This window comes from Daphnia pulex, chromosome 10, assembly GCF_021134715.1.
Source record: "Daphnia pulex isolate KAP4 chromosome 10, ASM2113471v1".
NCBI lineage: Eukaryota > Metazoa > Arthropoda > Branchiopoda > Diplostraca > Daphniidae > Daphnia > Daphnia pulex.
Genome location: NC_060026.1, coordinates 5,711,502 through 5,849,775, shown reverse-complemented (window position 1 = coordinate 5,849,775; position 138,274 = coordinate 5,711,502). Strand labels below are relative to the sequence as shown.

Genomic DNA, 138,274 nt, shown 5'->3' with positions numbered 1-138,274 from the left:
AGTTATTAAGTTATGTTACCAGTTTTAAAGCGATACTCAGTGAATTGTCGTAGCAATATGAGCTTGTTATCTGAGGCTGAGCGGGCGTGTTGGTTTCTCACACGCTGGTACATGTCTGCTGCAGTGGTGGATGTGCACAGCGTGTCACGTAATTCATCAGTGATGGTCGCATAGATGTAATTGCGAACAGTACAGTCCTTACGGCACCAATTAGATATGGCTTTGGCGTTTTTGACAGTGTAGTCTGTGATTATCTAGAGTGGGAGAGAAAAACCACACGGTGGTTATTCTCAGTAGATGTGTGCTTTTAATTGTGAGTACAAGTGGGCTCTTTTTTAAGCAATTGGGCCTCAAGATCGGCAAAAAAAACTTGGTCTTGATTGGGCCACAAGGTGGGCTTGGTTTGGAACAAAAAGTGAATTCTAATAGGGCCCCAACTCAATAAACGAAAAAAATATTTAGAAATTTAATAGACTTGAGTCTTGTTATGGGGCTGAAAGCAATAAAACTATTTTCTGATAGAGGATATGGGATGTGATTGCACTTAATGTTTTAACGTTTGGAAACTGAAAGAAAGCTTTTACGAGTAAAACCATCTTTACTTATTATGATAATGTTTACCTCACTTGGTTTGACTTCTGTGCCGTTAATTATTGGCAGCAGCTCATGTTGTTCCAGAATGAGCATCAATCCTTGTTGCCAACGAGTAAAGTTTGTGCCATCAAACTTGGTGAGGTGTCCCACATCTTTGAGAGGACTTGTAGCCATATTGTATTTCACTAATATGAACGTCAACTGGGCCCATAACCTGTTGAGAATAAATAATTAGAAACAATATGGTGCAGGTGTGTTACTTTATTTAACACACAATGGCACAACTTTCATTTGCATAGGCTTTACCATGAGACTAAACAGTGTGAGGGGAAACAGGCACTTAGCAGTGCAAACAGAGGGGATTCAGGTACTCTTCAATATCAGCAATGTGAATTAGAAATTAGAAATTAGAGTAAGGATAGAATACTGGAATAGAACCTGATAACAGCTCTTGTGAGAGCTGGGAAAGAGAAGAAGAAAAATGTCAGAAGACATGTGAACAAGAAGACAAGGGGAGGATGATACTAAACAGCATCTTCCGTTTTCCTGGGTTTCAGCAACAGCAGATTTCCATTGGGTTGCCTAGTTTCAACATTTTGAAATTCTGAAATAAATGCAGCGTATTGTAAATGATGTTTTTTTTTATCCTCTAAACTTTTTTTCCTGAATTTCTGATTCATTTTGCGAGTTTTTTGGGAAAAACAAAAAAATGGGAATCGGAAAAAAAAATTTTACGTTTAGTTTTCAATTTTTTATACTTCTATAAATATTTTCATAAAACCCAAATAGCTATTTGATAGGGTTTTCTTTCTAGTTTAAGATGGTGTTTCGTTAAAATGGTTTTTCGTTTTGCCCCTGGCTCTGTTCCGTTTAACCCTAAACTTTTTTTCCTTCATTTTTTCCTTTTTACATTTAATTAAATAACTATTACATAGTTTGACGAAAAAATATGAAAAAATAACCTAATGTAGAGAAATGCATGGGAATCACTCCTATACTTTTATTTTAACTTAATTCTTCTATTTAAAAAATTAGCAGCGTAAAGAAAAAAAGTTGTCCCACATAGCCCCGGTCTCCCCTACTACTTCCTCCCGTACGAAAAGTCCAGCTAAAAAACTTTTGCTACCCCTTTAGGATGCTGTAGCTGTTTAAAATCTAGCCTAGAAACTTAAAATACGGAGCTCCGTTTTTATGATCTAGCTGTAGCTAAGAAAAAGAAGCTTAACACAGCTACTGTAGGGGATTGGCTTCTACTAGCTATTATTTATAAACATATTTATGAGCATCCATAGAATTGCAATTTCCTAGCTATATTCTTAGGTACTACCAGTAACTACTATAACTTAGCTAATTCTGTTACTCGATCTGTCTTATTTTAAACAAGATGACTTGTACACAAGTGAGAGGATAAAAAAACAATAAAAACAATAAAACATAAAAAAAAACTTCTTTATCAACTAAAAAATTGTAACTATGATTTGTTGTTGTAAGGCAAATGTTCTTGGACACTGGTTTTTGAGGCAACATTAATATCTTTGCTCGATAAAACTTTTGGAGCCTCAGACTGGGATTTGCCTCAGCCTTGGCTTGCCTTATTTGTCACAGCTGGCTTAGCTCGTGGCTTTTTCTTGTTGATTGAGTTTGTATATTCTCAATGACTTACTTATCATCTGCAACAAGTCAAATTGAGTAAAACCTTTACATTAATGTTATATAAAGTACAGGTACATTACCACTGAAGTTAAGAATGATTGATTTCAGTTGCACAAAACTATTCCCCTGATGTGATTAAACACGTCAGAAGATTTGATGGGAAAAATTTCACTACGTGGAGACACAATATGGAAATGGTGTTCACACTTAAGAATCTCAGACCCATCGTTGAGGTACAGTGGGTACCTAAAGTATCCGTACGGCTGAGAGGAGCAGTACGGAAAACGCGTTTTTCAAAACGCTCCCATAAATTGAATTCTCGTTGGAATGCAATAAAATTTTTTTGTAAGGTTAAGATTAGGGTGGGGTTTCATCTGATTTTTTTTGGGAATTTTTCAACAACGCGATATGTGGTTTTTATCGCGTTGCGAAAGTATCCGTACGGCCGAGAGGCCTAGTAGGGAAATGGGCTTACTTTGGAGGCCTCTTATTCGGTAAATAAGTAACATTAAAGGGTGGGAAAGTTCTTAAAAAAAAGAGCTGCATTAGCTCTATATGTGGTCATATAATCACATTTTTTAAGTTTCATTTATAGTAATGAAATCAAAAATGAAAACACGAATTATAAGTTTTCCGTTTTCTTCTCCTCGATTCCCCATCACCAGTGTTGCCATATAAAAAAATGTTTACCCTTTCTCTTTCTCCCTCTTCCGTCCAAGGGAAGAAAGAGATTTTGGGATATGGCAACACTGGTGATGGGGAATCGAGGAGAAGAAAACGGAAAACTTATAATTCGTGTTTTCATTTTTGATTTCATTACTATAAATGAAACTTAAAAAATGTGATCTTATGACCACATATAGAGCTAATGCAGCTCTTTTTTTTAAGAACTTTCCCACCCTATAATGTTACTTATTTACCGAATAAGAGGCCTCCAAAGTAAGCCCATTCCCCTACTGGGCCTCTCGGCCGTACGGATACTTACGCAACGCGATAAAAACCACCTATCGCGTTGTTGAAAAATTCCCAAAAAAAATCACATGATACCCCGTCTTAATATTAACCTTCGAAAAAAAATTTATTGAATTCCACCGAGAATTCTATTTTTGGGAGCGTTTTGAAAAACGCGTTTTCCCTACTGATCCTCTCAGCCGTACGGATACTTTAGGTACCCACTGTATGTAACCTAATTCAACACATTAGAAGAGAATATTCTAAATTCTAAACCGCTACTCACTGTTGGAAACTTTCAGGGCTTAATCATTGAACCTGTTCAACAGTTCGAGGAGGTAGACAATAACCAGCTGGTAATCAATGCTGAAGAAATCGAAGAGTGGAGAATGAGAGACTGCTATGAGAGATTCCTAATCTTCAACAGCTGTGATGAAACAAGAAAGTTGGCTCTTCTCAACAGCAGAAACAGTCGTGAGATGAGGACAAGACTCGAGAAGCAATATATTCAACGTGCTGCCGATAACAAGCACCTCCTCCGCAGAGATTTTCTAAACTTACGACCCACTGCTGGTGAAGATATCATGGTTCACATTACTGCTCTGGAGTCAATGGCAACAGAACTTAATGACCTAGCAACATTACTGAGTACGATTTGATCACAACCATCATGTGTAGCCTTCTGTTGTTTGTATTTGTTCCAAACATTATATTCCTTGTTGTTGAACCCCATGTGATTGCCGAAACCCAGACCAACCCTACCCCTGTCTTCTTTTCAGACAGAATTGTTGTCTGCTAGGACTTGATTCTGTGTAACTGACAAGTGTGGTTCTGAATATCTTCTTCTCAATTTTGTAAGGTATTAACTCTGTTACTCGTTCTATTACTTGAGATTTCATCTAAAGGTAATACAGTTGTTCTGGTTAAGCAATGCTCCATTTCATGTTGTATTTTTACTTTGCTAATTACATTCAACACCTTCCTGCATGATTCGGGTTTCTTGCATCTTCGTGGGATAACATAGCTAGAATTGTCTCTGAACAAAGACGGATTGAACTACGTCGTATTGAAGAACAAGCCTCCCTACCTTCAACAACGGAACGAGACAATAGTGCGCTTCAGGCCACTGGGATCCAAAGAACACCATTCATGCGTAATATACGTGGGGGACGTGGACGTTCAAGTGGACCACGCGAAGTAGTAAATCGAGACACAGCTAAGTGTACCTACTGTGGCAAATCGCGCCACTACGAATTTGAATGTAGACATAGGATTGCGCAACAAGGAGAGAATTAACCGACACCACCCATACGTCCTAACAACGACGACAATGGAGGTTCGAAACCCAACTTTTCTCTCTTTTCTGTATGCTGCCTTCCTGATGGAGATCTGAATGGAATTGTACTAGACTCTGGAGCGACTCGCCACATGTGTGGAGAACTTTCGTATTTCTCCAATCTATGTGATATTCCGCCGAACAGCTGGCCTATCAACGGAATTGTTGGAAAAATACTACGCGCTATCGGAGTCGGAACTATCAAGATGACCTCATTTGTTAATGAAACCTCCATAGACGGAGAATTGAAGAAAGTTCTCTACGTACCTGATACGTACCTGAGAAATGATTCACTCCGACCTCTGCGGCTCAATGGAAGTGGCAACAACAAATGGGTCCCTCTACTTTGCCCTATTCATCGATGACTACTCAGGATGGCGATTCATCTCATTTCTCAAGACCAAATCTGAAGCCGCGGATTGTTTCAAGGAACTTATCCATGTCATCCGTGGAGAAACAGGCAACCTGGTACGCATCCTCCGGACGGACAACGGTGAAGAATGGTCCAGCCACGAGTTCGTCACCTGGCTGACCCACAAAGGCATCCGCTATGGGAAGAGTGTCCCACTTACACCTGAACGAGATGGTGTGTCTGAAAGAGGCATCATCAGAACAGTGACTGAAGGCCTGCGAAGTTGCCTTTACGACACTCGTACCTCATCGGAACCATGAACACCGAAGTGGTTAATGGAGTGGTAAATCTATTAAAAGAGAGTGGACTTCCGAAGTATCTCTGGGCTGAGGCAGCGTCCTTCACTCTCTATACACTCAACCGCGTTTTAAGCAAAGTCTCGTCCGTAACCCCTTTCGAAGCCTGGCATAAAAAGAAGCCCAACTTATCGCTCTTGTGTGTTTCTGGTTCAATCGCTTTCATCCATATTCCAAAATCTGAAAGACGAAAGCTGGACCCAAACAGCGTTCTTTGCATTTTCGTTGGTTACAGTCACACACAAAAGGCCTAAATATTTTGGAACCCGACAAATAGAACAATTAAGATCAGCCGGGACGTCACGTTTGACGAACATAATCGTCTTGTACCAGGGGAACCCCCCGCCTGCAACAACCAGAGAGCTCACTCACCGAACCTCGTCCACGTCCAGGAGGAGCCATTGGTGGTCACCAACAAGGACACCACCACCACTGGTCAAGAACGATCTATCAGCCACCTAGATATTGACCCTCAGGCTCATCTGAATGAAGAGTTGAAGCCCAACCAGTACACCGAGCCCAATACTCATGATGAAATTGACGTAGAACAGCACCTTCAGCCACGTCGCTCCCTCAGAGGTCGAGTCCCCATCCGAGAGTGGAAGGCATGCCTGGTTATGGACCGACCCGAAACCGACAACTCTTATATTCCACTCAACTACCGAGATGCAATGAGCTGTCCGGCTGCCGAGAACTGGAAGGCAGCGGCTCAGGAGGAATATCAGTCGTTGATCGAAAATGGAACCTGGTCCATTGTCTCCTGTCCGAAAGACCGAACGCCTATCAAATCGCGCTGGACGTTTGACATCAAGCCTGGGTTGAATGGTGAACCACAACGCTTCAAAGCCCGATTCGTAGCTAAAGGCTACAGCCAACGCCTCGGGATTGACTTCAATAAGACATATGACTCTTTCGTCTCCCATGACACCTTAAGGATCCTCTTGTCAGTTATTGCCGCTGATGACCTTGAAGAACTCATGATCGATGTTAAGACTGCTTTTCTCTGCGGCCCCCTTGAGGAGGAGATTTTCATGAACCAATCTGAAGGATTTATCATCCCAGGCCAAGAAAGAAAAAGGTGTGCCGTCTCCATATACGGACTCAAACAAGCATCCCGTGTCTGGGGAGATTCTTTACCGATATTATTGAGCATCATGGCTTTCAAAGGAGCGAAGCGGACCCATGCCTCTTCTCCCAAGTACGCGAAACAGCAAGAACTTTTCTAACCACCTGGGTAGATGACGTCATTGTTGCCAGTAATCAGCAGCAGGCCATTGACGGATTCTTGATCGTTCTTGGTGAGAAATTCCAGTTTCGATCCCACCCCCTTCAACGATATGTGGGCATCGCAATAGCTCGCGATCGAAAACAGAGAAAACTACATACCTCCCAACCAGAATATATCTCCCAAGTCAATCCCGGCAGACCCAAATGTCCACCTAGTCAAACCAACTGAGAAAAAGGAAGAAGAAAATGCTTTCCCATACCGAGAAGCTTTTGGAGCTCTACTTTATCTAGCGCTAGTATCACGACCTGATATATCCTTCGTGGTGGGTCAGGTGGCTCGTTTTGTTGAAAGTTAAAACCTCTCCCATGTCAAAGCTGTTCGCCAAATCATCTCTTACATTCACGGAACCCCTAACCATGGAATATGCATCGCTGGATCAAACAGAAACTCTCTGGTTGGGTTTTCAGATGCTGACTATGCGGGCTGTCAAACAACTCGACGCTCAACAACTGGAAGCGTTTTCATGTACAACTGAGGAATAATTGCATGGTGCAGCCGCCGTCAAACCTGGGTGGCCCTGTCCACCACTGAAGCAGAGTACGTGGCCGCTAGTGAGACAGCGAAAAAAGCGATCTGGATTTGCCGCATTTTACCAATTTTCCAACAGAGGCCAGAAATGGCAATTGTCATCAAGTGCGACAATAAAAGTGCAATTCAACTTGTATACCACCCTGACCAGCGCCATAACACGAAGCACATTGCTATCCACTATAACGTCATTCGCCTACAACAGTAAAATGGAGAGATCAAACTGAAGTTCACCAAATCGGTGAATCAACTTGCTGACATTATGACAAAGGCGTTACCAAGCCCCCGTTTTCATTCTATCCGTGAAGAACTAAGCGTCGTATCGGGATTCACCTAGGACCACAAAAGGGATTCATCATGTCCACCTGAAGAGGAGTGTTGGATTTATCCCATGCGCACCATCTAGACATGATGTGGCACCACTGTATGTTCTGTCGTCTGCTATCTTAAAACCACGCTTCTTGTCAGTTTTTCGGTGGACTAGCTATCAGCAATATACACTCGTTCTTTTCTTTGCACTTCGTTAAGCAATAATTCAATCATCACCACTTACCACAAGTACATAATTATTAATTGCGTGAATAAGGTAACTATTAGCTAAGATGAGTGTGCCTATTAGAATGATGTGGTGCACCCTCACTTACAATTATCATCAAATCCTACAAAATGAATACAATTCTGACATCGCTTCGGATTAAACTACAGACCAGTGCTCCTTACACTCCGGGGAAAAATGGAATAGCTGAGAGAGATCATCGCTTCACTGTCGAATCAGCACGCAGTCAAATTCATGATAGAGGTGTTCCGTTGAATTTGTGGGCGGAAGCAGTAAATTATTCTGTATACGTTTTGAACAGAACTCTTTCAAAGTCACAGAACAAAACCCCTTTTGAACTTTGGCACCGTGTGATCCCGGATATCTCAAATCTTTGGATGTTTGGATCAGTAGCCTATATGTTCATACCTGATGCACTTCGTCAAAAACTCGACCCGAAAGCCAAGAAAGGAGTCTACGTTGGAGAGAGTGAGGAGTCAAAGGGGAGTAGCATATTTGTTGTTGCAACCGGACGCACCCACATCACGAGACATGTCAAAGTATACGAAAGTCTCCCTTACGGGCCTGTGATTCCGGAACAATCTCCATCTACGTCTCCGTTTGAATCGACATTTAAACCTTTGATCAACCTGGATTCTCAAGAGAATGGGGTGCTTCCTTTAACAGTACCGACACGTATCGAAGACCCACTACAAGAACTCCAGGTGTCAGTCAAACTTCGCAAGTCTCTTCGTGGACTCGTACCCAAGAAATTATTTCCCATGGATACGTTTGGGTCATGCGCTGCTGCTGAACCGTCAACCATGCCCATGTCATGTTGCATCTCCATCGCACTAAAGGGATCCTCTTAATACTACGAGCCACAGACTTACAAAGAAGCCATGAATGGGGCTGAAAGTGCTTTATGGAAACTTGCTACTGATCGTGAAATAGCAGCCCATCTCAAGAATCAAACTTGGACTTTAACAACTCTTCCGAACGGACGGACTTGTATTGCCAGTGGGTGGAACTTCAAGTTCAAAACAGACAAACTTGGGCTACCATGTCGACGAAAGGCAGGTTTCTTTGCCGCGTAAGGGTACCGCCAAGTACAAGGTATCAACTATTAAGAGTTTTTTGCTCCCGTAGTCCGCTACGACTCTCTACGAATCATCATTGCTATTACGGCCACGCGGAATCTTGAACTCATCCAGCTGGATGTCACTACCACTTTTCTCAACGGAGTGATTGACGAGCTTGTTTATATTGCACAACCGGAAGGATATGTCATTCCTGGCCGAGAACATGAAGTGTGCCGCCTTAACAAAGGGATCTACGGTATCTGCCAAGCATCTCGCATATGGAACCAAACCCTACACGATGCACTAATTCAATGTGTTCAAAGTACTGCGGACCCTTGTGTATACTACCGTATTACCCGCACGTATTTTCTCATCATTGCAGTATGGGTAGATGACGGGCTTGTCGCCAGAAATTCAATGGATATCATCGACGACATCATCAGTTATCTCAACCGGAAATTTGAGATTACAGCCGTCCCTGCAGACCTTTTCTTCGGGATCGTTATAACTCGGGATCGTCCCAACCAACGGATCTATTTGTCTATTCCACAGTTCATCGAGAAAACTTTGGTAAAATTTCGACTTTATGATGCACACTCGCTGTCCCTACCGGTTCTGAAAGGGTCACCTCGTCTATCATCATACTCTGCCCCTTCTATTCCAACTAAACTGACAACCATGGCTACCATCCCTTTCCGCGAAGTCGTGGGGTTTATCATGTATGCTGCTCTCACTGTACGGATTGACATTGCTTTCTTAGCTGGCCAGCTAGCTCAACATTGCCAGAACCCTAGTATGGATCGTTGGAAATCCGCCTAACGTGTTCTGAAGTGCCTAGCTTCAACGCGCAATCATGGTCTGTGCTTCGGCGAAAATGATATCAACGACAACATCCTAATCGGATGCCGAGTACGCTGGTGATCCGGATAATCGCCGTTCCACTTCCGGATACGTGTTCATCCTCAACGGAGGCGCGGTCACTTGGTCAAGCCGTAGACAGCCTATTGTTGCATTATCAACCATGCAATCTGAATATATTGCAGCTAGCGACTCAACCCGTGAAACAGTATGAATACGTCGTCTACAATCTTGGATCAACTCAGATGAGCCCCACCTCTTTACGTTGTGACAACGAAAGTGCCATTGGGTTAGCCTACAACCCACTGGCACATAATAAAGGATCGAAACATATCGATGTAAGTTACCTTTACATCCGTGAGCAAGTAATCAATAAAACTATTGAACTTGGCTATGTTAACACATTCAAACAAACCGCTGATATCCTGACTAAAGCTGTTGATGGAGAAAATTTCTCTTCTTGTCTGAATGGTTTTGGTCTTGGAAAGGTTCCAGATACTATTGGGTAGTCTTCTTATTTGTTTGGATAATCACTATGTTGTTTTTTGCACTATCATTTATCCCTTTACTCTTTTGGGATAGTACTGACTACAATTTCATTCAGAAACACTATTAATTTCCATTTTTCATTTTAAAATATGTTGTTGTTTTTCTGTCCCCACGTGTTGTATCTCTTATGTTGGTTTTTAATGAGATTAAATTAAATTAATGAGTGTTGTGATTCATTATAAATACAAATCAGATACACACAACCGATTGGTTACAGAAACCAAGGGGGTTGCAGAACCAACTGTGTGTGACGCAGCAAGACGAATGAAGAACGTCACCGACGTAATAAGTTCTGCTGTATTCTAACCTAGTGCGACTGAAGTCTATCTGCCTTCTTCTTGTCCTATTGTTCTAACAAGTAACAATACAAGATTTAAAGGTCCAGATCCTAATTACCAATTGTGTGCGTTATATCATTTATTCTACTTGGTTTTTAAGTATTAATAAGATTAAGTATTCTATTGATACGTTGTTGAACCAAGTGATTGATTGAGTGACTGACTGGAATATAATATGCTAACAAGGTGTATTCCCGAATAATAATAAAGACTTGGCAAATTTGTTAGCGTCAAACGTTCCTGATATCCATGCTCCGGCTATGAGTTTGTGTCGAATCTCGGCCGGAAAGATGGAGCTCCATTGCATTGATTCCAGCCACCCATGCGTCGGTGTCTAGGTTTACGCATCATGCTTGAACGGATGATTTGTATTTTTTATCACCTCTGCATGTTTTGGCGAAATGTCCAGTCTTTACACATTTCCAACAATCCTTGCCGTTTTCCGTGCATTCGGATCGCACGTGGCGGGCACTGCCGCAGAACCAACAACCTTGGGCGGAAGTGTCGAATTTGACCGACTTGTTGGTCTTGTTCGAGCCTGTGTCTTGTGATGGCTTGCTTGTGTGTTGCTGGGGTCTCGATTTCTTGACATATTTTGTTTGGCTGGATTCTGCTTGTCTTTCTTGTAAGATTATTTGGACAGCGCTTGAATGGCTGTGGCGTCACCTTGCTTTAAATTACTTACTTGCTTCGAAGCGGCCTCGGCAGTGTGGATAATTGAGATGGCTTGGTCCAGCTCCAGTTTCTCACCTAGCTCGAGTAGTTTCCGGCGTACTTCATCATCGATGGTGCTGCACTTCTTCTTTTGGATCTAAGCGCTGCGTTCGACACCATCGATCATACGATCTTGATGCAGAGACTTTCATCTCACTGTGGCGTATCGAGAGTTGCCCTGGATTAGTTTTCCTCCTATCTTGACGGCCGTTCTCAGTCTGTTGTTGTGAATAATCTGCCATCTGATATAGCGTCACTCTAACTTCGGGGGTCCCACAGGGCTCTGTACTTGGCCCGCTTCTTTACCTCGCTTACGCGAATCCACTTTCGTCGGTGCTAGAAGGTACCAATCTTAACAACGGTGGCCTAAATGTTCTGAAGATGGGTCAGTTCTCTGATGACACTCAGCTCCGGATTGGCTTTCGACTCCTTCCCGCTCCATCCCAACAGCTATCGGCCCTAAGCATGATGGCAAGTTGTGCAGCGCGCTCAGAAACTTGGTTTACTGCAAATCAGGTGAAGCTTAACGTGTGTAAGAGCGAACTTCTCTACACATCGACTCCGAACCGATCCAAGCTGATTGAAAAACTACCTCTTCAGGTTGGAGATGACTTGTTTCAACCTTCTCTAGTGGTGAAAATCTTGGAGTGATCTTCGACAGCAATTTGACCATGATCGCGCATATCAACAGCGTGTGCAAGTCAGCATTTTTTCACATTCGCACATAGGGAAAAATCAGGAAATACCTGTCACCACATGCGGCGAAAACCTTGGTTCAAGCCATTGTTCTATCCCGACTGTACTACGCCAACTCGCTGTTCGCTGGTCTTCCAAAGGAACAGATCCTGAGACTGCAGAGAGTCCAAAACGCTGCTGCCAGATTGATTGTCGGAGCGAGGAGGTTTGATCCTGTTTCCAACCATCTCAAAACCCTGCGTTGGCTGCCAGTCAACGAGCGCATCAGCTTTAAGAGTCTGGTATTGGCCTTTAAGTGTCTGCATGGATATGCCCCTCCATATTTCTCATCCCTGATTAAGCGTTACAACCCACCACGAACCCTCAGATCGTCGTTTTCTAGTGATCTAGCTGTCCCACCAGGAAAACCTGGGCTCTATGGCTCGCACACATTCTCAAGAATGGGTCCGAGGCTGTGGAACGACCTGCTGGATAACATCAAGAAAATGACGGAGCTGAAGAACTCTGTTGAAATCCTATTTGTTCAGTAAATGTTATAAATTGTACATCTTTTCTTGAGTGACTCTACCTAAAGCGTCATTTGATCATGTAGTTGTAAAGTGCGCTATAGAAATTGAATAAAATAAAATAAAATAAATCATCGTATACTCCAAAGACAATCTGGCCTAAAATGCGCGTTTGCTTGCATTTGGTGCAGCAATCGGCATGAAATTTACATTTTCGGGCCAAGTCACGCAACTTGCATTGCCAGTTATCAGTTGTTTCATTTTCTCGTTGTTTCTTCATGACGAACTGCTGTCGCCAGACGTGACGGGTTTTCTCTGCGTTGCAAAGCTCTCGCAGGTGTTTAATTATGCTTGTATGGTCTTCTAGGTCTTCTTTGGAGAGGCCCATGCAAATCACTGTCTGAAGGGTGTCTTTTGATAAGCACAATATCAACATGCTTGTCTTATATTCTAGGTGGTCGTCTTCGTCTAGTGCGGTGTCGATTGTAGATAGCGTTAGAATAATGTTCAATTGTGCATACCATAATTCGAATTAAACTCGTCCAAATCAAACATCGGCGGTGAACCGTATGGTTTGAACAATTTACCTGATGCTTTTGGCGGCATTGCAGCGAGGTTTTGCGATTTCACGCTTTGTGCTAGTATTTGAGCGAGGATTGGTTTGAATATGGATTTTAGAGGTTCTGCGTCACTTTTTCTGACATGAAAAAGTGGTGAGAGGGCAGTAATGAATTTTCAGCGGCCGTGAATGTGACTCTGTACAACTAAATTAGGGCACTTGAAATTCAATTTTACGAATTATCATCTCCTAATTTTCCAATTTGCCGAGGGTCTCTTAAAGCAAAACCAGTTAGATTTTCATTGCCTACGGGAATTTCGGTATACCTTCCTATTTTTTAAAAAAGTGAGAAAGAAGACCAAACAGTAGCAGAACCAGATTTACTTGCACAAGCAACAGGTGCCACACCACCGATTCCTAGAGTTACGGAAGAAGTTAAGTGGAACATATCAGAATCAGCTGCAGATACTAGTATTTTTGATAGAGTAGACAATTTAATAGAATTACCGGTAGACAAAGTGATTAAACTTATTAGAAACGAACACATAGCAGGGACACCAGAACAACGCGATAGAGCAGACAATTTCGACGAATTGTGAAAAGCAGGCACTTCTGCACGACATTTTCAAGAGGCAACCGTTCTAGACGATTAAGTCGAGCACCGAAGGGACAACGCCCAGCTACAGAGTGGAACATCGACGAAGATATCTTAAATACTTTAAACCTTGATTTATTATACAAAGACGAAATGGCTTTAACGCAGGCAGCAATCGACACATTGCAGATAGCAGGCCAAAATAATACAGACGCATTAGTAACAGGCATGCGTACCCTTGCAGAACAGCGGAAACTAGAGAATATCCCAATTTTTCAGGTGAAAGTAATTTTCCTTTAGCGAGAAGAATGGTTTAAAATAGCAGAACGAACAGCCAGATTAGCGGGATGGAACGAAGCCCAGAAGATAGCATTTTATCTAGAAAAGCACAGAAAACCTAACCAAGTCAGCAGCTAATTTTAATTATTCATTGACAGCACAACAAAGAGACGAGTATGCTGCTTGGAAAGCGCTACTCATAGCAGGGCTGCATGATAACACAACTAAAGTTATTAAATCGGGAGAACTAAAAGATTTAAAACAAGAGCCAGGCAAAAGAGTCAGAGATTTTCAAGCACGCATAGATGACATGTATCGGATAGCTTATGGAGCAGGGCCAGCCACTAGCAACGACGCTAACGTAGTACTAGTCCGAGACGACATGAAAAAAGAAATTCTTTTGGCAGGCCTAGGCAAGGAAATAGCTACAATAGTTTGGAATAGAGTAGAAACCGATGCAACATACGCTAACACAGTAGACACAGCGACAGAATGCGAAAAAGTGACTGAAGTAAAAAAGATAGCACAGAGTAAAGATATAACTTCTGCAGTTTCAGTCATTTCCCACGAAAATGAGAAAAACGCGGCAAAGATAAAATAATTGGAAGGTCTGATTCACAAACTGTCGACGAAACCGGTCTCTATCACCCCCGACGGCATCGACACCAGTTGATTTGGGAGACCCAACAGTAATCACAGCCTACAACACATACAACAACGCGCAAACAAATTTTCCTAAAACAGTTCGTTTCCCGGAGAATAACAGAAGCCGCAGCGTAAGTCCATTCACGTATAATAGACTAGAAGCAGGAGCAAGGGCTCAGACCCCAACTAGATATAATAATAGTCAGGATACTCGTATAACTTGTTATAACTGCGGAAAGAAAGAGCATATTAGTAGAGAATGTTGGTCCGGTCGGGGACAACAACAGCTAGGCCGACGCAGCGACGATCAAAGATTCTCGCAAGACGAAAGGCGAAATTCAGAGCGATCGGGACAAAACTGGGGACAGAATGGAGGGCCACAAAACAACTATCGAGCTCGCAGCAACGAACGATACGAACAGAACAACAATACATTTGGCAGACCATTCAAACAAGAAAGGGGACAGAACAACAATCGTTACAGTCAAGATTATCGCAATGCGCCACCGAACGAACATAGACAGTAAACGCTACGCACAAGTCGAATAATGTAAATACGCAGTATAAACTTTTTCATGTACCAGTAAAGATAGATAATATTTTCACATATGCTTTGATAGACACAGGTACTTCCGTTAGTGCAGTTTCAGAATATTTCTTTAACAGATTGAGAAAAGATGTGAAACAAAATAAAATAAACAGTAATGATAATCTTTGTAGTATATGCGGTGACAGTATGGATATTTTAGGAGTATACAAATTAAATATAACTTAGATGATAACGCTGAAGTAGTAGAGCATAAATGTTTCGTTGTACCACAATTGACAGAAACTTGTATATTAGGCATCGAATTTATAACTGAGAATGCGCTTGTCCTTGACAGAGAAACCTGTCGGGTGACGTATAAAATAAAAGGGAAAACTGTTTCGCTTATAGCAGATACCGGGGAATCAATTTACGCCTATTCACCCCTTATCCAATTTTTAAATGCTACAGTAGCAAACACTATTAACAAGCAACCTCCCACTCAACCGCACCGAAAACCCCCTTTTTTACGGAGGTCATTTTTGGATTGTAATCCGGAAAAGAACTCTAAAAATCCAAACAAGGTCTATTCTGCTCAGAATCGCAAGGCGATTCCAACGGAATAAGGTCCGGATTTTTATCTTGTTGCGTTCCCGAGATAATCGGGATTGAAAATCGTGAAATATCACGAAAACCCAAAGTCTCCCCCTCCGATTACATCGCTTTTAGCGGTATATTCGGCTTCTAAAAAAACTAATTGACACAAAATGTAGCCCTTTCATCCCTCTTTCAGAATCCAAAAGGATTTTTAATAATTCTTTGAGATGTCCGAGATATCACGATTTTCGTGATACCCCCATTTCGACACATTTTTCAGGCATATATTAATCAGATTTCATGATTTCAAGTCCATTCAGGGGCACCTAGGCGTAAAAAAGACTACAGCGAGAATTCAGAGACGTTTTAAATGGCCGTTTATGGTAAAAGAAATTAGAGATTACATACGTAAATGTGAGTTATGCGCGAAACGAAAAGTCGGTGGAGACAAAAAGTCTCATTTGAATCCGATCCCACCCAAGATCATGTATGGCAATGTATGGCTATGAACATTGTGGGCCCATTGACCCCATCAGGACCCGAAAATCATACGTAAATTTTAGTAATGGGTGAATATTTAACTAGATATATAACAGTTGCATCAATGCCAGATAGTACAGCAGAATCGATAGCTAAAGCTTTTTATAAAAATACTAGTAAACCGGATGCCCGTCCAGGGCCGGTCCTTGGTTGGCCTAGTGTAAATTAGGCCATTTATGCAAATTTCCTTGCCCGTTATTTTTCCCTTGCCCGTGAATGTCTTGCCCGCAATTGAAATCCTTTGTTGAAGCTTATTCCCTTTCCCGTTATTTGTCATGAGCAGAGTATAATACTAGCGTCACGTGTAGTATAAAAAATCTAAATAAGAGAAAGAATCTAAATAAAAAATAAATGGAAATTGAACAATAGCATGAATTGGTTGACAATCCAACTCACATTTCCATATACGTTCATAGTGTAGTGGTTAGCGTACTCGATCGGGGAATGTTTGCCGCGCACTCATCTCCGTCGTGGATTCGAAGCCATGGTTCAAACCCAGCACTTGGCAAGAAATTTAATAGAGGACATTGAAATTGCCAATGGAAAAATTTTACCCCATCTTTCTCCCACATTGCCAGAGGAGTGTGTGTGTGCTTCAACCCTCAGTCCCCCTGGACGATTGCAGCCCCGGCCGCCCCTGGTGATGTCGACCTTTTAGTCTTTTTGTCGTTTTTTTCGAGCGAGGTCAGACGTAGCCTCGGGTGTTTTTAACCCTTTTTCAGGTAGAAACGGTCGACCAATGGCAGTGTGCGCTCATCCGGACTTTCAAACACCCAGAAAGATACACAAACAAAGCTCCTCCCCCTTTTGGGCCTTTTCGTTTTATTAGTAAGGGACTAGTAACTTTATGCCCGTCCAGGGCCGGTCTTTCGTTGGGCTAGTGTAAAAGGCCCGTTGTGCAAATTTCCTTGCCCGTTATTTTTCCCTTGCCCGTGGATCTATTTTTTCCGCAATTGAAATCCTTTTTTTTAAGCTTATTCTCTTGCCCGTTATTTTTCCTAAATTTAGTATAATAGTGGCGTCACGTATAGCATAAATAATCTAAGTAAGAGAAAAAAACTAAATCAAAACTAAATGGAAATTGAACAATATCATGAATTGGTTGAAAATCCAAGTTACTTTTTCATATCCGTTCATAGTGTAGTGGTTAGCGTACTCGATCGGGGAATGTTTGCCGCGCACTCATCCCCGACGTGTATTCGAAGCCATGGTTCAAACCCAGCACTCGTCAAGACATTTATTAGAGGACATAGAAATTGCCTATGGAAAAATTCTACCCCACCCTTCTCCCACATTGCCCGAGCTGTGTGTGTGTGTCTGCGTCCACCCTCAGCCCCCATGTACGATTGGATCCCCGGCCGCCCCGGGTGATGTCGACCTTTTTGGTCGATTTTTGTCGAGTCGAGCGAGGTCAGACGTAGCCTCGGGTGTTTTTGACCCTTTGTTCAGGTAGAAAACGGTCGACCAATCACAGCGTGCGCGCAACGACACATAAAACCAAACAGACAGATACACACACAAACTCCTCCCCCTTTTGGGCCTTTCCGTTTTATAGACAAGAGACTAGTAAACCGGATGCCCGTCCAGGGCCGGTCTTTAGTTGGGCTAGTGTAAATTAGGCCATTTATGCAAATTCCCTTGCCCGTTATTTTTCCCTTGCCCGTGTATCTCTTTCCCGCAATTGAAATTCTTTTTTTGAAGCTTATTCCCTTGCCCGTTATTTTCATAAATTGATTATAATAGTGGCGTCACGTAAAGTATAAATAATCTAAGTAAGAGAAAGAGTCTAAATAAAAAATAAATAAAAATGAAACAATAGCATGAATTGGTTGACAATCCAACTCACTTTTTCATATCCGTTCATAGTGTAGGAGTTAGCGTACTCGATCGGGGAATATTTGCCGCGCACTGATCCCCGTCGTGTATTCGAAGCCATGGTTCAAACCCAGCACTCGTCAAAAAATTTAATAGAGGACATTGAAATTGCCAATGGAAAAATTCTACCTCACCCTTCTCCCACACTACCCGAGGTGTGTGTGTTTGTGTGCGTCAACCCTCAGCCCCCCCCCCCTGTACGATCGCAACCCCGGGTGATATCGACCTTTTAGTCTTTTTGTCGTTTTTTCGAGCGAGGTCAGACGTAGCCTCGGGTGTTTTTGACCCTTTTTTCAGGTAGAAAACGGTCGACCAATGGCAGCGTGCGCGCAACGACACTTAGAAACACACAGACAGATACACACACAAACTCCGCCCCCTTTTCCCCTTTTCGTTTTATAAAGAAGGGACTAGTAACTTTATGCCCGTCCAGGGCCGGTCTATAGTTGGGCTAGTGTAAATTAGCCCGTTATGCAAATTCCCTTGCCCGTGGATCCCTTGCCCGTGGATCCCTTGCCCGCGAGCGATCGCCTTTGTTTGAGCTTTTAGGCGGTCTTTTGGTCAAGCCGCCGAGCGAGGTCAGTCGTAGCCCCGGGCGATGGCGACCCTTTCGCAGGTAGTCGCCCGTCAGCCAATCACAGCGTGCGCTCACACGGACTGACAAACACACAGACAGATACACAAACAAACTCCGCCCCCTTTCCCCCCCTTCCGTTTCATAGACAAGGGACTAGTAACTTTATGCCCGTCCAGGGCCGGTCTTTAGTTGGGCTAGTGTAAATTAGCCCGTTATGCAAATTCCCTTTCCCGTGCTGATTCCCTTGCCCGTGGATCCCTTGCCCGCGAGCGATCGCCTTTGTTTGAGCTTTTAGGCGGTCTTTTGGTCAAGCCGCCGAGCGAGGTCAGTCGTAGCCCCGGGCGATGTCGACCCTTTCGCAGGTAGTCGCCCGTGGACCAATCACAGCGCGCGCTCACACCTACAGACAAACACCCAGACAGATTCACAAACAAACTCCTCCCCCTTTTCCCCCATTCCGTTTTATAGACAAGGGATTATAACGCGTCATAGCGTGCCAGAAACGGTATTGACCGATCAAGGCCAAAATTTCTTGTCAAAATTAATGAATTGTTTGTATAAGCACGTCGTCCTACCGCCCGCAGTGCGTCGGTATGGTCGAACGTGGTCGAACGCTGGCCAATATAATTTCTTGTTATGTTAAAGACAACCCCCATATATGGACGAACTTTTTAGATGTAGCAGCTTTTGATTATAATACCACAGTACATTCAAGCTCGGGTTATAGTCCTTTTTATCTAATGTATGGAAGAGAAGCGCGAGAACCGGACGATTTAATGCTGCCCGCACGCAACCGGAATTTAACAGATATTAATATGCTTTTCTCACAGCAATGGTATGGTGCGATTAAAATAGCAAAAGATAGATTAATTGAAGCGAAAGAGAAATAGAAATTTTATTACGATAGAACGGCGAAAAGAGTAAATTTTGAAAAAGGCAACAGAATTTTATTTAAGCAGTTGGCCATCAAACCCGGAAAATTTAACATGCGCTGGGATAAGCCATACACCGTGGTGGAAAATACAAGCAATGTCAGCTAAAAAATAGTATCAGATGACGGCAAGAAGCTGATGGAAGTACATGTCGGTCGCATGAAAAAATTCCAAGGCCGCGCCAGCCCGCAGGCTACTAACGATGTAGCAACTGCAATTAATTTTTTTTTTCGAACTCCAACTATCGATAGCCAACCAGGCCCAGCTGTTTTACATCGACTCCATTCTTTTCTCAACAATCAATGACAAAAATTCATCGCCAGAAGAATAGATCTCCCTTGCTTTTTTCAAAATCGGCCGCTAGATGGCGTGGCGAAATTACGTCTGTCAATGGCGAAAATCTATGACGTGCCGTTTGGCTCACTACCCCTGGTTGACTTTGAAATACCGTGGCGCCACCTAGTGAGCGTATGTGTAACTACCGGATAGGGGATGCTCCTACACCAGCCACCGTGTAGTGTAGTTGATGGCGTAGTGTAGTGTGGTGTAGTATAGTATGGTAAAATCCCGATTACACTTGCAAAACAACAAATAGATGGGTTTAGTGCAAAATTTTTTGCTAAGTCGATTGCTAAAAACCGCAATCGCCTAGCTTTTGTAGTTTGGCAGATATTAAACAAAAACTGAGAGGGGGTAGCCGAAATTTGGACTTTTTTTTTCGTTTTTTGTGCAACAGTTTTCTCGTCAACTACTGCACCTAAAAATAATCCAATTGGTTTAAAATGATGGGATAGCCCGTCTCTTCAAACCATTTTAATGTTTTTTAAATATTTGGCTTAGATGCCGAGATATTAATGATTGAAATTTTGAAAAAAAATTCCAACAATTTCTTCGTTTTTTGGCCATGCCGGCCTTCATCCCGTAAGCCACCTAGCGCTCGCGAAAGCAAAATTTCCCCCTCTTCGCCTTTAGGGTCTGTTAGGGTGACCACCCCCTCTCGATAGGTGTAGGCTGACGTTATGAGGGAGACCAAAAAACGAAGAAATTTTTGAATATTTAGATCGGAAGTTTGTAAAAGTAAAATGGGGAGAGGTTTTCTATCAGTTTAAAACCCTGGCCTTCGGTTTGTCGTCCGCACCCTGGATTTTTACTAAAGTTTTAAAGCCAGTCAAAACTTTCCTAAGGAAACAAGGGGTCCGTCTCATAATTTACCTTGACGACATTCTTTCGCTTAACAATTGCGAAGAAGGGGCGAGGAAAGATTTTTTATTAGCTAAAGAAATATTAGAAAACTGCGGTTTTCTAATAAACATTGAAAAAACTATCGAAAAGCCAACGCAGATCATTGAATATCTGGGTTTGATTGTAAATTCCCTCCACCTTTCCCTCTCTCTTCGTCAGGAAAAGTTGGTCGAAATTTTGTATTTATGTAACGACCTAATGAAGCGTGAAACAGCTTCGCTTCGGGAGATTTCGAAAATTTGAGGGAATTTAGCTTGGGCAGTCAAATGCATTCCTTTCGCACAGGCCCATTACAGGGCACTGCAACGTTTTCATATAAATGAAAACTCTAGATTCAATGGATCACTTAGCGCTATCGTGAAGCTAGACAGAGAGTCGCGGGACAACCTAAAATGGTGGGTTGACAACATTGAGTCCTTAAACGGCCGAGCCATGACAGCTGTAGAACCCGATATTATTATATACTCGGACGCGTCAAAAAAAGGATGGGGGGAGTACAAAACGGTGTTACGACAAGAGGCCCTTGGTCGGAAGATGACAGGGATCGACACATTAATGAGCTCGAATTACTGGCGGTGTTTTCATTGAAAGCTTTTACGGGGAATTTATGCAGAATTTCCGTCCGTCTTATGATGGATAATTTCACGGCAGTGCAATATGTAAACAACTCGTGGTGGAACCAAGTCAGCCAGTCTGAACGCTATCATGTTAGAAATCGTATCTTGGTGTGAAAGTAGACAGATTGCGATCCAGGCGGTACACGTACCAGGTATTTTGAATGTGGTTGCAGATCACCAGTCCAGGCTGAATCTGGAAACCGGCGATTGGAAACTACGGCCGGACTATTTCCAGCAAATAGCGTCTCTGTGGAACCCGCAAATAGATTTATTTGCAGCAGCTTGGAACCGTCAGCTGGACAAGTTCATCAGTTGGCAGCCACAGCTGGACGCGATGGCAGTGGATGCATTCACGATGGATTGGGGAAAATTGAGAGGCTATGCGTTCCCGCACTTCAAACTAATTCACAGATGCTTGTTAAAGATCTGGAGGGATCAAGCGGATGCGCTTCTGCTGACGCCGGTCTGGCCAGCACAACCTTGGTGGCCAACAATAATGAAGTTGGCATACCAACCGCCTCGTATCCTGAAACCGGTGGCGAATCTACTGTCGGATCCGGAAGGGAACCCTCATCCACTGCTGGCTCGAGGGTCACTGCTAATGGTCGCATGGGCCTTATCAGGCAAAGACTCGAAAACAAAGCCCTTTCGGACAAAGTGGTCCACCTACTCCTGGCAGGAAATCGTGAGGCCACATCAACTGCCTACCAGAGCTGCTGGAACGGTTGGGTCAGTTGGAACGGGATCAAGATCCCGTGTCGATCGATCAATGTGTATCGTTCGATGCTCTCGGGAACGCTGGAGCAGATGGAAGGATAAGATGTCGGCAAGCATCCATTAGTCATCAAGTTAATGCAGGGCATATTTAATTCCACTCCACGGAAGCCAAAATATACCGGATTTTGGGATGTCGGGGTTGTTTTGCGCCATTTACAATCACTTGGACCGGATGTAGACTTGAGCCTCACCTCCTTGTCGCATAAACTTGTCATCTTGTTAGCTCTTACATCCTTATTTAGAGTTTCCGAAATTGCAGCAATTGATTCGGAGTCAATTGTTTTCTCGGGTCCAGTCGTGAAGTTCGCCTTATTGAAGCTGAGGAAGAATCAACACAAGTCGAACGATATCCAATCCTTCTCTTTGTGTAAGCTGGAATCCCTTTCCAACCTTTGCCCAGTCCTGTGCCTTGAAAGGTACGTAAATTTGACTCGATCGTTCAGAGAAAGCCGACCCCCTTCCAGCCTGATTTTGGGCATTAAATCTCCACACGCTCCAATCGGAGCTTCGTCTGTTGCCCGTTGGATTAAATTGGTGTTAGCCGACGCAGGGGTCGACACATCGGTATATAGCGCTCATTCTACCCGCGGAGCTTCGGCCTCCAAAGCAAAATCTTCTGGGCTGCCTATCGAAACAATCCTTCGTACAAAAATACACTTTCCGTTGCCCAGCTACCCAGCTGGGCAACGGAAAGTGTATTTTCCTCACACTATAATAAAAGAATCGTCTCAGAAAATTTCCAGAATGCAATTCTGGGAGTAGAGTGAATACCAGACTTCTAAATCACCCAGTTAAGGTGGAGCTAATTGAGTACAATTAGGAAATTGCTCGAGATCGCGTAGCGATCGATGAGCAGTTGTAATTGTATGAAATTAGAGAGACCTTAATTAAGTTAAGGCATCCACCCACCATCCCAACAGTTGTTAAATGTTCTTTTTTTTTTTTATTCACAGGGGTCGCGACAATGGCTATTGACCGTCACTCAGTCATCAAGATGCAGAGGATTCCGTTACCCACAGAAGAATTATGTATAGGAAGCCTCAAAGGTCTGAGGTGGCAAGGAGCGTTATCGCCCGAAGAAGACAATCCGTTTTTCTTTTGTTTTTGTGTTGCGTCAAATGGCTGTAATACATCGTGTCCACACCCAGTTAAGGTCTCTCTAATTTCATACAATTCCAACTACTCATCGATCGCTACGCGATCTCGAGCAATTTCCTAAATGTTCAATCTAGTTGTGTTGCGTGAATACAGTCGTGATCTGACGATCTTAATTCAGACACAACAACCACCATCCAGGGAAGAAATAGAAATCAAGCTTCGACGCGCAACCAACACGTCCCCGGGAGCTGATAGGTCGAATATCGCCACCTCAAGGTCCTCGACCCTCAATGCCGCCTACTTGAAATCATCTACCAAACCTCTTGAACGGTCTCCACGTTCAAGAAAGGGGACCCTAGTGACTTTTCAAATTTCAGGCCCATCTCCCATCTATCTACCCTCTACAAGATTTACTCTGGCATCCTCAGCCAGAGAATCACTGCCATCACCATAGTTAGGCTGGCTATCCCCTGGACAAAAAGGATTTCATTCAGGCGTTAATGGCATTCAAGAAAACCCTCAACTTTTGCAGAACGCCGTGAGGAAACAACTTCGAAACACTAGTCTATGACTATGGCATGGCTAGGCTTGTGCAGTGTATTTGGTTCTGTGCCTCACACCGTGCTCTTTGATTTGCTTCACTCCCTTTCACTGCCGATCAACCTAAAGCGCATACTCTCCGACATCGCCACTGGAAACATCATGGACTTTGTTGTCGGAAACTAGCTCGTCTCCATTGCTACAACTGCTGGAGTTTGACAAGGTGATGCTTTGAGCACCACAGTCTTCAACCTGGCAGCCAACCTCTTCTTCGAGCAGCACTGTCGGAGAGCAACCCTGGAATCGACCTCTTCGGACATATTGTTAAAGTAACATCTTACACTGATGATATGCAAGGAATTGGCTATCAGCGCCATAGTTTTGAAGAAATAGTTCCCCTTATTGGGTTATTGTCCTCTCGCTGACCTCAATACAAGTCATTTCCCCTTCTTTTTATGACCCACGCTAAACCTTGACTCTACTGTCGATGACCGCGTTTGACCCTGTTTTGACTTGTATAAAATCCCACCTAATGCAGTTCTTCTTCATTCAACGCCAGGCTGTTCAGTTGGTCTGGTGCTGGCTCACCCCCCTCTCTGGTCTAGTGACGAGCCGATTATTCCGTCTGGTACTGGCTCGCTCGTTCTCCGTTTTAAACTTGTCTTATTTGTGTCGCTGTAGACTTTGACGCTGACTACACGGTGAAGGGCCGTGTGTATGCCTTCAATCTCTCTTGATGTATCTTTGATTTGTTTAAATTATGCGCGTTACGGAAATAAAACATCATCGAACAAATACCCGCGTTGAGTGGAACAAAACCAAACCTCGCAATATAGCGGTGATGTGACATCACTGATGTCAAACACACCCCATTCACTGCAAAAGACACTTCACCACTTATTTCGCGTAGTTTCCATCTTGGGACTAAGTTCAACGCCGGAAAGTATGCTAGTCTCAACTTCAACAATGGAAAGCCATTTCAGGTGGACCTACCTGTATTTGTTGATGGGAGTCCTATTAGATGCCCGGGACCTGATGACGACCAGGAGATCTATCTCGCTACACTAATTGACCAATTGGCGCAAAACTTCGGTTCCGTCCTCCAAATCAACTCGTCAGTAATCTTGACAAGATCGCCAACTCACTGCTAGCACCACTTCAAATCGGGGAATACCTTAACGGGTCAACGGATGCCGACTTAGCTTCGGACCAGCTGGAAGCAACCTGTGGACACTCACTCGAGACGCTGATAACGTCTATTTACTTGTAAGATACAGTATGCCAACTTGTTTGACAATTCACTTACGGCCGGTTGCAGACGTGTATGGTTTACTTTTATGTATTTGAAAAAAAAGATGGTAAATACTAAATAGTCCACAAATTTCAAATGATCTTTATTTCATCTATTAGATTTATGGATGGAAATTTTAAATGAATTAGCGTTAGTATATAAATCCAAAATAGTCAGATATTTACAAACAAAATATATAGAAACATAAGAAGGAAACGAGAATTTGACTTTTTAGAAACCAACTAATAACAAATAATTAAGGTTGCAAAATAAGGAATAAGCAACCCTGCAGAACAAAAAGAAAAGTATTATTATTTAAATATTGTCATACGTTATTTCTGATGGAGCAGCTTGTTTCTGCATTCCACGATAAATTGCATAATGAAATTTTCCGTATAGATCTCATTCCAACTAAAAGTAGGCGAAAAGTCAAAAGTGGTGCGCAGCTTTCGCGCCAATGCGCACCACTGTGGCCTACAGCCCAACTAAACTTTTATTTGAGCTTGACTACCTATATACTACTCATGCTTCCCACCAAGCAGATGCATCTTCATGTGTGTGGGTATATAAGTCAAGCCAAATGGGAAGCATAGTTTGGCGAGAGGCCGCAGTAGGGCACCACGTGCATACCATAATATACGCTACAACTATGGTTGACAGGTACTTTTAGTTGGAATAAGATCTATACTTTTTTATTTCCGTAATTAATCCAGTGTAGTATTGCGCTACTTCAAGAAGGTTTATTCCGTCCAGTTAAGTGTCGATGAAAACCCGAGTACCTTCTCCCACGGAAATTCCTCGGGTTTGGTACCTACAAACAAAAGACCGTGTGTGCAATGTTATGTGTAGTTCTTTTTTTTTTTCAAAACAGTGAATGATTCCATCAAATTTTTGCTGTTCTCATTTTTTTGTGATTTTTAAGTTATCATAATTTTTTACTGATAGTTTATGTATAAATTACCACTTGATCGCTGAATACGTCCGTTGCGGTTATTTGTCCCGTTCCCGCTGTTACACATCATACCGTAAACGCGGATTCCTGGTACACGAGCATAAGCTGGCTGGTCATGGCTCATGGGTCCATCTGCAAGATTGGTGTGAACGGTTTAGACCATGATCGTAAAGTTGGAGGAACATATATTTATGGAAAAGGAAAAAAATCTATTCTGCTTTATAGGATGTTACAGCAAAAACATAAAAACATGAGAATTGTAGGAAAAAAAAGAATAAACAATTATAGGTGATAAAATGTCGATCGAACCATTAACCATCTAAATTTGGTAGGAAATGTTCTTACCTAGTTCGCCTTGTTCGCAGCGACAGATGACAAGATACTGAGACTTTCCCGTGCGAACATTCTGGAGGGCGAGCAATGCCCAATCTTGTGGTGAGCGACATTCACGAATTAACTTGGTCTCTTCACAGGTTTTTACCAAGGTTGGTGATTTGAATCCGCGCCCCGCTTTTCCGGTTCCCTTCTATAGAAGTTAATTGAATCGATATTTTATTAAGTTCTATCGTGTTTCTTCAGTATAATTTTTACTTTAATATTTTTCTTCATTCCAACTTCGATTGTATGAAAATCGTTTCGGGCAATACTAGCAGAGCAAGGGCCCTGAAAGCGATCTGCACAGGCACAGAGTGGTTGCGTAAAGTTAAATCGTGTGTAGACGGCATTGCATACCTACAAATTGATATAAGTTATTGTGTAGTCAAAGCTGAACTAACTGTGTTGTAAAAATTTTGGCAAACATAATGATCCGAATTTTCCTTTTATGATCGAATTGTCTTGTTTAATATTAATTTCGTTAAACAAAAATAAAACTTGATAATATAAAAACTTTATCTTACCAAAAAGTGACATACTCTTAGACAGAAAATTTACACTGCACAAAAACATTCAAAATGCTTTCCTAAATCAAGTTTTCCGTGCTCAGTAGATTAACACTCACATGGGAAACTTTTGTTTCTCTCTAGATGCTTGGCTTTTGCTGAGGCTTTTGATTGTAGAAGTACTGTATCTTGCCTTGAGGGAAAATAAACTTTTCCCTCATACTGACGGAAAATTTAAATTTCACATCGGCTTGAACACTTTAGTGCAACATCTGGTGTACGCTCGATTTGACGTACTGTACGTACGTAAAAATATTTCGATTGTAACTAAATTTTTCTTCCTTTTTTTATTTACGTACTAACAGTTTGGTTAAAAAAGATGAAGAGGAAATGACAGAAAAAAGGTTTACCTGCTGTGTAGCGCACTCGGGTAGCAAGTAGAGATGTTGATTGTGCGGATAATAGTGGTATTTAGTCGGTTTAGCAACCGGTTTTTTTCGGTCACGAATACCCTCCTCTACAGCCAAATTCCCTTCTTTGCTCGTCATGACCTCCACGTCAGTCAACTCCTCCTTCAAAGGAAAATTTGTCAGTATAAGGTGTGTGTGTGTGATAGCAAAAACCAAAAAGGTTTCAAATAGGCTACACTTAAAACAGATTTAACATCATATTAAATACAAAGGAACATTCGTTCTTATCCTTGCCATGAAATCGTTCTTCCTAAAATAGGGATACAACAACACAATGATATTTTTATTTTTGGTGACAAGTGACGAATGGTTGGTTGCAACACCATTTAAAAAGAAGTACGATAAGACAGCTCATTTATTTTGCCTTTTTAAATTTATCAGTTTCAATGAACTAAGCTAAAAACTAGAACCATATTTCTCAATTTTTTAATTCCTTTAAATATTTGAATTCAAGGTAAGGGGCAACTCGGAACGGTCGTTGACACCTTTGTAAGTGTGAAGCGTTATCTCATCTCGTTTATCTCTAATAGAGAGGGAGACGCGAAGTGGAACAAGCAATTCAACGCTTGCGATCATAAAACAGCTTATGCACGATTGCATTTTAAATTTATTTGACCGTGTTATAATTTCTTCGACGACATAAAATCGTTGTGCGTTCTCAGGCTCATTCATCCAAACACACTTGGATCTCAGCTCACAACCGCTTCTTATGGAATACAATGAAATACAATAATAGCGTAAAGCAGGGAAAATCTGGAGGTCAAACTTCACAAAGAAAGTTAATCAAGATAAGCATTGCGCATAAACTTTTATGCTCAAAATTTGGTTGAGTAAAACGTCTTTACATCGGAACGACATTCTCTTTCCCCCTCCTCATTTTTTCTAATTGTGCGATTCTGGGTGTTCGTTTATCTCCAGACGGGAGTCCGGTTTACAGTACGATGATGTCAATGACTGCGAAATCAAGATTCGGTCGTGTTAATCAAGTGCAACGGCACTGAAATGCATCGTGAGATTCCAGTAAACAGATCACATTATTCCAGTTGGAAGATCATTTTCAATTAAGGTTATTCAACTCTTATACTACCCAACATTACCTTACGATCAAGTTGGCTGCTTTTTTTTACTCCTTTGCTGTTGACAGATGACCGCTTCTTATTGTCCATCCTTTTATTTTTCCGAGGGATTTTCAATTCTTTTGTTCCCTTCTAAAATCCAGACGTCACACACCAAATCCTTTCCAACAAAATCCCCGTAACGCCAACGAGTTTCAAAGAAAAATAACGGGACAAAAGTGGTGTTTGGTGTCGCACGCGGTTTGGCTTTCAACCCTTCAGCGTGAGCAGCTTCCGTAAACATTTTTGTACCGTTTCGATTCAGCGTACCATTACGAATTTACGATTGACAGGCAATTCTTCCCTTCTGGAATGGAAAGCTTGTGCTTTAGTTATTTCTGTTTATGTTTGTTATTTTTCTATTTTTTAATACTTTTTTGTGTTCAACAGTCAATCTTTAGACATTTGTAAAATCGTAAGAACGATATCGGACAGGTTGATGATTTCGTATTCAAACTACTGCAGGAATTTAAGCTTTATAATAAGCTAATAAGCTAGTTTGATGTGCGTGGCGACCTGGGGGTTTATCAAGATTAAAGTTCAAGCTCATATAGACGAAACGGAAGTCAAATATTTTTTCAGAAGCACTCCGAATAGAATCAGTGTAACAAAGAAACAAAGAAATGTTCCTCCAACAAAAACGAATGAAGCAAATGGACATGGGTTGGAACGGTAGATAGTTGTTGGTGGGATCGTCACTCTGCCGTTGCTTCATTTGCCTAGATTGCTTTTATTCAATGCAACGTAGTTTGCTACCGTATTTATTCATTTCGTTTCTACGTTTTAGTTCTTCGCCAATTCGGTTTGCTCCCTTGATATACCTAATCTGTTGAATTCGATTTCTTTGGATTTCGAGTTTGGTGTCCAAACTGTTGTAGAATTAATCAACTACGCCCTCATTGAATTTCCTCGCCAGTCTTTTTTTTTTTTTTTTTTTTTCATTTGTTTGTTTTGAATCCACTCATAAAATCCGAAGACCCTAAATCGTTTGATTTGGAAAATTGCGGATAGCCATTTCTTACAAGGGCAACAATACTGTAAAAGAATCAATGCCCATTTTCTTATTACGGGAATATACACCGCAGTAGCAGAATATTTCATTGGATTCCGCCGAGGCGGTCACCTGCGGCAATCGATCGATTGATGGCTGAATCAATTATGAGTGGCTAGCCCCCTCCCTCCACATTCAGTCATCGGTCATCCATAGCCTACTTTACATTTCAAATTTCTGTGTGGAAAGGATGGGTTTATGCATTTTAACTGTTGTCCCAAAACGGCCATATTTTGATGACTGAAAAACGTTATTTAGTTTAATTCGGATTTTCGTTGGAACAAAATTTATCTTTCAAAGCGACCCATAAGTTTAAAGCAAAACGTCGTGGCGCTATTTATTTTAAAAAGCTCTGGATAAATTTTTACCTCGTCTTCTTCTTCAAAACTTTCCGTAAGTTGACGAACTAAATCTGAAGTTCCATCAGCATCTTCTGGCGAAACGCCCAACTGTTGCAACTCAGCCTTTTGATTTATCTGCTCAGCCGGTTTAGGGCCTAACACTGGCATGAGGGTGTTGACCGCTGTTTGCTGCGAATGGGTGGCCGTTTCTTGCTGCTCTTGATCGTAAATTACACTTTTCAAAGGAAGATCATCTTGGGGTGAAATAGGTGTAAAAATAGGTAATTCAGTTTTTTGACGCTGCAATCCTTGGCGTATTCCTTTGTCCAGTGCTTTGAGACGCTCCACGATGGAAACGCGCTGGCTCGCTGCATGACTCACTGTCGCCAACAGAACTATTGCAGTCAGCATCAAGGAATAGCAGTTTCCCAGCGACCTTTTCTGTTTTGTTCACAAGAGAAAAACGGATCGGTGTAAACATGAAACCACGTAGAACTATACTTAGTTGAAATGCTTATGAGAAGTAGAACTGTTTCCGCTAATAATGCGTAATATTCACCCAAAAAAATATTTGATCTTCAAAATAAATGTTAAAATCTATGTGTAACAATTGAATTTTTCTCATCATTTAGATTTTTCCCCCAACGTCCTACTTTTTCTTCAACTTACATTGCTCAGAAATGTTCGTAAATCGTAACTGTAGCGACAGAATGGCAGAATCACTTAGTGTTCTTAGCGTTCTACGTTGATCAATTGGTTTCAAAAAATATCACCAAACTTTCAGTTTACATTTTCAGTCTACATAGAGCATTTAGACTTTGCAACGTACGTAGCCTACATTATGTTGTACTACATACAGTATATAGGTATAACCTGATTCTTAGGTACAACCAAGATTCTTACTGCCGTTTACTGGAAAAATATTTAACTTAACCAAAATTCTGACTTGCTTCGTAAATTAGAAATCTGATTGTTAATCTCTCGGTTAAAAAAAATTGTGTTACTTGATAGATAGACATGTTCCCGTCGAGCTGCTTTTTTATGATTCAAAATGCTGAAATAGCAGAGAAACTTTGAAGAAACTTTGACACTTGTAAAATAAAAAGGACTTTTGTGGAACCGGAGCTGTTTACTGCTGGATATACAACACTCAACTGCCAGTATTGCTGGAATGCCTAGAAGATTTTCTTAACTTCCTTAAGGAAGACAAATAGCGCCGCTAGTCAGCCTTCGGGAGGTTTCTACTATTATGACACGCCTCGCTAGTGAATAGGAAAAAAAATAGGAATAGCAACGGAACTATTCGATCGTGCTCAAAACAGGTTCACTATGCACTTTCTTTGCTATTCTGATTCCCTTCGCGAAGCAACTTTATATTAATTGTCGGGAAATTGTCGGAAATTGTGCTGTCTCCGAGAAAAAGGCCAAAACGAAATACTGTAGGCTATCTGTTAGTAAAAAAAAACTTTACGGTTTAGAAAATTTTGTGGGAAATTTGCTTTCTATGCTCTCGCATTCGACCTAATTCGAAACATCTTTTGCAGTCGTCTTCGTTACTTGTTACTAATGGTAGGCTAAGCACTACTTTGCCAAATTGACTGCCTGTTTTTTGCCATTGATTTAACTGTCGCCAAAACAATTTATAGTGAAGACAAATCATGTAAGGACAAAAAAACAGATTAAAACTGGTTTCAGAAAATCTAAAAAATCGCTGCGACCAATTTGTCTTGCAATTAGTTGTATTTTTATTAAAGACTCGTTAGTCTCAGTGTTTTACGTATTTGACAGAAAAAATCGCCACTTAAACAGTTACGGATTTAAACAAATCTAGTTAACAATCAATGCACAACTCAAGGAGAACCAAATCCCAGACCATTTTTTGTACTATACTAACTACATCCGAAAAAGAAACTTAAAGAACGACGAAATTTCCTTCCATTTAGGAGATTTACAAGGTTTTGGTTCGTGATTGGACATTGACACTCCTTGCGGATAGCAAGCAGAACCTAATACGTCCCCGGCCTTATTCTTTATATAACTTTAAATGCCGCAGGGTCCTTATTGAAACATGCTTCGGCATAGAATCCGTGGGTAGACCTTAAAAATTTGGTGGCTGGGTATGGGAAGCCGTTCGTGCCACTTTTTTTTGTAAATGCGACGGTAATCTTAATGCTAAATGTAATGGTAAACAGCTATGTAATGCTAAATGTAATGCTAATCCTAATGGTAAACAGCTTATCCCGAGCAGAATCTTTCTGTCCAAGAACCATTGCGTTTGGAAAAATAGTAAAAAAATGAATATTTTAACTGTTGGGAAACCGTTCATTTTCGCGTTTTTCTTGATGTGAAAAAGACGAATAAAATTTGGAAAGTTTAATGGCAAATGTGTGTAATAAATACTTTAAGATATTAACATACACTCGTTCAAAAGAGGGCTACTTAGCTACTTATAAGTTGAGAAACGCTTCATACGAAGTAACCGTAGTTACCTTCGCAACCGCCGACTGTTGTTAGATTAACAGGTTGTTCAACGTTATTCGACGATAAAATTATGTCTGTGACTAGGGGTGTACCTTTGACTTTAAGAACAGAAACGCTGTGCGCTAACCTCTTCACCGATACATATGACTGTATTACTAACTCTACTTTGGTCGTTGCATTAACTACAGAAATGCAGATGCACCTTATGCCTCTCGTCTTTGTAAAACATGTACAGCATATAGATTTCAAAAATGCAAACTAAGAATGCTTTCTTGCGTATTTTCCCAGACAAAACTACTTTACTGTTTTTCTTCGACCGTTTCTCAGCGCAATGTGTCCCTCTCCAGTCTTATATTGGCGCAGAAATGGTTGAAAAACAAACAAGCTTCAAGCGCATCCATCGAAGTTCCTGAAGGGATGGTTAAAGACGCCTTAAAAAAAAGCCAGTGCCACCATTAACTAATGGTAGCGTTGGAAACTCGAGATTTTAATTTAAAACTTTCATCACCGTCTCCCGTCGTTAGCTTTTAACTGTCGGTCAACAGTATCAGAATAATGTTTTACTGTCATCTGTCTGACAAGAAAAGACTTCAAATATACTAGGATAACTAGGAAATTATGTTGGATCGTGTGAGATTTATGCGGGTTTTTTGTTGTTTTTTGCAAGATTTTGCGGGATTTTGAAGATAATCGTGCAAGATAAAGTGCAGGATTTAAAAAAAAAAAAAAAACGGACGGATTTTCGGGACTTTTTAGGCAACCCTGCACGACTTTGCTATTTCAGAAGTGGCAGCACTGGCTATCTGTCAAATCAGGATCTGGACCAAAGTGTTGACTCGAATACATACACAGAGTGTTGGCAAGCTATTTTATCATGGAGTTAGTGACACATTGTAAACATTCCAATGTGCTGCCTAGAAAAGGTGAAGATTGGTATGCTTTCTTAATTTATATATTGTCATTAATGTAATACATATTTTTCACAGAGCACGCAACATCCCAATCTAATTGCTTTATGCTGGTATTCCTCCATTACCTAATCATTGTGTGTCAAATGTATGCTCATTTGTCTGTTTATTACGGCATTTTATTTATTTCATTTGTGCTTTGTTTAGATTCTGACTGAAAACATGCTAGCCATGCTGATGCCAGCAAGGAATACTCCTCGATTGTCCCCCATCCTCTTTCTTGGATCTTAATTTCTGGGAATGTTTGTTCATATTAGTTTACTCGCTGGCTGCCACATTTTGCTTCCCATGTGAGATCTATTGAATTTCACGTGTGTTGATGGTGTGGAATCCTGGTATTGCTAACTATTAGCTCCAGTCTAAATTTGGTCTTGTTGCCGATTTTTTTTGGCACAATACTTTCCCTCCAGAAGCCGGTCTTTAGTGAACTATCGGAGGTTCTTGATCCAAAATATTCATTGGTGCATAACTTAGTAGTACTGCAACTTTTACAGATAGATTCTCATTATGATTTCCTTTTTTTGTTCTTTTCAGATTCACTGGCCTATTAGCACGAAATGTGGTAAAACCCTTTTGAGAAGAGCCTTGTTGTGCCAAACTTTAAAGTTCTGTTGATCGTTCGACATACCAAGAACTTTCCCAGGTAAAGTTGAAAATTTAAGATGTCGAGAAAGTTTTGGATTTACTCTAACTCTCTGTGCATGCTAAAAGGAATTCAAAGGAAGTTCTAGTGGCAGCTTATGTTCACTGGCAAATGCTGCGTGACACATTATGACACACAAAACAAGCCTAGACGCCCATTTATTCCACATCAAACATCTCTTTATCCTTCGTGACCAGGTTGTAACCGTGTCATATTTCATTATATTAAAGCGCTGGTCATGATTCATCATTATATTGTTCATTTACAGATAACTCCTTTTCAAGTCGACTTAAAAGTAGCGGTCGACGAAATAGCGGGCAGCAGAGTGCCGATTTGACTGTTGGGGACGTTATATTGGAGCACTTCCACCACTATGAAAAATTTGTGACATCTAATGTGAAGCTGCCCCTTCAACACTACAACCAAATTGAAGATCTCGATTCGGCTTTAGCCAACAACGATCTATCGATTGCAATGGTAAGATTGGCTGTATTTTATAAAAGCACCTATATGTTTACTCTAACCTTACCATGCAATTTGTTTAAAATATAGTGTGCCTTTTTTTCAAAAATCTTGAAAACCATGTCATCTCGCGATCAAATATCGAAGATGTTGATGAGCAAACTCTTCACCAATTCATTGTGATCAAAGATTCAATGGAAAAAAAGAGGAAACGACAGGCGTCCAGGATTCGGTCATCTGACCAATCTGATTGCAGTTATGGGAGGTTAGTTTTTCCCTCAAGTCCTCACATAACTTGTTATTGATAATATATTTTTTATTAGTTATTATTAACATCATACGGGAAATCAACAATAAGGCACCTAAAGTGGACTTCAAAGAGCTAATAGGAACCATCCAAAGCGCTCGTCGCATCTTCGTCGTTCGAGTTAAAAAACAAAGAATTGAATCAAATCGAAGTCCCAGACGAGGTAGAAGGGCACAGAGCCGATCGTAAAACCCAACTCGCTGTAGACAGCAGAATGGCAGAACTGTACAACGCCATCCTGAATTTTGAACTAAATTAGCGGTTTATGTACAAGTACGTTGTACCTACACCACAAAAATTATTGATTTATCGCTCGCTATATGCTCAATAACATTTTTTTGTCTACAGGTCATCTGTGTTAAGCAGTTATTGATTCCTCAAGTACATCCCGTGTTTAATTGCTCATTTCATTGCTCATTTAAGAATTTTATGACGTTTCAGTTTAAGCAATAGGACAATACATTTGAGAATCCCGGAGTAAAACATCTCTTTGTCTTTTCTGTTATCATTATACTCTTTAAACATCGCCATAAGCGTCATAAATATGCATGTAGCCGGTATTCCCTTACAGATTAATTGCTGATTTTGATGGGATCTTCGAACGCATTTTTAATGAACATTTATATAGTTACTTTATTGTAAAATAGTGTAAACAAGTGCAGAATGCACGTGTCTCTTTTACATTTTCAAAATTGATTTCAAACAGTAAATCCATTCGAAAAATGCATTTTTTCTACAAAATTCATAGGAAAAATTCTGCTCGGGATATTATTGCGCAGTTTGCAGAGGGTTTTCAATTTTAAATTAATGATGACATTCCAAATAATGAATTAATAATGTTTATAAATACAATTACGTTATCCATTTTAAATTTATTTATAATTTGTATTAACGCGGAAAATAATTTTTGCATTAACTAAGTTCAATCCCGCAATTAGATGGCTCATTTTAGTCATTTAATCTTGTTTTTGTAATACGAGTTTACGTACGAGTACGAGTACGAGATGTTTTCAACCGAGCCAGTAATAGCTCGATATTTTCGCCATCTAGGAAGGGAAATTCGAATGAATTACGAATGAAGAAGAATGAAGTTATAATAACAATCTGTGAATGTATGATTATTTTTTTAAAGGCTCTTTTGTGCGACGATGCACGGCGGTAGGTTTAAGTCCTACGAAAGCAAGAACGTGCTATACTTGATCTTGGGGGTATTCTGACATGAAAAATCTCTGAACGCGGACAGATGAAACTATGATTCTGTGAACGTAAAGGAGTCCTCCAATTCAATTTCCTTCCTTCCAATTTCAATGTCTTCCAATCCATCGTCCAATCCAAACATGGAGTTAAAAATTAGTTGTCTGAAATAGCTGGACATACGCGAATGTCCCAGTTTCTAAAAAATATTAGGGCTTACTTTCCATCGTTATCTACCTCATATTCATAGAATACTTAATGATTTGTCAACTGAGACTATAAACGCAGCGTTTGCAGCCATTGCCCACTTTTAAAAGGATCTCCATAGATAACCGCGACGTCTGGGAAATGAGCACACCATCCGAACAAGTAGTTGCAACGGAAAATGAATGAACTCCTTCAATTAATGATTTTACTGAACAGTACCGATCACCGGACAAGTGATTACGAAAATCCGAAAACTTGCGAACACAGCTACGCTAGTTTTCCAGTAGTAAAAAAAAATAAAGAAGCTATGCCATGGTCGTCGTGATGACTTAGCTTTTAAACTGGCAAATTCGGCGCAATTGAAAAAATAAAATAACCCCCGTCGTAGCGGACAAGGTTGATAGCATCAATTTAATGTGTGTTGTGATTGGTTTAACGGATTTAATATTATAGAACCTGTTAGGAACCGTAGGAACGCATCATGTTACGAAACTACAAGATTAAATTTGTCTTTCCAGCAATCTAGCAAGCCCAATGAATAATTTTACTGTGATTTTAAAACTATGACCTGCACGGCGTTTCTTAAAATAAATTTCTGAACCGCCTTGGAAACAACAGCCAAGTAGTTTTATTTTGATTTAATCATTTAATTAATTTAGTAAATAGTTGACATTATTTTAATTTCTAGTAGTATGTAAGGACATCCTGTCTAATTGGTTGTTTCAGCAAAAGAATAAATGTTAACCTCTTGGTGAAATAGGCTGACGCTAGGTTACAGCTGTAAACTAGCGCTAAGATTGTTAAACCTAAATTTATCAATCCAACTTCTAATCCGAAAAAAAAAAAAAACTAGTCGGATGCACAGAACACATTATCCTAAAGCTTAAATAATTTCAAGCGAGCCATGAAGGGGACACCTTTTGACAGTGAGAAACACAAATACAATAATACCACATGATGCAAGGTGTATTAAAATCCACCCACACTTCATTGGAGGACATTTAAACTTTGCCTTTAGAAGATTTAACAGCAGCCTGCTGAGCCTTCAGTACTTTGGCTACTATTTTCTGCTCTTCAATCAAGAACGCCCTCACAATCCTGAAATTAAGGAAAACATGTTAGAAACACCAATTTAAAAATGTACTGAGCACAACATACTTCTCTCTGACACAGCTGTGACAAAGACATCCACCATAGGCACGGTAGACTTTCTTTTGTCTCAGTGACATTCTTTTTCGCTCATGAGCTCTTGCTGGTCGGATACCTCTGAGTGTAGTCTTGCACATACCACATTTGGGAATCTTCCTTTGCTTCTTTTTGTATTGATATACAAGGCGACCACCTGGGGTTCTCACACTGAAAACATAAAAATATTATCACAAGTTCATAACAATAAGTTGTAGGTATTGTTGACACTTCACATAAAAGTGTTGAACATTTAGAAAATTATCATTAAAAATCGCTTTCACTCAACTGATCAATTCTATCTCTAATCTAGACATCTAATTAATGTATGACAATCTTACATGCGTCGCTGGTTGCTAGCGGTGTTGTAGGAGAGGCGCCTCCGATAAGTTAAACGTTGAGCCATTTTACCTAAAATCAACAAAAAGGTTGGACCATTTAGTTCAAAACGAACACTAGTTCACATTACAATATTTAATCTGAAAAATAGTTTCAAGGAGATATGGATGTACATTGATATTTAAAAATACCTTTCGAATCCAAGCCCGAAGTGAAAAGGAGCTCTAAGAGAAAGACTTTACTTGACGAAGAGAACAACGTTCGCTGTTGCCAAGTAGCAAATAAAAGTTTTAGTCAACTGAAAAATGGAAAATGGTCGCGGAAAATAATATTAATCTTTTCTTGTCTCCTTTCGAAATAAGTTAAATATAAATTGCAATAAATTTCGTGATTTACTCAACAAATTTTCTAAAAGTAATTCACCACTGGCAACAAATCTTTTTTCTTATGTTATTACTCAATTCTTTGAAGTACTTGGCAGCCATTTTAAATTGGCAAATGTTTACGGATTATGTTTACAATTACAACTTTACATGTAGCGTCTCGCCGTACCCCTGGTGTTGTCTTGTGACAGGTAAATATACCCTATATGTTAACGAAAATGGACTCCTTGTTAAAAAGTTATGAACAGCAATTCAGGTATGTTTATTTTAAAATTTCTTCACTCACAGTTTTCAATAATAATTATGATTTTAAAGTGTCATCACTGCAAGCATTACTGCAAGAACAGCAACACTGAATGGAATAACTAAAGGTTCAATCATATTGAAATTTTCCATTTATTATGTTTCCGTTTAGTCAATTTTATTTCTAACATTTCAGCGGAGGATAAGAAATGTTCCATTCAACAGATTGTAAGAGAACTTGAAGAAACTAAGGATATTGTAAGAATATTAATTCTGCATTAATATTTGATAAATGTAACACGACTTTTAAATATTCTAATTTTACTTCAGTTGGAACAGATGGAATTGGAGATTCGAGAACTGGATACAGCTTCAAAAAACAAATATTGTACTCGTATTGAAAGCTACAAAGTTGAACTTTCCAGACTAGAAAAAGAATTCAAGAGTAAAAGAATTTCAAATGGTGGAGAGAGAGAAGAATTAATTGGAGACACTGATGCAGAAGATGTATATGATCAAAATCAACTATTGATTAGTAATGGTGAAAAGCTAGAACGAGGAAGAAATCGTTTAGAAGCAGGCTATCAAATTGCTATTGAAACAGAGCAGATTGGAAACAACATACTTACTGATCTCAATCAACAAAGGGAAACCATTCAAAAAACCAGGAACAGAGTAAGTTTAAGAAAACATCGCTCTAATATTTGATTTCAAATTTTAACATGCTAACTTTTTTTTGTTATAAGCTACGAGAAACCGATGAACAGTTAAGTCGTAGTGGGCGCTTGCTGAATCGCATGTTTGGCAGAATTATTCAGAATCGTCTTGCGTTTGTTGGCTTAATTATTCTTGCTGTAATTTTGATTATAATTACATTGTATATTAAATTTCGGAAAAGTTCTTAGCCATTCCACAATTTGTATGTATATGTAAATGTATGTACTTTGTTTCAATATAGTATTTTTGCGCACGTCATGCAACTGATGCTTTTATTTGTCATCCTACGATTACGATCACTTCAAGGTTATTTAAATCTGCAACAGATGGTCCTACTGAAATTACATAATATTCAATTGAGAATTGGAAAATTTTCTGAGTAAGCCATTTTCGACCATGAATTCTAAAAGCAATAAAAATTTCAATCACTCAAAACATCACTAAGGGAATAATTAAGTTCAGTTTCGTATGCTTATTCACAAGCATTATTTCTTATGTAAGCATCAATAGATAACTTATTCCAGCTTTTGCGACAATAAACCGAAAATACTAACTGACGGCACAAGGATTTTTATTTAGAATTAATTAAGTTCCATCGACATCTCGATTCATTTCGATCGCAAGGAGTAGATGGGTGGGGAAGTTGGGGTGTGAGGGGATTTGAAAAAAGAGCTGGGCCAAACAAATGACGTAGTCATCACATGGCGTATTTACGAGTCCATTCACGTGCAAGTTCATTGTATCGCTCTCGATCAGTCTTGTATATCCTGGCAATCTCGGGAACCAAAGGATCATCCGGGTTTGGGTCGCATAGCAGAGAACAAATTGACAGCAGCACTGAAATTACAATATGATACAATTAAAAAATATTCCATCTATCTATCTAAGAATATATTTTAAAAAATATTTTAATATATAGCAATATTAAGTTAAGCTAAACAAATCCACACCTTTAGAAATGGTGAGTGCAGGTGACCACTGGGATCTCAATATATCCAAACAAATGCTACCATTGCTGTTTATATTTGGATGATAGATTCGTGTGGTGAATGCCACCTAAAGTAAAAACATTATGCAAGTCATCAACTGTCACTTGATAAGTAAAAAATATATAAATTTACCTTGGGTGGCTTGAATGGATAATCTGTTGGAAAGTGAATGGTTAGAAAGAAAACTCCACCTTGGTAGGGACTGTCAGGCTATTAAAACAAAACTCATTAGTCATTTGGGTTTGGTTTATAAGGGGAATAAATAACTTACGGGTCCCATGATTGTGGCCTGCCAATGGAATACTATTGAAAAATGAATATTAATTGTCAATTAGCAAAACTATTAAGTAACAAACTATGAATTTACACAGACATTAAAGCTTGTGCTATAAAACAGCTGAGCTTCAATAAATAAGTTCCTAATCTTAAGTTAAAGGAAACAAAAATCTTACAATCATCTCCTACAGGACCTGCCGAGCACTGTGCAGGGGGATCACGACCAAGATCTTGAAGTTCCTGAAAGAAAAGTAAAATGCAACTCAGAATAAGAGTAGAATCACAAATGAATATTGAAATAGATTTAGTGTCCCCAATGACTAATCCTTTTGTACAGCTACACATTATAAACCCATTTATAATTTAAAAAAAAACTAAATGTTAAATGTCAGTATTTAACACGTTTACCTAACCTAAATGCGATAAAAAAAATTAATATGTTAAGAGATACGTTTTAGCGTCGCATTAAATAGAACGTCTAGATAAAATTGTGACAGCAGTCTAGTAGTTAACAAGTTTACATCTAGGAATGGAGAAAAATCTAGACCCCGACTTTCGCCGAGCCAAAGCCACTTAACATGGCGACTCCTTTATCGGGTTTTACTTCCTTGTAACTCATTTTCGAGCGACTTTAAACGATTGAACTCGACTGAAATGCACAGTAAATTCGAACAGTTTCAAAATTGGCAAACATACCTTATTGATTCTTTTCAATGCCATCTTTATGATATATGCACGCTATACAAGTTTTGCCGAAAGACTAGCCCTTGTCACCAACGAGAAAACCTTTTCCAATATGGAGGTTAGGGAAAGGAACAGCGTTGCCAAAACAGCCCAAGTGGTCTCGCTGCCTGCCGAAACGAAACAACGTTGCTGCTATGCGCAATAGAAATTATATATTCTTCCAACACCATCTTGCGTTGATGTGCGAGACATCTTTTTGAATTTAATTTAATTATATAACACGATGAGTTATCAACGTTTGCGATTTTATTATACAACGATGAACTGTTGGATCGCAGGAAAATATTTACAAATTTGATTTGATATTGTTGGTGAAAGCGGTGAACGCTTGCATCAGTCAAAGGAAATCCGAATATCATTCAAGCCCTTGAAAACCAATTGAAGGTAGGGCTGTGGCCCGGGCCATGAAAGCCCGGGCCAAAGTTCGGGCTAAAGGAAAAAAAAACCCAACCCGACTCAACCCATCGAGGCATTTTTTTAACGGGGCGGGTGATGGGTCGAACCGCCGGGTCCGCGGGTCAACCCGAGATGTGGCGCCATCTATTGGTCAAATAAAGAATCTCACAGCTAGAAAGTGCCAGAAAGATCTGGAGGGATAGGATAGCTTAAATCCATTCATTGCAGATGCAGAGTTGCAGATATTCGATGTTCAGTCATCACGTTTTAAGTAGACGCTGACACGCGCTAGAGCTTCAAAAGGCAGAACACATGAAGTGGTGAAGGCTGTATGTCTAAACGTAAATCTACTTCTAATAATGGCGAGCAGTTATCGCGTAAACCTCAAAGTTTGTCAAAATCGAGCAATTCTACTGGGAAAAAGAGAAGTTTACCAATTAACATTAGCATTGAAAGTGATGATGAGAATGAGATGGATGATGCAGATGCACTTCCTGCAACAAGCACAGAAATAACCAATCAGTCAAGTTCAGCTCCATTGAAAGGTATCAATTAGTCTATCTTTTAATTTGCTGTTTAATGGCTAGAGATCTCCTCAGCATTCCAGCGACAAGCGCAGCTAGCGAGAGGGCCTTTACTGTTGGCAAGGATATTTATGGCATTTCGAGAATGAGCTTGAAGCCTGAGACCGTTGAAGCCCTAATCTGTCTACGTTCATGGTACAAAGCAGGATTAGTTGGGGTAAAAGAAGTCTACGATTTCTTGGAAGAAAACTTTGATACCTTACTTTTCCACTTTTGGAAAACGAAGAAGAAGATTTTTAAAAACAATTTTTTGTATTTGTTCGATAACTACAGTTAATTCGGATTTTTACTTCCAACACTTACTTCCAAGTTTCTTTTCGTTTCATTGATGTATGTTTGTTTACATCAATTCTCATGTATTAATTTTTTTTTGGTTCATTTAAAACAGAATAAAAATTCAATTTTTATACGTTAGGAAATTTTGCCATTTATTGATAAACAGACTGAAAAGATGATGAAAAAGTATGATTGACCCGTGAAAAACCCGGGCCGTGACCCATCCTGTTAATATTTTTTGACCCATGGGTTGGCCCGGGCCGAACCCATTTACTCTGTTGGCCCAACCCGCTCCAACCCGTGTTTGAAGAAAAACCCATCTAGGCAACCCATTAAAAAAAAACCCGCCCAATAAGCTCCGGGCCACAGTCCTAATTGAAGGTGTGTTATTGATTATTAATGTGACATTTCATTCGAGTAGCTGAAATTTTAATATGAAATAAATTAGCACTTATTGAGCCACCCAATAATTTTAGTTATCAAATCGAACTAAAGAACTCGAAGTAAAAAAAAAGCCTGGTTAGTTGTAATGTTGGTCGTAACGTATGCAGCAACGGAGCAACCTCATCCTACATTTCTGTAATATTCTTTTGGCGAATTTCAAGCATTTGAGTTTCGGCTTGACCTAGGCGAGTATATACGTATAAACTTTATATGCTTAAACTTTATTCAAAATTTTAAATGATTTATTCTTCATTTAAATGTATTTAAACCTGCTCATGAAGTGTGCGCTGCTGCTTTATAAAGTTGAGACTGACATACCGACGTTAAAGTGATTCAATTTCGAGGATTAAACGCTCGAAACAAACAACTGTTTCTCTTATTTCAAAAATATTGCCTTAGTTGAAGACATTTCAGAAATTCCCTTGTTTGTTGTTTTAAACAACTGCGTTTAACTTGGTTGGCACGACGTAAATATCAGAATGGTACCCAATCATTGAACTACGAAAGTTTCTTGGTCGACTCTATATTTGGCTCCTTGATTACTGAAAAGAAATATTTTCGATCCAATGTAATAGATCCAATTCTAGATCTGTGTAAATAAAATTAAAAAACGACACTGTACATTTGGTACATGCATGATATGTGAACTGTGTAATCAACAGTCTGTTCAAAGATGTGGTTCACTCGAAGAGAGAAGATAAGAATACACATTTCAACATTTCATTATTATGTACATGTAAATGCAAGCTGCGCCAGCAAACAATATTACAACAATCGCCGTTAAGAAAACTAAATAGATCGGCTCAAATTGAAACAAACACTTCTAACTGTACATGGTAAATAATAATTCATACAGTCTAGGGGGAGAAAATATGAATAGATAAGTTTAAAGTGAAGGAAATCGTGAATGAAAAAAAAAACATCAGTACCTTTTGCATCTATGTTACATATGCGGTATTACATTATGACAATTTTAATACTCAATAGAAAATGTCCATACAGGCAGGCATATACAGTTTATATATCTAACGAGTCGGAAGATTTCCAACATGTAGACTTCGAACTAAATTTCTTAGTAGGAGAAGAAGAAAAAATTTCGAAAACACGTCCGTCCGCCGCGGGAAACACCCTTTTGACGCACTGTTGACTATATAATTTACAGACATGGTGCACTGGACATCGAGATGGGAAACTGTTGTACAATGCAAAACATGTTCTTGTGCGGTCTAAGCAATCTGCTGTGAAGCGAGCACTAGGTGGCAGCTGTTTTCCTTCATCTTTTAGCTCAACATCCACTCGATTGAGTTTTGCTTGCAACATTCCAATCATTGAGACTTCAACCAGACGCTGCTCAGGATCCAACAAGTCGATTCAAAGGGATTTACCATAGGATTTTGCTGAATACTTGCGAACCCGTCAAAAAAAAAAAAAAAAAAATGTTGCATAGTGTTAACAGTATACCCTTTTTCCTTGCGGATCACTAAATAACGGTAGTATGGAATGTATTTGTACGCACAGAAAAATACCACTTTAGCTGAAGATGGGCCCCACTGATGATATTCAACTAGATGCTCCCTCCCCCCCCCCCAAGTTATTTCGAAAGTTTACAATTTAGATATTATGTGGCATCAATGTTCCAAACGTTCGAGATACAATCTATTTAACACGTGAATTAATGGGGAAAGCAGCAGGCTGAGCTTTTGTTTTTGTTTAATCTTTACATAGATGCAACCACATTGGTTTTGCAGTCCCATTCTCTGTTGGGTAGAGACAACACTGTCTGCTCTCTTTGGGAGGCTTTACATTCTGCCTTGACATTGGACCCAGGGGCACTCGTCTAAAAAATGGAAAGAAATTGACAATTATTGACAAAATTCCATGGTTTCACAGGTTGATGGAGCGTACCAGTATATTGATCGGTGCATTAGTATTGCTGACTGGATCGCAAGCTAAACCAGTTAAGCGAAGAGCATGCGCATAGTCGATGCTGATCAGATTGGGATGTTTAACTTTCTTGTAGCCCGAAGACAAGGTAAACTGATGAGGGCGCTGCTGATGTAGGAGACAGTCGTTCTTTGTAGACGCAACACCAAAACGGCATCCCCCAAAGCTGTTGCAGGAACTGCAACTCCGGCTCCTTATTTGAATTCTGTCCACCGTCACTTGCTCAAAACTGTTTGGAAACACATAAATCATTAGAGTCCAGCGTCCAAAGTAAGCCAAAGAAAAATGACATGGATGCATACCTTGCGAGCCGTTGTTCCTTTCTTTGTTGGCGGACGTAGGTATAAAATATGATGGAAATGATAACAACCAGGACGACGGCAACGGTGGCTCCACCCGCAATACTCGCTCGCTCCAGCATGATCTTCTCTCTCAACGCTATGGAAATACCAACAAGAGATTCAAATAATGTTCAAAAAGTAGCAAACGTTTGAAATGTGTAGACTTACGCAGGTAAGATCCGTCCAAGTCTTTATACTCACAGCGCTGACCCATAAAACCTTCGGTGCACCTGTAGACGAAGAAAAATTTGGGTAAGTCTATGTTTTTCCTAGTTATTCAGGCGTGTGTGATAAAATAATGCAAACAATAGGGATTGGGTTGTTTTTATTTGACAAGAAAAAAGAGAAAGGAAAAAGGAAATGCCACACGAGGAATAAGAGGAAAAAGGAATGCAATCCCTTTGTCGCTTCCTCCTCTGGTAACAACTTCGTTAACACGGACTACGTGCGCTGAATCAATCAGGCAGCCAACCTCTGGAATGCCACATCTCAAACAACCTCATTTCCATTATTACTAACAATAGGTGGGGAGTCGAGTCGAGCCCCTCACATTTTCATCGAAATTACCAAATTCCACACAATTTGGAATTTGGGACCCATTTGAAAGCATTTTGACAATGAGGAACGCAAAACTTGGACAATGTCCGTAATTGTAGGAAGACTTACTCGCAATTGTAGAGAATGGACTCTCCGATTTTGATTGTGAAACACGTGGCGCCATTGAGACAGTAATATGTGGCATAGGCTGGCGGGCATGCGTACGTCTGGAACGTGATGTTGGGTCGGACGGCGGGAGTCGGGCTGGGCAGGGGAGGCGGAGGTCGTGGCTTGGGTGTGGATCGACTCGAACAACCCTCTAAAAATGGAAAAACAACAACAAAACAAAAAAAAATCATTGGTTAACATCAAGTTTGTGAGGATACTAATTCAAGTTGACTCTAACACAGTAGCAGCTAACGCTAACCCAATTTTAAAATAAATAATAATTATCACTAATTTAGGTATACACCACCCCAAAAGTATGATTTAGACAAAGACATTCTCGCGTCTTGTGTAGCGGAACCCCACGGCCTGTGCAGCAGCTCACCCATAAGTGAGGCAGGTGTTTGGTTAAAATGATGTCCCCACTGAAAAGAAAATTCTCGCTTCCAGCCGACAAATTTCCCCTCTGTTTTTACAATCAAGTCACAACGCAGACACTCACTGCACATTGGTGCCCGTGTGCAAGCGCCACAGGCCACTCGAATTGTTGGCCATGTTCAATGGAAGAACAATGTAAAAAGACGCCAGCTCATATTTATGGCTATGACTGAAACTCGGTAGACCAACAAAACATTGAATAATTGTGTCGGACGTGTTTCGCACTATTCGGCAATGCAATCGGATGCCAAATAGTCGGGCAACTGCGCTCAAAATGTTCCATCGATAAATGGGAAAAAAAAATAAGCAATGCATCAACTGATTATGGGCACGGTAAACATGTGGTTTCGAAAGGGGATCACATCATCACATCCGGAACAAGCCCAACCGGAACTATTTTATCATTTGCCGTTATATTGTCAAGTTTCCAAGTTCCGGTGATGCAGTAGGTCCATAGCTGCGGAACGAACATGGTCGGAACAGAATGATGACCGCTAACCAACTTCTCCATTTTGTCTCCATTCACTTCTCGGTCTCATTCTCATATAGAGGGAGAAAAATGGTCTCGGCACTAAAAAAAAGAGAGAAGTTTCCAAAGTTGTTGGCAACTCCGGCAGGGATGAAATTCGAGTCGCCTCATAAGCCAGAGGGGAGGGCATCGCTCTTCTCCCAACGTAAGACGCGATAGGAAAGTGAACGTTTTGAACCACCCCCTTCTATTTTAGATTAAAGGGGAGCGCAAAAATATCCTATACTGTATTATTATTAAGAGTAAGAGAAAGACGGGTCACCGAGGTCAGACGTACACTCGTTGCCCGTCAGATGGCAAGAGTGTGGCGTGGTCCTTCCACCAATGTTGTCTTGCGTGGGCCTTAGCACTGCTTATCATTAAGGTAAGGAGAGAAACAAAAATTCGGCCCTGGCTGGACGGAATTTCAAATAATCATCGGCCGTTTTAACGACGTTATCTTTAATGGCACACCAAAATCGAACAACATTATGAAGGCAGGGCCGGATTTTTGAGAGACAAGCGATGGAAATCACCTTGGAGCGAGTGGAAGGTAGAAGAGTGTTTCCCTAAAGCCTGTCATAGGACACCGCACGTTTTTCGGAAAAGGGGAGGGGGGAAAAATGTGAGGAAACAGAAGGAGGAAGCAGAGGGGGGTGGGGGGGGGGAAGGGAAAGGAGCGCAGCGCATGTCACATCTGGTTCCTGCCTGCCCATGTGTGACCATATGGGGCAGACATAAGTAAGCCTTCTGACGGTGGTGATGATTCCGGAGAGGGTGCAAGCACATGCCGAGGGCGCGCCACCTGCCGACGCTTGTATCCGGTGACCTGTCATCGATTTCATATGCCCTTAAGCAGGGTAAACATCATCTGCCACAGATTGGACTAAACGCAGCAAACTTTGTTCTATCTGCATAGCTTTAAACCCACTGTGGTAGCGGAGAAAAAAAATTCGGAGCTGGCCGGAATAGGTGAAGCGCGCGAGTAAAATGGTGGATAATGATGAAATTAAATAGCTGCACAATCAAAAAATGCGCGGTGCATCTGCCTGGAAAGCGAATGACTTGAGCAAGCTGCGTCCAGTTATGTATACATCATTTGCGGTGCGTGGCGAGCGCACGAGGGGAGAGCAGCTGCACATTCATGACTCTGCGGTCTGAGACCTCGGGGCTCTTTTTTTTTCTTTTTTTTCTCTTTCGAGCAGCTGTTGTTCTGGTCAGCGATCCTTTCTGACACGCATCTAGGCCAGACACCGTCTCTCAATTTTTAATTATCCACCGAGTTCTTTTCTTCTTCTTTTTTTTCACAATATTGTCTTTGTCGCACACAAACTTTGTTGGCTATCACGATTCGTTTCAAAAGGCTCATCGATGACAAAAGTTCCCTTTTTTTAAAATTCATAATTCCACATAATAATAGATCAACCCAAACTGTCAAATAAATAACTCAGCCCACCAATGTCAACCTTTTTCTGTTTCTGTTTTTCTGTTTTTTGTTTCCCTTTTACATTTTAAGCAGCGACTGATTTAGCCTATTTTAGCCTGATCCCGTGGCTGGAAGCCATTGAACACACCCCAAACCAATTTTGACTACGTGGAAAGGAAATTGGTTGGGTGGAAGAAGCGCCGTCTGTTGGTAGCGGATGCCGAGACGGCCGGGCGTCTGCGTACCACGTGCGACGACTCGGGTGACAAATAGCCAAAGAGACACTCGAATGTCCAGTGACAAAAAGAAACAACTGTTGTCAAGAAACGGGCAACAACACACATGCAAGGCATTTCAAGTCAATGTCGGTTTTTACCTGCGGTTTGTAGGGAAAAGGCCAAGAAGATGACGAGCATGGTTAAGTAGATAGTCCGCCAACTGGGTCGACCTGACGATGAGGATGGCGACATGTTGTTTAACGAAACCTGGCCCAGGCACTCTGAAGAACACCTTCCAGCGTGAGATGAAAGACTAGATGGAGATGAGCAGCACTTCTTTCTCGGAGACGATGGGTGCATCGATTCAAACGTGGTGGATGCAACCGATTCTTGAGTCCGATCGAAACCCAAATTCTTGTGCGCTGCAAATGAAAAGAAAGTGCCATTAGTTTTAAAATGAGGATAAACATCAATTAAAACAGTTGTTGATCGGCGGAAGGCAGTTGGGCTGAAGACAAAAACCGAATATTTATCCTCTGTTTCTCTACTGTGCCTTAGTGTTTCTATTATTGGAGAAGCTCATGTCTTTGAAAGGCAGCGTTTATTTTTGAACGCCGCTAAGTACTAGGCTTATAAGCTATTCTCGTGTCTTAGGGTACCCATACAAGTTCAAGGCGGTAGACCTAGGACCAAGGAGTTCTCCTGTACCACGGAGAGAGATCTCTGAATTTTACGACGTTTAAAATTACCCAATCAATGTCCCGTTTTTTCCCCTTTTAATGCCTTTGCTGAAACTATTGATCTCAAAATAGACGAAATTGTATTAGCTTGATAGGGAAAGAAATTAGCCTTGTAAATTCGGCTGAGCATCTATTTACATTTTGTTGTGACACGATAACAGTGAATAACACACACAGCGGTGCCAGACTGAAGAATTTAACGATGTCTTGGTATAATGAGAGGAAGGCTTCCAACATGGAAAAATGGAACGCCATTCTTTCCATGTCGTTGATTTGGATCGTGTACAACGACTCGGTTGGTCCAACAGGTGGTCAAACTAGTGGCCAGCGCACAAAGTCGTACCTGCCCACTGCACCTTTAGATTTCGTTTCTCCAGGCGAGAGTCATTCAGGCCCACACTCTGCCAGCCAGCCCTTCGTTCGTTCGTTCGTTCCACTCAATGTGTTTCCATTTTTAAACTCCCCTCAGTCTAGGGCCTAGGCTCTTCTTTGTGCCCGGCTTGTCACCACGCAAAAATCCTCAAATAGCAACAACGTCTCAAACAGTCGGTCCGTCATTCACTGGCAACTGGTGAGGATCGATACTTGCCATTGGTTGTTTCGACTACGCAACCCTTTCCCGTCTACAAGCAGAGGTGGTGGTGGTGGTGGTGGTGGGGAGGAAAGAAAATATTTGGAAGAGAGCGAGAGAGGGAGAGAGAATAAAAAGAGGGAAAGGAAGAGAATAAAGGAAAAGAGAAAGAAAGAGAAGAAATAAAACGAGAAAAAGAGAGAAAGAGGGAAACTTGGTTCTGCATCCGTGACGTTGCCAGCGACGCTTGGTTGATTACCACCAAAACTCGCCTCCGGTAGATTTTCTTTTTATCAGGTGGGCAACACGAGTGGAAAAGGTAGCCATGTGCGTCCAGCTAATCTCTCAACTTGGCCTTACCAATCCACCTGCCACTGCTCGCCTTTCTACCGTCAACGAAAATCCTGCGGCCAAATACTAAACACATTGGATAGCCATTCGTGAAAATAATTGACTCGTTTGCACTCGTCTGCATGCCACATCGTGGCATTCATCAAATGGCCCCTTTGCCATCATGAAATGTTGTTTGCCAGACATTCTTGAGTCGCCCGACCCATCAAACGCCGTACTTGAATCGAAAAGTGCAATCATCCGAACACTTAGGTTCATTGGTGCTAGTCAATCATGTGCATGTTAAACAGGAGTCTGATGCATGCACACAATTTCCAATGCCTCTCAAATAAATCTGTCGGTGTTCTTTGAGCGCTTCGACGAAACATGATTAGGGTGGAGGCAGGGCAATGCATACCTGCACATTTGGTCCTCGAATGTTCGTTGTTGTCGGCTTTACTTTCGGCAGAGCCTGTCCACGAGTTGAGATCCAGCAATCCAGTGGCCAGATAAAACATTTCTTCGGGAGAGAGTGACATGGCCGCAGACGACGAAGCTCAACCAATTATTATTTTCGACGAGAGGAGAAACGGTGGGGGGAACAAAGCGGCGATGAAGCTCTTGTTTTGTTTTTTATCCGGCGTTGGTCACCGAGAGCAACACTATTTCTTCTGCTTTCCTCCTTGAAAACGGTCCAGTCGTTGTAAAAAGAAGAAACAGATTCCAGTGGTGCGGCCGTTCACAACGGTCCATGCGCTTTTAAGCAGATTGGTGGGTAGAGCGTTCCAGGAACTGCATGATGATTACCACAAGGATGGAGAAGGCCAACTGAATACCAAAGGTCACACACCATTGGCAATCACTTTGTGTGGTGCACTGCAGAAAAAAAAAGAACAAAATAAATGAGTTTAAAACGGGGCAATCAATCATTCAGCCTCAAATGTGTGTGTCTCTCGTTTGTTGTGCTGGGCAGAGTGGTGGAATGCTGCCAGAAGTGGGGAGGGGGGGGGACGGTGTTTTACTCAATCCCGTTTCCGGTGGAGACGTACAAGGATAACTAGCTGATGACACTGCGAACATTCGGACCTTATCTCGGATAGATTACAAAGCACTCGCCTGCCACGGGAGAAAAATGTCCAAAATTGAAGAAAAAGACACTGACAAAGGTTGCCATTTTGCCAGAGAGAGAGAGAATCTTCTCCGCCCCAAGCTCTTAACCAAATACATTGGCCGATTTTTCCAAGAAGTCTTATCGGACACGTCCACTAATAACATTTGTCGGTCGAAAGTTGTATCGGTGACAAATCGGAAAGGAGGGGAAACGTCAGTGAACGTAACTGGCGAGTCATTGTTTGACGCAGCAGACTGAATAACGCTTTCAACGGATTTGGAACAAATGATGTGTACAAAATACAATTCGGGTCCGGCAGGAGCGCAAGTAAACGAGATACAGGAAGAAGCCTTAGCATCATCATAATAATAACAAAAACCCAGCCTGGACGTGCTGGGGTGAGTATTTGAACGGATTACCTATCTGGTCTATTGGGGAAAAAACGTAGGGCAGACAAAGCGAGCAAAATGAAAAGGAACCCCCATTTTCCAGATAAATTTGGATAGTCTCTCACCCTTGACGGACGAAATAACACTAGGAATGCTTCACGACGCCACACACACACACACAGACAACCCATTCTTCCAACGAGGATCTTTTTTTCTTTTATAGATGACCATCCGAGAGGTTCAAAAAAGCCAATATCGAAACAGTACGGTTACTTAACATTTATAGCTGCTGCTTCAATATTTTTTCTTCTTCTCTTTAGAGCTCCCCTTGCTTGCTTTTTTTTATATTTTTTTATTTTTTTTCCCCATTTTGTTGTTCTCTCTTGTTTGTGTGTGTGTGTGTGTGTAGATCTGTAATGTCTACCTGCTCCACGAGGCGTCGTTTTCAAGGTTTCACGGTTCGGAATGTTTTACAGGTAGCTAGCTCTCTTGTAAGAAGAAGAAGAAAAAGGAGAGAAGAAGAAGAGTCTGGCTGAATTTTGCCTCAAAGCGCTCAACTACCTTCTTCCACAAGTGAATAGACTGTGGCGGCTCGGCTAGATGGATGTCCCCTTTTCTTCTGCCCTTCTTACTCGACCCATCCGTCGTCTTCTTATCATTGTCATGGCATTCCACCCAAGACTTTTGCCCCTCTTTCCCTCTCTTTAACAACATTGACATTCAACACACAGACCAAACTATTCTCAGGCATAACGGCGTCCATTTGCTTTCACGATTAAAAAAAACAAAAAAAAAACAACTAAACTTTCTACTAGAATTATTCTTCAGACATCTGTTATCAAATCGCTTGTGGTGGTCTTTGTTCGATTTTTAACGGGTAACAAAATGGAGATTCGGATTTTTGTTTGAATCAAAGTGAAGAAGAATGTTTAATCCATCCATGCAATGAGCAAATGAATTTCCCCCGAAAGAAAAACTAGTTGGATACGTGGCAACAGAAAAAGGCTGTTGAGTGGTGGCGGCCCTAGTCAGCCAACCTTAGTACCGGTGGTGGGATCCGTAATTTGCGTGGAACACACAACGAAATAGACCAGTACACATAAGAGTGGTAGGGAAACCTATTGGCTGCCTCATGTCAATACCACGCTTTTTTCCCCCAAACTTTCACCAGTTGAAACATAACGTAAATGTCGAACAAGAAAGAAAAAACTCACCGAATGACTTGTTCTTTTTTTTTTTTTTCCTGGGCTGGAAATAATTGGCAGAATGCACAGAATTCCGTCAACAATATTCACACACTGCAGTTGTTTTTCTTTCTTTCTTTCTTTTTCGAAGGAACACAGGTACACCCGAGTTCACAGTTTGAAATGAGTGTTGGTTGAGAGCTGGCGGCTTGTTGGATGTGAAACTCGAGTCCAAACGAGATAAATAAAAGCACAGAATAAGGACGTGTGAAGGGCTGCGAAAATGGTTAAAAACTGTGAAACTGAAGGGGGGAAAAACGAGGCGAAACGGGGAGAGTCACGATCAAGATGGTGGGCGATGTAGACACGACGTCCTCTTTTCACGACGACCGTAGACCATCTGAATTCATGGATGGAATAGTGACTGGTCTACGTCTACGTAGTCTAGTCGGGCAGTACAGGCAGGAGGGTGGCGTGGCGCGTTCTCTGGTGGCCATTTCCCCACCAGCCAATGGGAGGACGGCATTGGCAGGCCCCTCGGGCGCACGACTAGAACCCAGCGAGTGAACTTGGGTTTCGACTTATTCGAGGCACGGTCTCTTTTTTCTTTCTTTTTTCTCTTTTTCCCTTTTTTTCTTTCTGTCCACCAGACACACGCAGGAGGAAGGAGGGGAGGCCACACACATCCAGCAGCGAGTGTTCCGCTGTGTGTATGCTGTTACAAAACAGCAGCGTCGGAAGGAAAGATAGGCAATAGCCAAAGAGGGGAGAAGAAGAACCACCGGTCCTCCTCCATAATGTTGTTGCTGCTGCTGGCTGCTGCTGCTGCTGCTGCTGCTGGCTGCCTAGACTTTTGGGTAAAAAGCAACGCCAGCTGCAAGCTCCGAAGCGCTTCGTTAGCCAAGTGGAGGAAAAGCAAACCACAGCTCGCTACCAACGAAAGATATATAATATTTTTTTAGAAAAAGAAAGAAAGAAAAAAGAGAAAGAAAGAAAGAAAGGCGCTAGCCACTAACATACCGACGTTTCCGGGGTTTTAGGCGCGTCGCACAGCGCCCCCAACGAAAATTGAAATTTACGCAAACTCACCAGGTGCGCCACTAGTGCGCTTCGCATAATATTTTTATGATTTTTTATGTGCAAAAAAATGAACAAGGTTAACGTGAAAAATTTGTTGTGCTCGAAATTTTCCATCATTTGTTATTATGTCCAATGGAAGATATTCAGACAAATTTTCCATCCCCATCAAGTGACAAATGAAGCGACATAAATCCGCTCTTGCTATTCGGCGAATTTTTAAAAAATTTAAAATAACAAAATAACATTTGTCAGCCTTTTTCGGTTGTTGAATTGATCGTTTGTTTTACTTTTCATTTCATTTAGAAGGCAATCTAACCTTGTTTTTTTCCCGCACAACTAATCTACTCTTTCGGAAAATAGTTTAAACTTCCTTTTAGGGTATTGAATGCACTATTAAAGCAGTCATTTATTATAACAGAAAGTTCCCCTTAGCTAAAGGTTTCAGATTAAAATTTATCTGTTATGAGAAATCTAAAAAGATAAAGCTTTTGACATTTTTTGCGTTGAAATAATACACTTTCTAATAATACATCGTCATGAAAAAAATTCAGTACGTAGTTTCTAGTTTATTTTATTTACAGTTTGCGTAGGATTCTTTTTAATAATGTAATCTTAGGTCACTAGCGAATTCTTAAGTTCGTCAAAGAAAACGCAAAGTACACCGCTGTATACACATCAGCTACTACCGGTACTACGACGACTACCGATTTTTTATTTAATGCGATTTTTTATTGAAGTAGACTTCAACGAAATTCTCTTTAGACGGTCACCACAAAACCAGCAACGCGACCGAAGACCAAAGTTGTAGGTACATGTAGTTTTGTCAATGAAAAATCAATAATTTACAGCTACGATACCGAATATATAATTCGAAGAAGGAGAATATTAAAGTTGGTGCGATGAAATTCCAACTTGAAACTTATGGTGTGGCGAAGATATTGAATTATTGACACTTGGACGCAGTATCGTCTTTTTTTATTACTATTGTTATACACGTCCTTTTCTTCGCAGCCGTGCTTTTTTGCCGAAGCGGAGAAACTTTTTTAAGGAACGAAAATCAAAATGAAACGTCAATGGATTGTAACTAATTCGCACCCAATCCCAAGAATTTTTTTTTTATATTTCTTTGTCGCAGCGATTGAAAAAAGCTATTCAACAGAACATACAACTGGACCTCGAAATAACTAACCAATAAGTTTCCAACTAGTTCTTGTGTGGGCCCCATATGTTTTCTCATGTCCACAATTGGCATTGAACATATCTCGAACCCGAAAGCCGACTGAACCTCGTCACCTGTTCTAATAATCAAGAGGTCGACAGCAATTTATGGTTGGCATAGTTGTAAGTAGCTGTGAGAATAGACTGAACGTGTATATCAATGAGCATAACGGTGGAATGAATATAAATAGATTGAAGCAAAGACATCCCGTGGAGCCAGCCAATGAAAAGGAGAAACATTCCTCCCTAGCTTTTCTCTCCTAGTCTCCTAGGTTATAAAACACTTTTTTTTTCTTTTTTTTTTTTTTTTTCAGGATGAATATGTGCCGTGGACACAGAGAAACGGAGGAGAAATGTGGCTGGAAAAATGGGAAAGCAGGGTGTCGGTCGATTCATGGATTTGCCGATGACCATTGGTTTTCAAGCTTACCGTGGCAGTAATCCACTAACAAATGGTCACACTCTGAAGTATTTAGACCGGTTGACATGGGAAACCAGAGACCTATACACTTCTATGGACTAATATTACTATTGAACGGAGAATTTTTCAGACTCAGATAAGTCTGTGTGTATCTATACCGAGGAAAGAAATACCTCCAGCAACCTTCTCTATCCTCGCTGGCCCAGCACTCTTTTTCCTTTCTCTCTTTCACTCGTTCTCTTTTGGCCGCCTCGACGACGAAAGTGATAGGCGGTACCAAGAGGTGAGAACAGCTAGGCAACAAAATGAACAAAGCAAAGTGCTCGGCCGTCACTCTGTCTTCGTATAGGAATTTTAAAACTACCGCAGTTATTTCAAACGTAGACGCGATACATGGGTTATTTTTATTCGTTTGGGGAAGATATGTTAACCATCTTAGTACAGTATGATTTCGCTGGGTTTTTTTCTTGCTTTATTTTCTCATCGACTATACGACGATGATATTTTCTCCTTGTGCTCCAGCAAACTGTAAAAAGGCTTTCATTCAGTTCGACACTCCCTGGCTGGCAATGGCCTTAGCCTCACCCACAAATGTCGTGGGAACGCACACAAACACATTTAGAAGAGAAATCCTCCAGATAGATATAGCGTTCCTTTCACCATTCTTGGTGGTTCATCGGTCAATTGGGAAAAGCAATAGCAGATCATTGGTTTGGAGCTTATATGTCGTCTATTCTAATATCAATAAAGCCTAATAATATCAGACGCAATTGCATATCTGAATGACTGAATACTTGCCATTTCAGATTTCTGTTTCGGGCCAGAAGCCGTTAAATTATACTACCTTGCCAAAATGGATCCAAGTTTTGATATTTTTTGTGATGTTCGGCGAATTTTTGACGTTGATGAATCTCACTGTTCCATTCACGTAAAGCTATTTGATGATATATAGCATTTGTTTTCTTCTTGAACCTAAATTTCTGCATTTATTATTTCTCGATTTATTTAGTTTTTTGTTATTCGTTTATTCGTGTATCGTATAAACTAATCTTGTCATTTAAAGTTATCTCGTTGAAAAAAATCGCTCGACAGACTCCTAAAAGTGGCGTATATTACAAGTCAACTTAAAAATAAAAACTAGAATTAATGATTGGTGGTCTCCAGGTGAACGTCACACACTGAGCGGGAGAGGTTCACTGGTTCAGTTGCTGGATCGGTCATGAGAAGACTATTATCATGGTGGGACATTTTGTCCCCATTTTCAGCACCCTAATCTAAGAGAGACGAGCTCTAGGTTGAGTTGTATATATACAATACGATATAGGCTGCTGGCAGGTCAACGGTGGACAGCATTCCAATTTGCACAGTGGAAGAAGGAGAAGAAGAGGAGGCGGGCAAGGGTTGCTCGGTCTAAAAACCTAAACCTCCCTTCAGACTAATGACTGTTATGTGCCCCCAACAGACTATGGCCGTGGTGGCCGACTAAGGGGGCCCACACACAAGCATTCGCCGACACTTCTTTTGCTTTGGCTCATGCTGTGACCTCTCGACATGCTGCTGCATATTCCCTAATAGACACATTCTCTCCCAAGCTTTGAATCTCCCCCCCCCCCCCCCCCTCAAACCATTTCTTTACCTTTGGCCATCAGGCTGCTGTAGGTTTATTTTTCTTTTACCCGTCTTTTATTTCCGAGCTGCATGTCGCGATGCAGACACACAGAGCTCAACTTCACATATTTCCCTATTTCCCTATTTCCCTCCCCATTTCCCCAAGTAGTGGTGCACCAATTAACCATGAAATGAGTAAATGACCCCATTGTCAGAGCTCTTCATTATTTCCTTGTTCACTGATAGGTCTCAACACTCGCGGCCGAAAGAACACCAATCACTTTTCGTCGATTCTAACTTCCATCAGGATTTTTATTGCTGCACCAAGGCGAGTGATACAAAACGTATAGAGAGCGGGACGGTGCGGTTCTTTCATACGCGAAAGATGTGCATACGAGCGATTTGATGCGTACACAACTATAACCGTTATCATCAATGTAAAACAGCGACAGAATTCAGGGGTTCAAATAAGTCAAATAAAGACAAATAATGTAAGCCAGCAACGCTCTACCTCTACAGTGTCCTATTACGTTAAGTAACGTAAACAACAAGTAGGCTTGTGCTTGTATATCAGTAGGCTACTAGTATGTATTTTGACAAAGAAAATAGACTATTAAAATATAACAAATATGGCGAGTGTTAAAGTTCGATTAACAATAAATAATAAATATAATTTAAAAAAAAATAAAAAATATCTTAAAAATTATTCTTAAGGATTTATTTTTTTCTTTTATTACGCGCTGGTATTTCAGAGTTTGGATTTTGTTTTTCAGTGAAAAACTATTGACAAAGCATCTTTATTGACGGTCTACTGAAGGACCAGAATGCAGAAAGTTCCCTACCGGTGCGGATTCCAGTCCGAATGCCATTGGTATATTGATTGGAGGACCTCCTGGGTTCACAGGTTTCCGCTTGACCACATTCAATTGGACGATTCTCTATGTCAAACTTTGTTTAATAGACTTTTTTTTCGTGAATGGAAAATTTGTAGTTTCTTAGCACCCTACATCTTTGCGTTAATTGATAGCGCCATATGCGGTGCATTTGCTTGTTCAAATTTTTTACTACGCTACTAATAAATACATTACGCTATATATTTCCACTATTGTAATAGTCTGAATTAACTGTCCATTGGAAATATGATAATAAGGTGTGGTGTCGGCCGGTAACATAAGCCGCACCCGAGTCAACATATATAATCGTAATATTCGAATGGATTACAAATACCCTCGCAAATACCCGAACTTTCGCTATGGTAACATGGGATTATTTTTCGCGCATTTAGTGTGGGGTCTTACGGATCACTGCTTCCAGGTTTGATTTTTTCTTAGCTTATTCGTTTTGTCATTGAAAAAGAATTGTTTGTTTTTCTTTCTTTTTAAAACTATTTTTTGTCATTTCAGAACTTTTCTTTCCTTATGTAAGTTAATCAATAAATTCCTGTGTCTTGCTTTAAATCGATTTTAAATCGATTTTTAAACAATCTGTGGCCTTCTTCGAATCTTAATAATTTTGACGTAAGCAATTGATTTTTTTCCGCATAGAAAATGCTGACAATGCAGCTACTCATGTGCAAGAGACCTAAGAATGTAGTAGCGCGTCTTTTGAAACTCAAACAGCATACCTTATTCTTTGTTCTGCCAAGATTCCACCGATCACACAAAACATTCAAACTTTATAAATTCGGAATAATTGACTTTTCTTTTTTTTTTGTTTTCTTTTTTGGAATATTGGAAGGAGATATATTATAGAATCGACAGTTTGACACTCTTTGAGGATCTTGAGCATTAAAGGAATTCCTGGTTGTCATAAATAACACACTAGCGTAGTGATCCGTTTGACGTGTTTCGTAAGTTTATTGGTAGTCGCCTAATACTTTGAGTTGCGCAGCAGTGCTGGCAAAGAGCTGACACTCGATAAGCTTCTTGCAAATGCATTACTGTGAGCGCATGCATGAACGGCAGGCTGGCCAGCATTGGGAGTTGTGACCCTTGAGGGACGGAATAATTCCGAGCCAGGTGCCCATTGAGCGGAGAAAACAGAAAAGGTGTCGACGAGAGTATGGATGGATCTTTTAACCACCCACTACTTTTTCGGCCCTTTCGGTTGCTTCTTTATTGATGCACAGAGGACAGGACAGTTGGTCCGGTGTGTCATTTAGACAGAGGGGAAAAGACACCAACGGGGGCGACTAGTCTGTACAGCTAGCAGAACACAGTCGCGATCCCAGAGTTTGGTATTTGGACTCTCCACCTTTGAGCTGCTGCATTCAATCGAGTTAGGGTTCTTCTTCTTTTTCTCCCTTTCATTTCTTTCTTTCTTTTCAACAACTGCCTGAGCTAGGCTTTCTTCGACAAGTTTTCGAAAGAAAAAAAAAATCCCTTTTGAGTCTGGAAAAAGCGCCGCTCTGCGCTATCACCTGTAAATCGACATTTGGATAGATCGGCAGACGGCAGGTACACTCCTTTTACTCTAGTCCAATAAGCTTCTTTTTAAGGGTAATATGTGATACCACCCTCAATTTTTTGGCAATCTTTTCAATCTCTAAAGTTTTTTCTTTCACACTTCTTATAGGGCGGACGGTTTCCCAAATTCTTTTCGCTCTTTGCATTTTCTTTCATCCACTACATCTTTGATTTTTAAAAATATCAATGCTAAAATACTTTTTTTTAATAGGTAATAATATCTACAGATTAAGTAAACGAATTGACAAAACATGGTCGACCGTGATCGCCGTGATCGACAAAAGAATAAAATGATAGAAAAATTCCTAAACTGGCCCACTTATAGTAATGTATAACGGTCAAAAACTAAAAATAAAAATAGTGGTTAAATCCTACGTAGGTTCAGTAACCAAGACATCTACAGCCTAGAAAAGATCTTGAAGTGAATTTTGTTGTTACACATAAGAGAATAAAGGGTATACCGCACAACGATTTACAATTGAACAACTTGAGACATAAAAAAAAAATTCGATCAGAGATGATTTCGATATTATTTACCAAACAGCTAGTGGAACAGGCTTCATAAAACGAATTCGGCTCAAAATATGCACTTCCATGTGACATTGGCGTGTCTAGACATGTGAAGTAAAGTTAAAGTGGGCGGAAATGCGCACGGTAAAGTTTCCTTGAAAATAAAGAAACTATGATTATCAGATCAAAGGACGTTTTCCACCTGGTTTGTAAAGTTGTCACAAAAAATGGGCTGTTATTATTTCCATTAAACAATTATTTAGTTTCAGATCAACTCAGAAAAGCTAGGATATCTCAACAATTCAGAAACAAAGATGACGTAAAAACATGATCGTCGCCTAATTTTGCGATCGCCATTAAAGATTCAAAATGCCCTTGAATAGCCAGCTGGTATCTAATAGACAATAACAAAATATTTAGGCATTTTTAAAATAAAAGGTGAACAAGCAATATCGCTAGAACATATGCTTTTTCGAATCTCGTTTCAATTAGAATAGTCTTAGTCTGATGCTCGTAAAGCTAGAAAATGTTAACGGCGATTCTATACAGCCTAAAGGGAACAACTGGTTAAGGCCGCCTGAACTCCGACCGTATTGTATGTACCCTCATCGAAAAAGAAAAAAAAAAACTCGACCACTCCTTCAAAGGTTCATTCCCCTATGAATGACTATATGTGTATAGCCACCCTCCCCTAATCTTTGCTACCACCCGCTGTTATACCTTCCTACTCATTTTTCTTCGACCGTCACGGATTATATTTCCTACTTTCATTAGACATATTGGAACTTTCCCCCCTTTAAAGTATATGTTAATTATCCTGATCTACAGGGCTAGCCGTTTTCCTTGCTTGACATACATGCTCACACTGAAAAGGATTATGAGCTATCTTACGGATTAAAAAAAATCTACTGGGATTGAACTGGCTGGGAAAATAGTTCGGTTCATCTTCAAATGATTTATTGCCGCTTTTTTCTCTGTGTTGGTCGCTTGGGAGCCTGGACGGAATGATTCAAACGAAAATATAAGCTTCCATTTCAAGGGATTAACAAATGAACAAATTCTCATTATTGATCAAATAAATAAACGACGAAAATGAAAATCGCTTTTTTTTGTACATACGATACTGACTCCAATTACCAAATTTCAAAATGGCGATGGTATTCTCTTGAGTCGTCCGATTATTGACGAGTAGTTTTGAAAATAAATAAAAAAGTAAGGTTCCCTTCGTGACGTGTATGACATGGCGTCAAAAAGGAATAGGGTGTTGTTATTTGCTACGGGTCAATAACCATGATAAAATGTAATTGGATTGCACTTCCTGTTAATGGGTGCGGCGGAAGCCATCAATGTTGAATGCCACCAAAGAGGCTGTAGTTGCTCGGGCATCCTAGGAACCTTCCAGACTTTATGAAATCAAGAATTCGTTACAGTTTTAATGGACACGTGCCGAATGCTTTATGAACAGACGGACAGAAAATGGGTTTTTCGTAGACCCAAATCGGTTCCCTTTGAGTCTACTCATAACCACTGCCATAGGTCACTTATTGCTTTGCGAGGCAACTCTAATTGCACCGCCTATATCCATCCCAGGCATCTTTTGGGGCTTTCTTTCTAACATTTGACGTCCTCCTCTGTTCTTTATTTACGGCACCACCTTCACAGATTACCAGCAATTTTATCGATTATGTAAGCCATATGCTGGCATCGAGTTATTAATTGGCTAAATATTTATTGTAGTCCTTTTTTTCGTAATACAAATTAATTTACACACCAGTTACTTACACAAAGAATACCCAAATTAAAACAGACTTGTGTAGCGTCAAATTTTTGTGAAAAATTGTCGTCTGATTTTTTTCTTGACGGGCACATCCCCTCCACCCCGATGAGCGGTGTTTAAAATCATATAACCATCTGGGTAAAACGATAGGCAAAGATAATATACCGGGGGAATGGAAGGAGATGATTATGAAAAGCCCACTGCGGATCAAAGTGATGAGAAAAAGCTTTGTTCGATGTCGTCTATTGATGTAATCCGATATAGGAACGCTTTGTCCAGCTTTATATCTATCGGATTTCCATCGCATTGTTTATCTCACGATCTAGAAATACGAAATACGATTCCACGGACTCTCACTTACGTCGAGAGTTTGCTTACACATTCAGTGATTTTTTTTCCTTTCTATAAAAAATTTGGAAGTACTTAAAGGAAGTATAAATTTGAAAATGAAGAAATCTAGTTTTGCCGGATATTTATTGAATATTTGTCAACGAAGCTGTTGATGACTGCAACATTCTGCTATTTGACCTCTCGCCCAGTGCACGTCTTTGACGCTTTCATTTGTTCAGAATGAGCAAGTCTCTGACTGTTGCATAACTTAGCGGAGTCCGTAACATTTGAGTGCTGTCCAAGACATATTCATGGGAATCTTAAGTGGCATGATGAAGACGGAAAAGGTCGGAAACCGATTGTCGAAATACGGCTCAGGCTACATGTACAGTATATAGCTTAATTTTAAAAACGTTTTAAATGCCACGACTAAGTCACCATGGTAAAAACTGGACACGATCTGTGACTGTTCACCAAGAACGTCGGTTCTTTTCTTTGAGCGGCAGATCACCCATGAAGACCCCCACAGCTTTCCTTCTACTTTTTGCTTTCATTTCCATTTCCTTTATGGTGACCCTATCCACATAAAAAATAACGCTCTCCCCTGATAAAACATGCCAATGAATGCTCCTCGAAAACAAAGAGAACTTTCCAATCTAAAACTCAATTCTTTTGGAGGTTTCTTTCAATCCGCTCATCAACGGGGTTGCTACTAAAAAATGTCAAAATACCAGTTGCCTGCATTAGATTTAAGTGAACCTAAATACCTTTAAAATTACGATCAATGTATCAAAAACAATATAGCATACACAGTATACGTATATTTATTTGATCAAGGGCAATTTTTTTTTTAACTGTGAAATTAATTATTGCGCAAATGTTTATGCATGCTGAGACGTTGCGCAAAACGCAGAATTTTGTGTGCATCACTTTTTTTTATTTATAATGACACAAAATCTACTACTCCAATTTAGAAGCCAAGGTCTAATGATGTCTAACGAATAACTTTGTATACTAATTAGATGTTCGATTTCTCTTAAAATTTACAAGCTTTGGTGAGGAGAGTTAGAAAGTCGAGCAGGTGGTCAGGTTCTCATGTTTATAAAATGTCTTTGACATGTGCCCGGTGTTGTTGTTACAGTTTGAGTTTTTTTTTTCTTTTTTTTTTTTTCTTCTCTCCTTTGGAAATACGATTTAACCCTCGACTAATCGAACTACGGCTACTCGAGTCGAGGGTCTGCGGAAGCATGCAGTTCTGCCACATGCTTATGCCGGTCAATTTATCCCTGACGTCGTGGTGAGCCAAAGATATCCGCCTCATAAAAACGCCACGCGGCCAGCTGTCGACCAGGATTGCAGTGGAATTGTTTTATACCAGAGCTAATCAACGAGGGTTATTTGATGCTCTTTTATCGTTTCCCTTAGCATGATCAATAAAAATGAATCGACCTTATATATTGTAAACATCAAGTGGCAGCGGCTTTTCCTTGTAGGAAACCTACGCACTGACAATATCTAATATAATCAGGAGATTTATAGCCTTCATAAAACCAAGTCATGTGTGTGCCACGAGCCCCGCTTTTAAATTAATTTTTTTTTCTTTTTCTGATGACACTAGTCTGTCCTCTTTCTTTTAACATGTATCAAAGTGTGTCTTTATTTGACATAAAATCGTTTCTACTTATAACTTATCGCACGCTCTTTGTCTCTTCAGACTGTACCAAGGACATCAATTCAAAATGGATCAGAAATGTATAGAATGTAACTTTACATGGCAACGCAAATTAAGTTGAACACGAAATAACGTTACGGCTAAGGAAATAACACAGAACAGATACTGCGGATTTGTAACATAACATTTCGGAAGGTTTCTTCAGTGTGCTAGGATTTGAATGTCTTATTTCATTTCTGGAATGTGTGAAGTACCGAGCAGGTACAATTTCAACAAGAATCTATATTGTAGTTTAGCCACTTTTAGTGTCGACATAAGAGTAATCCAATAATCCATCTGCAAAGCTTGGCCTCTCGTCTTTTCCCATGCCTGGAATTCAGATATTACCATAGTTACCGTAGTGTCAGACAATACATGAAGGAATTTCATCGCACTTTAACATCTACATTGGGATATACAGACTCCATCAAATGGTCCTATAATACATTTTTAAAAACGCACTGAGCGAATCAGATATCACTATGGCAACATCACAAATACAGCATTAAGTTTAAATATATATATGTTTCTGTCCACATGAATAACTTAATATCTACAATAAAATACTATACTGAAAAAGTAAACTTTCGGATTTTCTCAATTTTCTGTAGTAGCTTGTTGTTGATTTCGTTACGTCTGACAGTCCAGCGTCTTTTTGTTAAATATTTAAAAATGTGAACTTGACATAATGAATATAAAGTTTATTTCTTTTTTATTAAATTGAATTTTACAGTGAATTTTTAAAAATGGTTATTGGTTTTATGAATAAACAAAAAACCTAGTAAGACTAAGATTGACGAGAGATCTAACTATTTTCTGAGAACGCTGATTTTTATTTAGTGAAACATTTGTACATAGGGAAACATCTAAACTTTCGTCTCTGCAAAAATAAAAATTGTATCCGTCTCCCTCCCCCCTTCAGTCTACTTTTGAACAGTCGATGCTGTTTGCAAGGTGTCACATGTCGGCACGTGCTCCGGTCCTTACCTAGTTCGAACATCTGGCGTCCATACCCATCCGTGACGGATAACAAGCACGATAGGGGTCAAGCTGCTCAAATTTTAAGAGATAACTGAAGCACTTTGTCAGTTGCTTGACTTACAAGAGCTTCTACAGAATATAATTTTCAATAACTCTAAATAACACAACCCCCCTTTTTTCCTTTGTAATTGGTTGAAAACATCAATTTGGTTTTATTTTCCCCATTTAAAAAAAATCACATGCACAATTCAAAGACGCTAAAAAAGGTTTGATAAAACGTAAACTTAATCTAAACTATTTATCTCGCTATTTATCAACAACAATACAAAAATTCTGTGATATTTAATATTTTCAAACGATTTAGTAAATTTACGCAAGAAACTCATTTCCTCATCGGTTTATCTAGCAGGTCGTGTGGAGGAGGGGATGTTGTTGGAGGTCTGTATTGGGTCAAACTTTTTATTTTTTTATGTTTCCTTGTTGAACGCCAATCACGTAAATACTGGAAAAGATATTGCCAGGACAAAAAAATAAATAAATTATGGATCCAAAGACACTTGGCGGAAACGGAAAATGGATTTTTTGCCTGTAAATCGATATTTTAAATATCGATTATTCAATATAACTAATAGTAAACCAAATTGAATTAATTCTGTATCATTATTATATTATCAATTTGAATTTTATTCAAGCAGAACAGGAACAATAACTAATAAAGTATAGTTAAGTTTTTTTTTTCTCCTACATTTTTTTATTCTAAAAATAGTTCCAGGAACCAGGAAGGACAAGGACCTACCGCTTGACCACCGGCCTGACTGACACCTCTTTTGTTTAATGAGATAGTCTTTCGTTGTATCACGACACCATCTGTTGTCGATCCTGAAAACCAGTGGGACATTTGAATTTTTTTCTAGTCGATGACTTGTCTTGAGATGATTTTGAAATGATGATTTCCTGCGACACCCTCGGACATGTCAATACTCAACAGCTCAAAAGGAGGGAGGGGGTCTTGTAGTCATTGAGTATTGGTAGGTTAGATATAACAAGCTAGAAGCAAGAAACAAGTTACTCAGTTGAAATGGAAAATTAAACTCGAACCGCCTGGAATTTCATAGTTCTTCGCTGTGTCGATATGGCGATAATTCGAGAGATGAAGGGCGGTCCTAGCTGAATGAATCTCGTAAAAAACCTACAACAATTAAAAAAAATACTTTTAGAATTATATGCAATTTAAGCGAAATTTTTTAAATCTCATTGAGGTCGGTGTTGAAAAATCCTCGCAACAATTTGGAGAAAGAAATTTTTGTTTTTTCACATGTTCCTTTTTAAAAAGTAGATTCATCATTGAAGCTGAACTAAATTTCTTTTTCAATTAAGTATCAAACACCGCTTTTACTTCCATTGCTTAATGGGACTGTGTTGCATAATGCAATTTTTTTTTGTATAACAGCTGCGCGAAAATGAGCGATGTATTCCAAGTTTAACGTACGTTTTCATCTATTTTTACTTGCAAAATGTTTAGTTGTTTGACTCATGGGAAAGCTGAAACATCTTATAGCAAAAACAATGTCGATGGTTTCGAATCACGGCCATTCAAGTAAATTGATGTGGTAAGCTGGGTTTAAATAATAATTTCTAATGAATTCTCTTTAACAAAAGAAAAGATCAATAGTATGATAAGATAAGGCATAGGCCACACAAATATCATCATCCCATGAGTCATAAGTTACTTTTCAGCATTTTCGATCATATACTTTACTGCAATTCTATCTCATCTTCACTATCAAATTTTCTAGGTTTCACGCTAACTACTTCCATGAATATCCTCTTCACGATTCATGCAATGAACAATTATCATCAAACCAGTAGCCAAAGTATCTTCAACAATGGCAAATTGTCGGTAAATTCGTTCGACATTGACTGTGTGCGACCTCTATATTTCAGCTGCTTCTCAGCAAACAAAAGAACAACAAAAACGGGGGATAGGTGAGAGATGGCGCTCAGGTGGGCGGACCTTTCCCTTAGACACATCAGATCTCTTTTCGCTCTCGTTGTGCAAACATCATGTCGGATCCCGAACAGTCAAGCGATTCTAGCTCAAATTCTAGTAGTTCAGGCTCCGACTCATCAAGAAGAGGAGGCGTAAAGAAATTTCGTCTCTCAAGTGAAAAGTCAGCTAGTTTGGCCGACTGGGTCGTATCGGGTTTAGATGACACTCGAGCGAAAAGTGCTAGAGAGGCCTTTAGACCCAAGCTAAAGAAGAACGCCGACCTGCTGATCAACCCCAATCTAGATGATGCATTCTACATCCGGCTGAAGGCAGTTAAGTCATCTTCGGCAGCCAAGGTCAACATCGACCCAATCGAGAAAATCTACAGAAATCAAACCTTCAAGATCCTTGACTTAGTCAAGCCCATCATGTTTCTAGCAAGTCGGCTCAAGAAAAAGAAGAAATCCCGAGCCGACGCCAAGGCGGTCAAAACAGCTCTGAAGCTCTGGGCGGTGGTGTACCACGACATCACGAACGCGCGACGCCGCAACATTCTGGCCCAAATCTACCCGCAGAATATTGGACTGCTAGACGACAAAGCTGTCCTGCCAACGGGTGGAGAACACCTCTTCGGTCCGAAGTTCACCCAGGCCCTGGTCGAGCAAGTGAAAACTCTGAACGCTCTCGAAAACGCGGGAGCCCCTCGCGCGCCCGGATCTAAAGGTGGTCATGATCAACGCCAATCGAGTCGCGATTTCAGCCACCCCCCTTCATCTTCAGGCGGTCGCTATTCCAATTTTAAAGGATCTCGGTATGTCCAATCTATTCTCCTTTCCTTTTATGGGTTTTTTCTCTTGGACGCATAGCGCGTTTTTATGTTAAATTGTCAAGACCGGCTTTCGATCGGTGGAATTTATCAACGGTGGCCCCATATCTACAACTAAATTCTATTTGTGATCCCGTCCAATTATTCGGGAGCGGGTTGGCTCACCAAGTTGAACTTGATTGACTCATACTTGTCGGTCTCAATTTTTTTTCCTATTTTTGAAGGCCTTTTGAAATTCCTTCAGTTTAAATGGGGGCGTTTTCTTCGAATTCGTGCCCCCCCCCTCCTTCGTTTTAAACTCAATGTGATGGGCGTTCACCAGACTAGCAAGGGGAGTGGTAACCTTCCTGCGGAAGAACGACCTTCGCCTCGAACTTTATTGGGATGAGATTTTAATCTCGGCGCACGGGTATAGAATTGCCCCAGCACACTTCCGTGCTCTTCGGATCCCCTTAGATTCCAAACCGGATGATCATCTGATCAGGTCAAGAGAGCAATTTACGCTTTCGGCACGTTTACAAGAGGCTCTTAGAAATCCTTCTTGGGTGGTTTCAAAGGCAGATTTTACATCTGGCCGTCCGCTCAGTTTTCCCGACGACGGATTTGTCCAGGGCGTCGGATGCATCCTTTTTAAAGAAGGGAGGGGGGCAGTATGAAACGAATAAGGACTAGGAAACTAGCCGAGATTGCCCTAGCAACACCACTGACCTCCCGTCCCTGATAGAGCTAGCAACGGAAATTCCGCTCCTTCTCTTCCCATCCAAGTAGGCTGATCTCCCCGTTGGGGGAGGGTCATCCATTGACAGGAACGAATCCATCTGTTTTATCGCTCGGTGGTTCTCCGGAGTTGTCTGGAAGAACGAACCTTTCCGAAGGAAATTATCGAGCTCATACTGGGAGCAATTCGATCGAATACGCACCCTGCATACCAGTCCGCTGAGGTCGCTTGGAGCAGTTGGTGTAAGCAACGGAACCACAACTCTCTGTTGTCTGGCGTCAAGGAGGTATTAGCTTTTCCTTGTTAATTTTCATTCCAGCAAGAGCTGCAGCACGGTGGGAAGGAACCCTCCGACAACTATTCGTATGAAAGAGTATTGACGCCTTTTTAGACGAAATGCCGATTTGGTGGCGCATCCATGTTACACAGTCCAGCAGGGCTCCCACGAGCTCCAATTTTCAATCAGGCGTTGGTAACTGTCGACCATCAGGGGGTCTTATCTTATATCTTATTATATCTGATTATATCTTGCTTTAAAGACACAGTCAATGTCGAACGAATTTACCGACAATTTGTAAATTGTTCGAGCGAGCTTTAGCTCGCGATGAGCAATTTGGATTGTTGGGGGAATGGAGTGAAGACATTGACTGTCTTCTAACCACCCATCCCGCCCACTTCATTCCCGTTATCATTATATTATTTAACTTGAATTAGGTGCAGCATCTGATTATTGACGGCCCACTAATTCCTCTTTCCTTCTATCTTTTTGCTAGATACAACAATGATAGCCGCAGATCCAATTTCGACCGTGGCTCACCCAATCCCGCCAATAAAGGCGATCAGAACAACAACAACAAATAGGCCATTTGAACCATGGATCACCTTACACATTTTCCGTTAAGCCAGATCCACAGTTTGTTTTTGCTTCCAATTCTGATGTGTCTAAGGGAAAGGTCCGCCCACCTGAGCGCCATCTCTCACCTATCCCCCGTTTTTGTTGTTCTTTTGTTTGCTGAGAAGCAGCTGAAATATAGAGGTCGCACACAGTCAATGTCTTCACTCCATTCCCCCAACAATCCAAATTGCTCATCGCGAGCTAAAGCTCGCTCGAACAATTTACAAATTCTTAGATACAAAATGTAATCAAGTCATTTTCCACTGATTCAGAATGTAATCAAGTTGATCGATTGTTTCGAGTGACAAATAAAATGAGACAGGTTTATACCAAATTGAGAAAGAGGTGCAGACAATAAAACTGTTTGTACAGTGTCCTGTCAATGAGGGAGAAAAAAAAAAACAAAGAAAAAAGACATGGCATTTCTATTGCAGGACCGGATCGATTAACATTCTTAATAAGGTTGGTGTCTCGGCGCCTGGCGTCCAGCGCCGCGCTGTTTACCTCCGCTGTATTGTTGCCCTTGACCGCCTGCATTAGGAATAAAAAACGAAAAATTCAAGCGTCATCATCTGTCATACTAGTTGACATTCAGGGCACATTTAAAAATTAATCTTAACCATATCCGCCGTAACTGTAGTCACCGTAAGCTCCGTACGAATCATATCCACCTCCGTAGTAGTCATATCCATATCCTGTAAATAAAATAATATCATGAGTATGACATAACTTTAAAACAAATTCTGACTCAAATTACCTTCGCCGTATCCGTAGCCGCCACCATAGCCTCCGCCGTATCCTCCTGCGTAACCAGCTCCGTATCCTCCAGCTGCATAGCCGCCTTGACCACCCCAACCGCCCCAACCTTGAAAATTGTAACAGTTCAAAAGCAACTGAACAGTGAATTTTCCTATTAGATCCTACCTCCTCTTCCTCGTGGAGCGCCTCGCATACCACCTGGACCACCTCTTCCACCTCTCATTGCTGGTGGGCCAAAGGAATCTGGTTTGGGAGTTGCTTTCTTGACGTCAACTTCCTTTCCATTTATGACTTGTTTTGGCGTTTTCAGTAGGTCAAATACAACATTCTCGTTGTCGTATGTAATAAAGCAGAAATTCTTTCTTTGGTTCTTGACACGATCAAATGGCATTTCAATTTCTACAATCTAAAGACACAACCAGAAAATAAAAATGGGTTCTAAACCATTGAATGTTAGCAAAGTTAGCAAAGAAATACTTACATTTCCAAAGGTTCCAAAAAATGAACGAATAGTTTCTTCTGTGGTATCTTGAGGTAATCCACCAACGAATATCTTTCCAGAACGGGCTTTTGCTTTCTTGGGGTCAACTCTTTTGCCATTAATTATATGTTCTCCAGCATTCATTACCTATTTAAAACTCAGATTAGCAAGGTACTTTTAACTGTAATAGGATGATTATTTTTACCTTGTCTAAATTTTCAGCAGACTTGAAAACCAGAAAAGCAAAACCTCTTGATCTCCCTGTTTGGGGATCCATTTTGACTGTAATACTTTCTATTTCACCGTACTTGCCAAAATGTTCTCGCAATTCCTCTGCAGAAAAATTATAAATAAATAAATAAACAAAAGAAATAGAACAAAATTAAAGATATAAACTTACTGTCGGTTGTTGCCCAGCTCAAGCCACCAACGAAAAGTTTCCTGAAAGATAATCGAAACATTAAAACTTTAGTAATGAATTCAAATAGTGAAGGGAAAAATTGAAAAGTTCCGATCACTATAAGAACGACGTAAGGCCACGACTGGTAACATTTATTAGGAATCGACACAATGTGAAAAATCTTCTGAAATTTACGTTAAAACATTTCCGACTACAAAAATATCAAACAAAAGATGCACATTGTGTATAAAAAAAAAGGAGTAAAAAGGGAGGGCAACCGCACTGTTTTGAGTAGACATTTCCAAGATTGAAATCAAAATTTATACAAAAATATTCATGTATCAAAGGAAAAGGACACTAACACAAATCTGATTAATCTTCAAATCCATCTGAAAATTATTTGAAAGTCTTGACATTTTCTCTTTAAAGATGGTTTACATTGTCAACTTTAAATTTCAGGATGTATCTCAATTTACTTGATTTTGATTGATTCTGAAGAACTCGAGGATCCAATGATGAATTTTAAACAAAACTTTAGCACAAACTTCTTGATGAATGAACATGTTTTGCAAACATCTATAGAGAAACCAACTGGGCACTGACATTCTCTAGGCCAATGCAAAGTTGTTTTGGCAAGGGAAGCTTATGAAAATGGCCAGTATATACCCTTTGAATAGTCATTTAAAGAAATCCATTGACGTCCTCCATGGTGCACCTCGTGTCCCACTGGAATGGTGGTGGCTTCAAGATCTTGTTCTGGTCACCTTGTGCTCTGCAAGAACACTGTCTGGAGGATTTGGGGTTTGGTTTCGATACTTATGTAAAAAAATATTTGCTTCTCTCATTTGATAATTTTGCAATTACAAACAACACAATTTTTATGACATTTCCAAACAAATCAAAGGCCTTAATGAAATGGCTAATTGACAGGATGTTAAAAGTTGAAAACTTTTACGATGAGCAAATAATGAACACCAAAATGACAAAAGTCCAAACACAATTTGTACAGTACACAAGCAAAGATGAAACCGATATCTGTGGATTTACTGAGCCGTAATGTCAGGAGGCATGAATATTTGACAGAAAAATGTTTACGAGCGTAGTTCCAAAAGAAAAGAGTTCAAGATTTCAATACCATACTACGTTTCAAACAAAAAAAAGGATCCCGTACACGAAAAAAATATTAAATTAAAGAAAAAGAGATTTGTATTTACCGATCTTCATCTTTGCCCAAAGGATCTTGAGAAGTGGAATCTTCATGTCCATCGCCATTAGTTGCTTCTTCCATTGCTTCGTTTCCATTTAGTTCAGCATTTTCCTGCACTTGCTGTGTTTCTGATTCTTGAAAGTCACCATAGCTTTCATTACTAAAGTCCCCTTGTGCCATATCCTCTGTATAATCTTGATTCGCAGCCATTTCTGTTAGGCTAGTCAAATTGGATGCAAAAAGAAAATGAACGTTACTAAATTCTTAACAGACGCAGCGGAATAAAGAAGTTGACGGAAATGACGCCAAACTTCAAGCTTCCCTAATGCCGTGCACTGTTGCCACTTCCTACAAATTTACGGAAAATAAAAAAACCAAAAAAGTATATTTTAACATTATACTCTACGTTAGATTTAAACAATTATGATATATTTTATTTTTAACTTAATTTAAAACTAAAATGTAAGTAACGGAAAAACGGGAACTAAATTTTTTTTTCGGGACAACAGCCAGTTCTCTTGTCCCTGTTGTGACTTACAGAACAGCAGCTGGTGGCGGAAATCGAAAGATTCTTGTTTTCTCGGTGTAAGAGGGTAAGAGCACAGATAAACCCCATGGACCATGGCTGTATGGGCAAGGCGGCAAGCTAACGACGGAGAGAGATGTAAATTTGGAACGAAACTTTTAACTGGAAGGATATACATGGAAACCTATGGTTAATTATCTATTTGAACATTAAACACGATTTTAAAATGTAGAATACAGGTACACACGAACACGAGAGTAGCTTACGCTAAACAGGGAACATGTGTTTATTTGAATTAGTCGTTCAATTCCAAGTTAAATATCGTTGAAAATGGAATTTATGTTAAACGCAAAAATCAAATTTAGAAAAGCTTCTTTGTGAATGTTTCAAGTTTAAACAGACCTACAAATTCCAATAAGAAAGTTAGAAAAAATTTACGCTAAAATTGTTTCCATCAACGGCGTATACTGGAGCTGGGTAACTACATAATGGTGTTGAAACAATCTGAATATCTGATATTAAAGTTTAATTGTTGGACGAATTAACCCATAGATTGGGAAACTTTTGATGTCAACGGAAAAAAAACAGCTGAAAAAACCCTCCCTTCGAAGAATAAAAGAAACGTGTCGATGTGTGTCGACTGTCGAAACCAAATGATGGGCGACGAAAACGAAATCCGAGAATTGGCAACAGTGGGATACACTGAGGTAGTCGCGTCTTTTTTGTCAGAACAGCCCGCTTTTAAGCATCTATACTTGGTTTAGTTCTGCGAAGCCATTGGGTTCAGTACGATTCACTTGTGACTTATACATAATGGTACTGTATCCAAAGTTTTCCTGCTCATTAATTGTCATCTGAATGCAATTCTTGCATATTTGCATTCCTTGTCATGTGGTTTAGCTGCTGTCAAAGTTTCAACTCGAAATTCACTGAATTTGCCTGTTTTTATTGCATTCTTAGGCTGGAGGTAAAGCTGGAAAGGACTCGGGAAAAGCCAAAGCTAAAGCTGTGTCTAGGTCAGCAAGAGCTGGACTTCAGGTCAGTTTTCAAAGTTTGATTGTGTCACACTGGTCCATTTTTATTCAGTTGGATATCAGTTCATATATTTTGTATTTTGTATCAATATTTTGTATAAATAGTTTCCTGTTGGTCGTATTCACCGGCATCTAAAGAATAGGACAACAAGTCACGGCCGAGTTGGTGCTACTGCTGCTGTTTATAGTGCCGCAATTCTCGAGTATTTGACGGCTGAAGTAAGGTTCTTACTAATTAACTTGAGTTTATTCTGTTGCAACATCTTTAATCATGTGAAAAGTGAAGATACTTAAGTTTCCGTTGGAACTAGCTTTCCCGCCATTTATGAGATACGTTCTAAACTCAAAGACTGACTCCGCCCCCTTTTCTCTCTAGCGGTTTGAATTTGAAAATTTCTAACGGAAACTTGATGTCAACTGCGAGTGCGTGTCCATGAGAGTGTTTAACGTTTAAAGGATTTTTAGAACATCATTTTTTTTTTAAATAATTAGAATTGATTTCAGATTTTATAAAATTGATTGTGTTTAGGTATTGGAGTTGGCGGGAAATGCTTCGAAGGACCTCAAAGTCAAACGTATTACCCCTCGCCATTTACAGCTTGCCATTCGCGGTGATGAAGAGTTGGATAGTTTAATCAAAGCAACCATTGCTGGAGGAGGTAAAACTTTTCTCAAACTTACAAAAAGATTTTTTATTAACTCTTCAATTATTTAAGGTGTCATTCCTCACATCCACAAGTCCTTGATTGGCAAAAAAGGAGGGCCCACACCTGGAAATCCTAAACCATAAACTAAAATTTGTTTGATTGGCCCCTAATGAATGAAAACAAGTTTCGCCCGTGACCTCATCGAAAAAATAAGAATGTGCTCTTTGTATTGACGCGACTAAAATTTTCTATGTTTTGGTTTCTCTTTCCTGTTTTTGTCGTATCTCAACAAGCCATCCCAGACCTTTTTCAGCTGCATTTTGCTTCTCCTACAATGGACCACTTCATTTAATTTCATTCTAAAATTGTCATCGATTCGCTCGTATTTCACCCTTCGTATTGTTAAGAGAACTCAAAAAAAAAAAAAAATAGAAATACAATGTCGCTTTTTTAAACGTTGTATGAAATTTGTCGCTTTACATTTATAAATCACGTTAAGTTCCATTTCCACTTACAAATTAAGGCTAATATCTTCTTTGACTTGAGAAACACGTGGTATAGGAGGAGTTGCCACTAGAAAGTTAGCTGATAAAAACAAGGGAAGTTCTTCTTTATCCAGAGTTATAAGGCATATCTGAAACACAGATGTAACAATAAAGATAAAAAAATTTCCAAGGCATGTTGCTACTTACTTCTTCGTTTTTTCCCAAAGTCGTCGATTGTATTCCAGTACTTCGTGTGTATTGAACCATCCTCTGTTCGTCCAAACCGTAAATAGTCAATCTGCAAGTAAATGGAAAAAAAAGGTTAACAAAAAAAAAAAAAAAAATTCGACGCGCCAACAATACACACTTAAACATTAAATTCCGACGTGCTTGATGACTAAGCGTCTTTTCATTTTCCGTGCGATGATTTCTACGCAATTTCAAACAACTGTGCTCGTATGTTAAAACCAAATCCAATCCTATAGCCCAACCCAAACCATGAAATTGAAATAAGAAATTATTACGTTAACAACGCAAATTTACTTTTTAACTTTAATAGTTAGATACCGAAGTGAAATCCAGTCCACCGCCACATTTGCTGTCCATTGGCACAAAGAACTCGTCCACACCTAAGACTATGCTGATCAAATTCGGCTTCATTTAGCTGGCGGGGCCTAACAGGTAAACAATGTTAATTTCAATTATGATAGATATATGTAAAAGAAGTGAAAAGAGGTAGATGGATAATCATGTGTCAGATTTTTTACATACCCTTTATCGTATCCTTGATCGGCTTGAAGCATCCGATACCATTGGGTACGAAAAACGGGGAGAAGAAGTGATGCCGGTATAATTTGATCACCCTGAATCATGTCAACATCTTGTGGATGCCCAATAAGAGATGCGAGCCTGAGTCCACTAAATGCTTTCAAATACGGCTTCCCAACTTCCCTCAAAAGAAATTCTAAATCCGATTCGGCTAATTTAAAAGAAAACTAAAGCGTGTTAACAAATTCTAAATTAAAACAATCTTAAAACTCTGCATACCAGCTTCTGCTTGGAAATATTTATTAGCACATGTAATGCCATCTTGAGCCGTTCCTTCCCATTCAGGATGGAGTTTCAGAAAAAGCCAGAACTTCAATAGAACATAAAGTGAGAATTCAGTCTGAATAACGCACAGGTTTTTCGATGTGACTAACAACTCCATCAGATCGGCACTGTCAATAGTATCAGTTATAGTAGTGAATCAGATGTAACATTTCTGTACATTTATACCTGATCTCGCGCAATCGATTAGGTGACTCAGGAAGATAGCATAAGAGATTTACTAAGAGCCATTGAAGACATGCCTCTTTCACAGTACAAACTCCATAACTTTTGGAAGATTCATAATAAGTTATCACTGTCTAAAATGTATTGTTAATTCAATAATCAGAAAGTTTCATATTTGAACTAAATAAATTGTATACCTTAATATTGACTGTTTGAGCCATTACTTCACAACATTTCAAAATGATTGCATCTAGTTGTAAAAGTGATGCTGCAGCTAATAAAGAAACTACTTCTGATGATTCAATTTCCAGTTCATCTTGATAAAGAGAACCTAATACAACTTTCAATGCTAAAACAAGCCAATAATTTTTTTGAGTTCCATATTTTCATCTTAAATAACAAATAAAAATGTATACTTACAATCAAAGGTTATATTGGGATCCAAAATTTGTATGTGTACTACATTCTGCTCTGATTCCTTCCAAGATCCTGAAAACATGCTGGCTAATATAGATAGATGAAACAATAATTGTTAGCTGATGTATAAAAGATTAATAGTTGATGAAGATGATACTGTATAATATTTCAAATAATATATTAACATACCAAAGTATGGACTCTGTAAGAGTTTTGAAAAAAAAAAAAATTTAGTTAAAAACCCAAATTAGTCAATATACGTAATAACACTCACATACCTGACACAAATAGATTTTATGAAGTTTCCATTCTTCTCCAAGTATTATGAGAGTTATATCATGATTTTTACCTTCCTGAAAAAGGGCTTTGTAGATGTACTGATAAAATAAACAAATAAAAAAGGCAATGTATGTATCAATGTTTTATGGTAAAAATTCCAGTAATTGTAACCACTGAAACAAATAATTTTACTTGTGATGTTGTCATTAACCGCATCCTGCATTGTAAATATGAATGAAGAAATATATTGGCAAAGTTAAGAATTATATTACAAATATACCTTTTGCTTGTATTGGAATCCACGTCACTGTCATCTCCATTAACGGTCGAAAGCTGCCGTCGTTTTCGTTTCCTCTGATAACTTATTCTTGGTTGACCAAAAACGTAACTACATGCACTTTGAGCCAACCCCATCTCAAAGTAATATTTTATGAAAATTTATTTAAAAAATAAGCGTCACCCCCGGAGACCAAAATTTGACAACATGAATGCAGATATTCTGTTTTTTGTTGAAATATTATGACAATAAATAAAGTGTAACCGTGTTGTAGCGTCGACACACCGTTAATATGTTTTATGTTTATTTACTTTTCGAGTGGGCGGGACTTCAAAGGTAGTCTGCATAGCCAAATTTACGAATTTCTGATTTTTTTTTTTGATTAATTTTTTTGTTTTCTACTTTTCTAGTTTTCTACTTTCTAATAATTCTAACCTTATCTTTCAGGCACATATTTTTTGTTTGCTAAAGTTCTAACATTTAAAAACTAAAATATAAACAAATTTAGATTAGTGGATATGGTGACTATGCAAAAGACTGGGAAAAATGGATACATTAATTAAAAAAAAAAAACTTCTCGTAGCCCCAAGATTTGAAATTAGAAAAAGAACAAAACAAAAAAAAAAGCGTAACGAATTAGTGAACATTTGTATTGATCGTATCATGACAGTGAAGGTACACACCGTAAAATAGATTGGCCATGTCGACAAAGACCTCAAAAGGAATGGCGAATGTGTTCTTATAATATCTTTTTTAGTTTTATTTGGAATCTTCGTTATGCGTGTTGTTTTGAATTGTTCCCCCATTGTAGGCGTAATCTGCTTTATTGTGCATAATAAGACGATTTTCGACGAAATAAAATGAATCTGATCGAGTTTCAAATGGATGATTGATCATCTCATCCACTTAATAAGAAAAAATGTGATTAGCGTAATTAGCGCTTTCTTTATTCCGAAAATAAATTTAAGATATTTACTTGCTTCTGAAGATAATGCGGGAAAATCGTAAATATGCTCTACAGTATTTTTGCTATGGGGAATGCAGAAACCAAATTCAAAATCGAATGTTTTTAACAAACGATCTCGAAAAAAATGACGCTCAATCATCCTGAAGTTATTTACAGGTTTTTCACCAACCACAAATTCAACTCTGTAAAGAGGTATATTTAATCAATAATAAAACCGTAAGCCTAATCATTTAAAAAGCAGAACTTACGTTGCACCAACAGTTCTAAGTTTCAAAAAATGCGGAGTAAATTGGTATCGCACAAACCGGCCAGCGTTCGGATCTAGATCATTCACATCAGTTTCGGGTGGATTGTCGCACAATTCTTTAAGAAAATTATAAAATAAGTTATGAATTAAATTCAATATTTACTTAGACCAAAGTTTCTTTGTCTATGTTAGAAGCTCTATAATTTGTTTTAACAAGCGATAATTAAGCATTATGAAGATTGTGCAACCTGCAATTCATACTTTCAAAAGAAAAATATGGCAAATCTTCACACTGGCCGAAGAATGTACAAGAAAAGAAGTAATGTAAAATGACTTTGACCGAAGACAGCATATTAGAATACATGACAACAAAATAAGCGTACCTGGAGGTAGTGGTTTTGCAATTTCAAAGAGAACAGTTCCACTCTCCAAGTCCCTAATGCAAAATCGGGTAAAATCAATATCATAAATGTTTGCATCAGGAGAGCAAAGGTAACCTAGATGTAAGAATTTCAGAATCAGGTAACCAAAGAAACATTACAATAATTGCAAATATATCTTCTATATTACTATTGGTGATCTGTTTAAGTTTCAAAACATCTTCAGGTGTGATATTTCTAGCAATTGGGGAATCTGAAATTGGTTCTGAGTGTTCCTGTTTTTTGTCAGATGTAGAGATAGCACTAGGTAAATCACCACTGTCACTACTTGTAGGTAACCCCACACTTGTATGGGACCCTACTGAACCATGAAGAGTGCTCATTTCTTCCTGAAATAGAAAAAAACAAACAAAAACAATATGTATATACAATTTGTTTAATCACTGTCACATAGTTAACACAGCCCAATTTCTATAGATTTATTCAAAAATGAAAATATAGTTTAGCTAGTCAAAGCAGCAAATAAACCTAAAAACTGTACCACTTTCAATTTGCTATCAGTTTGCTTTGAACTTTTCAAGTATTAATCAATGGAAAGCTTATTATTTAAGTATCTGAAATCAGATATAAACTGAACAAAAAATAATACCAAAGAAAAAAACCTTCACTTCTTTATACCTTGCACTCAATACATCAACAGACAATTATGTGAAGATATTGTTGACGTTTCGACTGTTTCTATGGCTACAGGAGTTTCCAGTCATGGCTTCATTATAAACACGCCCGAGAAAATTTATTTACTTTTAGTTATAGAGTATAGACAGAGGAGAATCGAACGGGACATCAGTTCACGAAATTTTTCAGTGCTCTAGTGCTATCAGCGCCCCTAGGTGATGTATACCCGAACCATAATCATTTGACATTTCATAAATCGAAAAAAAGGTGTAGCCCACTAAATTTATTACGAAAAATTAAACCACGAAACAAGAAAAGACAGAAATTTCAAACTATGATTACATTTATTTTACAGATGATTATAAGAGGAGCATCTTTAGTCTCTTCAAGTTCCGCTTCGCTCATTTTCATGTCTCAGCAATTTTTGGTTAGCTCTGAAACTCTGCGCGCGCGCCTGCTGCTTTCTTACATAACAATTTACAGTTTTACTTCCCGATTTCGCGATTTGTCTGCAATGCCACAAGTTAAAAAAGGTTTTCAAACGCTAATATTGATAAGTAATAAAAGCTGCAAGGCTCACTCGAAATCTTGTAACTTTTTCTATGATTTGAAATCATAGTCTACTTATTGACATCTTATTAAGTATGTTGCCAGTAATGTATGTTTTCTGTTTTCATTGAAAAATAGAGATTTCTGTGGAATCGATTACAAATTTCCGAAAACCCTTACAGATGAGTATTTTATGATGAATTACTGCATCAGTTTACTTTCTCGGTAAATGCGAGAACTTGCACGATGGCTTCTTTCTTATTGGTTTCAGTTTTTCAATTGGCATGATGTCTATCTCAGGTCAGTGACAAGCAGTAAAATAAGCACAGTGACCTTTATCAAATTTTAAATTTGGTCTAGATATTTAGACCTTTTTGGCTTGAAGGCCAATAAGGTTAAAGTAGGTCAGTGAAAAAGAATGAGGTTGTTTGCTTATAAGTTATAACGTGCAAAACTGCCATAGGTAGCCTACCAAACTTTGAGGTAGTATGATTTGTTCTATTTTCTTTCGAATTTCCATTCGTGGGTCGTTCTATTTGCAAAGGAAATTTAATGGGGACTTATAATCTGCAACTGCATCACGATGATGATTGTAGGGATTATTGGGAAAACCCCGCTAATAAAAAGGTTCGTTACTTATTTGACCTCATTCAAATTTCCAGGAAGACCAGCGGCAAAATTCAGGGACGAACGAGAAGACGTGCTTTGTTAGTTTTGACGACCATCACAAACTCTTAGGCATGACCTTCTTGGTTAAATTCCATGAACTCATTATTTTTATTTTTATTACATTTTTTCAAGAAATTTACTTTTAAAATTCCTGAAATAGGGCAATGATAATTATTTCTGAAAATCTGATTAGAAAAGTAGAATACAAAGTTCTCCGACATTAATATATTTTCCGTGAGCGGGCAGAAAAAACACTTCAAGAGAACGTTCGCACACAGGTGCCGGTTAAATAAGGAATTGGGTTTTGATAGCTAGGGTCGACTTTTACTTTCGAAAAATCCTTTGAGACATTTTGGGATAAATCAAGCAAGTTTCAAGTCCTTAAACCTTATTTCCAAGTGAAATTCTGCATGCTGGGGGAAAAGAAAAATAAATAAGTGACATCTGTTTAGAGTGTCATCTGGCGGGAAAACTCTAATTTATATTTATGAGACCCCAAAAAAGAAAAGAAAAAAAGAGAAAATAAAGGAAGAATGCCGAATAAAAAGTATTCGAAAGCCAAAAAATCTTTCTAGACACTATTAGTTCCATGGTCCAGTGCTTGTTAGCATCAGCTTTCTCCTTTCCTTAACCATACACACATACCGTCATACCGAAATAGAGAACAAAAACCTAGTTAACAAACTAAAACTTAGTTGTTTAGTTGTCTTCATATGTTTGCAAAATTTAATTTCCCTCCGTTTTCTCAACAGTTTAAAAACAACGTCAACTATTTTCTACTTTTACGCAAAAGGTATCTGATATTGGAAAGTCGACGTATACATGAAAGGGAACTGAAGCAACAGTAGCAGCAACGAGTTTTGGTGCCCTAGAAAATACTTTCAAAGGTGATGCAATCCCATCACGTTTTCCATCCGCCACGTGTGCCAATGGATCTTAAAAGGGTTTTTCTTTAATGGAAAACAAGTATCATAACCGGTATTTCTTTATATCGAGGTGCCAGGTGTGCCCGATAAACCCGTTGTTTTCATAAATCGAGAAAGTTTCAATCACATTGTGTTTGGAAAATATCTTGACCAAATATAGACAATTTTGTAAAATAAAAAGATATGCTGTCGAATCAAATTATGTAAAAGGTTAACTACTATCATATTCTAACAGGTATTTTGCTGATTAAAATTTTGTTCCTTTATTTAACAGAACCTTGGAAGTGTCGATGTGATGGTAGACCCTGTACATCGGTAATTTACTTTTTTGTTAAAAACGAATCCAATACATGTATCGCCTTGCACTGACAGACAGGAGGAATCGAGGCTACATGCTGTGGACCAATCAGAATGCTTGGATTGTGGCACGTCTACGCTAGGAAGGAGGGCCATTTTTCGTCTGCAGCAGAGAAACGGCTATTGTTTCCCAGTTACGACTTGCAAATGCATGTGCCTCAGTGTTCTAAGCTGTTTAATCCTTGGCCAGCTCAGTCTTCCCCACTCCATCGCGGCTGCCGGTAGACTGTTGACACGCTGCTGCACATTTTCCAAGGATTAAGGCACTTGAGAAGACTTGCTGGTGACACTTAGTCATCACCAGCAGCCATTGCTTGTTAAAGCTAAAGCAAAGACGTTAGAAAACGCGTGAAATAATCACCCAACAAACGCCCAACAACTCTACTTCTCGACAATGACTGACATGTAAGTACAAATACTTTTTCTTTTTGCCAGATATTTTGATTCGGTGATCCATTCATTGTGGAAAACTTTCTTCTTCTTTACATCTGTAAAAGTTGGCAGGCATGTATTCAAGTTGATTGACCTCACTACGTCAGGTTCTAGGTTTGTGGTTTGAGTGGGTGGAAAAGGGGGTCGGTTTCTCCTTTTTTTTTTTTTTTTCCTTCTTCACGTTCGTGTCCAGAGGGCGAACTGCTACGCGCATAGCACAGCCGAATTTACCGTTAGGATACCTGAGAGAAGGGGGGCGAGAGTAGGGAGGAAGGGAGAACCTACAGACGAGACTTTTTTAGCTGTCCCACTGGACTCAATAAAACCAGGACTCCTTCTGGCTATGTTCTCTTCGATTCCAGGTGGTGGATGGCAAATGGAAAGCTTAAAAGAAAACAGCTTAAAATCAATCAATGGGAAACTTCTCTCTACTGTGAATTAAGCTCAGTCAAGTGTTTTCAAACATGTGAGCGAGCATGAATCAACAATCACTAGAGGAATGTTGTTTTTATCATTCAGAATGATTTGAATAGTTTGGGCACGAGTTCTTTCGTAGTGACTTCAATGCAAGTAGTTGCTTTCTTCTCAGATACTCGGCGCTTTTCTTTCTTTTGTTTTCCAGCGTTACGTAACAGAACCACGTACGCCATTCTGATTGGATGGCCTACGTGGAATTTACAATTTCAGTATACAATAGCCATCTATGCGTGTTTATACGCTCATGCACATGCAACGACGGGAAAGTAAAATCAAAAGTTTAACGTCAATTAAGAATAAGCGTGTTTAGTAAAGAGTGGAGAAATAATTTATCTGTCAATATGTATGTTTACGAAATCCGATATTTTTTTTTCAAATGGAGTGGTGTGATGTGGGATGGTAAGCCAATCCTTAAATTTGGAGCAAGAAGGTCGAAAGGTGAATACGGGTCAATAAGAGCGTTGACCCTTTTCACAGTTGCCAAGTGCCGGTTCAAATAGATGGTAATGTTCCAATTTCCGCTTGTTGCTCACCCCCTGAGAAAATGATGAAAACGGCGAAATTCTAGCTGTATTTTGACTTGGAAGAATCTACTAACTCATCACTAACGGCTGCTGCATCTTTTTACATATTCAGGATTTTGCATGGCATGGGCTCAACTCCCAGTGCGGATTTGGTAGGCTCGATTCTTGGCGTGGATGGAGAGGACAATGACTTCAAGCAGCAACGGTCGACTCTTCGTAGTCGAAACGCCGTGCATTCCAAGCCTCTTGAAGATTCGGCTGCCAAGGAGCCACCTATGCAAATCGTTTGGCGGAACGTCCTTATTTTCATCTATCTCCATGCCGCTGCTTTGTATGGAGGTTATCTCTGCTTCACGGTCGCCAAACCCTCAACTCTAGCTTGGTGTAAGTTACATTAGATCGTCCTTATCAAGTAAAAGCTAGGACTTATCCGTCACATTAAACTTCTCGATGCAGCCTTCTTCTTGTTTCTGTTTGGCGGATTCGGAATTACGGGCGGAGCACATAGATTGTGGGCTCATCGTTGTTACAAAGCGAAATTGCCACTTCGTATCTTTGCTGCCGTTGCACAAACCATTGCTGTCCAGGTGAGAATTTGCTCAAAAATAGTAAAACAAGTAAACATCATCATTGGTTAACATCTCTATTTGAATCTGATTGGATAGAACGATATTTATGAATGGAGCAGAGATCACCGTGTCCATCACAAGTTTAGCGAAACTGATGCTGATCCTCATAACGCCCGCCGCGGTTTCTTTTTTGCTCACGTTGGTTGGCTGTTGTGCAAGAAGCACCCCGAAGTGAAACGCCGTGGAAAGACTGTTGACGTCAGCGATCTTTTGCAAGACCCCGTTGTAGTCTTTCAACGCAAGTGAGTAGTAGTAACCCAATAATGAATTACTTGGCGATCTAAACGAAAGCTAATTTTTGTCATCCTTCTTTTTAAGGTTCTACATTCCATTGGTCTTGACTCTTTGCTTCGCTCTGCCAGCACTTATCCCATGGTACTATTGGGGCGAGTCCTTCAAAACGGCTTTCTTCGTGGCTTCCATCTTCCGCTACGTTTTCACGCTTAACGTCACATGGTAAGTCTTTTTCATTGACTATTAGAGTTTGGACCAACTAAATTCATTTTTTTTTGTTTGACAAATAGGCTAGTTAATAGTGCTGCCCACATTTGGGGTAACCATCCTTATGACAAGTAAGTGGGGTTATTTTCTAATCTTTCAGTCTTATATTTTCTCATGGGAAAATTCATATTTATATATATATTTTTATTTATTTAGAGAAATCAATCCTGCCGAAAATCGAATGGTTGCCTTCCTTACTTCTGGGGAAGGATGGCACAACTATCATCACGTGTTTCCCTGGGACTATAAAGCAGCTGAATTGGGAAACTACAGCATGAACATGACAACAGCTGCCATTGATTTCTTCTCTTGGCTTGGTTTAGCTTACGACCTGAAAAGTGTACCACAAAGAATAATTCGCAGCCGTGTGAATCGAACAGGAGATGGCTCTCATCCATTCTCCTTAGAAGATAGTCAGTACACAGCTGAAGACATTAAAGAAGAGGAGCAATTTTGTGAAATTATTCCAGAAGACAAGAAGAACTAGTGAGAATATTGTCCGTTTTTAAATTGATCGGCGCTCGGTTGTTTGTTCTTGGTAGGTGCTTTTGGCCTACTTTTGCAACGGTGGAGAATTCAGGGCATGTTTGACTAGCTCTCTTAAAGTTTGTTTAGAAATGTTGCTTCTTACCTTCAACGGGAACTTAAGCTGTACTGCTCAAAGGTCTAAACAAAAGATACAAAAATTGTCCATCGATTGGAATATAACTTTTTTTTAAATTGTATTTGCTCTAGAAGAAAAAAAACTCAACTGTTTGTATGTCACAAGTTTTATTTCCAAAATAGATCGCAGACCTTATTCATAGCTCTCCCTTTTTTCATAACATTTCAAAGTAGAAATTTTCTGTAAAATTAAAAAAAAGATATCATATTGCGTTTGCACATTTTCCTTCTCTATTTCCCATCTCTCACCAAATTTATATGATAGAATGCTCGTTTGTCATGGTTATGCAAATCCGTGGAGTGAATCGGTGAACACAAGACAATACAGTTAATTTCAATTCATTTTGTATGAGCAAGTCTTATTCTCTTTACAATCGAAAAATGAAATTCTTTTTTTTGGCAATTAACCAATGCGCTTTTGCAAAGACCATTGAATAGCTGTAGGCCATAAAGTTAATATTAAAATTGTGATCTAAGATCGCCAACAACTTGAAAACTGATCCGCGTAAGACGTAGGAGTCGAGAGAAAGCTGGGCCAGAGTTGTTGATTGACCTCATTTCTACTTTTATAAATGGCCAGAGAAAGGAAAGGAGCGGTTTCAAAATGTCAGAGCCTTGCCTTCAAGATATATAAATATATAGTAATTATATCTGCAATATCTGCAAATTTAAACATAACTTGAAGCTTCGCGAAAGGTAGACTTGCCGACGAATTGACTTAAAAAGCTGATCCTTTGGTTGGCAACCAAATGCGCTGTGGGTGTAATTTTAGTCGATGATTGCTGATTCAGTGTTGAAATCTCATTTCCTGCTAGATGATGAAACACTGCTGGTCTACCCAAAAAAAAATGTTTTTTTTTAACGACTGACTGATTGGTTGTCAGGGAGCTTCTGAATAAGGAGAATCAATTCCTGTTTCGTGTTTTTGTTTTTAAGTTCAAAAAGTACGTGTCATGAAGGTTAGCATGGGTGTGGAAGTTCGTTTTTTTTTAGTTGGCAACCAACTAACGGTCTACTAAGCGTTTTTTTCAGCACGTGTTAGATTTTTAAACGTTACATGATTAGTACGTTGAACTTCCTTGTTTTGGTCTGTACTTGAAATCCAATATTCCAAGATAAGAAATTAATAATTATCGTGTACCAAGTTATGGAGAACGGGTAACATTTTGCTGCTCTAGTTAATCAGTTAATTGTTTTTTCTTCAACTGACTAAAAACCAAACTAAATGAACACAAATCAATTGAATTTTCGCATCTGAAAGTAGGCAATGCCACAGGAAACCCTAGTTATTTAAGTGCGCCAAAAATAGCTCAACTGAAAAAAAAAAGAAAAAGAATAAATAAAAATGGTAAATGCTATAAAATAATTTGCTTATTCCTTGACATTTGTTTAAACTAGGGCTAGGTTACCTTAAAATTCAATGAAAGATTTTCGCAACAGTTTTATAAAATAATACCGCCGAATTTACGCATCATATTCAATTATTCATCTTACACGTAACATGCAAGTTAAAGCCAACATAATATAGTAACGATCAAACGAGTAGGAACTGCACTATTCCACAGAAACATTGTAGAGGCTACTCATGAAAAGAGACGCGTAGCAACTTGTGAGACTTGACTGTTTTAGATGGTTTACTTTCCCCCTCGCTTTAATGGAAATTGCGATTGCCGATTAGACCAACAAATGTTTTTATTCCTATGTCGGTACTTCTCGTTTCGAGGCCTTACAACCCTAGTCATTTTTGCAGTTTTAAACGTGTTGATATTTCCTAAGAATGCGGGCCATTAATGGCTGTAACCGCATTTCCCTTCATAAAATGAGTGTGAAATATAATAGATGGTGGACCAACATCAATTTTCTCTTGAGACCATGCATGGAAACCCACTAGTTGCTCAAGTCTTTATTGGGTTTTATTTTTTACACTTCACAGAAACGATCGACCTTGGCAAACATACTATAAAGGGATGGGCAAGGGTAAGCAATGGATTGTTCTAGAACAACTTACAGAACAACGAATAGAATAACAACAAATATTTATAATCATCTACAATAAGAAAAATACATATTTCATTCCAATTCAGAACATTAAGTAGGAAATAATCAGACTTGAATTTAAAAAGGGAAATAACTTAATATAAATAACTTGAAATAGCTAGCAGCCTTGAAGTAGCTAGCACGAAGGTCATTCCCCGATTGCATGTGGGATGTGAACGTACTCGAATGACCCTCGTTCAAATTCGCATAGCTACAGCAGTCTGTCGATAACAGTTTAAATGAATGTAAAATTCGTACCCAATTATTGACGTAGTATTCATAACGATAAACATATGGCAATTGAAATGTTCAGACAGAAATACACTTGATCCACTGCCGGTCGGATCTCAGAGGCTGCACCCTTGATGATTCCTGTAACTTGATCTGCGAGTTCCAATGCCCGGCAGAAATCGTCCAAGGTTGTGAAAAACGCAATCTTTTGATAGCGCAATCACGACCGCGGGTCTTTTTCGTGATCGCGATTGCGATACAATTTGAAAAACGCGATCGGGATCACAATTCTGAAATCGCACGATCGATAAGCGCGTCTTCATTAAAAACATTTTTTTTTTTAATGAAGTCTCTTTTTCAAAGAATAAGCACACTGCAAACCAACCCAAAGGCTTGTTGCAACTGTCGCGACCGCGATCTTCTTTGAAATCGAGATAGCAATCGCGACTGCATTCGTTTTTTTCCCGCTGATCGGGATCGGGATTGCGGTCGAAAAAAAAATCGGTCAGAACCCTGAAATCGTCAATCAAGTTACAAGAATGATCAAGGATGCAGCTTCTCATCAAGGGATCCGGCCGGCAGTTGATCAAGTGTATTTCTGTCGGGACATTTTATTTGTCAAATATACAAGCAATTGGGCCATTTTTTAGTTGTCTAATCTTCCGAGCGGATTAAAAAATGCAACACTTGTACCATTTTCGCTGTTATTCACTTATTACCACACAGGTGTTCAGTAGATTTGCCACATTTCTTCACATTACAAAGGACCTTGAGCATTGGAATGAGAAAAGACATGGTTGAACACTATCAATTCAAATATATTCAGTTATTTATATTTTTAAATATAGTGCTCCGGGACAATCCTTTCGACAGGTTAAAATTATGATGGAAATGATTATGAATTCAGGAAATCCAGCAAGACACCCAAATAACCTTACAGTAAAGCCTCAGATAACTTTCATTTTGGCAATTTACAATTTAGGAGTTTTGCTGCTCTTGGAAAATAAATCTAGCTGAAAATTTGCACTTGAAGAATGATACAAATTTGAAATAAAGCACTTCACGTTTGAATTGGTCGGGTTATGATGTATGCGTCAATTCCTTATCCCTCATTTCACTCTGATAACTTGATTACTTGAATCGGACATTAGAAAATTGGTAAGCAATTAACTGAACCGCATGTACAAAAAAATAACTCAGTTTAAAAGTTTCAGAGTGAATTTGATAACTCGACCGCCTGATTATTAACAGGGCGATCGCTGAGGTCCTCTTCTAGCCAAAGCGGGATAGGATAACCAAGACGTTTGAGCAATTTTTCCAATGCTATGTTGTGTGTCATGTAGAAAGACTGTAAACAAATTTAACGGGATCGATGGATTTAAATCTTAAAATAAAAACGAGTGATAAAAAATATTACTTGAAGATATTTTGCTGACTGCGCATCCATTGCAGGGTAATGGCGTCCTTTACTTCGACCTAAGCATTTAGTGTGGTCACCGTTCACTACTTGGCAGAAAAAACCTTTCCGAGCATCATATCTAAAATAAAATATTAAAATAAATATGCGTCAACTGGAAAACCCACTATAATATCCCCCACCCTTCTACCTGAGATGTAATGAGTAATCGAAAATCGGTCTGATTTTTAGGAAATGTTGCAATTTGGTCATGGAGGTGACCGGATCCAGACGAACTTGCTCGCCATCGATAACTGAAATTTGCTGTGGAGGAAAATACAGCAACCAACGATCTAAATGGTGGGCGTACATTCCTGGACTAAGACACCTGAAATAATTCAGAGTAAAACAAATTGAATATTTCAGTCAACTATTTTGAGGTAGTGATTTGTTATAATGGGTTGCATTCGAAGGAAATCAAAGAATGTAATTTTCGGCACCTAAATCTTATGTCTCTTAATGCTTTGGGTTGTGCATCGCCGGCAGTGAGTACTTGATAAAAGGTGTAATTAAGAGCAGTAGGATCCCCATGAGATCTCATATGCTGATACCAACTGTAAGCTCTTTTAGCAGGTGAAATTATAATGATGACCTAGAGAAAAATGACTTAACATCACGCTTTGACGGTAAAGACTAAGCTCTGTGCTATCTTACCAGCTTCGCTTTAGGTAAAAGAGCGTGTACTCGTCGAGGGACTAACTCGCCGTCGAAATATGTAGCACTCTTCTCAAACAGAAATTTCGCAGTGGAATTTTTGGGTACCGGAAAGAAACTCATATACCAATCCAAACCTTGAGAATATCAAGAACATTTTAGATTAGGAACACATGGTTTTCGATACACTATTTCCCATGCGATACCTTTATAATAGTTTTTCCCATTGAAGAATTGGATTTCTTCGAAAGTTTCAGGACTGGGATAATTGCTAACAATTGCTGGATGCATGGAAAGGAAGGTGTACAGGGCAGTGGTACCAGTTTTTTGAGGTCCCAAAACCAAAAACCTTGGCAACTGATCGCAGGTTTTATTTTGCGACCAGATTTTCATATGACGTTGATCGTCACAAGGATTCTGTTCGCAAACATAAGAATGAATAAATTTTTGAAAATGATATGACTGGTATCTCTCCTTACCCCCCAAACTGGTTCACTCTCTTCGGGGTACATCCGAAAATATTTGTCAGCCAACTGAAGAGCAGAAATACTTTGAAACTGTAGATTCGTCCAGCACTGCAAAAATTTTGTAGCTGCTTCAAAGGTGTACAAAGCCAGACGATCGTTGCCGTAGTTTGACATATGAGTCATAAAGATATTTATCTAATGTAGAAGGCTGAAATGAAAAACTGTAATATCTAAAATATTGTGAGATTTCTGTGATACCCTATTGAAGACGATTGTTTGAAAAAGTTCCCCTCCTTTGATGCTGCTATCTAAGGTTGAGCGACCACCAGGATACTTGTCGATATAGATGGTATGAGTATACAATCCACAAGTTTGTCTCGGGAGAACCTGGTTCAATTGATTGGTTGAACAACAAATGTTTAACAAATTTTAATAAAAAAAACACATAGTAAACAACAAATATTCCTAGACGACTAGAGCTACAAATTTTACCATAATTCCACGATGAATAAATCCACGGCGCAATCGAGCAGGTCTTAAGTGCGGATATTCCTCTGTGGACCTATATAGGGTAATTAAAGCTTTGAAGGTAGTTTACTTTAACGATACTAATAACCCCAATTCTTATTTACGTGACATGAATATTCCAGAGTTTTTTCCACATTTCGTATAGTGCTTCATGAACTGGATAGACACCTGAGTGATGTGGGGATACAGAATACCCAGAATCTGTTGGAATACCATGTTCCTACGAAACACAATTTAAAAAAGAGTTTTATAGGTTTTTCATTTCTGTGCACCGTTCGGACGGCTACTTACAATCGCAAATTTTTTATTAAGAATCATATCAGCTTCCAGCAAGGTGATGTTTTCATACAGATGTGGCTGCTGGTGACTCCACATATGTCCAAACCATGTAAATTCTTTGGCACGTTCTAAATGATCACGATGAATTATATTACAAAGTTAATAATAATTATTGAAAAACCACTTACGCAAAAGGTATTCGTCTCCTTTATTCTCTTCATCAGTTCCATGGTTAAAAAACTTTCCTGAGTACCCCATATTAAATCTAAAGCCAGGAACAATCGTTTGAATACGACTTTGGGTATCGATGATGCTCTACCAATTAACAAACATAAATGAAATTAGAATACAAGATTAACCTTGTATAGCCGCGCAAAGTATTTAAACAATAAAGTAAATGAGATTCTAAAATTAGTAGAGTGAAAAGAGATTTGATAGTGATAGATAAACTTAAACAATCTTACCTCTACATCGCTGGGAGTAAGACGTGTGCCTTTTTGACCGACAAAGATATCGTCTATATCAACTTGAATGTAGCGTTGCAAACTGGTCGACAATCGGCCATGAGATAGAAAAGACATGGAATCTAGGAAGAGAAGTCGGTGGAGCCAGAAGTCTAACCCAGATCCGAAGAAGATTCGTTGAATTCCGTCAAATTCACCACAGTCCTGAAAAGGGTATTTTCAAAAGACAATGTAAATATATAAAGATCATTTCGTAAATTTAAAAAATAAATCAGTAATAAAATGAAGGTTAAGGATTTTCTGATTATTACTATTTTCACGATGATACCGCCAAGGAGTTTTAAACTGTTAAATAAATCATACAAAAAAAAGTTTCATACTCGAAGAACTGTGATGACGTTTGAGGACAATCCCCCAAAACCTGCACTACCCTCGAGGGCTTGAATGGAGCCCATGGCCAAAGGTTCGTACGTAGAATGGTTTGGAGAAAATACCGTCCAATCGTTTCCAGGCAAAGGTCCCCACAGAACATCACCTGCTCGAGTGATTCTTAATACAGGAGAATCAGCCTTTAACTCGGCATCCTGTATTTCAGTAGATATAAAAATAAATATTTACGCCACAATCGGATGATTTGCTCTTACCTTTAACTTAAAATTTGTATGAATATGCAACGGGAAACCACGAAGCTGAGCCCCAATTAGACTTTCTTCGCGGGGAGACATAAATCCAATAATTCCAACCTAAAATTCATGCAAGTCAAGATAAGAATTTAAGTAAATTTTATATTTCAAAAAATTACCTGATACTGGCGACAATATTTGTCAAGAAGCTCCCTGTTCCATTTATCCATCGTCAGATAACGATCCAGATTTTCAAAAACAATCACTCCATATTTGCCTTTGTCTACATTGGTCAAAATTGGAAGCGATTTCCCAACTACTTCTAATTTGTACCTATACAACGGAAAATACATAGAATTGAAGCTCAAACATGAATTTATAGCTCATTTCTTAGTTGGCTAAAATACTTTAAGCGGTTGTGGACCAAGAGTTCGGCAATATCTCGCCCTAGGTGTGAGTATTGCGTTTCAGCAAAAAGTAAAACTTTGGCATCAATGCGTAGGCGGCCTGGAGAGGCATGGCTTCGACTTCCCATTACACTACCCAGACGTAGACCATTTTCTTTTGTAGAAGAACAATGGATTGACGGATCCAATCGTGGTCCTCGTAGGATGCTGTTGAATAAACGGGAAAAAAGAAAAAATGAGATAATAGTTTACTTGAATTCTCTATCCTGGTTTGATCAAACATGTTCCTTGTCCAATTATTTAAAGATTCGTCAACAGTTAATCATTCCTTATATCAAGATACGCAATAGAACGAGTCATCCGAAAACACATGAATATCACAAAAATTCAACATTCAAGAAGAATTTTGGATTATTTTTTCATTGTAAAAAAAGCGTCTCTATACTTGATGAGTTGGAATTTAGCAAATTTAAGTTTTATATTATACAATTTAAAAAGCAAATGTACTTACATGTTGAAGCGAAATGACGAAAGATGATAAGCTGAGTAAAACAACGAAACGAGGCACAAGAAAACCAGAAAACAAACACATCGTCGAACGGAAGCCAAGCGCCCTAAATACGTGCAACTTCGACCCAATCCGGATTTATTATGTATTAAGCACCTTTGCAGCAGATTGAATTTATTGCAAAGGTGGCTACTCATATAGTTATTACTCCTTTCATTGGTGAAGGAGCCATCCCCATTGAGAAGAGCTATACTGTGTTCTTCCTTCATGATAAAAAAGTAAAACAGGAGAAAGACCTCCTACACTTCACACAATTGCTTGCACTTTTAATTGATTAGCTCCGATCAGTGATTAAAACACCAGATAATGCCAGCTATGGGCAAAGTTTCATTATTGTTCAGATTGAGTTATAAACACTGGAGAATACTGCTGCACTTTTCGCATTGCACAATCAACTGCCACTTTCCATCCTTCTATGAATGCAGCAGTTGCAGCCATTTCACAACCGAGGTAGTGTTGATATCACTAATCAGTAGTCCACATCATTGAGGTAAGTAGTTTCCTGTGTTACAAATAAAACTTGTTATGTTGGATTTAAGATAAGTTTAAACATTGACATTGATTTACAGTTCATAAATTCCACTGTTATCAGTAAAACTTGCCATTACAGACTAGAAATATTATTCATGGCAAAATTAACACTAGTAATGTAGCTTCAATATTATGAAAAGAATTCAAACTATGTTAAAATCATACTACTATTAATATGTACAGTAGATAATATATATAATACTAATAAGTTATGTTAACAACCGAACTTATCACTAATGTTATGGGAAAGAAAATTAATCTTTCATATTGAGATGTTTGGACAATTTTAAAATAATACTTACATTTTCTTGTATTTCTATCGTGAACCATAAATAAACACAAAATGTTGCACCTCATAATGATCATCTGCATAAAAAGCAACAATCTTTAATGGAAAACTTTACGGACATGTCATTGAAAAAGCGGAACTGGAAAAAGTTCTCAATTAGTAAACATTCAGCAAGATCCGCCATTAAGGTCGAGCTTTTCTCGCTAAACAGGAACCAGCCCAACCCCCAAACTTCGTTCCACAGATAAAGACCACTTGTGGACGTTGTGGTTGCTTCGTTCGTTCGCAATTTCGGCATTTTGGTGATTTCGGTAGGGTTTTTTTAAGTCTTTTAAGTTTTTTTTTTACGAAATTGATTTTGAAATCGATATCATTTGAATTCGATCCATGCGCCACCGAAAAAATATAAATTTTTCCTTAAAAAATGCCTATTAATTTTCTTATCATTTTTTGTCTTTCGAACTTTACACATTTGTAGATGATCACGCCGGCGTCTGTCTATGGGGTTCTGTCGTCTGTGCAATTCAGTTTTCAAGAAAAGTAATGCTTAGGGAATTAATTGCGACGTTTTTTTTTTACACCCGCATATTTAGGTGGTTAACGGCTCTGTTTCTAAACTTTGTGTCCTAACTTTTCAGGTTGAACAACCATTCACCATGATTTGAAATAAAAAATCGCGATGGAAGCCTACCTTTCCTGACGACAAGGATTTTTTTGGATTGAAGTTGCGATAACTCTAACGAGGGTTATCGCAAAAAAACAAAAAACAAAACAAAACGGGGACACGTAAGAAACCGAGCGTCGGGTTTTTATTTGGCGCTAAAAGAGATCACTCCTCGACCTCCTCACCCTGTTTCCAAGTTTAGTACGGGTACTGCGTAGGTAAACAAAAAATTTACAAATAACGCGCTTTTAATTGTAATTTTTATTTTGGGAAAAAAGTGAAAAGCAATTAAGTTCAAAATGTTAAATGTATTTCTAAATTAAAACGAATCTAATCTAACCCGGTTTTATTTTTACTTCCCTCCGCTTCCCTCTTAGTCTTTGAAATGGATCATTTTATTGCTATATATTCCTTAATTCAATTTCAGTTACAGACTCAATATACACATTCCATCAAACATTTTTAAACGATGCGAATTCACCGTGATTTGCAGTCTCTCTTTCGATATTTCGGAAACTAGTACTTTAACCTAGTATTAAAACTAGGAAAAACCAGGACATGTTAGAAAACCCGAATACAAAACCCACATCGTTCTGTATTTTAAAAACCAAAAGTAAAACAAGTCAAGGGAATAACAACCATTACAAAGTAATCAATATTATAGATCATTGGATTTCCATTTTTTTAGTTAAAACGAGTAAACTTGGTATGAGCTATAGATTTGGTTACCCAGTTAGCTATCACCCATACAAAATGCACAGCTCTATACAAAAAAAGGAGCATGAAAATTACACCAATATTCCAAAATTACACCAAAGAAAAAAAAAATTATATTTGGTGTCTATTTAACTTAACTCACTCTCTTCAAGCCTTAGATTATGGTATATTTGAACCACGTCAAAAAGTCCTAAATCATCTCCCCTTGAAGCCATATTTTTACATCTAAAAAACTCAAGATGAACAAAAGAAGCAGTAGCAAAACAATAAAGACAGAAGGTTAATATATCTATGACATGCACGGAGTTCTATCAACAAATAAATCCCGGCTCCATTTATACTAAGCTTGGGTCAGTTTAAGCCGAACGACCAAAAGCGACCATCTCATTGAATTTCTTCTTAAAAAATTATAATGTATAAAACTATGGTCCCAATAGACTATTCAACGAAGAGTTAAACATTCACAGCCGAAAAGATACTATAAATGTTTTTTAGTAATTAAAAAATTAGTTCTTGAAACAATGTTATTGTTACAGTAACGTAATCAAAACCTCGTTTGCACATTGGTAAAGAATAAGCTACTAGTACATTTTTAAGAAAAACAGCCTTTAATTTCAATTCTTTAGTGGTAGCGCTCAACAACTTAACTTCGACAATAGAATTCGAAAATTGGCAAAAATCACGACTTATTTTTGGGCGCTACCACCACTTGAAACTCAATGAAATTAATCGTTGTTTGTCTTTAAAGTTTCAATGCAGCTCACTGTTTACCTAGCTGTACAAGAGGTTATAATTTTACTGTAAAAGAAAGGTAAATAAAAATATTTGTAAATTGTTCTGCGATCATATTTTCACTCTAAAATTGACTGAAGCTAAACGGCCGCGAGTTGTTTAAAACCCTTTGGGGGATAGTCTATTGGGACCGTACTTTGTACATAGTAAATTTAGAAATGAAATCCGTGAGATGGTTGGCCATCTCTGTTCGATTGCTGACCCGGTTGGCGACGTGTCATCAAGGGCTGGCAGAGACTGAGAGATAGGATATAGAGAGTTAATTGTTTTCTAAACGCTTGAATTTTTTGGACGTTGACGGCAATTTTGATAGTACCTTTGGCTTTGGAAGCGTATTCTATTATTTGAAGTAGGCATCGACCGAATTCTTCAAGAACGAGGCCTTCCGTTTCAGTAGAGGTTTTACACAGCCTTTCGGCCTCTTCAGCCTGGGCAAGAAGGCACTGACACGTAGCTTCCACGACTTCTTGGGTGATGAAACTAAACGGCGGCCTACTGCAGAAAATCACGACCATTTCAGTTATAACGTGAAGAACGTTGCAAAAATTGTGAAAAACAATACCTCGACCCAGCTGCTGTAGGTATTGAAAAGCCTTTAGGAGGATCAGTGGTGCGGTCTTCTTGTTTGCTATTGTGAGAAGCTGGATTGCTCACCGTTCGGCTATCGCCAGAACTGCTCGGATTAGTTTGAAGGGCTGCCATTTTCGAGAGTCTTTTCTCTCCAGGTCCTGGCGGAGAACCAGCAGGATCGACACAGTTTTTGCATCCGATACATTTACAAATGGCGGAGCAAGCTATTTTGGCCTACGGAACAATTTCAACAATTAAATAATCGTGCATATTTAATTTTTTCAAACATATTTAACAAACAAACCTCGTAACATTCGCAGTAGTTTTTTAAACAGCCGGAGCGCTTGCAGTGACATCCTTTATTGTGACGTCTTGGCTCCGGACCCCATCCGACACCAATTTTGGGTTTGAATGCATGTGGATTACGATCTAAACATGATCTGATAGCTCGCAGACGTAGTTCTTCGTGCTCCAAGTTGTTGGCGCAGCAGACGCAATTACAACCATGACAGAACTCGCCGTTGGCAAAGCAATCACAATAACTGAAAATTTTCAAGCCCAAGAGTTAATTCCCTATTTTTCTAAAATGTTGAAGTAGAAAGTGGATGAATTTACAGTTTGAGGCACTGCGACTTGGTACAATTGCATGGCTTGCGCGGCTTTAGTCCGTTCGATTCCAGTACACTTTGTGCTTTTGCCTGGGATGCAGAAGCCGACATTTGAGCAGACTCGGGAGAAGGCGGAGGAGCCGCTTTTGGTTGTTGGGATAAACGGGAAGTTGTACTGACGCTAGATACTACCGGCGAAGCAACAGAATCTGACACAACAGTAGCAGCACTGGTTGTAATGGTCGAGAAGTTGACTGTTGCTGGCGAACCACTCACCCCGATTGAACTCTAAAAATAAATTGAAAATAAACGTTTCATCAATAAAATTACGTGATATCTAAGAAATCAAATTCGTCGACTTTCCTAGACCTATTAAATCGAACACAAGATAGATGAATCACCTGAGAAGTATACTGAGCTGGAACCATCACAAGGCCGCTTGCCAGGGAACCCATCGATCCAGCAGGTAGTATAATACGTTGAGCTCCTGGAGGAACATTAACAGTGGAAATCGCACCCTTTACTTGCCCTACCGCCTTTGTTAAAGTAGTTGTTCCCTTAACTGTTTGTTGTGCCAGCGAACTGTTTGCTGAATGAATCTGTTAAAATTTTTTTAAAAACAATAAAAACAAAAAATTGTAATTCTGTATAATTTCAGGATTATCAGGTTGAATATTTTACCTTAATAGAATTTGCAGTAGGTGCCCCGATTATAACTTTTGAAGTTCCTGATGCAGTAACCAAATTTCCCGACCCGTTGTTTCCAGCAGATGGGTTAACAACGCGAACTAATTGTATCTAAAACCAATACATTTCATATTAATTTACACATTCCAATTTTGATGATCGAAACAACCTTGTTCCCGGCAAGTTGAAAATGCTGCTGTTGACCACTCTGTTCTCCGTGGGTTCCGATTGCGGGGAGTATTCCGGCAGCTAAAGCTTGAGCTGTTGTTAATCTTATGTACTGAGCCGGTTGTGTTCCACTTCCTTGACGAACTAAAAATATGTTTGAAAAATGGATTATTAAATAATTAATTACAAAAACCACAGTTTTAAAATTCGCAACATAAAAGATAAATTCGCATTTTAACACAAATCTGCGATTTTACCTTGGGCTGCAGTGATCGGGCCTGGTGCAGAAGGTCTCAGTACGAACTTCTGAGGACTAAGGGGGTTCATGTTGGTGACATTACCACCGTTGGGTCTAGTTTGGACCAGTGCTGCCATTGTTACTTGTCCAGCAGCGTTCTTTATCAGTAAGCTGGTTGGTTGGCTTTGTATTGAAGAACTGGATGAAATATTCGATGCAACTGTCTGCGGGGGAGCTGGGGCAATTTTCGTTGGTGTTTTGGTGGGGGCGCTTCTTACCAACGTCACGTTTCCTCCTGCAAATTTAGCTCCTTGTTTTCCTGCCAAGATATTGGTAGTAGGGGTTCCTTGACTTGCCGTGGCAACGGCGACTTTATTTACAATTAAAGGTTGCCCCTGATTTTAAAATATATATTAGTTCCCATTTCATACGTTTTTTAGGCGTTTGTCTACCTTTTTAGGCGATATAAGTCCAAGCTGTTGGGCTTGCTGAAGTGTGATGGTTTTGGTCGGGCTCATAAGGCGAACAGATTGTGAATGAATGTTTGAAGAGGGTGTACCGATGGTCGACATTTTACTTCCATCTGTACTAAGGGCATTAACAAACCGCAAATTTGTATTCGGAGTTAGTAGAGATGTTAATCCACTTGTTGATGCTGGAACTGTAAGAAGTAATGGCTGTCCAGTTTGATTTTGGCTTGTGGGTGCTAGCACGACTTTAGTAACCTATTCATTGAAAAACCAATAATTAATAAAAGAAATAATTAAGAAAAATAAAATATTAATTAAACCTGAGTCGAGGAAGAAACTGGAATTGTTTTCTTGATTTGACCCAGAGGGAAAACAGTTCTAGTCACTGGTTCGACTACCGGTAAGGAAACGGACATTGGCGTTATCGAGGGCGCATTTTTATCATCACACTGGCTTGTCATGATACTGATTCCCATGTCACTTTGATCCATAAAACTTTCTAAGGGTATTGAGTGTACCTCTTGACTTCTGCTCACTTCCATGTTCTAAAATAATGTAAACAACAGATAATTAGGAAAAAAAAAGTTTAATATTTAGAGTATATTACTTGCACATCCACCTCCATAGCTTCAATAGTCATAGTTTCCACTTCTTCAGAATGACCCAGATCATTCATATTCAAGTTGTTGGGGTCATTTCCTAAATGCACTGCTGACTCATTTGTCTGAACATGTTCCTCTACTATGCCAGAAACATTGGACATGTTGGATACTGCATCATTCGATTCCAATGCTCCTTCTAATCCAAGCCATAGACTGGGGTTGTTTGCCTTCAAAAGAATATGGTTGGAAATTTAAAAATATGTCAAAGAATGCTAAATAACAACTGTCTTTAGAAACCAACTTTGATAGCTTTAATAACTTACCAAATCAGCCACATCAGTGTTAACTAAATCAGGAGGTAAATCTGAGACTTCTGTTGTTATCACTTCTGTATGTTCATCATTTTCTTCTCCAACAGAAGTAAGGGAGAGAATGAAGTCATCTGTTTCGACTTGCATAGCGGAAACTGGGAAGGAAAACAAGATTAGTAAGGTAAATATCTATCAAGTAGGTACTTAATCATACTATCAAATAAGCTTCTAAGTGATCTTAGCATTGGGAAGGTTAATATCTGTTTAATGTAATCCAAAATTTATTCCAGTTTAAAAAGATTTTTCAACGAATATCGAAAAACCCGCCTGTAATAGGCGCCATTTTGAAAATAGTTTCCTAAGGGCATCAACCTAGCTTGAATTTTATGCAATCAGATCTATTTTTGTGTGAAATTAGTATTCTTAACTTGACGGAAATAACACAGTCATGATCTAAACAACGGTAAGATAAAATATAAATACCTTCATCTCGAGAACTCGACATCATTTAAGAGGAAATGTACGATCAGCCCGCCATGAACTTATTCAAAGCGACGCCTGCGATTGCTCTTTACACTTAGTTCGTTATGTCGCGGCTAGGTGTCGTGAAAATTTCTGATCTTACTCCACACGCCCCACACGATGATATTTCTAATATGGCATGATGCTTGGCATCATAATATCATATATTTTTAAAGTGTTGCAACTTAAAATGATTTTAAAATGTTGTTACGAAAATGCTTTTAATAACAAGCAAAAAACAAGTATGAACTGCAGGGATAATATTTCAGAAAAACATCGAGCGATTAGCGAACGATAGCGCTTACATTTTGGGTAACCGTGTTGTCTGTCCCGGTCCGTCCGTGTAATCCTTTGGTTTATTTCTTTACAATCATCGCATTTTCAATCTTCTAATAAAACAACGAAATTTTTTTTCTACAGTAATGTGTATCTGATTCCCATATTACGTCAGCATGAACTGCAATTCTGTGGACAATTATCAAACAATCGAAAGTTATTTTACATAAATAAACTTAGCCCTTTTTCGAATAATGCCTCAGTGGCAGTTTGAGGATTAGCTTAGTCCGTGTTCGAAGAAGCCCATAAAATCTTGTTTGGATTAAGTGAGAAAAGCGTTGATGACTGATGAGTGCCCCATTTCCTGTACAATAAGGAATGTCAGAATAAAGAAACAGAGTATTATTCAGTTTACATACTATGCGAATTCGAAAAAATGAAATAATAAATCTTTAGATTTTATGGCATTGCAATGCGTGTGTAATTGACTTGTATATAGTATATGATACTATGAGATTTCTAAGGGGGAAACATTTTTTTTTGTTTCTTCTCTCGCGCGTGCATTTGTTTGTTGCCCCTTTTTTGTTTTTCTTTTCACCCATCCGTCTTCCGAACTTATTTTTTTGCCTTGAGCCCCGGCCACGGCCAATCAAGTAAGACAAAAGAAGTACGAATACGAGTATTTTTTTAAAGCAAAACAATACCAGAAGGCATGTTGGCGAAAACAGACAGAAAATAGAAGAAAATGTTCTTGGATTTTCAAGGATTATTATTATTGTCAACTAAAAAAAAAACTGTATTAATTAGAACATTTACAGAGTGCCCGATTTGATTTTTCACTAAATTCTACATAAAGTGGGAAGTATGCATTGCGACATTTGCGAGTTGCGACTGGCTGCGAATCCTGCGATGCCGCTATAGTCGCGATTCATAGCTAATGCAAATCTGGCGTTCTGGCCCTGTTGAGTTGTGGATTCATTGTTAGCGTTATTTGTTCTTCTGGAGGCGTGCGTACCTTATTATGAGTTGCGGAATCACACCAGTCTTTGTTTTCCGGAAATCTTTTGTTTGAGTGCTGTTTTGCAGTGTAATTAGAGGTGATATTAGGTAATATTTATTTTTTTATTTTTTCAACAGTTTTCTTTGTACTCATATTTTCTGGTAGTAAATTTGTTCGACTTAATATAAACAACTGATTCTCTGCTTGAAGTAAAAGAACGTAAATCGCTCGTTAAAAAAAACTTACTTTGTATTATTTGCAGCTGCTTATTTTTTCGTTGTGATTCATTTACGATCCATGACTGATGTAGAGTTCAATGCTATGTACCCAATTGTTGTGTACCCAGCAATGAAATGGTTACAAAGAAAAAATCATGCCGATACATTTTCGAACAGATCGACAGCAATACGCGGTAAATAAATGGTTTATACTTGTAATCCTATTCATCTTCCAAGCATGGCTGCACGTTACAGAATGAATAATTAGATACAGTAATATTTACACCGAATTGTCAAACATATGAGTTACTAATAAAAGAACTATTTATTGGAATGTCGCGATTGATAATTTGCCCCATAAAACATTACACTCGACAGACTAGGGATGGGAACACAACATTGCTCCACATGACAGGAGCCAAATGATAGGAAAAATGGAAAATAAATGAAGAAACAAAGAGAACAATTATTGATGAGTCACATGAAAACAAAATGAATTGCGAATTTAGACGTATGAACATGAACAATATGACGCGCAATACATGTCAAAGTGTTCCGACGGATCAGCAACGTTTGCCTTTATACAACAGTAAATAACAATAATATTTTCTTTACGTACATAATTCGAACAGCGTAATCCATACAGATATTGATTTTCTTAAATCAAGCGGGGTGTTATTATATGAGAACCAACAAAATCATAACTGAGTTCATTTCAATCTTCGCGTATATTCAGAGAGAGCTTTTCCACCTTAGTATTCGAATTGCTATTCTTCAGGCTTCACTGGTCCAACTCTCGAGTGCTTTCTCCGCATTCCAGCTGCTGGTTTAAGGAGATGAACAGATGTTGTCAAATTACTCGATTCGTACGATGCACCGTCATCAGAACTTGAATGGGTTTGTATCAAATCTTCGACTTCTAAAAAGTAAAATAAAAAGGATGAGCATTACAAAGATAACTTTTGAATTATTTGCAATAATAATTTACCTGGAGAGGGTCGGTCGGCCAATGCTGTTGTGTAGCTGCAGTCGTAAACATCAGGATTGCTTCTATACTGGAGAAGCAATGATGGACTCTTGATTATAATTCCAGTAAACGTGGCTCGGAGATGAGCTACCATATGAATATCGCTCGTCGATATCGCCATTATTCCCGACTTGTTGAAGTGTGGAATGGATGCATGGGTTTGTCAAAGATCACAAAGACATGCTGGACGGTGAGTTGCGATCCTTCTGTTTACTGTTGACCAGGTGATTAAACTTGTGGCTGGGAAGAAGAAGCACCACCGCCGTAATGTAGCACACCTCGGTGAAACTCGTTTCAAGGAGCGCGAAAGGTAAAGGAGGGCCTGTACTCGTAGGGTGTGTCCTATTTGATCCTTTCTATAATAGCCGGAGTAGCGTACTACAGCTGGATAGTGTGATGGACGGAGCAAGTAAGCGATGGACGGATTCGGGGCTGAACCGTGTGTTCACCACTGCTGGTACAGACATCCTAATGGGATCGGCCGATTGTGGTTCGGGGTTTTTGTCATGAGGCGGACACATGACGAGGATTCGTTGAAATCGTATCGGCACGCTCGGTAAATCCTGGACGGCGGTTGGCGTGGAGGAGATGCGCTGAGGTGCTGATTGATTGGTGCCCTCCTTTCTTGCTGTCGATTCCCACCTAGATTTGGCTGATGAGCCTAGTTTCATTCCGTTCACGTTCCAGCTTGAATGCATTCTTGAATTCCCAACACCGAAGCCAAGCCGATGCGGCCGTAAATAAGAGTTGTCTTGAGTTTGAGTTGTCTTGAGCTTTTTCTTGTGTTCTTCATCCGTTATCATCTGGAAGCTGCCATCCCAACGTCTAGTAGGCCATTCTGGGGGTGTTTATTCATTTTTTCCTTTCAGATATGCAAATAAACCGCATTGAATTTGTAAGCACATCGTAGCAACGAACTTGTATCTGCTTTCGAGGTCCAAATGCGAATAAAGAATAGTAGATGGAAGACGGTTGGGCTAAACTTTTGTAGCTACGCATACGAAGAGAATGATTTTGAATATAGAAATATCATGAATTCAATATTGAGAGAAAGTGGGTCGTGTTGAGTCTGGGTACATATTCGTTTGTTGGTTCTGACTGGCTCTTTCCGTTCGGTCGCTGTACGTTTTCTTTACAAGAAAATTGGAATATTTCTCATGTCTGGGGGATTGATCACCTGAAGGACGTCCGACTGATTGGCAGGGCTCTGCCCTTCAGGTTTGGGTCCATACGATTCGTAATTGGACGATTTCTGGCCGCACAGAGAAGCGGCCGGGGATTCGTCATGGGTGTCAACGCCACTGGCCAGATGCTGATTGGAGCTGCTGCAATTGCAGTGCTGACAGTGCTGGCAATGCTGGTGTCGCAACAAATGCTGGGCGGGGATAGGTGGATGCTGTCCAGCTAGTGATCCGCCGTAAATGTTGCACGTCTGAAACACCTGGCAGCTTTCCTTGGCCAGCAGACTCAGTAACTGGGCGTTATTGGGCAGTTGCATCTCGTACAACTGCGGTTCGTAGTAGCCGGCCAGACCACGGCGGCAAAGATGTTCGTATGTACAGACGGACGGCGTTGTGGCCGTCCCTTTGTTGGTGTTGGAGGAAGAAGTCATCGACGAAGCGGTCGAGTAATACGTCATCGACGGGGCCTTGTAGCCGAGCTCCTGATAGATATGTTGGTGCGAGTGGTGCGGGTCTCCGGCGGCAGCGGCACCTCGCACCTGTCGGTCCACTTCCTCGTAGGGTTGTTCCATCTGGTCCGTCGAATCGGAGGCGATGCCGTCACGAAAGCGAATGAATCCGCTGTCGTTGACCAAAACTGAGGAGACCTGCGGATGCGACATGGCGATGGAGCATCGCGGCCTCTGGTGCTGCTGTGACGACGATCGTTTCGAATCGTAGAGAGTCGTGAAAGCCGACGAAGAAGCCGAGGAAGTGGCCGAATGGTTGGGTGGAATCGACGATCGTTCCATTTGTTGCTGGACCTGATGAAGGTGAAGGTGCTGGTGTTGGTGAGATGAGGTCGGATTGGAGTAGCAGTAATTCCTCAAATTGGCCGGTGGGTACGGAGATTCGTCGGAGGTGACTGATTTAATTGGCGACAGGTCGGTCATGACACCTCCAGCGGCCGTCTCCCCATTTCCAGCTCCGTTACGAGCCATGGCACTTCTGTTGCTGTGGCAACAGAGCGTTGACAGCGTCTCGATTGAGCCGTTCTTGAACGATCGGCCAGCAAACATCCACAAGGAGCCTTTCTTGGCCGTCGACGATTGACCGCTGACATCACCTTGTTTCTCGGCCAGCGTGCTTTGATTGTAGCGCAGCGGCTGGACGGCCACGTAGGCAATGAGGGCGGCCATGATGAACTCGAGGAGTCGAGCCACCAGCTGGTAGGTCCACCACGGCCAAAAGTTCTCGGTTGCCACTGGCCAGTGATCGAGTCGCTTCTCGTCAGCCACTTGTTCCATGCTGGACAAGGAGGACGGAAGGCCCAGCACCTCGCGCAGAGCATCGACGTTGAGGTTGCGCTCGCGCTGCAGTCCTTGGTAACGGGCCAAGAATTCGGCGGTCAGGACGACGGGCACGGCGCTGTTGCCCAGGCCGAGGCTGGCGCTGCCGGCCGGCGTATTGGGCTGCTGGCGCCACGGTAAACCGTAAACGCCGAACATGCCGTAGAGCTGGAAGGCGGCGACCAGCAGGGCCAAAATGGCGGCGGCCAGAGTGACGCGGACGGCCCTGAGAAGCGTCGGATGGGGCAGATATCTGGGCAGGGAGGCGCCGTGGACGTGGAGGGCAGTCAAATGGCTGCGCACGGTCTCTGTCTGCAGGCTGACGGCGGCCCTGGTGGCCGGAGCGAAAGCGGCCAGATAGCCGAGCGACAGGGCCAGCGACCAGAGTACGAAATAGGCTTGACTGGCCAGGTGCAGGGAGAAGAGCCCGCCCACGGACCCCACGACGATGTCGATGCTGAGGCTGAGAGCAAAATGGAACGCCACCAGGGCCGCCCAAAGTGCCGGTTTAACCAGCACGCTCGGCATCACCTGAAAAAGGGCAACAAACAAATGATGACTTGAGCACAACACACCGTGAGAGAACAAAATTCAATTGGCAATTGTCTAGCGATTAGGAGAGTCGACCTTTTCTTGGCCCCAATGAATAAGAAAAAGTCACAGTTGTACGACTCGCGCATTCATCATCGTCATCCAAAGTGAAATCGTCCAGAAAACGGGCGAAATGTGCTGAAAAAAGTGAAGGTTGCTCCCGCTGCTGCTGCTGTTGCTGCATTGATATTTAGCGAAAGTCTGGTGGTGGGCGGTCTGTGCAGCAGTCGGCGTGAATGTCGAAATTCATCGTGCTATAGCATATCGTCAGGCTGCGGCTGCCACAGTTGTATGGCCCGTCTTTGCTGACGTCGAGCGTGACACGATGCGCATTGGGAGTCAACCGCCTATGGGATTGTCAGCCTTTTTGAAAAGACTTTAGCTCGTTTAGTCGCCTGGAACGACAGACATTATTCAATTGGTTTCGACTTTCGAGCATCATTTCGTTGTTGGGTATAATCTCTCTGGCTGGCTCCTTCTTAGCGCTCGACAATAATCCAAAAGGAAACGGAGAACAATGTCGTCGAGTTCATAGATTTTCCAGCGAATTTCTATTAGATTTGCCGCGTCACTCTGACCAAACTTTCCACCGAAATTCTCTTGGCTTTTGTGTCGAGCTAATGAATGGCTCCCAGATGCGGTTGGAGAGTCGGACGACGACGACGAGTGGCGAGCTAAGAAGAAGGGGTCCCACCACTAGCAATCGCATGCACGCCGGGGTTCTGAATTTCAGAAATTACCTGGTCGCCATCTTTTGTGCCCACTCACTCTTTGCGTCGTTCCTCTCTCTCTCTGATTCTCTCATCTCCCACTCTATTCTACTCGTCTAACCACTTAGGGAAACAAATTGAAATAAATGAAATCGGTTGGTGCTGTGCTGTGCTGGGCTGGGCTGGCAGCGGAGATGCAGCGCACAGATGGGAAATGCTTGGGCTCGAGGGGCGCCCATTATTATCATCCGGCATCTTGGCGTTTGGGGTCGTCGAAAAATGACTCTTCACTTTTCTTTCTTTCTTTCTTTCTTTCTTTCTTGGAGAGTGAGAGAGAGAGAGAGAAACGAAGAGAAACGATCATGTTTTCCACGACCCAAAAGAATGGCGAAGAGCAGCTGAGAGAGCAGAGAGAGAGAGAGCGAGAAACTTGCAAGAAGAAGAAGAAGAAAAAGAAGAGGAACCGTCGAGAGTTGCTGCGCCGCTGGCAACGGGCTGATAGCGGTCGCGACCACCACTCACGTCTCGTCGTCGCAGATGGAAGAACTCAAATACCGATAGGGCACGCATTAAGTGAAGCATGACATGGGGGAAAAGAAAAAAGAAGAAAATGCTGCATGTTGAATGCTTGTCAGTCACAGCCGTCGACCATGGACGAATAAAAGAGGGGACGAAATCTCTCAAAAGTCTCAGCCGAGAGAGGGAGGGAGAGACTATTAAGACAAGTGGATTTTCAAAAACCCGTTTAAGCTTTTCCTTTTTTCTTCCCTTTGATAATTTGTTTGTGTGTTGTGTTTGTTACCTGCAGTTTAGTGGCTTTGAAGATTCCGAGAAGGAGGACGGCCAGGGCGGAACTGAGACACGGAAAGGCCACATTGAAGATGCTGAAGGCTAGAGCGGGTGGCAAGAGCCTCCTGTGATTGTAGGCGTCGTAGAGCAAATGGATGGAGCGGGTGATGGCCAGGAAGAGAACCAGCAGCTGGATGGAGAGGCAATGGCTGGTGTTGAGCAGCCGACGTGTCGACGATCTCAGGCGCAGCAGGTTCGACAGGGCGAACATGCCCAGCAACGCGAACAGCGTCGACGTTCCGTACACCTGGATGCTCCAGGCCGCGTCGCGATCAGCGCCGCTTGATTCTTCCGCCACCCGATTGGTCACGTCTCGTGTCGACGTCGACGGATGGCCAGCGGCGGTCGACACCACTGCAGGAGGAGGCGCCGGTGGCGCGTTGGTGCTGGTCGTCGTCGCCGATGTCGTCGTCCTCGTCGACGGTGGCGTGACGGTTGTCGTCGATGTCGCCGTTGTGGTCGTCGTCTCCAGAGCGTCGTCCTCCTCGACGGGGTCGACGGTCGTGCTGGGCGTCACCGTGGTGGTCGTCGTGTGATGCTGCTGTCTGGTGCTAGTGACGAAGCGATTGCCCGTCTGCCCGCTCAGGTCGACCAGAGGTGGCAGAGTGGGTCGCAGATTGAAGGGCTGGTTGTTGCCGGGATTGCGGGCCGTGTTGATCCGCGACGGCCCCCTCAGGCCAGGCACGTTGGGGTTGTACTGGCGATTGGGGTCGGACGGAGTCGGGGTCCGGTCGTAGGGGATGAAATCAAAGACGCGCGTGTCGAACTCGAAGACGGGCTTATTGGATCGGACGGGAACCAATGTGCCGGCGCCATGGGCCGGCACGCTCTTGCTCTCGCTGGACGTTGAGGCTTCTGTCGTCGTCGTCGAGCTGCTGCCGCTGCCGCTGCCGGCGGACCCTGTCGAATTGATGGACTGACCGTCTAGGGGTCCAGCAGCAGCAGCTGCCGCATTCCGCTCGTCGATCTTATCGGCCTCGCCGTTCTTGTTGTTGGGTGACGCCACAGACCCGCCCGATTGGTTGGTGGCGGATGAGAAGGCCACTTTACTGAAGATGGCGCCCAAGGTTTTATCCATCGAGCTGGGTCTGTCACCGCGGGAGAAGACGGGCAGGTCGAGCAGCGATAAGCCCTGTGGTGACGACGTCGCCCGGAGCTGTGATGATCGCCGCTCGCCATTGCCGCCGGTGCCACCGACTGCTGTGCCGGTTTGTCTCCGGCTTCTAATTGGTCGTGTGTCACTGTCAATGGAACCCAACGGTGGGTGGATGGGAAGAAGGCCATTCCAGCCGGCCGGCAGTTTCGTGTCGTCGTCGTGATTGTCAGTGCCTTTGTTCAGCAGCACTGCCGAGTGCTGGGCTCTGGAATGATGTTGATGATCGCTGGGCAATTGTTGTCTTGTTACTCGTGTGGCGCAACACAACTGCAGCACGGCCATCACGAGCGCAATTTTAGAACAGGCCATTCTTGAGGAGGACAACATCTCAATGGTGCATGCTTACTTGGCGATATCCTAACCTGCAACTATACATACAGAAAGATAATCACAATTAAATATTAGCTAGATGCTGCGGTCTCTGAGAACGTGATGTCGTGCACCGCCAATTAAAATCAATAAAAGGGCCACTATGGGTCCACTTTCACAATCAACTACGGCATAGGTCCAGAGTCATGAGCCATCAGAGAAAACGTGAATTTCAATTAAACTGATCACAGGGACAGGAGCTTGATGCCTAATCAGTTTTTCTTTAGAAATTCCAGCCAACAAGAAGTTGAATAATTTCTAAGTAAAAAAAAGGGGGGGGGGTCGACTTCAAAGACGCTTGACACGCAGGTAAACGGAGTGGATGCGCGTGTGTAGAGTCTGTCTGCACGCATCCCAGCGACGACAAACATAACATGACTCTCTCGTCTGCTGCTGGTCTCCATAGAAAAAAGGTAAATATGGGACGTGGGATATTGAGGATGAGAGATGAAGGGGAAAAGTTGGGAGATGAAAAGCGTCCCGGACATGATAGAATGAATTCCTGGCTTGATTGAAATCCATTCCTCCCCAACTCCACCCGTCAAACTCTATTGCTCTCTCCCTCTCCCTCCCGCATCTATCCAGGCTGCTGCTGGAGCTGCTGCTGGATGATACAACACAACGACACGGAGGAACGAACCATCCATTAAGCACGTTCGGCACTCTTGATTTTCTTCTTGTGTCGCTGAGTGCCTGATTACCGTATAATGAATTTCGAACACTGAAAGACTTTTTCTTTTTCTGATTCCCCCCCATTTTCCAAATTGGAAATCTTTTAAAAAAAAAAAAAAAGAAAAAAAGTCGAATCATTTGCATTCATCGAAGTCTCAAAGAGAAATGAGAGAAATACCCCCCGAAAAAGATGATTTGAAGTAAGGCATATGGGCGGATGCAAATTTGATTGAAATTCGATTACAAGGGAGGAGGGAGAGATCCCTTCAGAAATGAATTAGTGTTGAGAATACTATGGCATTCCGGTTTCTATTTCTATTGGATGGTGGATGAGAAAAAAAATGTCGGATGGAAATCTAAGCACACAAGCCGATGGCGAATAATAATCAAATAATCCAAGGCACGGATGGTTTTCGACGAGATGAAATTTGATATTTGGTGGTTTTGAAACAAGTGATGAGATTCTTTCCACCTCGATTGCATTGGTTGCAATCTGTAAGGCTATATAGCCGGAGGGCAGAGGCATCGTCTGAAACGATCAATAAAGTCAAATGGAGGAGCCAGCTAGGTATACACACAAGTCGGTTGGAGTGTACTAGCGTAAGCAAGGATCATTCACATTCACTCACAGATGCACTTGCGCTCACCCTACTGCGCATTTAATCCTTTTAGGGTACCAGCAACCAAATCTCTACCAGCAACAACAACAACAACTATACTACACACTATAGAAAAGCAGCCCAGCTGGAAGCTGCTAGAGAAGCTGGCCGTTTCGTCTATCTGCTATCCGTATATACGTATATATAGGATATAATGGACGGCGATATGGGTCTCAAAAGTATCTATGGGATCTTTTTTTTCTCTCTTTCCTGAGGGGACATGTTTATTCTCTAGAGTAGTCTGCTGGGCGTTTTGGTCGGGGTCTCGTGCAGGCAGGGGCAGCGGATTAAGCCTCATCGGCTGTGAGCCTTTCCTTGTTTGGATGGACACTAAGATCTGGTCGACCCCAATCCTTATTACTGAGCAGAGATCAACATGGCTAAAAAATATATGGCGTGGGCTTTGTAAAAAGCCCTGGCGACCTTTTACTCATCGTTACAGTTGTCTATGACACACCACAGCCTCATCATCAAGATGCTGTTTGATGATAATCATGCCAACCAACCCAGGACACGGCCAGCAGTCTATACATGTGGGATGCAAATGAGAAGACAAAAAACAAGAGTCGAGACGGAAGATAGAGCGCGGTGTAGATACAAGTTTCGTGACGCAGGAATTGAACCTCTCCGACACGTCGTCCCGATTAGATTATTGAAATTCTTCCCCCTTCCAACTGAGTAATAAGCCGAGAAGGGCCATCGTGACTCTCAAGTTGTTCCAGTCACGCACAGTTCAGAGGGAGTGGCGCTGTGCTGTGGCCAGTCAGCCAACGCAACGAGTTTTTCTTTCTCTTTTCTTTCTCTTTTCTCTCTCCGTCGTGTGTTGTTCACCGTTAGAGTAAGCCAGTGGTCGAACCCCGGTAGATATGGTCGCCTTCTTCTTCTTCTCTATAAGTTGGGGAAAATAAGAAACAACAACAACAACCAGCGCGTTGGTGATGACGAGCAGGAGGCGGACGTTGTTGCCTTATTCCCCCCCGAAAAATAAAAGAAAAAAAAGTCGCTGGTTCGTTTGACACGAGGGGCACACGCCTGGAACAGGGGGGAGTATATGGTAGTGCTGGCCCAGGTGAATATGCTGTAGCATACCGTGTACCTAATCCCAGGTACACGAGCGAGAACAACTAGGCCCCCCGTCTCTCCTATCCGTCCCTGTCATCATGTTTTCCAATTATGCCGCAGTATGCTATCGAGCGGTGCACTGTAAATGATTGCCGTGTGCTGGCACAAGGAAGAAGTTCCAACTTATTTTTTTTTTCTTAGTTTTTCTTATTTCTTCACAAACCACAAGAAAAACAAAAAACAACGATTATTTATTTTTTTCCCTTTTTTTCCTGGGGGATATGATGTGGCCTGTCGGATGAACGTCTAGACGTGTGACAACCACTTCGCCATTTTGTTACTACACGCCGTGTGTGTCTTGCGGCCGTGTGTATGGAACATCAAATATTCGTTACGATGACTGGGCGTGTCTAATCATTTTCTGACTTTTTTTTTTTTTTTTTTTCATCTTCCTCTCTCCCCCATTTTCTTGTCAAAGTCTATCCATTTCTCTTCTTTTTTTTTTTTTTTTTTTTTCCTTTGCACACTTTTATAGTGTGCCAGCCAGCAAACTGCCAGCTCTATCCGCTTTGCGTCTCAGTCGGCACATCGATCCCGGCCGGGCTTACTATATATATATATATATACCCCTCCGCCGTTTCATATGTTTAGGCACCAGCCCTCCCCAGCGGAGTTTCCAGTGAGACCCGCACAAGGAGAAAAGAAGAAGAATATAACGCCATCTTTTCGGTGCAGACAAAATAGTACACCATTTGATATCTGCACAGTCCGTACGGAGGAAAAGGTGCTTCCAACAGCTGTTCAACCGCCATCGCATGAAAAACCTGACACATTTTTTCTTTCTTTTTTCCATTTTATTTCCCAATAGCAAGACATGAAAGAAGTCGATGAGGGCGAGATCTGCGTCATCCTATTACACACACCCACAATTCAGTCCTCTATACAGTTTGTATCCAACCTGCAATCTTCTTTTGTTCAATTCAAACAAGTTTTTTTTTTCTCTCTCTCTCATTTCCCCCCCCCACGAAATGATGTCGAGTGCGACTACCCCCTCGACACATTGTCGACCAGCAGCAGTCAGAAAGGAGGTGAGACTCTTGTCAATTGACGAGTGTCCTGTCGCATTGCCGAGGCCCCTTTTGTATAACGACGACAAATAAAATGGGAAGCAGCGCAGACATAAAGCCGATTTCATCGATACACGTACCACTACCACTAGACTACTACCAGTAGTATAGTGGTATAGTCGAGGGGGATGGGGGGAAGGAGACGATGCATGGAGTAGAGAGATGAATAGATATAGATTTCGCATCTGTCATGTCGCTCACAATTCACAATAGCGACAACTACTAACTTTGACCACATGGGCGCAGTGGTTTCGTCTCTCTCCGATTGCCGAAATGTCGGAGGGGTTAAAAACCCAGCCAAAAAAAAGAAAAGGGTTATGTATTATAACCAAAGACACACAGAAACGTTGGCTGGTTCCAAGACAAAAACTTGCAGCTGTGCTCGAAAAGAAAAGAAAGAAAGAAAAAAAAACTCGTCGAGATGGTACATGTATATGCTATTGATTTTTTTGAGTTCGTGAGATGGCAGAGTACTAAACAGGAAGAGCTGAAGAACCATTGGTAAAAGGGCGTGGGTATGGCAAGAACTCGCACTCGTCACGCCAGTCGTCATCAATTCTATTTACGCTGGAATGCTCCGCCATGGATTGAAGGCGGCAGAAATGAGGAAACGTCATAATAATAAAAGAGGAAAAAAAAAAGGGGCGACTTTACGATATGTGATGAATATTTCATCGTTTTTACAAAGAGCATCAGCTTCGTCGCCGCTCATTGGCTCAAAAGTCAAGGGACATTTCAAGAAAATAAACGTCTGTTCAAAAGGGAGGACGCCCTGTCATGTGTGGCAGCAGCTCAGTCTGACAAAAGTCCCAGTCTGTATAGAATATTACTATAGAATACAGGCCTATTATAGCCCCCCTATACTATAGTATATCTAGTCCGAAACAGGAACAACGCATGTAAATGACGTTGGTTGTTTTTCTTGACTCGGTGCTATGGATCGGTATCTGGCCACCATAACCATAACGGCGAGTCTACGTTGTGCCCATGCCAAAAGAAAAATATCTTTTGGGTTCATGAAGTATCGATCAAGACAGCAGGATGGAAGCAACATTCTTTAAATAATGCACATTGCTGCTGTAATCGGCTCTCGTCGTACCGTAGTAGTCGAGGGTTTCTGAGCGCAGGTAAAGACATTTTGGCCGACTGTGTAGTACAAAGTGGTTAGTGGTATATCCATCTATCTATATATAAAATAAAATAGGTGGCATTGGCCAGCAGCAGCACGGGCTGGAATAGGAATGGCAAAGTGCCGTATGTCTAAGTTTCCCTGGCGATCATTATTCATGCAACTGAAGAAAAAGGAAGAACAACTAAGCGAGCGAGAGAGGGGCTGTGAACAAAGTTTTGAAGGGACTTTGTCTTGGGCGATCGGCGTGCCATAGAAATGGGAGACCTCCCGCCTGGGCCCACCTCCGCACGCTCCCGCTGGGCGCTGATGTCGTCCTCGCTATCCATCCACGAATCTCCGCTCTCTGACATGAAGGAAACATTTCCACAATTCTCTTGTTTTCCTCTCATGTAGAACACACGGCGCACACACGGTATATCGGCCGGCCGACTGCTGCCTGATGGCTATTGATATTCTCGCTGACGTGAGCGATGGATTCGGTTATTCTCTCGCCAGTTCTATCAAAAGAAGAAGCAGGAGCAGACAGAAGTAAACAACTGCTGGCCAAAAAAGAAGGGAGAAATAAAAAAAAAAAAAAAAAACTTTCTACATTAGCCGGGAATAACCTGCATCGTTGCCGGCATTCCTCTTTTAATGGCATTCTGAAAAGAACGATCCGTTTATGTGCAGGCGAGAGAGAGAGAGAGAGGGGCTAGCGCTAGCTGCTCTCTTGCACGGAAAGATCAACTTGCATCGCTTCCCAACAACCCGGATGCTTTGCAGGGGGTAGAGCAGCACAAGTTGGAACTTACCGGATTGCGCTGCTCAAGAAGTTGGATACTTTTTTTTCCCATTCCTTTCCATTTTTCCCTCCTACCAATCCCGCCGCTGACTCTCTCTCTCTCGAAAATAAATAAAATAAACTTGAATAGGAAAAGCGACTCCTTTTTTTCACGACTTGACAACGTGAATTCTTTCATGGAGCCGTCAGACTCAACGGGCAGTTGCTATAGCCCCCCAATGTCTATATAACTGCTGCTGGGCATGCAGCACTGTTTTCCCGGCCCTTTCTCATATTGTGTGTGCTCCGGTCAATGATTTCATCGATCTCTCACGCGAGATGAAGGACCAACCACCCCGGCCCCGCCATAAGGAGGAGCCGCAGACACGCACCCAAAAAGTTGACACAATGCCCTAGCTGCTAGCTTGTGTGTGTTTTTTCCTTCTTTTTCCTTATGACTTTGGCTTCACCCAGTGCATTACACAAGATGAAGCGGTCATCGTTTTTTTGACTGCCGTATCGAGCCTATGCCACTTAAATATATCAGCAGCAGCAGCAGCAGTACGTAGTCTATTATGCGTATGTGGATGTGACTGGATCACATCACCATAAAAGTAATCGAAATATACGCACAATACGTTTGATGTGTCAGAGTCAATCCTGCTGAATCGGCCACAAGGGCCCTAGTCACATATTCTTTCACGTCAAATATATACTACTGCGCTGCTGACGGATATATCAGGCTATTTTAGGCTAAACTATACGCCACCGACGCCACCCCCAAGGATGAATATTTTGGGTCCCTTTTTCTATTATTTCCATACTTTTCTTTTTTTTCTTTTAGGTAGTGGGGCTCCGTGCTGGCGCAGAGAAAGGAAGAAAATGCGCATCTTTTGCGAGACTGGGGACGGCGATCTCATTTTCTTTTCAGCTGGAAAGAAGCTTGAGAAACGCCTGACCAATAAGGGGGGCAATGATCACCCTCTGCTGACAGTCTTTTAGCCTATCTTTACACAGCCAAACTATCGGGGCCATGTCAAAGAGATGGAAGCTTTAGGAAATCCAGTCAAAGAAGAAGAAGAAGAAGAAGAAGCCGCTAATGTGGCTTTCAGAGTAGTATAGACTCGCAGCAAACAAATCTCACCTTCCATCTCTTGTGCATATACACGAGTCCCTCCTACACAGCGTCAAACGGACGGGCGAGCTTGTATATAATATAAAGCCGGTCGCCTTTTTAAAGAAAAGAAGAAGAAAAGAAGAAGAAAAGAAGAAGAAAAAAAGAGAAATAGGTATCAAACCACAAGGCTATTGATTATTTCAGGAACATATTAACAGCGGTCATCGGCATCGACGAAGAAATCGTGCGCCACATTAAAAAAAGAAAGAAAAAGGAAAAAAAAAAGAGTCAAATCGTGAAATAATGAACACACGGCGCGGAGCAAGTTGGGAGAGATGTCTTGACCCCGTTGCATTCAAGTATCGATGATGAGGCGATTTCAAAGGGGGGGGTGACTTGGCTATTTCCCCCCCGGCACGCCATTTGAATTCAAAAGTAGTCGTCGTGCTAGAGCTCTGGCTCTAGCTGCTGCCGCGCTGCTGCTGCGGTAATGTGACTAGATTCATCCTCTTCCGGCGGACACGGCTCATAAAAGACTGGCGGGGCGGCTGCTTGCCTGCCTGCAGTGCAGCAGGGTGGGTCCCCTGTGCTGTGCTGTGTGTAGTATACATGTATACATGTATATAGGCGGAAGGATCGACTTGGACGGTGGTGGTCGCGTCCAGGGCGGCGCGAGAGAGTCGGAACAAAAGGCGTAGCGAATCGCTAGACATTTGCACTCTTGCTAGTCGTCGTCGTCGTCTTGGGCGCCTTTTGATATGCATGAGATGCAGCCGCGGCCATAAGCACGCCCAACAATATAACCCAGCCAGCCAGCGGAAATGTACAGAATAACCGCGCAGTGATAATTGATCGAAAACTTTTCCCTTTGACTTTTTGGGTTGTTGTTTTCAACGCGCATGCGCACCGACCGACACTATGAATTATAGACATTTCCTCCCTGTAATATTTCTGGCCTTTTATTATTAGTCTTTTGCGGGCCAGGAAATACGGCGAGAGAACAACCACAATAACAACAACAACAACAACAAGAAGAAGAAGAAGGAGAAGAAGAGAGCAACACTATTTCTTTTGTGTTGCAGCTGCCACAAAAGATGTCGGTAGTTTTTACGACTCCAAATATTGGCTCGGCGCAGAGCGATCATCACCCGACATTTCGTTTCTCTTTTCCATCAACTCGTTTTTCTTCCCCCCCCCCTTTTCTCTCTCGTGTAGCGACTTTGTGAACAAAAGCGCTGAATAACCGAACGATGTTGTGTGAGCCGAAGAAAAGGAGGAGTGTGTGTCTAGCTCATAAAACTCCCATGTTTCATCGTACCTGCGAAGGAAACGTTCAGCAAAGTAGTCAGCAACCCATCGACTTGTTCTCGTTTTCTCTCTCTCTCTCTCTCTCTCGGTATTTCTCTTTTCCCCGTGTGTTTTTAGTGCCCGAAGATGACGACTACACGCTGCACGACCACTCTAAAGGGTTTTCTCGAAAAGTTTGGAAAAGATAACCATAACTCGGGCCGTATGGGTGGAGGGGAGACACAAATAATAAAATAAAAAGAGAGAAAGAGAGAGAGAGAAAAAGGTTGAGGGCGGAAGAGCAGCTGGCAACCTGTTTCTCCATTTGTGTGTGTGTCTGACTGCACCATCATCATGGGCTGCAATAACCGACAAATGGTCCGACTTTTTGGACGGACTCTCTCCACTTCTCCAGCTCTATAGCTCTTGCATGCATGCCGATAGCTGAGCTAGCGGGGGGAAATCGTTATTTCTCAAGGTAATAACAAGCTGCCAATGTCAAGCGGTGCATAACCAGATGACATCAACAGCAGTGCTGCGCGCCAGATTTATGAACGCTCCGCTCTTCCGCTCCTTGTTCTCCTTTTTCCTTTTTTCCTGCTTTTTCCTTTTTTCTTTCGACTCCGCACACACAGAGACTCACAGAGACACACAGACAGTATGACATGTTCATTTCTTCCCGTTACATCGTACGTACAACTTATTTTGACTGTATAGGGGCAGCAGCCAAGTTATAATGAACAATTCGGCGCTGCTCCTGACGTGATAAACCATCGAGTTGACGCCTTGACAGCCCATGTAGGAGCCTTGCTGCCTTGCTGGTCTGTGTGCGGGCGAGCAGAGCACTCACGCGTTGATGCCAGGAAGCCCTTGTCCCGTGTACATGTATACAATGTCGACATTTTTATAGAGGAAGGATGAGACGACCGACCAGTTCTTCCAACCAGCAACAAAGAACAACAACCCAAAAAGAAAAGAAAAAGAAAAAAGAAAAAAAGGAAAAAAAAACATGGACAAAATATGGAAAAAACAACAACAACCCAGCAGCAGCGTCGTCTCCCTTATTCTTTTGGGTTTCCACAGCAGTGCCCATTTCAACATGCCTCGCTATATACTACTTGGAATAAGGTTATTCCAGCCCAGCCATCAGCCATCAGCCATATGGCAGACGGGCCAGATCGACTATGGTTGTTGTTTTCGGTTGCCTTATTCCTCCTCTACTAGTGCAACCTGAGCATCGACTGAACACAACACCGGCCATCTAATCCTCTGCTGGCCACAGGCGGTTCAGCATCGACTGTTTTAATGTATTCCAGCCATCGGAAATTCCAGCAGAGGAGGAGGACGACTCTACTTCTTCTTCTCGTTTTAAGCGGGAATCGCTCGAATCCGATCGGCCCAAAAAAAAAAAAAAAAAACCGAAGGGCCTCCATTTCCTTGATGGCCGTCTCCGATTCAAAGACGCTGTTAGCTGTTAGATCTAGCATACTGTAGAGTTGAGTAACTTGGGGCAATCTCGTAATTATAAACGACCTGTCGACGGGCATTCTAGTTAACCTTTATAACAAATCTCTGGGCAAAGGGCAGCTCAGCTAGCAGTTCTCGCCTGGGTCTTCTAGCGCCCGGCCCGAGATAATTACGAGTCACCAAACAGACGGCCAGCGTGTCGAGTGGAGTGGAAACGAGTCGGAGAGAGAGAGAGAGTCCCTTAACGCCAGCCAGCCATCCAGCGGAATCATCCATTTTCTCATATCAAATGTTTCAACGTCATGATGTTGGGGGGAAACTGGAGACGCACTTCGCTTCGACCCCCTCAACCCCCCCCCCACCCCACCCCCCTCCTTGTATATCCTCTTCATGGTTATTTTTAGAAGATATACAATACACTCAATGACGTTTCTTTTGCCATCAAGTTTTCTCTCCCTGGATGAACCAAAAAACCCAAAAAGAAAAGAAATTGAAGGAAAAAAGCCATAAAAAGTTTGCGTCAATCTGCTCCAGCCCAAGAGACACCCAGCAGCAGCAGCAGCCGCAGCAGCGCAAGTTGTTTTTTTTTTCATCCGGCCGCGGCGTCATGATCATCTTATGTTCAACTAAACGCTTTGACAATGGAAACCAATAGAAGCCTAGTCTGAGCTATATAGCGTTTCCTATATAGCTATGGTATTCCTATATACAGCGATATGGTTTGAACAGTCATAAGCAGCCAGGCAGAGAAAAGCCGGGCTTTTTTGTATCTATAGTCGAGCGAGCGCTTGTCAAATGAAAGCCGGACGGGGAAAAAAGAAAAAGAAAAAAAGAAGAAATAAAAGGAAAAGATTCCTAAAGGGGGGCCCACCGTTGTCGATGATTCGGCAATATGAGAAAAAAAAAAAAAAAAACAGAAAAAAAAAGTCTTGGTGCTGCCCCGGATGCACGTGTGAAAGGACTTTTTGGATAGCATCATTTTGTTAGTGCCCCCGGAGAGAGAGAGAGAGCTGAGCTGCTTCTCTCTCTCTCTCTCTCTCTCCCTCTCTATCTGGCTGCTGGGAAAAGGAAAAAAAAGGAGAGAGAGAGGCTCTTGGCCGTTTGTTCTCTGATGAAAACTCGTGAAGTTCCGCCTATGAAAAGGCTGTCGTCGTTGCTGTTGTGTGTGTGTGTGTGTGCCAGCACGTTTGGCAGCGTCGTGAAGAGACGAAGGAATTGGGTTGTACAGTCTCCTCTTTTGTTTGAGCGACTCTCAACTCTCGACTGGCACTGCTACGCCCGGCCGGCCGGCAGACACGCAGCAGCTAGCATTTATTTTTGGTAGGGACAGCGTGCTGGGACCAAGAATGGCATCCAAATCCGATCTGTCATCATTCGACTTTAATCGGACTGCACGGAGGCAACAAAAGAATTTCGATAAGAGATGGGAGATGGGAGAGACAAAGGCAGTTGTTTCACAAACGTGCTGCTGCTGGGAAGAAGAACAAATCGACACAGGCAGACTCTGACTCTCTGATGAAAGGGGCGACTATACATAGAAGCGGCAGCAAACACATTGGCTTGTCCTTTGCCTATTATTCCACATGATCGGTCATTTGTAAGAAGGGAGCGCCACACACGACGTCATTCTTTTCTCTCTCTTCCCCCCAGCACGTCAACAAGCTCCTTCTCCTCCTTCTTCTTCTTCTTTAAGATATCAAGACGACCCCAAAGAAATATCGACACAATGAGACCGAAAAGCTTTGATTCATTCCCTTTTTCTTTTCTTTTTTTTTTTCCTTTTTCTCTTTCTCTTTCTCCCGAGATTGTCGATGATGATGCGCCTGTATAGATTGAGTTGGGCCCAGCCAATCCCGCATGCATGCAGCAGTAGTCGGCCCGGCGCGCTAATGATCTTGATTTTCTTCGGCTCCTTTCGTCACATCGTTAAAAATCTCTGGGACTGGGACTGGGGCTGCTCTGGGATTCGCTAATCAAAACACATTGGCTGGATTCTCTCTCTCTCTCTGTTGTGTGGGTTGTGCATAGCTATATTACTGCGCTGTGATGTAACGGCCGATGAAACTGGGTTGTTGTCACGACGCATCTCTTTAGACTCGAATGATTTTCGTTGTACCGCCCGTTTTCTTTGTCGCTGCTCACTTTGCCGACTTTTATTTCCTTGATTTTTTTTTCTATAGAACCGGTGGATTCGATTTCTATTCTACGTGGCCAACAAGGGGTGAATAGACGAATAAAGAGGCCGAGAAAACGGTTGAAAGTTAAAGGGAGACAGACATAAAGAGAGAGGATCGCTTACATGGGCAGTCTAATATGGGAAAAGATGACCCGAAATGTGGGTCATTTTGGTGGTTCCGCCTCAATGGAGTCAATGGCTCTGACCGACGAGGGAATATCAAAAGGAATTGAGAGGCTTCATCGCGGCCTTGGGTCTTTCGTTGCCTTTTTTGGGTGCTGCCCGTTCTGCCCGTTCTGCCCGTTGATTTGATTAGAGCTTTGGCCAGAAAAGAAACGAAATGCAAGCAGGCGTTCAATCAGCGCACAGGGAATCAATCCGCCAACGTTAGATATAGATATATACCGCAGCATCGGTATAGCGGAGGAGAGCTTCTTTCCAATCAAGACCAACCTCATTCCTTTATGTATTTCCAAGTCATGTTGAGCATTAGGAAGAAACAAAAAAGAATGAAAGAAGAAAAACTGTGTCCCCTCAATCGCCTTATGTCGTACAAGCTGGTCCAGCTGGCTGGCTGGCCCCTAATCATAGTCACAGTCAGTTAACGACTTTGAGGACAACGTGCCAACAGTGTTTAGTACAGTCAGAGGGAGGGAGGGAGGGAGGGACGGACGGACGGGGGTGGAGAAAAAGAAGCCCCATCGTGCTCGCTCCTACATGTAGTACTGTATAGGCTTTTACAGTCCATTTAGAAAAGCGGCCGATTGCGGCTTTTTTTCTTCTTTCCTTCGGCTGTGCCACGAGGAAAGTGCGCACGGAAATGGCAAAAAAGGAGGCCAGCGGGGGGAGGAGGTAGACTCGGTCAAAGCTGATTGAAAACGGTTCAACGCTTCCGGTCAAGCTGTGGGGAAAGCCGACAAACGCGGGTCGCAACACCGAAAGTCAAAAAAAATAAATCTGGCCAGATCAAAGGTCAGTAATGGCCATACGTGTGGTCGGCAGAGCCGATTGAGGGACGTCCTCGAGTTTGTCGCGTCCACACGTGTGTCGACGTGACGTATATATCGTATATAGGCCCAGCAATATGTCGACGACATTCTTTTTCTTTTCCTTTTGGGTTGGACTGGTCATCGCCGCCGAACAGAGTTATCCGCCGGCCGGAATCACATTCTGCTATCGTCGTGTGTAACGAGTGAGGGGGACTCGAAGAGCCGGAGCCAGAGAGCTGCTGGATGGCCAGTAACGGTTGGCGTAGCTGTCGGTGTTATATGTAATACGTAGAGGGAAAGAGACGTAGGATCGGACTGGCCAAATAGAGTCGGAGGTCTTTCTCAATCGTCTGATTTGTGTAACAAGGTTCCGGGACGTGCTCGGACCATGAAGAAACCTATTTACGTTGGTGGCGGCACACGATAGAGCACCCCGGTCCGTTTCTTCTTTTTCTTCTTAAGAAGAGAGAAGAAGAGAAGAAGAAGAGAGAAAAGAAAAGAAACTCTTGGGCAGAAGGTCGTCGGTCGGCAAAGAAGCGCCAAGCGATTGATCACGTTCGCGCGCTCCCGACACTTAAGGACATCTTCAGTAGACCTCGTCTAGTTTGTAAATTGTAACCGGCCAACCTCACAGCACACACATCTCTGCCGGGCAAATAAAACTTTTTATAGGCACGATAGACACACACACACACATATACGCACACATACAGACACCTTGGGAAAGGCCAGCAGAGAAGAGAAGAGAAAAAAGGCCATTGCTCGTGAAAGTATCGACTGGCAACCACTTTTGGATTAACTGGACGTCAGACGGAGAGTAGTAAATGGGCGAGGAGAGGTGTGCACGACGATGAAGCCCCCCCGATTACGATCGGCAACAACTCGCAACAACTCGCAACAACCATAGTAGTAGACACGGCGGCCAAGAAGTTGAACCGGCCACACCACGACACGATAAACTTCTTCTCCTCTAAACTCTAACGCCGTCCGTGTGTCTTGTATGGGGCGTCTCGAAAGGGCAGCAGCAGCAGAAAGGAATAGAAGCTCCGAGAAGCTCGGCGTGATATTATATTATATAGAGAAGATGATCATGTTATTCTCAGCTTAAGAAGGCTGCACATCACAAAGGGGTGGGCGAAGAGAGAAGAAACGAAGCAACGAAAATAAGCACCTCGGCACCAGAAATGATTTCCTTCTTCTGCTTTTTCGACACGGTCCAACTTTGAAAGTTTTTCGGTGGGGGGAAGAAAAAAAGGAAGGTGAGATAATATAAAAGAGTTTCGGCTATCATCTGGGAATGGAACAGGTTTCAGTAGATATATATAGAGAAAAACCGGGGCAACACAACCGCACTAAAAGCAAAAGATGAAAACGAAAGAAAAGAAAAGAAAAGAAAGAAAAAAAAAGGGGAAATAAATTGTTTTTTATGGGACTTTTACATTGCCCGTTGGGTGGGCACCTTTTGCTGCGCGTCCCTTACAATCTTAGCCTTTTGTATACCTGCAGTTCATTAGAGCTACCTGTCAGCGACAGAATATATAAAAAAGCTTTCTCTTCGGAGAACAAGAAAAAAGAGAGAGAGAGAGACAGATATTATATATTTCAGTTGGAATGAAATAAAAATTTGGGATCCTCCCCCGCGTCTGGCCAGCGGACCGTACACACCACTGAGCTGGCCAGCAGCTAATCATCTATCGGCTTCTCTTGTACAAAGGGTCGTTGGCACTTTTAATTACAAAGTGGTCCCCTCCGAGAACCAGCAGTGACCAAAAAAATTGGGACGTCCCAAATCTATTGCTGTAGGGTCACCAGATGCCGCTGAGCTGAGCGGATATGTGACTGATTTAAAAAACAAAAAACAAAACAAAAAAATACAATCAAAACACTCTTAAATTTAAGAGCAATAATAAACTGTAAGGAGTTGAAACCCGAAACTAATGAGTGACGAGGAGTTGAAAAAACAGTCGGGGACGTTAAAACAACCTTTAACTTTTTATCCAAATAACGGAGCTAGCTGTTTGTGACGCTTTAACAAGTTGGTCCAATTTTCGTGTCTAACAAAATGCTTGTTTTCTTTTCACACGATGTGCAGGTTCGAGCCAAAGGGGGAGGGTTGTTTGGAGAATAAAATGGAAAAGAGACAGGCGACGGTTGCTGTGGCCCAGTCCAAAGAATAAGAGAAAAAGAGACACTAGATACGTTCCCACACCACGCCTTTTTGTGCGTGTCGAATTGATGCCGTCACATTCCCCCAGTTCACGTAAGAACAACCTGGGACCTGCTGCCATCGGATATTTCTGAGAAAATGTTCGCCGATCCGATCGCCCCTTGCATGCGCTTCTATATGGGAATTTAATTGCACAGGATGTGCGAATCAGCAGCGCCAAGGAAGTTGACATCGAATCCAACGCCCGGCATTTCTTGACTCGTATCATAAACCGCAGCAAGTGACGAGAAACGATACAAGTACAAGTAACAATTTCCTCATCATGTGGTTTAGCCGACACCGGCCGACACTTGAATTAGTCAGAATTACACTCCAAATGAGGTAGAAATAATTCGAGGAATAATTGCACATGCCTACGTCAATCGAAACGGCTTTCAACTATGCGGAAACTCTGTATGGTGTTGTCTACCTCAGTGAGCTGGAATAATGTAGAACTAGACTTTACTTCAACTTCCGTTTGAAATATAAATCTAATACCGTGCGGCGCGCGGTGAAGTTGGACGGCTAATGTCAACAACCCCGGAGCCAAGTCAACGGGATAACGGATATATATATTATATATATTCAATGTTTGCGGCGTGTATATGCTATGCCCCGATATTATTATCTTTTCAAGTACTGCTACGTCTAGCTGTCTAGAGTATTGCGATTTAATCGATCGACATTGCTCAGGCTCATTTCCGCACCGTTGATTTCTCCAACGTTACCGTCACTCACGCTGTGTTCTTATGAAATTGAAAAGAAGGGAATCAAGAAAGAGAGAAAGAAAGAAAAAGAATAGTCTTGAATTTGCTAGAGAAAGAAACACGTCGTAAACAATGGACTAATAGCGCCATGCAGAGAGTGAGAGAACAATAGATAATGTTCAAGCCAGGATAAACCTCAAAGTGGGGAACCATAGGAAGTAATTACATTGTTCCGGGTAGTTGGAACTTTGGAAAGAGAAGAGGGGAGCTATATGATGTATGCAGGGGCAGCTATGGCAGTTGTATAGCAGAGAGAGAGAGATAGAGAGAGAGGACATTACTGGTTTTTCATAGATACATGATTATCAAAGAACAAAGAATATCCTGTCCTCTGAAATCATCACGAGTGACCGAGTGATTGTCGATTGAGAAACGAGTTGAACCGTTGACATGTAACTCGAAACGCATTTGATTGGGATCCTTTTTAGTTTTTTCTTTCTTCATTTTGTGAATATTTGATTTGGTCTTTTCGTGTTTCCAGTGGCCTCAGACGAGGGGAGCGACGGGAGCGTAGGGCGTACGGGTCTGAGGAACCATTTCGAGTCGGTTGTTTTCTTCTTTTCTTGTTTTCTCTTCTTCTTCTTCTTTCTTCTTTCTTAGTTTTGTGTTCTGTGTTCTGTGTTCTGTGCTGTGGTTATATTCCTGATATTCCGATGGGCGGACGAATGCCGCCAACGGCGTCACGGATGGCCAGCCTTCCACACACTTCAGCTCCAGGCGTTACACACATATATCCAGTCACAACCCGAGGCTTAATTGCAGAGCGAGGGGAGCCCGTCACACACACACACACACACACACAACAGACAAAAAGAGATAAGAAAGAAAAAAGAAAGAAAAATAAGAGGGAGAGCCGGAGAGGCGGGCAGCGGCAGCAGGGCAGGCAGCTATATGCTATATAGACGATGTGGGAGAAGAAGAAGAAGGGAGTGTGGAAATAGAAAGACGCGGGGAAAACATGGAGAAAGAAAGGAATAAGAAGAAGAAGAGAAGAGAAGAGAAGGAGGAATCGGGGGAAATGAAGCCCTTATTTTTGCCCGCTCATATAATACCCTCAACGAGAATTTACGAGCGAATACGCTAGCGGGGGCGAACCGAAAGAGTAGAGAAAGAGAGAGAAATAATAAAAATAATAAAAAAAAAAGAGCTTGAGAGCTTGAGAGAGAGAGAGAGAGAAAAAAATTTCGTTGGCTGGGCAGAGGCACACGCATGCCAACCTCCGGGATAAGACGGGCCCCTCGCTTTAGCGCTATGATCCTGATAAATGATCTTCCGGGACTTGCGCACAGCAGCGTGAACGTTCAATGGGGAACAAAAAAAAAGGGCCAAATCTTCACTGTAAACGGACTGATTTGCTGTGCTTGGGCTTCATTTCTCTCTCTCACACACAAACACACACAGAGTCCAGCAGCAGCAGCGGCACTTGACCAAAAGGAAAATTGAAATCCCGAAATAGATGCTTTGCTGGGCCGCGCGCGCGTCAGATCAAAAAAGAGAAATTCGTGCGGCTTTCCAGTCGGGATTTGAGGTACGTGTGCGAGCTCTAATGCTGTACAGGAGACAAGGTCAGGGACTTTTTTCTTTTTCCTTTATTTTTCCCCAAATACCAACGGGGCCCTACAGCCCAACCAAAGCCAACCAGCTGTCAGACCAAAAAGGCGTGTATCCTATATAGCGGAGCTGGACATGTTGGAAAAGGAGAAGAAGAAGAAGAAGAAGAAGAAGAAGAAGAAGTCAGCTCGACGATCTGATGGACAGTGGCCAAAACCAGATTCCGGTTTCCCTTCTCGTCGTCGTCGTGTCCCTCCGGGTGGAATCGGGTGGAATGGACTTTTTTAGTCATTCCATCAGCAACACATATCGTCTAGATACTAGAAACCGAAAGGCCAGCAGCAGCAGTAGCCTCACTTTCGTATATACATAGACGACGATTAGTCCGTCTGAAACAATATCAACATCATAACTTTCAACTCATCAACAACTGGTCGCCATATGTACATTCCACTTATTAGTATTCGGGGCTCGCGACGAACAAGTTTTGTCAACTCGTTTTATATAAATGCATATCATCACGAATCACGATAGACCGAACGAATGTCTTCACATTTCTTAAAAGCTTCGGTGCGTCGTTGCTGAAATATCGCTCTAATTGGCCCATTCTAATGACGATGGAATATTGAAATGTTTTCCAAATTCCTTAATAACTCTCTCCCATTATGAACGCCAGCAGTCGCGGATAGGAGTAGAGGAACTTTATTTTCGATTCTTTTTTTCTTCTGCTGCCGGAATAAAAGAGAGAAAAACACGGCAGGTTCAACATTGTGCGCGACGACTGTGTTTCCTTTGTCGGTCAATTTTCTCGCAACGCCTTTGAAGACGTTCCTTCGACTATCATCCGCGACTAGCTCCCATTACTCCATCAACTGTAAACTATCATTTAAGAACTGCCGCTTTTTCATCAGTATTAAAAACACGGAGAATAAGAGAAACAGCCAGGCAACGAAGCCAAAGCAGGAAAAAACAAAAACCAAAAACAATTTCAGGCGTATAGGCCAATAAGCAATAACATTCGAATTGAACCAGAACAAAAGGCATCCGAAGGTTAGACCGCTTTTTTTCTAAGACTCCTCCTTATAATTACTATCATAAAGAAGGAAACCTTAAGAAATAAAATAAAAAGAAAGGGCCACAGTTGCTAGGAGCAATCGCACCTGTCCGAATGACAGCCAAACGGCCTATCCTATATAATACACTCGGATGGTAATTTCAGAAACTAGAAAAGAATTGTACCATGAAAGTCGTTGCTTCCCCTTCGCATCATCCAACTTGTCACGGTCTGTAATTTCTTAACTGCTCGATAGCTTTTAAGAACCCATTTCGAGCGAAATGGGAGATAACCATTGGACTAGCTAGCTAGAGCTCTGTAACGCGATGATGGTGGTAGCGAGGCTCCTCATTTCCATTGATGCCACAGTCAGCAGAAACAACAGGGCAACGATCAATACTCCAAATCCTGAATATTGTGATAACCGTTTAGAGCCGAAGACAACGGCGAACAGCTGTAGTATAGAGAATGTATATTAAGCGCCGACATGAGCCAACAGCGAGCAGCTCGTTCAACGGTTCAACCTTTCGAAATAATGTCATTATGGAGATGCGCTGGCGCTGGCGAATAAAGAAACGCGCAATTTCAGCCGAGAAGCCAAACTAATCACCGTGATTACAGTCTGGGATAACAGCTAGCTAGACTTATTCGCGCATTTTTTTAGTTCACGAGGAACGCCAACTCTAAAGGATCACGTCTGTAAAAATCCCAATTCAATTCCCTTCAAAATAAGAAAATATCCCCCATCTCTCTTCAGCACTCTAAGGCCATATAGAAAAGAAGAAAAGAAAAAAAGAAGAAAAACGGCGTTATTCTTTTGAATGGCAACGATCAAACTGGCTGTCCGGCAACTTTCATTACCCGCGAGTTTTAAGTGCGCAGCAGACACAATTAGTATGGAGAGCCATTTCGTCGACTTGTTGTCCGAGATTAAAAAAACGTTAGTTTATCGTTCAACAAAAAAGAAGAGATAAATGCGTCTATATCTAATCGAAAAAGAGGCTTTCCATTCCGTTGGATAAGCGCGTGAATTGCTGGTGGAAAGAAGCGAGAGAATAACATGTGAAGTCATATTAAAAGCATATTTGTGTTGCTCTTGTGGAGAGAGGAGCGCCTTGGCCCGCGCCTTGGCCGAGTTGGTTGCTGGCAAGTCGAAGCCGTATATTTGCTTAGTCTGTTGCTGTTGGCCTGTGTGGACCTACTTTGAGCTCTCAGTTTCTTTTGACACACACAAGACCTGTGCCCTGCAAAGTCCCGTGTATAAAGTGTCGCTCTCTTGGAACAGTTATCTGCCCACGTCTATTTCGGTGTTGACTACATCTTGATGCAGCTTGATGCAGCTTGCTAAAGCAGTAAAGCCTTGTGTACACAGGCGAACGCACATGCTACAGACGACGACAATTTCTTATCATTGAAAATGCAAGGGGGAAAGAAAAAAAAAGAAGGAGGACTCGTCCACCCACTCGCTCGCACACCTTGCACAAGTCGCATCAATAAAAGCAGACGGGGACGGACGGACGGACGGCCAGCCAGCCAGCAAAGGGCTGGTGACAAGGAGACCTTTTAACAAGCAGTTGCATGGCAACTTGTTTTAAACGGATTTTATCGACTAAGCAACCTGCAACACTCGGATACGCACGACAGGATCACGAGTGTACACTACACACACACACACACACACATGGAAGCAGATTTCAGATGGTATGCCCCGGCTCAACCCCCCCTCAAGTGAGTTATAGCCCAACGATCGAGTAGACTGATCGATATAGGAGAAGATGGTTGTCCTATATAGAGAGTTATACATTTAGCTAGCTCGTCTATATGCTCTGTAGCATCTAATGGACAATGAACTAGACGAAATGAATGCCATGGGCTCATTTAATCAACTTCAGTCCTCCTTCTTCTTTCTTTTTTTCTTTCAATTTCTAAGTGACTGAAAGAAGAAGAAGAAGAAGAGAAGAATTAATAAGGACGCAACTACTTTTCGTGACGCTTTTCAGCGAACTCGCAACGGGGAAAAAAAAGTATTTAATGAGAAAAGGGTTATTAGCGCGTACAACACATAGTTCTTCTTCTTCTTCTTCTTTTCTCTCATTCTTCTTCTCCTCTCCAACGAAAGTCCCCACTCACTCCGGCAACAAACTTGAAAACACACACTGTCCTTATATATTGTGCTGTCGCTTGGCGAAACTTGGAACTCTGCTCCTGTCTACTCGCTTGTTTATCGATCCGACTCATTCAAAAAAGGCGCTCGAGATTCTTGAACGCGAAGCCAAACTCAACACACGAAAATCATCTTACCTTAATCAGGAGAACTCTCGTCTTGCGGGCGACAGCGGCTCGAAATTCTCTGGGTCGTCTCAGCAACGCTCAAATTCCAAGGTTTATTTCAACTTGTATAATCACACAGGGCAGCAGCGTTCATCAGATGAGACGAGTCTCCAACTAGTTAACACAAAACTTGCAAATGAAGAGTCGTCTAGTATAATAACTGAAAAGAAGACGAAGAAGACGAAGAAGAACTTGCACCACACGAAATCTAGAAACGCTCTAGCCAAAGTGGAGGGAACAGACGTGCGGCAGTTGTGGGTACGGCGTCCAAGGAATGACTGAGCCAGCTAAAGGGAAAGCAGCCAGACCAGAGCTAACACACACTACAGCACTCCTCTACCACTCGTCTATACTACTCCGCGCCATGCAGCACTATACAGACCGCTCCGCCCCAAAACTTCCACGCTGTAGTACACAGCCCGTTTTTAGATATGAGTGTACCTTGAAGCAGAGGAGAAACCAAAAAACTGTTGGTAGAGCGAAATATAAAGAGAGGAGGAATATAGCCGGCGGCGTTTTTCTTTTTCTTTTTTTCTTTTTTCTTTTTTTGACCAGGTACATACTAACCAATAACAAAGCACATCAGTGACTACTACTACTGCTTGCTATGGAGGTATAAAAGAGATTTGGTTTCTTTTCTTCTCCTTGTATTTTTATATTCCTAGACTTTTTCTTTTTCCCTTTCTCCGCGTGTGTTCATGTGTGCACGACCGAGAGAGAGACGAGAGATACCAGGACTCTAAGACCGTTATGTGGTCGAAATTCCCTATACATTTCCATTGCATAGTTTATATAAATATACCTTCATCATCGGGTTGCGCTCACAATAGTTATCGAGTATTTTCAGGTACTTTTTACCGAGTACTAGACCCGAGTGGAACATAAACTCTGCGATATGTAGCTACTCTGGCGTAAAAGGTAGCGATGAAAACCCCGATTCAATTGGGGTAGACGAAATGTGGTGATTATATAATAGATAGACACTACAGATGTCTATTGTGTGTTTGTCCAAAGAAAACAGAAGATTACCGAGAGCAGCAGCAGCAGCAGCAAACTATTTACGATTTATATAACCATGGTGTGCTGCAGCAGCATAGTATAGTGAAGTAGACGTTAAGAATAAAAACTATTGAAATCTCTTTACATTTGGTTAGGAAGAAGAGCATGTGTGCGCAATCTTGAAAATCACTGATGCACTCATGGATGATATTACCAGCTTAAAATGAAATCCCATGACATGCAGTAGGATTTTTCCTTTTTTCTTTCTTTTTTCCCTTTTCTTCCGTTCGACATGATGATGGCCTTTATCCCAGAAAAGGGGATAAAAGACTCGGAAGATTTACAAGAATCAAAGTCTTCCTAGATTTCTATTTTCTAGTGAGGTTTTAGAGAAAATGGCAAGGCTCTCAAGTCTCAACTCCAATATTCCAAATCAGCTCATTTAATATTACTTGAGTCAGTTGAGCTCTATGTAGTCTATACATAGTCGACACAAAAGAGCCCGTTGAAAGATCAATAATAACGACGCGTGTATAACCTTTTGTCGTCATCCGAATTAAAGATGCAACGAGAAGCTTTAGATGATGGGGGCAAACTTGGCCATTCCATTTGGTTGAAAACCTTAAATCTCGACTCTCGATGCTTTCTTCAGCTCCAGAGAAGATTTTTAATTCAGATATTGGTTCTTATATATACACTCAAAATTCAAGCTTCTGGGCCTTCAACCGAGCATGATTGATAATTGCCGACCGGTTTTTTATTTTTATTTTATTTTTTTTTAAAATTCTGTTTCTATTATATGAATCGGGCACAAGCTCCTTGTCGACTTTTACGTCTGATAGTATTTATTATTATTTATTTATTTATTTATTTCAAAATAAAAGGTAAAATCTGAAATATTCTCAAAGAAACAAGTCTAATCATTCGAATCCTCCTATTTGCTTTAGGCAAAGCACAAATATATTCTTCTAGCTCGGTCTTGTGACCTGGAGGTCTCATCTTCTCTCTATAGGCAGAGCTGGCATTTATGTACAGACTACAGACCAGCAATTGTGCTCCACCGACTGTGTGCGCTGTGTGTCGACGAGAGCGAATTTCTTAGGGGATCTTAGACTTATATATCGCATGCATGATTACTTCCTTAACCTGAATATCGGCTGTTGGCTATATACAAAATATTGAACATCAGTTCACGTTCAATAAACCCCACTACAAAGGGCACACGCATGGCCTCTACATATATAGCTTCTGCTGTATACCTGCTGCCAGAAACCTATTAGGAAGCAGAGATTCCTGGTACTCGGCTGTTAAAGAGGCAATTAGCTGGCGAGTAAACCAATTGAGCCCCCCAATATTTCCCTCACTATCCAAAATGGATCTAGTCATAAAACAAACAAGTCGCTACTACACAATCACGTCTGAAATTTCGCCCAGTTGTTTTTGCCCGCGCACAGCAGGCGCAGCCCCTATATCATTCAACGGCTCTATAGTTTTGAAATATTTTGGCGGGCTTCGAAGAACCGAGTCTGTAATAAGTATACACGGCTGGAAGAAGGTAATAGGTAACTATCGGATAATGCAAATGTTGATTCCCCTGCCATCCCCCTCTTTTTTTTTTTTTTTCTTTTTTGGCTGGTGGATATAATACAAACATAGGTGTAGTTACATCTAGCTGCGACCCTATGTAGATGTGTTTTCTTGGGGTTGTTCCTCTCCGGCTCTCTGTGTGAGTCTCTCTCTGTGAGTCTCGTCTCTCGACTGATGTAGCTGCTATCCATTAGAAGCCATGGCTGTGCCTGGGCTGTGCCATGGCTGTGCGGTTTTGAATACATCAACTGCTGCTCTGCTGCTGCTGCGCTGCCGCTGCTGCAGCGGTCATAGATATATATTTGTATGCAACGACCGCTGCTGTTGGGAGCGCAGCCCCCATGTAAGCTGCAGCTCAATGACTATAATTTCCTTTGGTCTGCCTTTTTGATGGCGCGCAGCAAGTTCTTGCCCGTGCGATGAAGGATCGACTTGACATGGCCGTCTTCTTCTTTTTCTTCTTCTTCTTCTTCATCTCTCTCCCCCCCCCCCCTCCTCCATCCTTGGTATTCCTCCACCCCCTCCCTATCGAGTGATTACACTCGCTGGCTTATTTTGATCCCTTATGGCGCATTGATGAATAACTGCGAGTCGTGATGCCTGGGCGTTACTGGACGGACTTTTTCCAGTGGCCTTGATCAGTAGAAAACCGTGCCGGAGTTCAGGAGATGCTACTTTTCCTGCTCGCCTGCCTGCCATTATCCTCTCTCTCTTTCTCTATCTCTTCTTCTCGGACCAACCACTAACCGTACAGATATGCTCCTCGTTGGCCCTCAATCAAATTCACGGTCTATCCGATCATCTACATTCGATATATCTGTACTGCTGCAAGCCCCCCACCCACCCCACCACCTCCCTCCATCTCCTTGACTACAGTACACTTTACGGCTTGCACGCCGCGACCAGCTGTCTGTATCCAATCGCCATTGCCCTTTTCGCCATCGACTTCGTCGAAAAGTATCCAAGAGGGTGAGCAATATACAATCAGCCAATTCCTAGGAAATGGCCTATAGTTAGATATGGTTGCTTACTTTTGCAAGAACGCTCCAGCAAGAGAAAATCGAAGAGCAGAGTAGCTCCGGTGTCTAGTGGGTCTTTCGTCGAAACCCCACCGTAACGACGGATGGCATTACAGCTAGTCATTTATTTATGTTTTTCTTATTTTCCCTTGCATTTTCTTATAGCTTCGTGATAGTCGCAGCGGAATCAATTGCTATGAGACGTTGCATCTTCGCATCGGCCCTAAATGAAACGAACGTATAAAACACTGCTCCGTTAGAGTGGGGAGGGGGGGGGGGGTATCACACTCCCACTTTTCAACTTCGTGCATTCTTGACATCCATCAAGTCCGCCTTTCATTATGCAGTACTTAATTTGATTACGTTGAATTCACATATACCTGTAAAGGCGCAATTTGAGGGGCCCCCGAAAGTCAGCAGTGCATAGACATTTCGGCGAAGCCACATGATTTCATTCGAGAAGGGATTTCCAAGCTTTTCCATGAGTATGGAACCGCTAGCTGCGCCGTGTGTAATATGCGCTGACTCAAAATGTGTTGAGCAAAACACGTAACCCAATAGCCATACAAGGACATTGATTAATTAAAAAAATACAAAATAAGCGTTCTCAAAAAACCGTGAATCAAATCTTTTGATAAATCATCATTCCAAAAAGTTAGAAATTTCGACAATAATAACATAAAGATAATGTAATCGGCGTTACTTTTTATTATTCCGTGCCTTCTAGTACGGTGGGCAATCTTCCAGACATTTCTTGTTGTTGCCCACGTTGGTCAGTAATTAGTTCAGAAAAAAAAGAAAAGATGTTAAGGCCAGAAGAGAGTGAGATAGATGGATGAAAGAGGAGATGGTAGGGAGAGAAAGGAAGAGAAGAGAATGGGGGATGGAAGAGTAGAGCGTGACGAGAGAAAGAAGCAAGTACAGTACGGCAGCAGCAGCTAAGATATATATTTATTTATATGTGTGTGTGCTGTGTGTTTGTAGAAGGGAATTATATTGTGAGCAATGATGTTATCTCTGTCCTCGAGGTTTCTCCGACCGTGGATGGCTATAATCTCCAAAGAAGCGGAAAGAAAAGAAATATATGAAAATCCAAGAGAACAACTTTCCAGCCAAACAACATTGTGTTTGTCTTCGTCTCTCTGGTAACGGAGAAGAAACAAAAATCCTTCACCAAGCCGTCGCCATGATGGAATTAGTCGGATTATTAAGATGATTTGACAATAGGGGCAACGGTGCTTAAATCACAAGGAAGTGCAGATAACTTTCATGACGCCAAGAGACTCTACCAAATACTATTTTTCTTCTTCATTTTTCAGAGGGCATGAATGTTGTTTTTACTTATTTCTTTTCAGAGATTATCTTTTCTCTTAAGAACAGCTCCACTTCTTTCATTAGTCATTTAACATCGACGGATAGAGCTCTACCAATTCTTTGAATACCTTCAACTAATTTGCAAAAGCACTGAAGCCTTAAAATGCTGCGAAGATTTTCCTACTCGATAAAATATTTTCCCTCCCAGACTGCCGACGACGTACAAATTCGAGTCTAATTTTATAATCCAAAGTAAAAAGCCTACTTTGGAGTAAATCTCGGTGAGAATATACAGTAGTCCTTTTCTGACCGGTCACATATATTGTTGTTTGAATAATAATAAGAAGGAAATGAGAAAAGGGTAGCTGAGTCGCGTAACAAGTTTGCGAGCCAGCAGTCTATTTAGTCCACAAACTGAGCTGCTGTTGAAATGAGCTGGAAAACACATTAACGCGCGCCAGTTGTTTGCCTCTCGCGCTTGAGCGAATCAACTCAGCTGACCAGGTGACATGAACCCGACGTCTGTTATTTCTTCCGCCTACGCGCTGTTCACATATACAGTACGCAGCTTGTCTCTCTAATATATATACGTTTCACCTTTCTAAATTGACCACAGAGCTCACAGACATATGGCTAGTGGTTCCAACCTTTTATCTCCGTCCATCCGAGTCGGTGGCTCTTGGGATTCAAGACCAACTGGACCCATTGACCATCTTGCCCTGTCATTCTAGACCCGGGGCTTCAGTTGCTGCTGCCGCGTCTCTTTTAACATCAACTATGAATGAAGATCAAGAAAAGGACGAAATTGAAGGGAACTATAAGCTGTGATGCTTCTTCATCTGTGGGGTCAAATAAGTTGAAGGCTTTTCTTGAAGACCAGCAAGTTTCGAATTCGTCACCCTCGATGACAAGGCCAGCCGAGGCCAGCAGTCCTGAAGGTTGGAAGGTTGTAGAGAAAGGACGGCCAAAAAAGATCGCTAGGTAGGTAGTAGTAATTGAGGTCATTAAAGTATCAACTGGACAGCGAAGTAAACTAACAATATGAGATTCCGGATCGAAATCTAAGGTCAAAAAATGAAAGAAAACAGCAGCCAGAGGTTTTAACGGCCTATCGTTAATTTTTACGATCTTTTGAAGAGGTTTTTACGAGCGGTGATTTCTCTGTTCAACGCGTTTCGGGTTTCGGAAAATTATGATGGAATGTCATCACTCCAATATAAGATATTACTACTAGGACTACTACTCTCTGCTCTACGGATAGTTATTGACGGAAGCTGGATGGTTTCATTGCCCTTCGATCCCTACCAGCGGAAATATTTTTTCCTTTTTTTTACAATGGGCTAAATTAGATACGGTGTTGGAATAACATCCAAAGTTGCTGGCTTTTGGCTTGCCCTGAAACCTTTGCCTAGTCCATCGATGGAATATTCAGAAAAAAAAATTACCTGTATTACTGTACCCCCCCCCCTCTCTCCAATAATCTGTAGAATTTTTCTATACCTTTTACTCGACACACCCTTAAAGTTCCCCAAAATCAGAAACACCGCCCAAGCGCTTTGACTGATAAATCCATGACGAAGCCCCCCCCCTTTCCCTTTCGTGCTTATTCCGACACCTTTTAGAAAAAAAAACGTCCAATATGTAAAGAATTGTACGCTTTTGCCGCGTTTGTTCCGGGGAGATTTCTATGAACGTCAACCGGAATTGAAAAGGTTTTCTCATTTGCACAATACCGAAAAAAAAAGGTTTTCAGTGGCACATCTGTCTCACACATTTGAGCACAAATGGAAAGGGAATGGAATGGGCGGAAGAGGTGGCAAAGGAAATGCGCGCTCCGGGTTAGGGTTCACGCACATCACCACCGCTTCGTAACTAGGTCTCTGTTATTTTAACTATTCCGTGTGTCCCTTGTTCCTACATCCTCTCCGTCTGCTTTAACAATTCAAATTCCTGCATGGAGTTGAAATTAAATTGAAGAAAGTCAAGAAACACGAAAGAATAATGCGGTTGGAAGATGACATAGCGAAACGTTTTGTGCCAAAGTTTCCCTTGTACAGGACTTTCGTTTATGATTAATTGAAGAGTCGTACAAATATATGTCGCAATTTACTAGAAGCGCGGTCATTAGACAATGAAAGTAGTATTGGAAGAAGCACCTATAGCAATGCCTAGCAGTAATGACTTGGAGGAGACAGAAACGATTAGAAAATGTCTGAAAATTTGAATAATTCGCTTTCCCATTTTTAACATATTTCTTTTCTCATTATAATTCAGATACGCTCGTCGTTCACAGACGTTGCTTTCGTCATTTCAATTAAATAATCATCTGTATAATTAATAAGTGAGAATTCCCAATTTTGAATTGGAAACCTTTTCTAAATTCTGGTTACGTAAATAATTTCCAAGATGGACGTTAGTTATTAGATGATTACTAAATGACTTTAAAAGTATTCGGTTTATTTCACTCCTAGATCTTGATGTTGGAAAGACATTCCTGTTAGTCTTAACGCAAGTTCATTTACTGCATTCTACTATACTAGGTCGAAAGATAATATCCATGACAAGATATGGGCTACTGGCATAAAAAGTACTGTACATAGTACATAAAATGCCGAGTAAAAGTCGACAAGCATTTATTGCTGCAATCTACTTTACCCCGAGTTGATAGGATAGTTAAGTAGAAAACGAAGCCAATAAAAGTACCCCTCTTTATGTTGGCAAGTTTTATATTCGTTGCAGCGCCTATACAATCGACCGGAATTGGTCGTCTCCAGAACGTCTCGTGGTTTCTCGTATTGTTCAGTGTATATAAGCAATAATTAAAAAAGAAAAATTCAAAAGATGTAAGTAAAAGTCTTTCAATACTCTGCCATGCATATTTTTCACATATATTTGGGAGTATTTGCCGAGTCTTGAGGGAGGTTTATGACAGTTGAATGAGCAGGGTAGTATATGGAGATCGCTGAATGTTGAATTTCTCTTTTCGGATAAGGTTCGCCGCCTCTCCTCCTTCTTTTTTGAAAATCCTTGTGTTAGCTCTGTGACCTTTTTTTGTTTACTCCTTTGTACTGCGTTGAAGTGCCGCTCGTATTTGTTAATTCTGCGTTTTTCTCAGGCAAGTCAAGAAAAGCGTTAACCTTTTGTCAACCTCCCCCTTTTTCGAATGGCTATTCTATAACGGCTGTCGTTCAAATTATCCGTCCAGTGCTGGCGGTCTGTATAGTCTCCAAGATACCAAAGTCCAGGAACGATGATATTATTTCTCGTACACACCCGGCACATTCCTATTATGTGGCAGTATTTTTTTTTTTTACTTTGAGACATATATCGCACCCTATTTGTCCGGAAAGGTATAGCTATTTAAAACACATACTGACATCAAGTTTCGAAACTAGACTTCTTCTTTTCACAGAATAATATTTGCCTGTATCTCTTCTTCTATTTAGATGGTTACTAAACGTTGCCTTTTTAGAGTATGGCGCGCCGTTTATACTGTGGGTATGGTATGGCAATAGCCATTTAGATCAGGGCAAAAAAATCTATAAAATAAAAAAAAAAACGCTGCAGCGTCATCTAGCGGTCAAATTAAGAACTAAAATTAACATTTTTGCTTGTCAATTCACAACAAAACGCGAACAAAATTTACAATAAATGTAGAACTTATTCCCTCTTGGTTCACCAACTTATTTCCTACTCTGAGTTGCAACCATTTCACGAGAAAATAACTTCTAAATGGCACTATGGATCTTGATGTGGTTTGAACAGTTATTTGCTCGACGTGGCACTAATAATTGTCAAACAAAAATTATAATTTTTAGTTCACGGAAACACGACGAGCGAACGCGTTATTCGGAAAAAGGGCGGAGCTACACAATCCACATTACAGGGTTCGCCGACTTTTCCAGCTGACACCCACCGAGCGCTGCGCACCAAGCGGTCGATTACATCAACAAAGGGGTTAACTTTTTCACTTCGGAAAAATTTCATGCTGTCTACAATGTTCCTGAATTTTCATCGCGAAACGTAGAATATACTTTTCACGTACAGACTCTGTTGTTACAGACTCTGTTTCCAACACGGCACACGAACGCTTAAAAAAGGCGGAGCCAGACATTCCAGATCACAGGGTTGGCCGAATTTTCCCTGCTAATAGTTCGACTTTACAGATGGGGAATAGGAATCAACAGTAGCGTCCCAGTGTTCGGTTATACCAAAAAGCGGCCGGTAACTAGTATACTTACGAAAAACGTCTTCGTAGTTCCTTCATTATTATTCACTTTCCCCTCAAAACGTACACATGTTGCGTTATTTAGATGGCTCGGTGCTATCAAGCTCGAAGCTCATATCAAGAGGGTCTAGTCGTTACGCAGCAACTCTCTTTTATAATTATAACTAGCAACCTGTTTACAATAAAATGCGGAGCGCATTAAGTATTATACCACGACGTATCTATAGGGGAGAGTGGGGTCAAATAGGGCGTGTTTTGTTGTTATGCTGTACGTTGTGCTTGTACGGGACATC

The 138,274-nt window shown here is 41.0% G+C and overlaps 14 protein-coding genes and 3 long non-coding RNA genes across 32 annotated transcripts; 7 read left to right on the top strand and 10 right to left on the bottom strand.

Annotated features, from left to right (window-relative positions):
* Nucleotides 1-25,105: 25,105 nt before the first annotated feature.
* LOC124204194 lies at nt 25,106-31,085 on the bottom strand. Its single transcript, XM_046601238.1, has 7 exons — nt 30,841-31,085; nt 29,864-30,277; nt 27,270-27,431; nt 26,570-26,710; nt 26,324-26,504; nt 25,988-26,110; nt 25,106-25,837 (listed from the first exon to the last, which is right to left on the bottom strand). Exons 1-7 carry the CDS (start codon nt 30,853-30,855, stop codon nt 25,767-25,769), a joined length of 1,107 nt encoding a protein of 368 aa, XP_046457194.1. The 5' UTR covers nt 30,856-31,085; the 3' UTR covers nt 25,106-25,766.
* Nucleotides 31,086-33,085: 2,000 nt separating this feature from the next.
* On the top strand, nt 33,086-35,180 carry LOC124206319. 6 transcript variants are annotated; one of them, XR_006879673.1, is made up of 9 exons: nt 33,086-33,240; nt 33,304-33,362; nt 33,433-33,746; nt 33,820-33,928; nt 33,997-34,125; nt 34,197-34,405; nt 34,481-34,655; nt 34,714-34,970; nt 35,046-35,180. It is a non-coding gene; the product is annotated as an uncharacterized LOC124206319 (long non-coding RNA). The 6 variants fall into 6 exon arrangements; XR_006879675.1 differs by having other exon boundaries at nt 33,304-33,373; nt 33,433-33,620; XR_006879674.1 differs by having other exon boundaries at nt 33,304-33,373; nt 33,997-34,117.
* Nucleotides 35,181-37,046: 1,866 nt separating this feature from the next.
* LOC124204090 (60S ribosomal protein L34-like) lies at nt 37,047-37,952 on the bottom strand. Its single transcript, XM_046601105.1, has 4 exons — nt 37,814-37,952; nt 37,625-37,694; nt 37,257-37,454; nt 37,047-37,196 (listed from the first exon to the last, which is right to left on the bottom strand). Exons 2-4 carry the CDS (start codon nt 37,687-37,689, stop codon nt 37,100-37,102), a joined length of 360 nt encoding a protein of 119 aa, XP_046457061.1. The 5' UTR covers nt 37,690-37,694; nt 37,814-37,952; the 3' UTR covers nt 37,047-37,099.
* Nucleotides 37,953-38,061: 109 nt separating this feature from the next.
* On the top strand, nt 38,062-39,223 carry LOC124204088 (vesicle transport through interaction with t-SNAREs homolog 1A-like). Of its 2 annotated transcripts, none has more exons than XM_046601102.1 (5): nt 38,062-38,261; nt 38,321-38,376; nt 38,448-38,506; nt 38,579-38,923; nt 38,995-39,223. In XM_046601102.1, exons 1-5 carry the CDS (start codon nt 38,212-38,214, stop codon nt 39,151-39,153), a joined length of 669 nt encoding a protein of 222 aa, XP_046457058.1. In that variant the 5' UTR covers nt 38,062-38,211; the 3' UTR covers nt 39,154-39,223. The 2 variants fall into 2 exon arrangements, with proteins under 2 accessions (XP_046457058.1, XP_046457059.1); XM_046601103.1 differs by having other exon boundaries at nt 38,445-38,506.
* Nucleotides 39,224-39,519: 296 nt separating this feature from the next.
* Nucleotides 39,520-41,094, bottom strand: LOC124204089 (ubiquitin-conjugating enzyme E2-17 kDa). Its single transcript, XM_046601104.1, has 6 exons — nt 40,927-41,094; nt 40,407-40,470; nt 40,226-40,257; nt 40,087-40,164; nt 39,916-40,021; nt 39,520-39,802 (listed from the first exon to the last, which is right to left on the bottom strand). The coding sequence occupies exons 1-6, from the start codon at nt 40,948-40,950 to the stop codon at nt 39,663-39,665; spliced, it is 444 nt and encodes a 147-aa protein (XP_046457060.1). The 5' UTR covers nt 40,951-41,094; the 3' UTR covers nt 39,520-39,662.
* Nucleotides 41,095-41,360: 266 nt separating this feature from the next.
* On the top strand, nt 41,361-42,368 carry LOC124204110. The gene is made up of 2 exons (XR_006878752.1): nt 41,361-41,915; nt 41,970-42,368. It is a non-coding gene; the product is annotated as an uncharacterized LOC124204110 (long non-coding RNA).
* A 934-nt stretch (nt 42,369-43,302) lies between these two features.
* LOC124204109 lies at nt 43,303-53,356 on the bottom strand. Its single transcript, XM_046601121.1, has 8 exons — nt 52,607-53,356; nt 50,311-50,768; nt 48,410-48,673; nt 45,626-45,815; nt 45,128-45,189; nt 44,921-45,056; nt 44,580-44,847; nt 43,303-44,511 (listed from the first exon to the last, which is right to left on the bottom strand). Exons 2-8 carry the CDS (start codon nt 50,429-50,431, stop codon nt 44,392-44,394), a joined length of 1,161 nt encoding a protein of 386 aa, XP_046457077.1. The 5' UTR covers nt 50,432-50,768; nt 52,607-53,356; the 3' UTR covers nt 43,303-44,391.
* A 13,350-nt stretch (nt 53,357-66,706) lies between these two features.
* Nucleotides 66,707-69,258, top strand: LOC124204407. The gene is made up of 2 exons (XM_046601467.1): nt 66,707-67,478; nt 68,985-69,258. The coding sequence occupies exons 1-2, from the start codon at nt 66,742-66,744 to the stop codon at nt 69,070-69,072; spliced, it is 825 nt and encodes a 274-aa protein (XP_046457423.1). The 5' UTR covers nt 66,707-66,741; the 3' UTR covers nt 69,073-69,258.
* A 104-nt stretch (nt 69,259-69,362) lies between these two features.
* Nucleotides 69,363-72,294, bottom strand: LOC124204405 (RNA-binding protein squid-like). 7 transcript variants are annotated; one of them, XM_046601460.1, is made up of 8 exons: nt 71,961-72,294; nt 70,747-70,787; nt 70,552-70,679; nt 70,347-70,493; nt 70,031-70,271; nt 69,864-69,971; nt 69,727-69,801; nt 69,363-69,637 (listed from the first exon to the last, which is right to left on the bottom strand). In XM_046601460.1, exons 1-8 carry the CDS (start codon nt 72,161-72,163, stop codon nt 69,561-69,563), a joined length of 1,020 nt encoding a protein of 339 aa, XP_046457416.1. In that variant the 5' UTR covers nt 72,164-72,294; the 3' UTR covers nt 69,363-69,560. The 7 variants fall into 7 exon arrangements, with proteins under 7 accessions (XP_046457416.1, XP_046457417.1, XP_046457419.1 ...); XM_046601461.1 differs by having other exon boundaries at nt 69,742-69,801; nt 71,961-72,291; XM_046601463.1 differs by having other exon boundaries at nt 69,751-69,801; nt 71,961-72,291.
* Nucleotides 72,295-73,146: 852 nt separating this feature from the next.
* LOC124204410 (histone H2A.V) lies at nt 73,147-74,615 on the top strand. The gene is made up of 5 exons (XM_046601472.1): nt 73,147-73,295; nt 73,440-73,517; nt 73,619-73,732; nt 74,043-74,172; nt 74,230-74,615. Exons 1-5 carry the CDS (start codon nt 73,293-73,295, stop codon nt 74,301-74,303), a joined length of 399 nt encoding a protein of 132 aa, XP_046457428.1. The 5' UTR covers nt 73,147-73,292; the 3' UTR covers nt 74,304-74,615.
* LOC124204403 (protein germ cell-less-like) lies at nt 74,603-77,224 on the bottom strand. The gene is made up of 13 exons (XM_046601458.1): nt 76,897-77,224; nt 76,809-76,833; nt 76,616-76,714; nt 76,527-76,539; nt 76,341-76,424; nt 76,118-76,269; nt 75,924-76,054; nt 75,693-75,865; nt 75,417-75,624; nt 75,213-75,319; nt 75,013-75,124; nt 74,853-74,943; nt 74,603-74,794 (listed from the first exon to the last, which is right to left on the bottom strand). The coding sequence occupies exons 1-13, from the start codon at nt 77,028-77,030 to the stop codon at nt 74,672-74,674; spliced, it is 1,452 nt and encodes a 483-aa protein (XP_046457414.1). The 5' UTR covers nt 77,031-77,224; the 3' UTR covers nt 74,603-74,671.
* A 302-nt stretch (nt 77,225-77,526) lies between these two features.
* On the bottom strand, nt 77,527-79,352 carry LOC124204408 (protein unc-119 homolog A-like). Of its 3 annotated transcripts, none has more exons than XM_046601468.1 (6): nt 79,166-79,352; nt 78,678-78,876; nt 78,491-78,604; nt 78,109-78,223; nt 77,870-78,042; nt 77,527-77,798 (listed from the first exon to the last, which is right to left on the bottom strand). In XM_046601468.1, exons 2-6 carry the CDS (start codon nt 78,868-78,870, stop codon nt 77,653-77,655), a joined length of 741 nt encoding a protein of 246 aa, XP_046457424.1. In that variant the 5' UTR covers nt 78,871-78,876; nt 79,166-79,352; the 3' UTR covers nt 77,527-77,652. The 3 variants fall into 3 exon arrangements, with proteins under 3 accessions (XP_046457424.1, XP_046457425.1, XP_046457426.1); XM_046601469.1 differs by having other exon boundaries at nt 79,137-79,326; XM_046601470.1 differs by lacking the exon at nt 79,166-79,352 and adding an exon at nt 79,029-79,096.
* Nucleotides 79,353-80,956: 1,604 nt separating this feature from the next.
* Nucleotides 80,957-85,231, top strand: LOC124204404 (acyl-CoA Delta-9 desaturase-like). The gene is made up of 9 exons (XM_046601459.1): nt 80,957-81,173; nt 81,581-81,621; nt 81,679-82,068; nt 83,209-83,480; nt 83,553-83,683; nt 83,762-83,967; nt 84,044-84,181; nt 84,250-84,297; nt 84,383-85,231. Exons 3-9 carry the CDS (start codon nt 82,058-82,060, stop codon nt 84,711-84,713), a joined length of 1,137 nt encoding a protein of 378 aa, XP_046457415.1. The 5' UTR covers nt 80,957-81,173; nt 81,581-81,621; nt 81,679-82,057; the 3' UTR covers nt 84,714-85,231.
* A 2,452-nt stretch (nt 85,232-87,683) lies between these two features.
* LOC124204401 (bifunctional heparan sulfate N-deacetylase/N-sulfotransferase-like) lies at nt 87,684-93,626 on the bottom strand. Its single transcript, XM_046601455.1, has 19 exons — nt 93,437-93,626; nt 92,547-93,105; nt 92,036-92,242; nt 91,808-91,961; nt 91,650-91,748; nt 91,386-91,589; nt 91,006-91,209; nt 90,730-90,856; nt 90,554-90,669; nt 90,367-90,482; nt 90,227-90,296; nt 89,993-90,121; nt 89,747-89,929; nt 89,474-89,684; nt 89,268-89,404; nt 89,054-89,205; nt 88,765-88,941; nt 88,575-88,695; nt 87,684-88,505 (listed from the first exon to the last, which is right to left on the bottom strand). The coding sequence occupies exons 2-19, from the start codon at nt 92,810-92,812 to the stop codon at nt 88,368-88,370; spliced, it is 2,811 nt and encodes a 936-aa protein (XP_046457411.1). The 5' UTR covers nt 92,813-93,105; nt 93,437-93,626; the 3' UTR covers nt 87,684-88,367.
* Nucleotides 93,627-93,644: 18 nt separating this feature from the next.
* On the top strand, nt 93,645-94,195 carry LOC124204411. Its single transcript, XR_006878867.1, has 3 exons — nt 93,645-93,734; nt 93,902-93,963; nt 94,062-94,195. It is a non-coding gene; the product is annotated as an uncharacterized LOC124204411 (long non-coding RNA).
* Nucleotides 94,196-94,662: 467 nt separating this feature from the next.
* On the bottom strand, nt 94,663-99,840 carry LOC124204402 (protein lin-54 homolog). Of its 2 annotated transcripts, none has more exons than XM_046601456.1 (14): nt 99,734-99,840; nt 99,263-99,405; nt 98,945-99,166; nt 98,658-98,882; nt 98,320-98,592; nt 97,887-98,262; nt 97,631-97,773; nt 97,456-97,572; nt 97,176-97,373; nt 96,782-97,062; nt 96,471-96,708; nt 96,159-96,400; nt 95,913-96,091; nt 94,663-95,833 (listed from the first exon to the last, which is right to left on the bottom strand). In XM_046601456.1, the coding sequence occupies exons 1-14, from the start codon at nt 99,756-99,758 to the stop codon at nt 95,817-95,819; spliced, it is 2,679 nt and encodes an 892-aa protein (XP_046457412.1). In that variant the 5' UTR covers nt 99,759-99,840; the 3' UTR covers nt 94,663-95,816. The 2 variants fall into 2 exon arrangements, with proteins under 2 accessions (XP_046457412.1, XP_046457413.1); XM_046601457.1 differs by having other exon boundaries at nt 95,913-96,088.
* Nucleotides 99,841-101,467: 1,627 nt separating this feature from the next.
* Nucleotides 101,468-129,145, bottom strand: LOC124203447. Its single transcript, XM_046600122.1, has 4 exons — nt 128,805-129,145; nt 106,906-108,476; nt 102,255-105,333; nt 101,468-102,185 (listed from the first exon to the last, which is right to left on the bottom strand). The coding sequence occupies exons 2-3, from the start codon at nt 108,433-108,435 to the stop codon at nt 103,426-103,428; spliced, it is 3,438 nt and encodes a 1,145-aa protein (XP_046456078.1). The 5' UTR covers nt 108,436-108,476; nt 128,805-129,145; the 3' UTR covers nt 101,468-102,185; nt 102,255-103,425.
* Between the last annotated feature and the right edge of the window lie 9,129 nt (nt 129,146-138,274).

What these genes read in the sequence shown, in the direction of transcription:
- LOC124204404 (XM_046601459.1), top strand. An exon ending in GTTGTAGTCTTTCAACGCAA is followed by an intron (nt 83,968 to 84,043) that starts GTGAGTAGTAGT and finishes CTTCTTTTTAAG; the next exon opens with GTTCTACATTCCATTGGTCT. An exon ending in TTCACGCTTAACGTCACATG is followed by an intron (nt 84,182 to 84,249) that starts GTAAGTCTTTTT and finishes TTTGACAAATAG; the next exon opens with GCTAGTTAATAGTGCTGCCC.
- LOC124204088 (XM_046601103.1), top strand. Translation starts at nt 38,212, where the DNA reads ATGTTAACGAAAATGGACTCCTTGTTAAAAAGTTATGAACAGCAATTC. An exon ending in TTGAAGAAACTAAGGATATT is followed by an intron (nt 38,507 to 38,578) that starts GTAAGAATATTA and finishes ATTTTACTTCAG; the next exon opens with TTGGAACAGATGGAATTGGA. An exon ending in TTCAAAAAACCAGGAACAGA is followed by an intron (nt 38,924 to 38,994) that starts GTAAGTTTAAGA and finishes TTTTGTTATAAG; the next exon opens with CTACGAGAAACCGATGAACA.
- LOC124204410 (XM_046601472.1), top strand. An exon ending in CAGCAAGAGCTGGACTTCAG is followed by an intron (nt 73,518 to 73,618) that starts GTCAGTTTTCAA and finishes TTGTATAAATAG; the next exon opens with TTTCCTGTTGGTCGTATTCA. An exon ending in AGCAACCATTGCTGGAGGAG is followed by an intron (nt 74,173 to 74,229) that starts GTAAAACTTTTC and finishes CAATTATTTAAG; the next exon opens with GTGTCATTCCTCACATCCAC.
- LOC124204090 (XM_046601105.1), bottom strand. Translation starts at nt 37,689, where the DNA reads ATGGCTCAACGTTTAACTTATCGGAGGCGCCTCTCCTACAACACCGCT. An exon ending in GCTAGCAACCAGCGACGCAT is followed by an intron (nt 37,455 to 37,624) that starts GTAAGATTGTCA and finishes TTATGTTTTCAG; the next exon opens with TGTGAGAACCCCAGGTGGTC. An exon ending in CACAGCTGTGTCAGAGAGAA is followed by an intron (nt 37,197 to 37,256) that starts GTATGTTGTGCT and finishes CCTTAATTTCAG; the next exon opens with GATTGTGAGGGCGTTCTTGA.
- LOC124204109 (XM_046601121.1), bottom strand. Translation starts at nt 50,431, where the DNA reads ATGTCACTCTCTCCCGAAGAAATGTTTTATCTGGCCACTGGATTGCTG. An exon ending in TTCGAGGACCAAATGTGCAG is followed by an intron (nt 48,674 to 50,310) that starts GTATGCATTGCC and finishes TTTCATTTGCAG; the next exon opens with CGCACAAGAATTTGGGTTTC. An exon ending in ATGCACCGATCAATATACTG is followed by an intron (nt 44,512 to 44,579) that starts GTACGCTCCATC and finishes TCCATTTTTTAG; the next exon opens with ACGAGTGCCCCTGGGTCCAA.
- LOC124204089 (XM_046601104.1), bottom strand. Translation starts at nt 40,950, where the DNA reads ATGGCATTGAAAAGAATCAATAAG. An exon ending in ATCCATTCAAGCCACCCAAG is followed by an intron (nt 40,022 to 40,086) that starts GTAAATTTATAT and finishes TTTTTACTTTAG; the next exon opens with GTGGCATTCACCACACGAAT. An exon ending in TGCACTCACCATTTCTAAAG is followed by an intron (nt 39,803 to 39,915) that starts GTGTGGATTTGT and finishes TTGTAATTTCAG; the next exon opens with TGCTGCTGTCAATTTGTTCT.
- LOC124204408 (XM_046601468.1), bottom strand. Translation starts at nt 78,870, where the DNA reads ATGAGCACTCTTCATGGTTCAGTAGGGTCCCATACAAGTGTGGGGTTA. An exon ending in CTTAGAACTGTTGGTGCAAC is followed by an intron (nt 78,043 to 78,108) that starts GTAAGTTCTGCT and finishes ACCTCTTTACAG; the next exon opens with AGTTGAATTTGTGGTTGGTG. An exon ending in CGCATTATCTTCAGAAGCAA is followed by an intron (nt 77,799 to 77,869) that starts GTAAATATCTTA and finishes TTTCTTATTAAG; the next exon opens with TGGATGAGATGATCAATCAT.
- LOC124204407 (XM_046601467.1), top strand. Translation starts at nt 66,742, where the DNA reads ATGTCGGATCCCGAACAGTCAAGCGATTCTAGCTCAAATTCTAGTAGT. An exon ending in TCCAATTTTAAAGGATCTCG is followed by an intron (nt 67,479 to 68,984) that starts GTATGTCCAATC and finishes TCTTTTTGCTAG; the next exon opens with ATACAACAATGATAGCCGCA.
- LOC124203447 (XM_046600122.1), bottom strand. Translation starts at nt 108,435, where the DNA reads ATGTTGTCCTCCTCAAGAATGGCCTGTTCTAAAATTGCGCTCGTGATG. An exon ending in TCAAAGCCACTAAACTGCAG is followed by an intron (nt 105,334 to 106,905) that starts GTAACAAACACA and finishes GCCCTTTTTCAG; the next exon opens with GTGATGCCGAGCGTGCTGGT.
- LOC124204402 (XM_046601456.1), bottom strand. Translation starts at nt 99,758, where the DNA reads ATGATGTCGAGTTCTCGAGATGAAG. An exon ending in GTCGAGTTCTCGAGATGAAG is followed by an intron (nt 99,406 to 99,733) that starts GTATTTATATTT and finishes TTTCCTTCCCAG; the next exon opens with TTTCCGCTATGCAAGTCGAA. An exon ending in CTATGGAGGTGGATGTGCAA is followed by an intron (nt 98,883 to 98,944) that starts GTAATATACTCT and finishes ACATTATTTTAG; the next exon opens with AACATGGAAGTGAGCAGAAG.
- LOC124204401 (XM_046601455.1), bottom strand. Translation starts at nt 92,812, where the DNA reads ATGAAGGAAGAACACAGTATAGCTCTTCTCAATGGGGATGGCTCCTTC. An exon ending in AATATTGTCGCCAGTATCAG is followed by an intron (nt 91,749 to 91,807) that starts GTAATTTTTTGA and finishes CATGAATTTTAG; the next exon opens with GTTGGAATTATTGGATTTAT. An exon ending in ACGTCATCACAGTTCTTCGA is followed by an intron (nt 91,210 to 91,385) that starts GTATGAAACTTT and finishes TACCCTTTTCAG; the next exon opens with GACTGTGGTGAATTTGACGG.
- LOC124204405 (XM_046601460.1), bottom strand. Translation starts at nt 72,163, where the DNA reads ATGGCTGCGAATCAAGATTATACAGAGGATATGGCACAAGGGGACTTT. An exon ending in TTTTTGGAACCTTTGGAAAT is followed by an intron (nt 70,272 to 70,346) that starts GTAAGTATTTCT and finishes TTGTGTCTTTAG; the next exon opens with ATTGTAGAAATTGAAATGCC. An exon ending in CGGCTACGGATACGGCGAAG is followed by an intron (nt 69,802 to 69,863) that starts GTAATTTGAGTC and finishes TTTTATTTACAG; the next exon opens with GATATGGATATGACTACTAC.
- LOC124204403 (XM_046601458.1), bottom strand. Translation starts at nt 77,030, where the DNA reads ATGGGGTTGGCTCAAAGTGCATGTAGTTACGTTTTTGGTCAACCAAGA. An exon ending in GATTCCAATACAAGCAAAAG is followed by an intron (nt 76,834 to 76,896) that starts GTATATTTGTAA and finishes TTTACAATGCAG; the next exon opens with GATGCGGTTAATGACAACAT. An exon ending in GTGGACTGGATTTCACTTCG is followed by an intron (nt 75,125 to 75,212) that starts GTATCTAACTAT and finishes GTTGGGCTATAG; the next exon opens with GATTGGATTTGGTTTTAACA.
- LOC124204194 (XM_046601238.1), bottom strand. An exon ending in GTTTTGAAGAAGAAGACGAG is followed by an intron (nt 27,432 to 29,863) that starts GTAAAAATTTAT and finishes TTTCCTTTGAAG; the next exon opens with GAGGAGTTGACTGACGTGGA. An exon ending in ACGTATTCAGCGATCAAGTG is followed by an intron (nt 25,838 to 25,987) that starts GTAATTTATACA and finishes TTTTGTTTGTAG; the next exon opens with GTACCAAACCCGAGGAATTT.